Here is a 122,810-nt window from a genome sequence, read left to right as displayed (position 1 = left end):
TGAAGGATCTAGTCGGGCGTCTTAAGTGTGATTAAACAAGAAAGACTTTTGACTTGCTGTCAAAGCAGTAGTCCCAAAGAAGCACTCGTGAACATTTGAAGGATTGGTGTGTGAATGGTGCAGCTGTAACGTAAAGGGTTTTTAAAGCTCCCCTCATGCTCCAGTATTTGAGGACTGAGAAGCTCACTGTAGCTAGAACACAACATCTTCCCTAGTGTCCCTCATCCCTTGCGGAGTGCCCAGGTGCTCCTGGATTAATTCTCGGTTTGTCATGCCTGTCTTACTCCTTACCTTAGTGGGGAAGGCCTAGCTGGATATTTTGGACACCATTGTTCCTTGCTTGACCAAACCTGCCTGGGCAGAGCTGAAGTGGGGCAGGGAGGGGCGGCTTGGGGAAGCGCACCCCCCCCTCTGCCCTCGGCATGGGGGGATGGCTGGCAGGAGGTGTGAGGGCTGTGTGCCGGAAGCCTTCTCACAAGTATTCATGCTAATCAGCCTTTGACTTTTAAACAACATTTCTACTGCTCTTGAGCTGATTTTTTTCTCTGCACAGTGAGGACTTTGGATGACAACAAAGTCTTTAATTATGGGGGTATTAAATCATAGCACTCAGCAGTGCCAGGGCTTGGTTATAATTTAAGCAGGAGAACGTTTCTAGAAAAATAAATTAATTGCTCAGTATGAATACATTATTCTTTTCTTTTTTTTTTTTCCCTTAAGTCTGGCTGAGCAGAATTCCTCCCCAAGTCCTCCACCTCAGCCCCTTACAAGTCTATTCCCTTAAGGCTTCCAGTGCTGGTTACCTAAAGAGTCCTCCTAAGCCCTCAGAAGAACTTTTAGAAACACGGGAATTCAAGACTTGGATGTGAAATGTTCCTCTGACAATGTACTCTCTTCTCCCTGGAGGCTTCCAGTCTAGTGGCGCAAGTGAGGAACTGAGTTAGGCGAGGAAGGAGGACGATTTGGTCTGCCTGCCTCCTCACAGAGGCGTTAGGTCAGATCCCAAAACCGGGGCGATGGGCGTGCCGCTCACCGGAACGTGTTGGTCACTTCGAGCACGGATGTTCGCCCCGAAAGGTTGTGTATTTTGGAATACATCCTGGTGTCACCTGCTACCCAAGGACTAAACCCATCTGCCAACACCTCTGGCTGTAGCACAGATGTGCTGAGAGCCGGCAGCTTCCTGCGATCTGCTGGGGGGGGGTGCGTAAACACTCGATTTGTGTTTGCGGGGTAAGTGCTTAGCACAGCTAAATCACAGGGTGGGGACTTCAGTGTGGAAATGCTGAGTGTCCAGGCACTCTTGTTGTTCTCCATAATGCCAAATTGGGCATCCTTGGGAGAAAGCAGATGCGTAAAAATCTTAAGGGCTGGCAGTGGTAGTCTAAAGTGCACTGAGAAGCAGGGAAGCGTTTCAGGGAAGAGCTGACTGTGGGAACTGAACTGCACCCTTAGGAGAGTTAAGCAAAGAAACAGTCGAAGGAAAGTGTCACATTATGCCCACAAACCTTCTCTTCCTGCTGAGTTTAGCCTATTTTAAAAGGAAAAGGAAAAAATAGATGGTATTCTTGCATGCTGGGCTACTGGAGCATCTCCTGTCCTGATTTGCACCCTGCCTGCTCTGTACAAAGCAGCCTCAGCAGGCAGGAGTGAGGAGGACATACCAGAGAGCAGCGCAAAGCCCTTGCCTTCTGTTGCAATGGCAGCAGGTCTGGACCACCTTCTCCTGTCTGCGAGCACACCTGTAAATGTGGCTCCCCTCTCTATTTCCCCTTACATCCCTTCTTGGCAGCCTTGGGCTTCCCACAGCTTATGGGTCAAGAGCTGCAGCTGCTGCCACCATTGCCCAGGTCAGAGCAGCCCCTTTCCTACAGGTTGAGAGCTACGGCCCCAGGGCTCAGGGCTGGCGGGACAGGGCAGCAGAGTGGGGTCAGAGGGGCTCTGATTTGTGAGGAGGGGTGCCACGGGCACAGGTACCACATCAGGGAGGCAGGAGGGAAGGCACAGTGCTTGGAAAGCCAGCATGATCTCAGTGCTCCCTCGCAAAGCCCTCCAAAATGTGTTTCTGGGGATGCGGGGTGATGACAAGACCAGACATCAGCTGCACGCCTGTTGTGGGATGTCAGGGAAAGCCAGACGTTGGCAGAGCTTGTCCCAGAGGCGATTGATGCTCGGAGTAGCGTTGCCCGCGGGGTTAGCTGAGGACAGGAGCAGAAGACAGCAGGACGTGCTCAGCGAGCAAGAGCTGCAATGCTGCGCTCCAGCCAGAGGAGGAACATGAACTCAGAAATCAGCCGGCTCCCCATCCTTGCAACATGTATTTTCCCGGCTCCCCAGTAAGCTGCAGCACTTTTTTCGTCACCTGACTCCACAGGTTTATGCAGCTTTCTTGGTTGTTTTCTCATAGATAAAACCCTCCGATTTTTTGCAGCATCTGCTGCTTTCTGGTTTCTTATGCAGTCCCTGCTCTGCAGCCCCGTGAGGAAGAGCAGTGCGGAGCTCTGGGTGCCGACGGAGGAGATGGCCATCACTCTGCTGCCACCCCACACCTCCTTGGCCAGCTCCTGCCAAATCCCCTCCCTTTCACTACGGCTACCTCCTGCTAAAAAAATAAAAATAAAATTAAAAAATGCTTTGGACCAAGTCTGTCTGTAGACTTGGCAGTGTTGTGAGCACCGCTCCCTGCTGCGCTGTCTGAATCCAGATTTGTGCAACTTCCGTGAGCGGCTGTAACGCGCGGAGGGAAGGCACGGTGGTACGAGTTGGTGTCCATTAGCAGCGTGCAGGTTGCTTTTTCTTTTAAGACCCCGGGAAGCGATGACTCCCGAGATCTTGCCATTAACACTAATGCATTTTTGATTAGTCTGTCGCAGTGGGGGACCCTTGACTCTCAGGACCAAGAGCAAAACAAAGCCATCAGGTGCCCAGCGGCGCCGCCCCTGGCCTCGGTGGCATAAACCACCCATCTAACATGCTGCTTACCAACAATGTCTGCGAATTAAATTCCTTGTTCAGACGGGATCCCAGGAGAGACTCCTACGTACTGAAACCCACTGCATTACCCTGCCTGCACCGCGGGCTGTGTGTGCTGGTGCACAGGGTAGCGATCATGGATACAGCTGCTTTTCCAGCAGCTGTTGGCCCCGGCATTGCAAACTGACTCCGTTTGGTTCTGCAGAGCTCCCCCCTCCCTGCGACGTTTTCTGTACGAGCGAGCGAACGTGGCTCCTGAAGGAGAAGTACAGAATGTGCTCTGCTAGCGCGCTGACAAAAATTGATCTCTGCTTTAATTAAAGCCTCTATTGTAAGTGACCTCGGGCTGCTAACGCGTTTTAAAAATGAAGCCTTGCCAGCAGCAAATCCACAGCCCCCAATACGGAGTTGCTGCTGGGCGGTGATCCATGCCACCGGGCGGCTGGTCCCCCTCCACGCCCGCCAGGCGTGCAGTCAGCTCCACGTCCCTGAGGCCATCCCACCTCCCATGCATACACCCACCCACTTCCCACCCTGAACCCCTCGTGCCCAGGCGGGACGCAGAGCTGATGCCCTCAGCTGCTGTCAGGGATAAAAGCTCATCCTGCCACCATCTCGTGCGATGGTCCCTGTTTCCGCAAGGTTGGCTTCTCCCTCCTCCAGCACTTGGCCACAGCATGCTCTCATCTTCACTGTGTGTTGTGGGGGATGCTGCCACCAAGACCCCTCATGATTCCTGAGCGAGGGGCCCAGAAAACAGAAAAGAAAAGGAAGCATTCCGCTCCAGGGTGAACAGCAAGGGGATCCTTGGGGAATGGCCACACACCCTCCCCTTGCGCAGGGCAGCGCTGGGGCGATGGACTCCCCAGTGTGATGGCCCCCAGCGTGCAGTGTCACATCAGCCTCAGCCAGGGAAAAATAAATTGCGTGTAGCTAAAGGCTTGTAAGCTGGAGGAGGTGCGGTCACTTGCAATGAACTGATCTGAAAGGGAAAGAGAGCACAAAAAGGCTCTCGTATGCAGCAAGTAAAACACTCGCACCGATACGAACACCCTCCTCTGCTATGCGGGGCCGGCAGATGCTGCAGCTGCTCTCGCAGGCACCATGGTAACATCGCGGCACCAGCGCCTCGCCAGCAAGTGATGCATGGGCTGAACGTGCTGCACCATGTCTGCACCAGCCCCCTGGGGTGCTGTCTGGCCTCGTGAGGTCTGGATGAGGGCTTGGAGTGTGTGTGGGAGTCGTCCTTGGGTTCATGTCATGGGAGCGCTCTGCGTGCTGTGCAGTGAGTTTTGGGGACACAGCCCTGGGTCGGTGCTCTCCACAGAGATGCCCTTGTTCCAGGACCATGGGATGGTGGGACTTGGGTATTGCCAACCTGCTGGTGTCAGCTACTGCCTGCAGCAGCTGATGGCTTCCTCGGCGTTTCGACTGTACTGATGGCTGCTTCACGCAGTACCAAATGCCTGACAGCTGCAGCAGAAGCTTCTGCCCGGGTAAGCTGCTTTTCCACCCAGTGCTACTGGAGGGGCACCCTCAGGAGAGATGTGCAGGGTACAGTCCCCACCCTGTGCCCCAGTGCGCCCTCCTCCCGCACCCGCCTCTGCCCCGCTTGCAGAGCAATGGCAGCAACCAGGGTCATGGAGGTGGTCTTGTGTCCTGCCTGACTTGCGTTTTGTGTCCTGCCAGCCTGCACTGCCCATTATCAGAGGTCTCTTTGCGGGCAGGGGCGGGGCAGGGCTGGTCTCACCTCCTTGTACTGCCTGTCACCCTTCGTCAGGGCTCTGATGCACCTGATGATGAATTCCCAGGCCTTTGAGAGGGGATTATGTCTTCCAGAGACTAGAACAAAACATAATAAACTTAAAATAGCTGCTTCCTTATGGAATATGCCAACAAGCCCTACCGAAAACCCAGTAGAGTGTAAATTTGCATAAATTTGCATACATCTCCATAATTTCAGCCTCACCCATCAGACCTGCTCCTGTAATGAAGTGCTGCCTGACATTGCAGGCAGCTGAGGGTATTTGACACATGCCAGGCCACAAACGCCACCGCTAACAAGGCCCCCTTGGTGCTGCTGCCCCGACTCTCGTTAGAGATGAGCCAGGGTGATTGTCCCCAGCCATCGGGTTCCTGCCTGCATCCCTCCCCAGGGAACCCCGGCACTGGCACCAAACCTCTCCCGCCTTGTACCACGAGAAGAAGCACTCTCTCGCTGCAGGGAATAACATGATAAATCCCCAGGTAGGTCCGAGAGGGTCTTACAAGTGTCAGCCCCAGTGCAGGGGAGAGGAGCAAGCTCAGCAAAGGGGATGGGGAGGGAAATGTTTGCTCAGGATTGCACCTCATGCCAGTGCCTGGGGGACAGGAGCGATACCTCAAGAGGAGGAATGAGGGACCACGAGCAAAGAACTCCTGGCACCCAGCGCACTGCTAGAAGGTGAAATCATCTTTTAAACCCAACTGATGAGTCCAAGCCCTGAAGCTTCAGGCCACAGTTTGAAAAGTGTTTGAGCACCGAATTTCCATCTTGCATCCGTCAACCTGCTGCATGCCCTGGGCATACTCAGCACGGTGCTGGCTAAAGCACAGGATGCTGAGCTAGACCCCAACTTCTCCAGGTATAAGGTGAGACCCAAGTCTCAATGTTGAACTGTCTAAGAAGGACTGATACCTACGAAATACAGTTTAAAAAACAGAAGCAACACCAGGGAGGCCGTTCCTGTGTAGCTGAGCCCTTATGGTAAAGGTTTGCTGTGGTTTCCTTCACTGTGCAGACACTTTTATTCAGGTGGGATCTGCTTGATAGTGGTTTAGATTCCACCAGGAGTGACGTAGGGACTGCGAGGGCTGGAGAGGTGCCAATGTCCCCAGGCAGGTAGTGGCTGCCCCTGGCACGAGGCCACGCTGTCAGGTCTCCGTCTCGTTTGCATCGTACAGAGGGTTGAGGTAAAAGACCTGGTGGTCTTTGGGAGTCATCTCCTGTGGCATCTCCTCTCCAGGGTCAGCGGTTGGTGGCTCCTGCAACAGCAAGGGAGGGAAAAGCAACCCATGGGGAAGAAAACCCTTGGAAAAACCCACCCAGTGCTGAGTCGCTGCGGCAGCCAAAATGCTGGTGACCTGCGGGAGGATGGGACCATCCCACAAACCCCTCCTGGCCTGGGGAAAGGCACCTGCCAGGTGCATTGCAGAGGGTCCTGGCTGGAGTCCTGCCACCTCCTGCCCACAGCCGAACATCCCCATGTCCTCCAGCGGTGGTGACTCACCATGTCGAACATGGGGTTGTCGAAGCCTTTGTCACTGGCTGGCTCCGGGGACACTGGATCCTCCTCTCTGTTCCAGGGCCTGGGGATGCGTAGGGCAGGCAGCCTGAGGAGAGACCTGGGCATCACTCACCTGCATTCCACCCATCCCAGCAGCTTCTCCAGCCAAAACACTGCATCTTCAAGAGGTGGATGGGAAAACAAGGGTGCAAAGCTTCAGGTTGTCTTTGAAAGGGGACGTTTGTACCCTTTCCCAGGGAACAGCTGCCCTGTCCAGCAGAAACCATTAAACCTGGAGGGCTGGGACCTGCATCCTGGAGGGAAGAGTTTGTCAGAGGCAGACAACCCCAGCACAGGCTTCACTTTGGAGCCATCGCTCTCCCCCCATGGCCTAAAATGAATTGCCACAAAGCTGACACCTGTTCTCACTGCAGTCTCAATGAGGACTAATTACTTTTATCATTACTTTCATCATGTTATCATCTTAATCGCCGTCACCACTTTTAATATTTTCCTCATTACTCCTATCCTAAGGGTCCCAGTCACTGAGCGTCATCCCCTGCACCTGGGGCTCAGCGGCAGGTCCACACACATCACCGCAGGTCCTGAGAGCCCACTGGTATTTAACCACTGTGACCACCATGGCACAGGCTCTGCGTAGGCAATCGGAGGAGCCATGTTATCTGCAGGGAGGCCAGGCTGGGCCCTTTTCTCTGGAAACAAGCTGAGTTCACTGGTTTGCTGGTGGTCGGGACAGTTCTGCTGCATGGAGGCAGACTGTTTGCAGGCTCCCAGAGCCGCCTGCCTAATTTGCTGCATCCCTTCTGGTGTCAGATGCCTCCACAATGCTCGGCAGCACTGCCCGAAAGGGCACCTGTGCCTGAGCCACCCAGGGACATGCAGCAGGAGCGGGTCGGCCGGGGACGTGGTCTGGGCTCGGGTTCAGCTCCGTCTCCTGTAGCTACATGAACTTCCCTCTTGCTGCTGATGGAGCCAGTTTCAAAGGCCTGTTCGGCATCCAAAGAAGTGTCAGCGGAAGATAAACCATCAAGTAGCAACTATGAGGCTGGGAGTTTTATTTAGAAATTAAATGAAGGTGCGGGTTTATTGCTAGGAAATGTCACGTCAGCACGTGCCAAGCGGCAGGGCAAAGCATCCCTGGCCACGGCCGCTGCTGCATGGTGAGAAAACCCCAGTGGAGGAACTGAGAGGGAAGAAACAACCTGACCTGTGAGCCTGTGACACGGCCAGCCCAAGCACTGGGGAGCTCAGCATCCCCTGGCAGACATCAGCACACTTTGCACGTGCAAATGTAAGCAATTCCCGCTCCCTGGTTATAAAACGTGTCGAGTTCATCCCGCTTGCCGGCAGTCGGTAGGTGAGACAAGCCATAGCGGCTCTCAGCGGACAGCCCCACACACAAAGACATCCACCAATGAACCCCGCAAAGCCCTCCACATGAAGGTGGGTCCATGAGCAAGGAGCAGAGGTGGTTGCCCCGAGGACCTGCTGTGGGCACCACGGGGATGCCCTGTACACTGTAGGAGTCCATCTCCAAACTGTGAGGGGAAAAGATGATGGAGAAGGGACATTTCTGATCAGCTCCCAGCTGTGGTGGGCAGGTGTCATGAGCCCCACCATCATTCCCCGGGACCTGCCCACTGTTCTCCGTGCAGCGTGAGCAACAGGTGCACCAGAAGCTGCATTGTCTTCTGGATGCTGTCACTCCCTTTCATGGCTACAAAGCCATGGGATGAGTGTTTTGAAATATTTTGATGCATTTCTATTTAACAGCTGGCAGTTTCAGTCTTCCACCTCCCCAGCAGGGCTGCAAACAAATGGTCGCAAGGAACAGGAGATGTCTCCAGGCAGCACCATGAGGCTGTGCAGAGCTCAAATCGAGCTGCTGCAGCCCTGCTCCCACCAGAGCATGCTGCACCATGCCGAGAAGCAACTCCTCCTGGCCATGGAGGAGGCTAAAGTACAAGTCCAAGTGTATGAAAGTGTCTTTCAGTCACTTCACCTCCAATAAACCCTGAGGAACAACGAGGGCAATGGTTTTAAACTAAAAGAGGGTACTTTGAGATTAGATCTAAGGAAGAAGTTCTTCACTCTGAGGGTGGTGAGGCACTGGAACAGGTTGCCCAGAGAAGGTGTGGCTGCCCCATCCCTGGAAGTGTTCAAGGCCAGGTTGGATGGAGCTTTGAGCAACCTGATCTAGTGGAAGGTGTCCCTGTCTGTGGCAGGGGAGGTGGACTAGATGATCTTTAAAAGTCTCTTCCAATCCAAACCATTTTGTGATTCTATGAACCAGTGATGTTGGGTATAGCAGACTGCCTGGCCATGCCCACCACCATGGGAGCTTTGGGCAGCACTTTTGCCCCTGTGTCACCAGGCTATCTGGAAGGACAGTCTAGGGTGACAGCTGCCCCCAAGCAGTAGAAGCCTGGCAATACGCTGCCAGTAGAAGCCTCATCCTTACCTTAGCTTTCCCTTTCTGTAGAGGAAGAGGATCCCTCCAAGCAACAGGAGACCGGAGAGCAGCCCCAAGACTGTCCCTGCTGTGATCCTGCTCAATGCATGGCTCCCCACTTGCCCACTGAAAGTGCTGCCAGTGGCCACCTCCATTTTGCCACTTGAAACACCAAGTGCTTCACCTGGGAAAGGGTGGGAAGAAATAGGGGTGAGGACCGGACAGGGTAACACATCCCCCACCTGTACACCACCCCCACTCACGCACAGGGCAGAGGGAGCCTCTGCTTGGGTCTGGCGCTGCTCACCTGGTTGATCACCTTTCCCTGGGGACAGAGGGTGGGATACGCAGCTGGGTGGACTCAACTGAGGCCAGCCCAGGTGGGTCTGCTACCCATACAACACCCACCATGTCCCTTGGCTGTGATCTGCATGCTCCTCAGCATCTGCCAGCTTACAATGCTGCCTCCACACACAGCACTCTGGCTGGAAAGCAGTTCTGCAGAGAGGAACCTGGGAGTCCTGGTGGGCACCAAGCTGACCACAGCCGGACTTGGTATGAAAGACAACAGTACCCTGGGCTGCATGAGTAGAAGGGTTGCCAGTAGGTCAAGGGAGGTGACCCTTCCCCTCTGCTCTGTCCTGGTGAGACACAGCTGGAGTGCTGAGCCAGGCTCTTCTCAGCGGTGCCCAGTGACAGGGCAAGAGGCAGTGGGTACAAATTGAAATACAATAAATTCCACTTAACTATAAGGAAAAAAATGTTGTACCACAAAGGTGGTCAATTGTGGGGACAGGTTGCCTGGAGATATGGAATCTCCATCCTTGGAGAGATTCAAAACACACCTGGACACAGTCCTGGGCAACCTGCTCTCAGGGCAGAACAAATGGCCTTCAGAGGTCCCTGCTAACCATGATAATTTTTGATCCTGCAGTCCTGCTCTACTCACACTGCTGTACTACTATGCTTAAAATGATATAACTACTGAGTAAGGAAAGCTCACTGCTGAAATCATCAGAAACACAGAGCGTGCATGCTAGGAAGGCTTAGAGCTGTGCCAGACCAGACTGATGAGGACAAGGACCTTAGGAGTGTTCAACTCAGGGGGCCTCAACCAAGCTGCCACTTAATTCCTGTGTGATTCCCTGGTGAAAGAGCAGGATATGGGGCTCCCACGTGGGCTACTGGCATGGTTCAAGGAGCTCTGGACAGCAGTGGCTTTAGGTGTACGTTGATGTTACCATGCTGTGCTATGTCCTCCATGACCTCTGCTGCCAGCTGCTCCGCAGCGGTGCCAGTCTGCGCTTCTGCCCCGTCATCGATCAGCACGATTTGGATGAAGGGAGTGGAGCTTCGGGATATGGCTCCCAGGAAGGTCTGCATTTTATGCACCTTGGATATGGCCATCTGCACGCCGGCGTACTTGCGCTTTTCAAAACACAAGGCAACATGTAAAGCCCATGAGAGCAGCAGGCAGAAATTAGTCACCTCTACAGCCAGCCAGGATGGATGTACCAGCAAGGCCTGCCTATAAATCTTCATGTGAGTCCCATCACAGAGCTGCTGTCCCTGTTACCGCAGTGCTGCTGAGTTTCCCAAATGAGAGGTTCATATCTCCTCTCCCTTCCAAGCTGTGACCAGCAGCCAGCATGCGGCGTCCCCCCGGCAGAAGCGAGTGCACTGAGAAAGCAATTTCGTGTAGTGCACCCATTAAATGCTGTATTAAGACATGTGCCGCTGTAAGGAGGGCAGGCAGCAGGCTTTCAGCTCGGGATCAATAGAGCAATACTCTGATATTGATCCTCACAGTATAAGTCAGAGCCTGCCTCCACCCCCTGGCAGCTCCCAGCTGGGAGGAGGGATGTCACGCTGTGTCTGACAAGCAGCAGCATGGAGTGATGCCTTGTAGAGCATGCATCTGAGTGCTGACCAGTACCAGTAATCCACCCGGAGCTTGCCTACTGGGGAATAAAAAGCAGCCTAGCATTGGGAATGACGTCCCAGAGCCTGTGGGATGCACTGCAGCAAGTCTGCATGATCCCAACCGCATGGGCTGACCTTCTATGTTATCTCGACCTGACATCCTGGCTGAGCTCTCATGTTTTCTAGACCAGGGTTTCCAGCCAGCCCATTGCATCCTTCCCCAACTGCATGCCGGTGGCTGTTCCGGCCCCGTGTTGAGAGGGGCAGCATGGCTGGGGTAGGAAGCAAGGGAGGCTGCACCAGTCCCCATGGCAAGTTGACATGTCCAAGAGGCCAAATGTGGAGGGTGAGCCCTGCAGGGTGGTGGGAAGAGAGTCTGAACGCCCTGCATCACTGGGACTGCATGCACCCTGCCCCAGACAGCCTCAGCATCCCCGAGTCACCAGCAGCCATGGCCAGTGGCTTGTGGTTTCACTAGACCCTCCTGCTCCGGTGGGCTGACATACCTGGCTCAGCAAGGTTTGGACCAGTCTGTCCCGATACTTCAGTAGGTCAAAATCAGGAGTGAAATCCAGGCTAATGATGGCTCCTGCAGCCCGAAAACAGACAGGTACGACATTGTCACTGAGCTCCAGCAGAGACCTGCCACAGCAGCCCAGCTCCGACTCCAAAGGCACTGGGGTCCCTCTGGACCCTCTGTGCAGCTGGTCTGGCTGGGCTCAGGAGCAGTGGCTCCACTGTCCTGCCTGAGCAGCGCTGCCCCAAGAAATGTCTCCCTCCCTTGCTGGTCTTTTCATCACCTGGGTTTGGTGAAAGGCTTTTGGTTTCCACCATATTCTGCAAAGCTTTCTCCTGCATATCCCCCTGGGGAAGCTCTGTACATGCCTGGGTTTCAGGGTAACAGTACCCTGGCTCTGGAGGGAAGGCGGAGAGGAGGGGACCCCTGCGCTCCCCATGCCACTGCACTGCACTTGCTGGGACAAATATTTTCCTTGGGAAAAACGCAAGTAAGCATTGGTTGAAATATTAAATCATCCTAAAGGCTGTAAGAGGCTCTGCTTTAGGAGCTCGTCAGAAAAACATACGGTGCCGTTTTAATGAATTTGGTAAGATGTCCCACATATCTAGGTACAATCGTGCATGAAAAATTCCCCTTAACAACCTTCCGGGTAGATTAATGGAGAAGTGCCCACTGTGGAGGGAATGCTGTCAATCTGCATGTTTTTCTTTTAAATGAAATGAAACAAACTTGCTGCTGGAAAGCTGACATTACAGTGAAAAAGGTGCATTTCCTCCGAGTGTTTTCCACTGCATAAACTCAGCAGAGCCCTATTAGCTTGACGAGCTGTGACATCCTGACAGGATAAACCAGAGGCAGGGACAAAGGGCTGCAACTCAGAACAGGCTCCCAAAAGCCAGGCTGATGCTTCAGAGAGCTGCCCTGGGAGGGTGGCACGTGGGATGCAGACAAGACCCGCAGCTGGAAGCAGAGCTACAGGAAAACTTTAGCCCATGAGCACCCAGATCCCAGACCAACACCATCCTCCACACTCGGCTTTCCTCTGTGGAGCCAAGGGAAGGGGGCTGGGGCAGCTGGCACGGTGGGGAGAAGGAATAGGGCCATGTCCCCCACTCACCACAGACCCCGCAGCAGTGGCCAAGGGGCTGCAAAGGGCTCTGGCACGTCAGCGCTGGGCACTGCCTCCCTGACGCCCCGAGCAGGGCTGAGCAAATGCGGTGGGCGTCCTAAAGGAGAGTAGGGCAGCATCAGTCCCTCATCCCTCTTTGCCCCCTAAATTGCAAGAACACCCCCCTAAATTGCAACAGGAGGACTCACCGGGGTGTTCCCACAGGTGCAGCCAGACTTGTCGGGACAGCCAGCACCTGTCACCTGGAGAGTGCCATTGCCATGAAACTGCAGTGGGGCAGAGGGACCCTGCAGGTACCCAGCCCAGGCCTCGGGACTGCTCAGCTCCTGCATGGGAAGAGCAGCAGAGCGGGTGAGCGTCCCCAGCCAGGTCCGAGAGCTGTTCCCAGGCACCCGGCTGTGCTGCCTAGACTTCCAGTGCCATGTCTGACGGCCAGCTTGGGGTGGCCCCACCACAGGAAAATCCTGCCACTATACTCACTGGGGCTTTTCCACTGGGCCAATAGAAAAACTTTTTCTGATTTAAAACCAAAAAAAGGACCACAAATAGATCATGAAATGTTTGGGCTTCTCTTCTGTTTTTCCCTCTTTCTACTGGACCACAGAACCCAGTTTATCAGCTTTTAAACATGGGAGGAAGGGGCTGGATATGACGTGAGAAGCATTTCAGTGGGCTCAGCGTTAGCGAAGGCTGAGCTGGACTGACCAGCCTTGTCCTACCAAGCCAATGGCAAGTCCCTCACCTGCTGCCTTCCATGGGAGGCTTCTCCATGTCCTGGCACAGCAGGAGGATTTCTCAGGCCCTGGGGTGAAAATACCTCACACAGAGCAAGGAGTGGGCTGGCTACAAAGGGATAAAGTATCTTACAAGGTCAAGTTTTAGGAAATATGCTGTAATAACAAAAATAAAAAGCACCTTCTTCTTCCATCTCATGGCTCAGCAGCAGCCTCCACCCTGGGGCATGGCCAGCTGCAGTCCCTATGGGGGTGGATTTTTGGGGATGAGGTCCTGTGGGGTGGTCCCTAGGCATCAGTGGGACCACCATCACTCTGAGCACCCAGGACCACCCACCTATGCATCGCCAGGGCTACATGTGCCCCAGGTGAGCTCCATTGGGGTCCTGCCTTGTCCAGACTCACCTGCACCAGCCTGGACACCAATTGAGGTTATTACTCAAAAACCAGTTACCTAACGCCTGGCCCCGAAATGGCAGATCCCAGGCAGCACAGCAGTAGTAATAATAAATAACTTATGAAATGTCTGCAGCATCTCCCACTCCTGGAAGGAGCCTGTGTTTACTGCTGCAGTGCCTGTGATCTTTCACTCCTCTGGCCGGCGAGGGACGGGGCTCGTTGTGCGCCTGATTCCCGGGCTGAAGCACAGCAGGCTGCCAGCGTTTCTATAATTATCCCTCCGATCAATTAAAGAGCAGTACCGAAGCAAAGCTGGGAGATGATCGCCGGGCCATGGGCCATGCTCAGGTCAGGGGTGGGAGTGGGGTGTCCCCAGTGGGTCTCCAAGCAGTGTGGTTGCAGACACGTGCCTGGGAAGGGGGCAGCCTCTGGATGCTGGAAAAGATGCCATCTGCCAGCGGTCTGACCCGTGCACATTGGCCTCTTTTGGTTTTTTAATGTGAATAGTGAGACAACCTGTGCTCCCACACTGCGGGGAGGGAGATGATAACAAACTGGCAGAGGAAAAAAATCAAGACTGTCCGCAGTAGCAGCAGCCCGTGAAGCTGCAGAACCGTGGGAGTGCCCCATCTCCCCACGCTGTGCTGCTCCTCCATCCTCGCCTGGTCCTTCCTCTCCTGACCTACTTTGGGGCTGCGGTGAGGAGGTGTCAAGCCGGTTTCTTATCATCCCTCGTTACCTGGCCCATGAGAGAGATGCTGCGGAGGCGAATCACCCGTCGCGATGAGTCGATGTTTACTCGGAAGGAGGTTTCAGGCTGGAAGATAACATCATCATACTGGCACGGGACACGTTCCTCATCCACAGAAAAGATGTGACTGCTTGTCTCAAGCTCCCTATTGAGGGACACGACCTGCCACAGCGAAGGGTCAAACCACGCATGGTGCTCGGCATCGGCGAACCTCACTGTTGCACCTGGAAAAGCAACAGGAAAGGCTGAGCATGACTCAGAGCCAAATCCTCGGCCCTGAGGGATGCATTCGAGTTGATAAAACCAGTGAGTGCTCGGAGCAAAGCAGAGGAGCTCACCCTGTGGGTAGGGAGAGAAGGGCTGCCGGTGGCACCACGCTATCTGCCAGACCTTGGCAAAGCTCTCCAGCACTCAGGGCTGGGGTCTCGGCAGCTCAGCCTCTCTCCCCATTTCTGGCTGCAGGCCTCTGGCCCCAGATCCCACAGGACATTTTTCCCTCACTCCTTTAAAGCTCTCCCTTACGGTTAGGGAGGATAACAGTCACAAGACCCAAATGCTGAATAACAGCTAAACTGGAAAAAAATGGGTCTGATAATTCATGTCCCAGTTTCCCAGCAACCTGGCAGGCCTGCAGAAACATGACCGGCCCCATTCCCTGCAGTGGGTAACCCCAAAAACCCGTGCACCATTTAACCATTGACTCTTTCACCATTAACCATTTCCCTGCCGGTGACAGTCAGTACCATCGCACAGTGCCCAGCTTCCTTCTCGCCCTTCCCCAACAGCTGAACCTTTACCAACTCAGCTATCACACGGGCGTTTATTGACTGAATTAGTTGCATTCATTTTAAAATCATGCTTTAAAAAAAAACTATTTGTGAAAATTGCCCCAGAAAGGCCTGTTGATTTCAGGGAAGTAGCACATGGTCAGAAGTAAAAGCCCAGTGCAGCGCAGACACAGCGGCCGGAGCATCCCTGATGGGGGGCAAACGGCCCCAAAGCAGAAAAAAGATAGGGATGAAGGATTTCAGAGTGGCTCCAGGCAGCCTGATGCTGCAGTCCCTCACCTGGGCAGACCTACTTGGGCTTTTTCTCTCTTTTTTCTCTCTTTTTTTCACCAGTCAGAGTGCAGGCACAGGTGCTCCGCTTGGACTCTTCCTTTCCTGCAGCCGAACTAAAGTTACTTGCCACTGAAAGCATTAGGTAGCTCTTAAATACCTCAGAATACATCTCCCTAGCAAACAGCTTTCAGACTAATAACAGGCATTGACAAAACAAATCTGCTGCCTCAGAGATTTCCTGCCTCAAATCTGCTGGGCTGGAGACTGGGAGGGGAGGGAAGGATGCACCCACGCCGGAATGCCCATGCGCGTCAGGCCAAAGGCCAGCTCACTGCGATGGCTGTAGTTCAGCTCACCAGCATGTCATTCCTGATTGGTTTTCTCTAGAAATGCCATGGCGAAGAAAATGAGAGCTTTGATGTGGCTACATTCTTAATAGGCAGGGTAAAATACAAACAATATTTGCCTCTCTGCTGCAACTTCAAAGGCTTCCCTGCTGTAATTACTTTTTTTAGAAGACAGGTGATCTAGCAGGAAAAAAAGATCTGATGTAAGGGAGGTCATCAAAGAAAAGGTAGGTATTAAAAGAGGAGTGATTCACTTTGCTCTGAGGTGGGACAGCAACGACCTTTGTAGAAGCACTGAGGCTGAATTTGCATGATTAATCGGAGGCTGATGGGGTGACTGGTTTGGGCACAAAATACCTGAGTCACAGCCTGGATCCCAGCTGCCATCGAAAGCTGCGAATCCTGCGCCAGATGCCAGCACGAGTTCTCCGTTCAGGGGCAGGTACTAGACAAAAGGATTCAGAGTATTACTGCGCGGTCCCGCTGCCAGCCACCCAGGCTTGTAATCAAATAACAGTGCTAATTATTAGGCTGCCTATTAGACTTGCTGGCTCTGAGGCACTTCACAGTCATTAGGAGTCACCCTCATGGTGTCCTGCGTTAATGGGAAAGTATCAGCTCCCATTTTTACAGATGCGGACGCTGCGATGGGGAAAGGCGGTTTGACATAATCTTCCAGTAACGCAGAAAAGCATGAAGCAAGAACAAGGGAAAAGTAAACTAAGCTCTTTCGACAGATCCTTCCTCCTCTTGCACACACACTCCCAGCAGCTCAGGAATGGCTTTATACATTGGCATGCCATGAAAAAAGCCACCTTACTCTGCAAGTGCCCAGAGGTCCCCTTCCCTCTTAGGCTCCCTACCACAAAAAAAAAAATCAGGAGCCCAAGTGATACTTGGGGAGGTGTCAGCTAGCAGATTCCTGCTCAGTACAAGCTAATAAAACACTTAGTAGTGTTCGGCACAGCTTGCCATAGCTGGACCCTCTTTTTGTACCTGCTGGGTAGGACATCACTGAAAGGTAGTCGGGGTCACCATACTTGCCTGGCTTCATTCCAGCCAGGCTTCTGCTCCGGGGCATGACAGCAAACCTCAACGGGTGCAGCTCTGCCACAGGGGCCCTTTTGGGGAAGAGCTGTGGTACCCAGGTCACCAGCTGGCACTGCCAGCGCCGGGGCAGGCCTTGGCAAACAACTGAGTCAGGTGACTCATTCACAGCACACAGGTTATTCAGCCCAGCCCATCTTATTTTCAATTTTAAAACTGCCAAAGAGAAAACCAGGTTTTCCCCTGATATTTCCGAGTGTCAAGGAGTGATGTTCAAGGCTATCTTCTCCTTTAACTCAGTCTAGCCAGGATTTTAGCATCCCTCCCCAGCCAGCAGCTGGAAGCCCTCCAGGACTGCAAATCCTGATGCGCTGGATCCTGTGCTCTGGCAGAAGCACGTTAGACGGGATTGTAAGGTTTCATCTACTTAATTGGTCTTTAAATATGCATGTAGGATAGAGAAAGCAAGACTTATGAATGACTGCTGCGGGTGGCTGTCATAGCTCTCTGTCCTTGGAGCAGTCTTGCCTGAGGATGCTCTGTCCCACACAGGGACCACCTTGGCGGGGGGAATGGACACGGCAAAATGCTCCTCACCCCCAAGCTGCAGATAGCTGTTTAGAAGTTGTGTGCCTTGGTGGTGAAGTGCTTTGAAGGCCGTAGCCTCAGGCCCTCTCTTGGTTCAGAAACCGTGAGAAGCCAGGATGGAGAGCAGAGGGCGGCTGTCACTGAGAAGAGCCCTGCAGTGCTCCTGTGCATGGCCCGATTCGGACCCAGCAATGTCCTATGTTGGTCTGGAGACCAGGCAATGACAAGGTGAATAGCTGAGATCTGGGCACTCTCTGCCTCGAGGATATGGAGTCTCCCCACTGGCCAGGAAGAAGCCTTTGCCTGTGGACACTGCTCCATGTGCAGTGCCTAACTGGAAACAACACCATCATGTTCTCTGAATTTCTATTACTCATGAGTAAAGGCAATTTTTCCAATACCAAAGCACTGAAAGAGGCTGAGAGGTCTGCCAGGATAAGAATGGCAATGTGCCCTTTAGTGCAGATATAAAAGCTGTTCTGAGGCTCAGGACTTGGCCTGTTTTGAGCTGGGAAAGGTCTATGCTTCCAGCTGATTTCAAAAGGTGCTTCACTTCAGAAGTGCCCTGGATTGTTCTCCTGTTGAGCCCACATAGGAACAGGCAGTGGGACACTTTGGAGCAGTCATCTACTGCCAACACCTAAGGCAGGTACAGACAGCACTGCCAGTCATGTCCCTTGTCCCAGATCTGCTAGGCTGTCTCAGGCTGGAGCTTCTCACCACTGCTTCTTGCCCAGTTTGCCACCCTGCAGTCTGCTGTGCATGATGGGGCTGAGCAGGGAGGGCAGCCAGTCAGCTGCTGATGTCCAGGTGAGTTGCTCAGGATGGGGTTTTGGGTGGAATGCAGCTGATCCTTTCCCCAATGCAGGGTACAAGTTCTTCACAGTAGTCACCTGTGGGCACTTGAATGCGTAGCTGCAGGGATCTTTGAGTGGAGGAATGAAAATCAGACAGCAGCTGGTGAAAGGGATGGGTGACGCAGCAGGGCCATGACTAGCTGGCCTTTGTTTGCTTTCCCAGGCTGCAGAAGTTGGCGTTCACAAGTGTCGTGGCTGGAGCAAGACCACCAAGTTGGGAAGTCCCTGCTCTCATCCCTGCCTGACTGACAGCTCTTTCCTCTGTAGAGTCACCAAACACACTGACTATGGTTGTGCATCACAGCTTCCCAAATGCCCTGCAGTGACCATGCAGGACACGATGAGCTTTCCTATCCAGGGGATTGTTCATTCAGATCTTCACGAATTAACTAGGTGGAGAAAAAAGCTGCAGAGACAACACTTAGACAAATATGTGCCTACGTTTGTAAGCTGCATCACTCACACTGCTCCAGGGAGCAATGTAAGAGCGTTTTGTGCACACATTACGCACAAAGCAAGGAAAATCTGTTAAGGATTCACGCAGCATGGCTGAGATCAGTGCGGCAGGAGCGGGGGATGAGGTGGGCTTGGTTGGTTAGAGAGACACACACACGTGCACACACAGATGCACAAATGCTGGTTCAACAGCCAACCAAGGTCACGTCCTGCTGCACCTGGAAGGGCTCAGGTGAGCAGGGGCCGGATGGGGTGCAGAACCAATGCAGGCTCAGCAGTGCACAGCACCAATCCTGCCCATGGGGAGAAGTGCGAAAAAATGCCTTATGCTAAACCTGCCCCATGCCCTGTGCAGGGCTCTGGAGACAACAGCCTCTGGGCTCTATGGAGAAGATGCAGCTTCTGCAGCTACCACTGGAGAACCCCCTCCACCACTGAGGGCAAAACCCTCTGTTGGCTGGACTTTCCAAGCCCAGAGGAAGCTGTTCACATGAGTGTGGCAGGTAAACGAGAGTGCCACAGCACACATGGTGTCCCAGCTCCTGACCCCTTCACCCTCCGAGACTGCCCAAATGCTGTTAGCATGGGCCCTGGAATTTAAATGCAAGGCGACATGATGTGAGCTGGGGATGGAGTCGCCTCATCTCAACAAACATGAAGTGCAAAAGAGCCCTGGGCTTCTGCTTCGCAGCAGGAATTTTTGAGGCTGGCCTGCAGCTCTGGTGGAGGTGTTGCCCATCCACCCCCAGCCCTCTTCGAGATGCACACCACCAGGCAGCACTTTAGAAGTGGCTCTGTTGTCCAGAGGATCTTAGTTTGTAAATAATTTGCCCTTTCTTTTTTTCTAACACAAGTTAAACACTCAGCTCACTGCAGAGGACAAATGGAGACTCCGGCTGGGCAGTGGCTTTCTGCATTCGGGAGTTTAGTATAGAAATTGCATATAGGCTGGGCTGCTTTCCAAGTACATTTTCAACTGAGCAATGACATGTACCAAAGAACCAGAGCCAGAAAGCCAGCAGTTTCATCTGCTTTCCCTCGCTCCTGCCAACCTGTACTCCAGGGCCATTAATACAGCGAGCTTAGAGTCCCATTAGTCATTTCCTGTCCCTGATACTAATAAATTACTTATCTCAGTGGTCATTGTTACCAAGTGTAATGACAACTGAAACACAATCATCGTTTTTCTCATCAAAGTCAGCAAAAAAAAAAAAGAGGAAAGACGCCATGTGGCGCTCGACCCACAGTCACCATGTTTGCAACGCCGGCATTGCACCACTGAGAAGAAATCCTGCTGCCCCAATGCATAACTGAAAATGAAACTAACGTCTGAAATGCAAAAGAGGAAAATGGCAAAGGCCTAGGAGGTGGCTTTTGAAGTGGGTGGCTTTGAACTGGCCTCTGGCACATCCCAGCTCTGCTTGATTCACAAGCATCAGGCTGAGATGACTGACAGCAGCAGCGTGACTGGCGTGTCAGCCGTCATCAGCGCAGGAAAAAATGCAGCACTTCTGCTTTGAAACCAAGCAGGTGATGCTCGTGATTGCAGCTGGCTCTTCGCTGGCCTTGTTCTAATTCACAGCGTCAACACATTTCAATTCCTTGCTTGGGTGAGATGGTGCCACCGTTCCCTGCGTGCAACGCTGAGACTGCCCGGGCGCACCGAGCTCCGCAGTGCTGCTCCCATGGGTGCACCAGTGAGCAGCTCGATAGCCGTCAGGGCGTACATGGCTCCTGGTACATCCCTTCGCCTGGCACCCAGCCCAGGAGCAGCACTGGGGCTGGGGCTGGTGGCACCCCACTGAAAAACATCACAAGGGCAGGATGCGAGGGCATTAGCTCTCTGCCACAGGGAGGATATGTGCCGTGACCCACAACAGATGTTAATGCTCAAGGATTTCTGCATCATCTCTCCCAGTCCTACTTCACTGGGGTGGCAACAGCCCACAGCTGGTAGTAGGCAGGGCAGCAGGCAGGGCAGCAGGCACGCAGGGCAGCAGGCAGGCAGCCCCCTGCCTGTTGCTGCTTGCAGGTGGGAATAGTGGGGGTTTTCCCACTGCCCACTGGGGTCAGGGGGTCTGAGCACAGCCTAATGTGCGGGTGCTTGGGTGGGATTCAGCTGCTGGCTGAAGGCCCCAGAAAGGCACAGAGCCAAGTTTACACGCAGGTGAATCCCTGTGACAGCTCTGGAGCATTGCCAGGGGCTGGCTCACCACAGGCTTTCCTACTTTCCTTAGCAGGGGTTCATTCCCTTGCCTTCCTGCTCAGGTGAAATTCCCACCTGCATTCTCGGGCCAGCACACTTCCCTCCAGCCACCCAGGCCATACCATGCCCCAGCCTGCCACCGGATCTGGCCTGGCCCCACCATGGTCCCTGATTCTAGAATGGCTATTCCAGATCCCCTGCGAGAGTGGCCAGCAAGGCAGGTTGACCTGCAGCCACCCTAACAGCTCTGAGCGAGCTGAGGAGGACAATCTGCTGCCAGACGTTGACCTTGCTGCCTAAGGAGCTCCTTGCCCAGGCACATGCTTCCCATGAGGAGTGGGGCTTTAACATTCAAGGAAATCAGGCACGAAATGCAGTTTCTATCCCCCTGAAAGCCATGCTCGGGCAGGCTGGTGCCTTGCCCTAGTGCTCCTCTCTGTGGGACCCATCAGCAGCAGGCAGAAGATGCCCACCAGCCATCCTCTGCTCCCAGCAATAACTTGCCCTTCTGCTTTAGTCCCCTGTAGCAGGCATGGGCAAAGGAGCAGCGCACCAGTGGGACGTCACCATTTCAGCATCATCCCCTGCAAGCTACTGAGGCACTTGGCTGCTCTCCCCTGCCTGCATCCCTGCCTCGCCCTCCTGCAAGGCAGGATCCTTCGGCAGCAGCCTGGCCACACTCTCATTAACACAGGAGCCGGTTCCCCGCCACGTCTGCTCATCACATTTTATATTGTATTTAAGGCGCAGGCTCCCCACATCGCCTGCCTGAGTTGGCCTTGCCACCACGTCCCCTGGCACAGAGGTGGCCCACCATGCTGGGTCGCTGACATGTCAGATGTTGGAGCAACGAGGCCATGCTTAGAGAGGGCCCAGCCCCATGGGACTGTGTCCCATTGCCCTGTCCGCATCCCACATGGTTCCAGCAGCTCTCAGCTGACCCATGACTCTGCTCCCATCAAACAATCTGCTGTTTTTGTGATGGGAACCAAAGCCTAAACAAGTTTTTGTCTGGGTCAAGCAAACGTAGGTTATTCAGCCTCAGCCACCTGCTCCAGCAGCTCTGCATTGCTGGGATAAACCAAAAACCGACGATCTTTCCTGGCCTTGGGAAAAAGGAGATCCCTGCCAGCCCCCCAGCATCAGCAGGCTTCCCACCTTCCCCAGAGGATCAAAATCCTGCCCTGAGCCCTGCACAACTGTGGACGGCTCCTGTCCATCCCCACAAAGAAGCAGGCTCCTGGCCTTCCCGTGCAGGTGCTGGCTGGCACACCCCCTGCCAAACTTCCCTGCAGATCCCAGTAAAAGCCATTGGGGGGGCAGGGAAAGAGCAATGAGCCCAAAAGCTGATTAATTTGACTGCAGCCCCCCCAGGCACACCTCCAGGTGCGGAGCCAAACAGGTCCCAGCAGGGTGCAGAAATAGGGTGTCCCAGAGGGACACGAGATGTCAGGAGCACCTCGGGGAGCGTATTAAGGTAAACCAGCCCAAGACACTTGAGTTCTGGATGCAGAAGGCGCACACAGGTTTAAAGCCATTTGCCAAATCTACTTCAGGTTAGTTCATTTTCCTGAACTTCCCTCCACGGACAAGGTCAGAGAGAGCTGGAAAGCAGCTTGAGGTGTGGGTAGGGAGCCATCCCTCACAGCCGGTCCATGGAACGGCCACCCAGCCAGACCTATCCCAGCATCCGCTCCAGCCCGGGATGCTGGCAAGCTGCTCTGTTCATCACAGGCTTTAATAATTCCTTTTGCTGGAAACTGGACTGCAAGGAACAAATAAACTCAGGGAGGCAACTGCAAAAGGCTGTTTTAACACACTCCTTTCCTACGGCAAACCTTCAGCGGGAATGCTGATGGAGAAAAGCCTGCAGGATTCGGGCTTGTAATTATGTGCTGGCACACACGCACGCATGCATACACTCCCGTGAAATTTTTACCTTCATCTCAGGAGAAGGAAAAATAATCTCTTTTCTGGGTGTCTCGTTACCCTGCTGTTTGGGAAGCAGGGAGGAGGGAGCGCCGGTGCCTGGGACGAGCACAAACCATGGCAATTCATTAGAGCCGGTGCCCCTGGAGAGCAATTGGCATTTCAAGATCAATCTCTGCCAGGAACCGAGCAGGAGCATCCTGCAGCAAAGCCGAGTACATTCTGCTCTTGCAATTAGGCAGCTAAAAATATAAGGCTGGGCGAGACGTCCCTGGTTAGACCCCAGAGCCCCACACGCTCCCACTCTGGCCCAGCCTTTGCGGCCCCTCTGTGGGCAGGCAGGAGGAGGTGCAGGCAGCTGCCACCACTGTGGCAGGACTCAGTGATGGGGCAGAGCTGGAAAGGTGACACTGGTGCTGCCAAATAACCCCGGCCAGTGCCCTGACCCTGGCACCACGAGGGTCGAGCAAGGCTGCTCTGCCCACGTGGCTAAACCCGATTCCTGCCATCCCAAAAATAGCAAGTGGCATCATCCATCCCTGGCTCGCGCTGTGGTGCTGGCCAGCTCGGGTATGAACCGTGCCAGGGCTGGTGCTATCAGGGCAAATGCCGGGCTCGCAGCCACAGCCATGCCTTGGTCTGGCTGCCTTTGGAAGCGCAGCAATAGCCTGAGGGTCTCAAGTCCTCAGAGGAGCCCTTCTCCCCCAGAAGGGAAACCAGCAAAGCCAAAGCCCACCATGCCCTGGAGCACTCATGTCAGGCACTGCCACCCTAAGCACCTCCATCTTTTTTTGCAGATTTACCCCCAGGTGCCTCTGAAAGCTGGCTAAATGCTGATCTGCATCTTTAGGCAGCTAAATACCATAGAAAATCCAGTCTAATCGCAGTGATTGTGCTTCAAAGTCACTTACGCTTAAGCTGGGTTTGGATTTAGTGTGTGGCTGAATTAGGAGCCCACTTGAAACTTCACACCAGATAACCTCCGAGCTGCATGATAAATGGGTTTCCTCCGAGGTGGGCTGCGTGCCCCAACAGCCCGGCCTCCTCCCGAAAAAGCAGCTCCCGGTGCTCAGCTGGTGCCCCCATGGGATGGACGGGGAGGGAAGCTGGAGGGTCATCATACAGAAGTGTTTCCTTCAATATAAATGTCTAGGGGGGCTGACGGTGGCACATGAGGACCCTTTGGCACCCCAGTTCTTGCTCCACGCAGCTGGGTAGCCAGGATGGGAGGTCTCATGCCGCCCCTCCACCGGCGGGGATCCAACACCAAGCATCCCCCCACTGCACCCACTGCGGCGGGCACTGTCCTCATGAAAGTGGATGAGAGCCCGGCTCCTTCCCTGGCCATGAGTTTCCTCCTGCGCTACTATAGCAAGCAACACTCTCTTTTTTTTTTTTTTGGCCAAAGGCTGTATAGCATCTCCATGGCGACTCTAAAGCTTAATGTATTCCTGCTGATTTAAGTGATTAATGCTCCGGCGTGGCACAGCCGGCAGCCGAACAGGTGCAGTCCAGCCTCTGTAAAAAGCATCACGACCAATTCATTTTCTAACCACCCAGTTGCTGAATTTCACGCCATCCCCACGAGTGGCAGATCGGCTCAGGTGCTGGGTTTCATTCCTTTTTCATCCCTAATCTTGGCAGTCCCCTTATCACCTGGTGACAACAGAGCATGGAAGCGCAAGGGAAGGGGGGGTGGCTGAGCTGAAATTAAAAAGAAATATTAACCACCACACGAGAAAACTTGCCAGGACAGTTCATAGCAAATTGTTGATGCGGTGATGCTCAGAAGGAAAGCGTGAACTGCAGTTCAGGCTATAGCCTGGGATGAGTGTGGTTGCTCACAGGAGGTGTGACCCGGTGTAGCAGCAGGGTGAGCCCTTGCTGGAGGGGAACGGTGCCACACTCTCACAGCCAGTGCTGCCACCAAGATTTATACTCTCGTGGTCCCCCCAGCCCTCCTCTCAGCCTGCACAGCAGTGGGACTATAATATTCACTGTAACTCTGGAGCTTGCACAGCATCTTGCCAGCAGCAGGATCCTGGAGAAACCCCGGGGCAACAGAGGGTCCCCAGGGGCTCCTGCGAGGATCGCTGGGTGCTTTGATCGCGATGAGCTGGGGGCCACTGCAGCACCGTGACCCCATCGCTCAGCCGTGATGGGAAACGTCCAGCCGAGCAACTGGTGGACGACGGGCACAGCAGCGTGGCCACGGATGCCATCAGCTGTGCAAAGGTTGTGCTGTGCCTGCCTCCCTCGCCTTCAGCCAGCCGCAGGGCCGCTCGGCTCGGCTCTTCAGCTCCGTTGTGAAAGGCTCACGCCGTAATGAATAACGCTGCTTTGCAATTATGCACTTTGCAGGCCTCTGATGAAAGTACTTTAGAAATATTATACATTCATCTGTAAGTAAAATGGAATCTACTGGAGTGATATTTTGCTCTTTTCTTCTCTGGGTAAATTCCACATCATTTATTACATTATATTTGTATGTATTTCCCCAGTACATTCTTTCCTTTTAAAATTAATATTTAAAATGCCATATAAATAAAGTAACTCCTCCAAATATTTGTAGAAGGATTAAACATGGCGCATGGCGTTATTAAAGCATCAAAACTATTAGTGGCATAGACAGTCTGAACAAATTACACCACATAAATTTCAAGGGCTTGTTCGGATTTAATGGCAGATAAAAGAGCAAAGCTGCCCCAAAACTGAGAGAGAAAACTCGGCCACAAGCTTGTCCTGTCCAGGGAAGGAGGTTTTGCAAATGGGATCCAGCCTGTTTCGTGCTGTCTTGGCGCTGGGACGGGGTTCACCGGTGACCTGTCCCGTGTCAGCATGTTGGGGCAGCGGGTTTGCTTTTCCCTTAAATTCCTCTTTGTTAAATTTGACCCTCCAAACCATGGGGATCAAGATCCTGAGCTTTCATGCTCGGTGCAGGGCTGCTCTTTTTGCAAGGGGGATCACATTGCTCAGAAACCCCTCCCAGGAGAGACACCTCCCTCCCCCCAAAGCTGATCTCGCCCAAGGGTATTGTGCCTGTCCTGCCGCCACCAGGCTGATATCGCCAAAGAAAAATATAGAACTCAATGGCACTTGAAAGGAAATTTTTGGAGCAACGTTTGGGGATTTCCCTGAAGTGTTTGTTTTCATTTCAGGATATTTTGATGTCAGCTTCACTTAGCCTCTGCCCGGGGCTAGTGTCTGCTCCATGTCAGCAATGCTGTGGGTTGGTGTTCCTCAGCAAACTACTGCCAAACTACTGCAAACTACTGTCTCAGTCCTATGGAGGGCTTTTTTCCCTTCCTTTGGGGAGGAAAAAATAATTTATTCCAACTGAAGATGTTTTTTGGGGAGCTCCCTCCATCTCCCCTAATGAAAAAAAAAATAATCCCAGAAATGTGCTTTTTGACTGCATGGTGTAGAACAACCCAGGCTGCTGTGACTCTTGTTCCCCACACCAGCTGAGGCATCCTTGGCAAGTCAGGCCAGAGCAAAATATCAAAAACCCAAGAGAGGGGAACAGGGGAGAGAATCCACCAGGCTGGCAGAACTCCAGTGCCAGCCCTGCCTTCGCCATCCCTCCCAGCATCACTGCACGCTGCCTTACCATGTCTGTCAGCTCATGGGGAGACCTGATGAAGACTGAGATGACCTGTAAAAAAAGCAAAAATAAAAGTGTGCTTTTCCAATGCCTCATGGCATTTAAAAAAAAAAACCAACTAACTAAAAATAACATAAAAATAAAATAAAAATGTCCAATACCTTGTTCTTCTCAAATGAATCACGTCACTGGCACAGGGGACTCTGCCTTTATCCCAGTTGGAGGCGGTTTCAAAATTGGTGTTGGGGATCCACTGCTTGTACACGGCGGCAGCAGCAGCTGGGAGGAGCAGGGAAACCAGTGTAACCCAGTCCGTGGGAGGCACTGGGACCCTGTCTAAGATGCGCTGTGGGATGGCTTGGCTTTTTCAAGCTAGATTTGGGGATTCGCCACCCGGAAGCAGTCTGTATGCTCCAAGTTGAGCAGCCACAGCCCTCCCCTCTGCACAGGGGATTTTTTTTTTTTGGCTGGGTGATGGCTCCTATTCACTCAGGTAGGAGGAGGAGTAAGGGACAAAACTTGGCAAGCAGAGAGAAGGCAGGACAGTCCTGCAGGCAATGGGCAAAAATAACACACACCTGGTACCTAAGCAATCATTTCAGTGGGTTTTGTTGCCACTTAGACTAATCAAGTGGGCCTGTGAGAACCTAATGAAGTTCAACAAGGCCAAGCGCAAAGTCCTGCATGTGGGTCAGGGCAATCCCAAGCATAAGTGCAGGCTGGGAGAATGGATCGAGAGCAGCCCTGAGGAAAAGGACTTGGGAGTGCTGGTGGATGAGAAGCTTAACATGAGCCAGCAATGTGCACTGGCAGCCCAGAAAGCCAACCATATCCTGGGCTGCATCAAAAGGAGCATGGCCAGCAGGTCGAGGGAGGTGATTCTGCCCCTCTGCTCTCCTCTCGTGAGATCCCACCTGGAATACTGCATTCAGCTCTAGAGTCCTCAACACAAGAAGGACATGGAGCTGCTGGAGCAGGTCCAGAGGAGGGCCACGAAGATGATCAGAGGGCTGGAGCACCTCTGCTATGAAGACAGGCTGAGAGAGTTGGGGTTGTTAAGCCTGGAGAAGAGCAAGCTCCAGGGTGATCTTATTGCAGCCTTCCAGTATCTGAAGGGGGCCTACAGAAAAGCTGGAGAGGGACTTTTTACAAGGGCAATGGATTTAAACTGAAAGAGGGTAGATTTAGATTAGATATAAGAAAAAAAATTTCACTTTGAGGGTGGTGAGGCACTGGAACAGGTTGCCCAGAGAAGTTGTAGATGCCCCATCCCTGGAAGTGTTCAAGGCCAGGTTGGATGAGGCTTTGGGCAACCTGGTGTAGTGGAGGGTGTCCCTTCCCATGGCAGGGGAGTTGGAACTAGATGATCTTTGAGGTCCCTTCCAACCCAAACCATTCTATGATTCTAAGTGCACACAGACCCCTCATCCTTGGTGTTTCCAGTAGGTACGGAGTGGGAACAGAGCTGGCAGGACCACAAGGACAGGGCGAGAGGCGAAAGGGCATTTGTCACAGCACGTGTAGCACAAAATACAGTCTGGTTTCATGGGGCTGGGGGCAGGTGATGGAGTGCTGTCCTACAGCCTGACACTGGCAAATTGGGAAACAGAGGTCTTCCCCATGGGGCTTGCTGGCATAGCGGTGGTCCTGCCCATCGATACCCGCAGGGATGAGCCCACTGGCCAGGGACAGGCTGTGGCAGAGGCAGGTTTCCAGTCCAACCCACTCTGTTTGCATGAGCGCGGCAGAGCTGCACACCTCCCAGCCTGACATTGCTCAGTCTGGGCTGTGAGATGCACATCCAGCTGAAGGTGAATCTCCATCAGCCTGAATTAAATGGCTTCAGGCAAGTAAGTTATGAGACAGAACAGACAAAAGAAAAAGAAAAAAACTTTGCTCTTAATATGGATCATCTTTTCTTTAAAGGAAAAGCCCACAAAAGTACAAAATAGGTAGGAATCCAGTGGTGGAGAGGACCAGGCAACAGAGCGGGACTTGGGCGCTGGAGGTTGGGCGCAGACAGGGCAGGAGGGGTTGCAGGCGACCCTGGCCTGGGGAGGGAGTGGGGGATCTGAGTGTCTCTGGCTGCTGAAGGGAGGTGCACTGCAAAAATCCCAGGTCCTGATAGTCAGAACAAGGGGAGGGATGCGGCCAGCTGTGCTCCATAGGCTCCATCAGCACGCAAGGATCATTGCTGAGCGTAATTCGCACTAACTGCCAGGGGCTCTGCTGAGGTCATCTGCTGTACATGGCCATGTTCGTGTGAAGAGGAAATGATATCTTTTTAACCTGAATGAAAGTCCTAATGGAGGAACAGGGGCTGGAGCCCAGATGTGAGGAGCACACGGGCTCCCCCAGCCCTGCACCGAGCTGTAGCCACCGCTTCCCGCTGCCTGAAGGAGCTCTCGGGCAGAGCAAACAGTCCCTGCCCCATACCTGCTTCAGAACCCACTGAGAGGGAAAAAGACTGTCACAGGGATAAGAACCAGACCCAGGCAGCTGCTTGCAGGGTTGTGGGCACAAGCATCTTGCTGGCTCCGAGTTGAAAAGAGCTTAAGAAAGGAAAAAGCCCGCAGGTGGTAATTGCAAGTTGTTCTGTCCCTGCTACGGATCACTTGTGTCCGTCCCCTCCCAGGAAGCTGTGGAACTGAGAGGTTAAGGCTCCAGCAGAAAAGCTCAGCTGGCCTCATTGCACACACACCTCGTGTTCCTGCAGCTGCAAGGTGTGGTGTGGAGCGAACTCATACCGTGCTGCACCGCAGCGACGGCTCTGGGTGCTGACCCAGCATGGCTAGGGCAGGGGCAGGGGCATCTCCTCCAGCCAGGGGCTCTGGGGCAGCAGAGGTTTAATATCCTGTTGCAAAACCTTTTCCCCCATGCAGCTGCGCTGATGCATTCCTGCACCCTCTGAAGCCATGGAAATATCAGTGTGGCATTTAATCAGCCTTGTCTCCAGGGAAGCGAAGTCCTTGAACATCAAAGCGACATGCATATTCAACAGAGAATGTGTCCTGCAGTGCAGAGCTGCCGGCTTCAAGTAAGAGCAGGAAAACTCGAGCTGCGGAGGTACAGTGGGCACGATACGCTAATCCCAGCCTCCTTCCCCTTCCCTCCGTCTGTTTGGAAATGCCTTTTCCCGTTCGCATTACAGATTTGCCTAAAGTGACAGAGCCCAGAGCTCTGCTCCAAAATAGCATTGCCAGAAGCACACTCGGACTGGGGAAGTGGTCCAGCTGTCACCCCTGCTCACCATGGTGGTTGAGCCCTGGGCATACTCACCAAGGAGCTGCAGGACACTGAGGAGGAAGACCAGACGCTTCATTTTGCAGCAGGCTGCCAGCCGGTGCCTCCGCAGCCCCTGCCCAGCCGGACCTTGGACCCTCCTCAGGGGCACGTGATGGGCTCAGCCCAGAGGAGGCTGTGGGAGAAGGGAATAAACCAGAATGGGAGGCAGGTTTCCTCAGCACAAACCAGAGCCTTTCTCAGTCCCAGAAGCCATTTTCCCTCTCAGCTCCTTTCCCAAGCCCCCCATTTCCTGGGCATCCGTGGGGAGACTGGGAAAGCCACTAAGGAACAAGGTGAGGAGGTGAGACCAGTGGTCCCCCCAGCTCTGCTCACCAGACCCCCCATTCATGCCCCTTCCACCCATCTGGGTCGTGCTAAAGGGTGGCAAGCATGAACGGCACCGCATGCACGTCCCACGCCGGTCTCCCCTGCAGAATGCCGGCTACCTTGTAATTACTAATAATGGTCTCAATGTATTTCAATTAGCTCGCTCGGAAGAGAGCAGCTCCCAGCGACGACTTGTAATTGTACTTTGGCCACCAGCTGATTTGCTCATTACCCAGCGCACGCCATGGCAGCACTGGTGCAGCCCCACACTGCTTTTGTTGAGGCTGCCAGGGGTCAAAGGGGGCAGCTGGCGGCGGCATCAGCGCACGTGGCTGCAGGAGGAAGAGGAGGAGGAGGAAGGACCCCACCTTCCCTGTTGTCCTCTGCCCCAGCGTGGAGCGATGCTGCATGCAGGTCCAGGCTCATGTCTTTGCAAGGGTGTGTTCGGAGCAGAAAAGGACAGGAGGAGAGCAATGACAGCCTAGGAAGGGGACAGTGCGAGGATGGTGACAGAAGGCTGTGCCATGGGGAGAGCTGAGGGCTCAGCACCCCTCCAGCATGGACCCTTTGGCTGACGTGGGGTGACGCTTCGTATAAGCACAGTGAGGGCAGAAGACCTGTGAATGCAGGGGTTTAGAGGAGACTGGGAGGAGACTGGAGAAGTGCTTGGAAGGGCCATCAATGGAGGGGTCACAAACCATAAGCAGCAATGACCTGATGCCAGCGAGGATTTAGGAGTGCAGGAGAGGGAACAGGCCATCCCCATCCCACCCTTCGTGCTCCTGCTGCTTCTCAGTTTCCAACTGGGTAGAGCAAGGGGGAGTGGGGACCAGGGACCCATCACTCCTTGGAACTCTCTCTGTCTCCCAAAACCTTAACCCACTTGGTGTCATTTCCTACCTCTGCTGCAAGCGCAGGTGTGAGAAGAGCAGCAGGGCTCTTGACTCCAGGATGCCCCAGCACAGCCCCAGTCACCGCACCGTGCCCTGCCAAGGAAGATGGAGGTGCACTTGCCTGCAATTCCATCCCCACCGGTGTCGCAAGTGTGACCCGTGAATTGCCAAGAGAAAAATCCCTGGAGCAGCAGCTCTCAGCCCGGGCATCAGTCAAAACGCAGTCAGCACTTTCTGCGCAGGGAGCTGGATGCCGAGAGATGTCCTCGAGGTGAAAGGCTCCTGCACTCTCATTACCACTCACAAATCTCTCCTGGGGGACTCTCGGGGTGAATGTTGGCTGCAGTGAAGTCTTCTGTATTTTAACAGAGGGGCAAAAATAATATAAATCATGGATACTCAGCAATAACATCTCGGAGACAGGACTGCAGTGTGCAGAGCGCAGGGTGCACACTTGTCCAGCCTCAGCATCCAGTACAGCCAGGGCAGGTAGGAGGGGAGAAACCACTCACAGCACCCTGTGCAGTGAGAGATGCCATGGCCCCTGACACCTCATGTTTCAGGGGTGCTCCACACCCTTATTTTTACTTTTTGTGCCCTGTAGCTGCTGCCTTTAAGTGCGGCTCATTTCGGCTGCTCAGCAGCTCCGGTCCCAGCCCACTTCATCCAGCCCCTGCACTCGGGTAAGATTTCTTTTTATCCTCAGAGATGGATGGCCACCGCCATCTACCCTGGGACGCCTGCTAAAGGGGCAATGACCAGGGACAGGCTCACACCTTGCCTGTGTTCCCGCTGGCCAATGGCACAAGGAATGCTGAGACAGATGCCATTTCTACCAGCCAGGGCTGATCCAAATAATCTCCTCTGCGGGAGCTGCTTTGTTGGCACAAAGCAGCCATCAAGTGTCCACAGCAATGTCTGAAAACAGCTCCTGCCTCTAATCAGCACAGCCATGCTGTCAAAACATGCTTCCACCAGCTGCAACCAGTGTCAGGAGCTGAGGCCAAACACCACTTAACCCAATCTGCAGCCTGCAGGGTGGCAGTCGGGCCCCGCAGCCTCTTCTGCCTTTGCCATCCCAGCCGGTGGGAACTCAGCTTCTGGTTTGGGCCATTCCCTGTTTTTGGAAGCCTACGGGACATGTGAGAGCAAGCATCAGAGTCCGACATTCACCACTGCCAGAGGTCATCCCAAAGGAGCAAAGAGCTGGGTGGGCTCATCCTCTCCAGGCGTCATGTTCACCAAGGGGGGAAAGGGAAGACACTCAGGTTATTACCTCTTTTGGCCAAACAACAAGGACAAGCCAGATGCATTACTCAATGGTGACAGCCCCCAGGGCTCAACCCAGGCATGCAGGATGGAACCACACAACTGACTCACAGAAAACCAGCTTTGGGGAAGGACAGGGGAAAACACCTCTTTTGCGACTTGTTTTGACCACCAGATATTTCCTGCTTCTTTAAACAATTCTAGGACTTGGTCACAGCGAACCAGGCTATGCTGGAGAGCAGGAGATAGGTCCATCTGCAGGACCAAGAAGTCAAGAACTTTTGAAAGTGCTTCTCTTCACCAGACAGCAAGGCTTGAAACACTGCAAAACTTCTAAACAATTTAAAAAATCCCCCTGCAATTCTTGCAAGAGATGGCCCCAGCAGCAGGTCCAGGCTCAGGCAACGTATTTGTCTGCACAGCACCCTCTGTAGACCAGGAGAGCTCCTCACCTGCTCTCCCAGAGCTGACACTCTGCACTCATCGCCCTAAATAATGTATTGCCCGGTGGGGGAAAGCACGCTGCAAAGCTGCTGGCTGCCTTCCGTGACCTGTCACGAAGAAGAAACCTTCTATGAAGACTCATTCTTGCCAAGAGCAGCATCATGTACCATTTCAATTACGATTCATGGCCGGGGGAGGAGGAGCAGGGAGGCGAAGAGAGAATCGGTGTTCACCTTCACCTTTAAAGCAACTTGTTTCCTCTCCACCTATCTTGCCGCACTGTAATGACACAAGTGTCACGTCTGAGCGGCACCAAGCAAAAAAGTTGGGGAGGAGGAGGAGGAGCTCTGGGGACAGCAAAGGCTGCTCTTCCTTAAGAAGGCTCTGCTTGAAGGTAACCCACTTCGTTAAAGACAAGGAAGTTCACCATCTTTTCCCGCTCCACAGCGAGGGGATGTGAAGAGCTTTAGGTGGCGCAGCCTCGAGTGCCGGCTGTGGGAGTACAAGCGGAAAGTGTGATGAGCAGGGCAGGGGATGCCAGAGCATCCAGTCACTTGCCACTGACTGCTCTCCGCAGCAGAAAGGAACACCCACCTCTGCACATCCTGCGCACGGCAAGGGCGGCACTTCTTAGCCACCCTTCCCTCTCACCGTGCCCACCTCTCTGCATTCGCCTTTCCTCTGGCGTCCCCGTTGACTCAGGAAAAGGCACTCGGCCCACCCTGCATTTTCAGACTACTGTCTGCAAACACGGGTGTCGGCTGGCTGGGTAGTGCTCACGTTTGGGTGCCGGCAGCACGGCAGTGGCTTTTCCCAAGACACTGCAGTCTTGCCTCTGAGCACAGGCAGGGCATTCCCGCATTGCTAAACCCAGTATTACCCCTGTAGCAATGTGACAGAGGGGAAATGGGAATTTCGGTAAGAAAGGGGTGGGAGGGAAGAAGAAACGGAAGGAGAGACAGATCAGCGTAGTGCTCAGCAGAAGTGACACGCTTCATACACCGCCACTGGGGCTCAGGGTTTTCACCACTGGGCTGAATCTGAAATGTGGTGGAAATATTACTGCTTCGCTCATTTCAAAACACTGTGCTGCTTTTACAGACTGCGCTGTGTTCCATAACTTCAAGCACACACCTGAAATGTATTTCTGAATGGAGAAAAGCGGAGTCACTAATGACACCAGAGAAGAAAAAAAACTAAATCCATGTTTTCAGACATTCCAGCCACACTCTTCTTTCCCACACCTCTTTGGGAAAGCGGTGTACACAAATGCAGGAAAAGCCATTTCAATTATTTCTACTCTATTTGCACGAGGACTCTTGACACTGACGTTAGGATGAACACCATCACCTAGTTTATTCTAGCAGAGTTATCGCATGGGAAATCGGTCTCTGACAAAAGTTACAGCAAGTTTTCTGTGAAGACGAAGGGAAACGCCACAGTAAAGGTCTATTGGGTGCATAAGAAGAAAGCAATGAACAGCCAATGTGCCGTGGCTTCGGAGAGGAGAAAGGATGCAGCTTGGCCACTTGCAAGTCAACAGCAGTCATTCAAATTCAACACACCAGTTTTTTTTTAAAAAACATGATTTCCTACTTAGATTTATTTTTCCTTTAATAACACAGTTTAGCATTTCAGAGTTTGGCATTCTACACTCTTACACACTGTCCTTGTTTATTAGCATTTAAACACAAAAAGACATAGCAAGACCTCCAAACACAAATAAATACAAAAACACAATATACAATAAACTGAAATACAACATATAATAATGCTATTGGGAAATTAAGACATGTTGCTAATTCCTTTTTTTTATTATTATTTTAACAACATGGTTATTGCTGAGCAATAAATTATACATTTTAAAGTTGTTTTTCCCCCTAAAAGAAAAGGACGAGAACCACTGGTTACCAGATCACTTGCACTGTATCCTTACAGCTATTGATAATTAAGACAGGCAGAATATACACAATCAAATGAGGTTGGCCTTCTTTGGTCTTTGTTTTTGATCATAAAACTGAACACAAGTGTACCGTTCACTGAAGAGTATGAGATTAAAGAAATGGATACACAAGTTTCAAACACATTAATTTGTACATTATTCTCAATCACTGATGTCTTTTCCATAGATATTTCTTACAGAATTTCTTGGAAACAAATGTCAGCTTTAGTTTTCCCGATTATTACGTTGTTCCATGCATCTTAAAGGTTATCCTACTTGTCTATGAGAAACGGACCTATGTTTAGCCCATCATCTCCTAATGGGGTATTTTTTCACAGCTCTAGTCACCACTAAATCATTGGAGTTTTATACCTTGTAGAAAAAATCCTGAACTTCCCCTGTTTTTATTTTTTCTATAAAACTGAAAAAAATACATAAACCAAACAACAGCTATAAGAAAAACAAAACAGGTGGATCACATGATGCATCAGCAACGATGGAAGCTTGTACCTTCCCATTCCACAAGTACAGATTATACAACTCTCTGCCAGTGATGCAGGTCATAGTTGGAAGATGTGTCCTTTCAGATGTGAGCTATATTCAAATCCAAAGCTCAGAACACTATGCAAGAAAATGACCTTTACGAATGATAATGCTGGTTTATCTCAGTAACCCTTAGACAGAGTCAAATTTTATCACTACGCATCACACTGCCAGCAATGGAGCGTGTGAACACCGGCATTGCTAAGAAGTTAAAAAGTCCTTGCAGAACTGGCAACCAAATTAAAAGCTTAGTTCCAAAGGACCGAAAACACAAACACCACGTAGAGACAACAAACCCTTCCCTAAACGGGTAGGTTAGTAAGCCACAGAGTTGGGATCCAGATTTGAATTCCACATCAAGTCTGGGATGTTTGGATCCAGGATTTTGGTTCAGGTGCTTCTCTGTGAAATTTAAAACTTAATTGAACCCTAAGGAACTAATCCTAACTTGGAGGGGAAAAAAAAAATACACAAACACAGCCTAGTATCTACACTAAGATCATGAAATGGAAGACACAAGCTGCAGTCTTGACCATAAATTAGAAGAGAAATAGGAATAGTCAGATCCCTTACGTGTTGCGTATCTCTACTCTTCTAAATCTTAAGAGGATGTCCCTGAATCAGCAGTCTGAAGTTTTCCACAACCCTCCTATCTGGTGCTTCTCAGCAAAGGCCTGGATTTAAGAGGCAGGAAAGAACAATTAAGCCCTCCACATTTTGGTTTAAAGAAAAAGGGAGAAAGCCCCACAAGCAAGAAATGGTCAGTCACGCTACAGGTTGGTAGAACAAAGATGAACCCACTTCACTTTAAAATGGTATTCTCCCCCCTCAGTTAAGAGGAGCATCAAACGAGACTTATTTTGTTGGGTGATTCTGAACAAACAGAGCAGGACACACATTTGCTGCTATTATTCACACTGACACATTGTGCTGCCTGTCCACTCCGCAGGCCATGCAAAGCACCGCCAAGCAGTGAGCAACATCTGGGCTACCACACACCTACAACCCCAAATCACGACAGCTTGTGTGTTTAATTCTAGCCCTTACTGTCCTGATGTGGGTCTTTAAGGTATGTCAAGTTGTTTTTTTCAGTTCCTTTAAGAGATGAATATATTTAAAGAGTAAAACCTAGCGATTTGAAGATAACACTAGGGAACTGGAACCTCTCATTCAGTCCCAGCTCTAGGACATTCCTTTCGTGACTCTGGGCAAGTGACTTCACATCTCATCCTTGATTTCCTTTTTCCAGAAAAGACAAACAGCATCTGCTATAAGAAGAACATGTTTGCAGATGCAAAGTGCTTCCTACGCTGTACATAGCACTAAAAACTACTCTCAGACAGACTGAATTCCCAGACCAATCATTTTTATTGCAGTAGCTATGATTTCTAGGTCAACCAGAATACAGAGGTATTGACCGAACAGGACAGGAATTCCAGGAAGAGGTCCAGCTGCTTTTTACTATCTTTTGTTCCCAAATTAAAAGACAGAATTTGCAATTAACAAGTTGCCCATCGCTGTTTGTTTAAAATACAGGAATCTCCAAATTACCGGAGTATGAGGAAGGACGTGTGTCCTAGATGACATTCCAAGGTCTGCAGAAAGGCTAAACAAACTGTTTGTTTGCTATATACAGGTCTTCAAACCTGGAAGATGTGAATCCAAAGTTTGCCCTTAGCCACGATCCTCCCTTAGCAGCAGCAAGTTATATTTGCACCAACTGATCAAGTATAACTTGGAGGAAAGGGTTTTGTTTCATCACTTCTACGTAAAGACTTTGCATATACACGTGCATGCGTGTCTGTGTGCATATGTATGTACCTACACACACACGAGTAATTTACAGAGCAAAAACTAAGAGATTAGGTAGGCAACCCAAGGATTTTCCCCCCTCACCTATTTGTATATTTGCATAGTTAAATCATATCAAGGCATCAATACTGCAGTCACATTTTTCACTCTTCTGAGGTGCAGGCAACTTTTCTTGTCACTCCCTACATGCTTCTCTGTCTTGGACCAAACAGCACCAGTGCTTTAAAAACGAAACGAACCAACAACAGAAACCCTGCACTGTTGGTGAAATGCCCATCCCACATGATGGCATACGGATACAAATAGGTGCTAGCTTTTAAACTCCATCTCAACAAGCCACAAATTGTGGCACGCCGAGAAACACGGGCAGTACAATCACAACCTAAAATTCATGGGTTCAACACTTGAATCACGACTAACGCAAATCTCTATTACCTTTGCATTTGAGAAACTCACCAGGCACAGGAACAGGCACATATCTTCAACTTTCCTTTTCCAAGTAGGAAAACCCATGGGAGAAGGAAAGAAACTGTATTTCATAAGAAAGCTTGCATGTTACCCACAACATTTTGTTTTCCCGTCAAAATTATACCACCCATCATCCCCTTCTCCTATTGCACATTCTCTTGGTGAAGAACAACATTTACAGTACAAGGCTGAAATCAACATTGCATATTGTAAGTCAACAGTTGAAGGTGTACCATGTAGACAGTAACTGAAACAAGACCCCTTTAATTAGATCAGAGAAGTAATGCAGACATGGTCACGCATCATAATCGCAGGTTGGTCTTTAAACAACCAAATAGTTTCATCCTGTTTAGAATTCAAGACTTTCTAGGTAACAGATGCACTCACCCTGTGCTGAAGAGCGTACAAAAAGGGCAACATCCAGATTGTCACACACTGGGATCTCCCTAGAGAAAGCTGGAAACCAAAGAGGCTTGTACATAACTTGGAGCGTCACCGTTAAGAAAGAATACCAGCAAGAGACTTCAGTTGTGTGCTGCTAAGAACTACCAAGCAGAGGAAAAAAAGGTTCCATTGAAGAAACTGTTCAAAGTAATGCAAATACTCTGGGACCCCCTTGCAATAATGGCACACCACAGGAGTTAGCCGGGATTCGAGAGTATACATGGGGGCAGACTGTTGCCCCGTGAATCACTTTAAACAGAAGGTCTCTAGAAAACTTTGGATATCTGGGTCAGGAACACACAAGGAAAAAGGATAAAGGGCATCTCAATGACGAGAGAAAAAGTTAAATAATTTAAAGTGTTGAGTAAAGCACCAGGTATCTCTTTCTTTCAATTTAGAGAATATACAGTGGCCTTGTTTTCACAAAATGCTACATACTCCTTGCTGGAAAGCAGAGGAAACCGATTTCTATGTACACAGTAAGAACTCTACAGAGATGGCCCGCGAGTTCTGCGGAGAAAGGGGTGTTACAGTCAAGGCTTCAGGTATTCCACAGCAGGCGGTGTCTACGTTTGTGTAGCAAGATCCTGGATTTCACAGTACGCAGGGTTGGCAAACTGGAAATTCTCTGGCAGCTTCATGTAGTTTTAAAAAATAAGTGCAGTAGGCCACCTTTTTATTAACTGTGATAAAAAGCATATATGCAAAAATATTTTTATATCGATAGCACATTACTGCATTATAAAAGCTGCCCAAGTGAAGCTGAAGATTCTGGCAGCTGGTGCTTTTGGCACTTGGGAGATGTGGAAAGCAGCATAGAGATCTGTGAAATACAACAGTGACTGATGTTTCTGCTACAGTGATCGGCATTAATATAGTCAGCAGTGTTCATATTTAAACTTCTCTATGAAGTTTGAGTCAATATCCCACCAAGAGGAGATATTCAGATCTCTTAAAGCTACTAGTTTAGGCTGTGTGCAGACTCAGGAAGACTTCCCTATTAGTTTACACTTTTCACATGTTTTAAAGTCCTCTTTCAATCATAAAGGCTGGAAACTCTTTTTTCCTCCTCTTTTAAAGAGCCTGGATTTAGAAGCGCAATTCTGTCACAGGAGTTGGAAACTGTTGTCACAAATCTGCAGAATGTGCTGGGCCTTGCTTATACTAGAAATCTCCTCCAAGTCCCAGATTGAAACAGGATAAAAACTGTTTTGAGATGGCCAAACGTTTTCGTTTAAGTTTACAAGACATGCATTAGCAATGGGAGGAGAGTCCTTTGGACATTTCCACTTGGGAATCCTGTTTTCAGTAAAATTCTGTGATGCACAAACACAAAAGCTCAGCTGCCTACATTCACAATTATTAAAATGACACAAGTAGAGCGAACCTTCGCCCTAAAGCGTAAGTGATGGGTTTGCTTATGCGGCCTGCATAAAACTGCAAGTGCCATATAATTATATCTAGAGATATAGATGCAGGTATATCTATAGATATTTATCTCTTGTGCAGAACGTCCTCCTTCTGTGCTAGAAATGAAACACTAGCACATGCCTCCATATCTGAGCTTGCACCTGTTGACAGCTATGTACCATAAAGGGAGTACAGTACCTGGACAATGGAAGGCAAGAAAAGGAAGACAAGTTGCTGCTGACGGTTGCGACGGTCAGCAGCAGGCAGTATTCTAGCAGGTGCCTGGAAAACCCATGAAGACCACTTAGCATGCATTGTATATTCATAAATACTTCTTGCAGGCACTGTGTGTGAAGGCACAGCCAAAAAAGACAACAGCAAAGACAAGTTGAAATACAAAGGCATGAATTCAACTGCACCTTAGACAAAAATTGTGACTACGCCTCAAAAAGCAGAAAACTGATACAACCTGACGTTAAAGGCTGAGATGCAACGTTTTCTTTCAAGCCCGCAATGGCTAAAAACATAGTGGTGCAAGTCCGTTCTGCTTAAGCGGTTCTTGGATTTTAAAGAGCACCACAGTCAGGCTGTGTCTCTAGACTTGCTTGTCACAGGCTATTAAATAGAAGCAGATGAACACAGCAGGTTGCAATCAGCATGTTTCAGGGCTAGCAAATGCTTTCCACTGCAGTTCAGGCTGTTGTAAGGAAGAAGCCCGTGCATTCCGTTAGGATGCTTGGCTGCCATGAAAAGCGGTCATGAGCATATACATTCACAGCCCCACAGAGTTCTCAGATGGGTCCATTTCAAGTGATGCCACCTTACAACCACAGGCATTAGAGGAAAAATGTCACCTGCCTTCACAGTGGCCATGGAGACTGTCTAATCCAAGCTCCATAGGAGCACTGAGCATAACGTTTTGGCACCTGAATGAGATGGATTTCACCACGGCCAAGTCATAGAAGCTCCAGAAGCCAAAGAAACAGGCTTTGGTTTCTGTTTTGTACATGGCAAGGTACCTAAGGGCTCTGAAGACAAGGCTAAACATTATGCCTGAAGTCCAATTAAACTACCATTTCAGATATCAGAATTAATCTGAATAAAAAGCTATGGTTCATAAGCGGCACAGCACATCTAAGGCACATGTATGCATGCAAGCCACCATCACTGTATTTGTCCTCAAGAAGCAATGGCTGCTAGTACAGAACAAACATATAGGCTTTTTTCAGCACTAATCCTCCTCCCCAATACTGAAAATACTATATACTGCTGACAGCATAATGTGCAACATATATAGCTTGATTGGAAAGCATGGGGCAGAACTTTAAAAAATGTACAGGATTCCGTTTAGAACTCCAAAGTTCAACAAATGCCCTATTTTAGGGTGAAAACAATTATAAATCTGATAATGATGCACAGCATCCATGAGTGATTTTTCCTTAATTTTGAAATAGTGTCATTAACTACGACATATATTGTAGGTTTACATTTCTAAAGAGAAATAACAGAATTGAATAGTTTTTTTTCCTATCACAAGTGATAACCAGTGTTTGATATCTTCTATTTTTCTTCCAAGAAATATCAGTCTATCAACAGTTTTAAAATAAAATGTTTTCTGTAACAATAGAACTTTAAATAAAAATATGATTTTGATTCAGGTACTTTTGAGAAGACACGGATACTTTTCCAAGATCTTCTGACAAAGTAATTATTAAAACAGAGACCAGATGAGGCCTTAAAAAGACAATATACTATATTTCAGACAAGATTGCACCTCAGTTTTTCAAATAATATAATTGCAACATTACTTCATCATTTCTTCTTTTAACATGCTGACAATTTCCAGCTAGCCCACGTGTGACTTTTTTTTTGTTTTTGTATTCTAGCTTAAAGAAATAAGAGTCAGTAATTTATTCAGCACATACTGTATATGTCTTTTCACCTCCAATTGACTAGATCATTAATAAGTTAAAAAAAAAAAATTCCTCTCTGACCATAATCCTTATCCTCATGAGGGATAAGTGATTCTTCAGAGATTAAGTGTTGCTAGTTCTATTAAAAAATATACCATGGTATGATTTCTTAATGTGTTGCTACTTTCGCAATTGGACCCTATGCAGTTATGCCTTCAAACTCTTCCGTCTGTTCCACAAGGTGGTTCTGTGAGCTTTAGGACCTCTGATTGAAGACAAACTGATATAAAACCCCCAAACGGAGTTGCCTTCTCTTTAATCCACCTCCCCCATTGTATGTCAGGGGTCTGGTAGATCCGATGTATCCACTATGACTTTAATAAAAATAGTATCATCTTTAATATACGTTCCATTCTCTAGAACAGTTTGGGCCACAAAGACTGGGCAGCCAGATGCAATGTTCATTTCTCCAGTTGGCTTCTTGAAACTGCTGCTGTTTGGATCCGGCTTGAAAGCATCTCCTAAGTGGCGTCGAGACGGTCCCTGATCCATTAGCATGAGAGTCACTTTCTGTTTAAACGGCCAAGGAAGCAATGCATCGTATTCTCCACGCATTATGACAAAGAACAGCGACAAGTGCGTCCCCTTTCCCATGCCATCTCCGTTAAGGTAAACTCTGGCACACATCTTGTAGCCGAAGTATCCAGTATAAAAGGGTTGGCTGTACAAGGACAGAGTCTTCCCCATGACTGCCTCTTGCTTCCGACGTTTATAATCTCGAATTTTCCAAATTAATACTCCGTTGTAACTGGCGGTTTCTAAAACTTGGAATCGGAGGTCCATGTCAGCCAGTCGAATATCATGAACACTCAGCATCTGATCATGTCTACTCAGCTGTGTCTCTAGCAGGGCTGTCAGAAAATGGAAAGGACAAGGGTGAGAAGAGTGTTTTTTTCTAAAGACTGTAAAAAATCAATTGCCAATGCTGCTATTGTATATGAAAACATTTTCCTCTCCAAGAACGAAAGTGCATTCAGTCACCAATGAAGCAATTTCCATAGACAATACATTGCCAGCTAGTATCTAGGTTAAATGGGATTTTTACAAACATGTGTGTTTATGGCTATCACCCAGCTGGCTTGTAATTACCTAATTAAGGTTTAGACCCTGCCTACAAAAGGCGGGCCATTTCCTCCTGGCTATGGAAGACACAATGACATCCTTGGAGCCACAGCCTAGGCTGGTGAGCAACATCTGGTGACCCTGATGTGATACCCTCATGAGAGACCCTGAAGACTGCGACCCTGACTCCCTCGCCGGAGCCAGAGCCAAAAGAGCTGGAGCGAGAAGTCCTTCGACAAAGAAGGTAAAGCTGATACCCCAAAAGAGGGAAGTGTGCTGGAGTTGGAATGAATGAATTTGGTCTCTGCTCACCGTAAAGCCTTCGTGAAAACCAAAAAAAACTGTAAAACAAATAGGGGGAATTATGGCTATCACCCAGCTGGCTTCTAATTACCTAATTAAGGTTTAGGCCCTGCCTACAAAAGGCAGGCATTTCCTCCTGGCTGCAGAAGATGCAACGACATCCTTGGAGCCACAGCCTGGGCTGGTGAGCAACACATGTTAATGACACATGCAGTAAAAGTCAAATAATCAAATCATTAAACATAATTTTTTTCTGGTTGCTAAGCAATATAACTACAGAGGCTTCCATTTTTTGAGAGGAGACTTGGTAGCATTATCTGTAGATCGCTATAAGAAGTGAAGACCTTGGAAGTGGTCACACATCCTACATAATCCCTCTGAAATTCAGAAGCGCTGCTGATGACTCAAAATTTTCTTCTCAGACACTGCTTGTTTCAGAAGTGTAGAGCTGTTACCTTCTCTAAAGTTTATCATAAAAGAACAGAAAATTTAAGCTTAGCTCGGCATTATATGGTCTCTTAGTTTGGAGGGAGGGCTGTCTTTAATGTCCTCCTTCCCTCACATGAACACGTTACTCTGTCTTTGCACACTGGCAAAACTGGCCAACATACAATCCTGAGAAGGAAATGAATTCATAAGGCAGGTTTGTTTTTCACAGATCTATTTAAACATTAAGTTCTTTGTTCCAGTCATTTAAACACTTACAAAAACTTCTACGCTATCTTGCTAAAATCCAGTTTTCACTTTATTCAGCAAGCACGACAACCTTATTCTCAAGCAGCTCTCAGTTTTATTCGGATCAAATATACCTCTGTAACAGGTATCAGGATAGGTGGTTTCAGGTGGATAACCGTATTGTTGATCCATTCATGAGGGAGAAGAGTGATAAAAGAAGACTTGTCAATATACAGAGACTATATTTAAAGAAGCTGCTGAAAGCTATTAGCTGTCAAAGATCAGTTGAGAAACTATTTATAACGAACTAACATTGTAATCAAGACAGGTCAAAACCACAAAATAAAGGACAAGAATCAAGCCTAATAGACAGTGTGGAAGCAATGCCACATGAAAGGGAATACACGGTTTCCTATTCAAAAATCAGAAGAATCAGCATTATTGATGCTTCCACATAAAAATCACAATGGGAGTGCCATTCAAAGGACATAATTTTCTCTTGACAGTGCTGCCGAGTTACTTCAGTCCATTGTGCTTACACTTACTTGTATTTCGAGCTCCTTGTCCTGCAGTTTTATCAACACTTTCCAGCTCAGTCACTCTGTTCTGGAGGGATTCTACACTGCTCTTCATGCTGTCAGCCTCCTCCCAGTTCTGTCGGAAGGGACGGATTTCTTTGTCCAGTTCTTTCAGTTTCTCTGCTTGGCTGTCTATCACTCGCTTTATAAAACAACAAGTTATGAGTTAAAGTAATAAAAAAGACATTAATTTATGCAAATTATACAAAGATTATATACCAATAATAAGATGCAGTTTCAACATAAACAAGTTTCACTTACGTCAAATATTTTAATAACACAAACCTTGAAAATGTCGAGGAGTACCCCAAGTATATATAAAAGACTTATAAAAAAATCTTTAGTGCTGCATAGGTATTAATATTAGAGCACTACCAGAATTATCAACATGATTATTTTAAAAAAAGGAATTGTTGGTGTGCTCTCTTCTAAAATTTCTTTTAAAAACCTTTCAATGCAAGAACAATATTCTGAATGTCTCTCTATTGATATCATAGGTGATATTTGTGTAGTTTCATGTCAGAGTACTTAAGCAATGAAGCATGGGCACAACAACTTACCATGGTGTGAATCAAGTGGCTGCTCATGTGGATGTGCTTATTGGTGGGTAACAGCAAAATAACTTACTCCTCCAGAAAAACATCAGTACTGTTGCACACATGAAGCAGGAGTACATATATGTGCAGATACAGCAGCATTAGCAAGCTCCAAGCTCACATAACTTAAGCTTTGATAACTGATTTATTATGTGCCCATAACTATAGCACAAGTCCTCAACAGTGTAAGCAAAACTACCACTTCTGACCCCTTAAGGACTTTAAAAATTCCAACCCTTACTTCCCAAATTGAATAAGCCACACGTCCTGAAGGTGCTTGCTGGTTGAGTCTTTTTAAGAAAACAAGGAAAAGAAATCAAAACATTTTATTTTGGAAAGGCATGAAATGTAATACTCAAGGAAAAAAAAAAATGCATAGAAAGGCTGGTATTCTCCAAGAGAGGGACATTGCAAACACGTCAGTACATTACAAACATAAAGGAGAACATATTTCCCAGTCTACCTCAAATCTGATGCAAGAAATACATAGTACTGTACGTTATCACAGCTAATTTGGAACTAGCAGGAATTTTAGCCAGAACCCCATAATCAATTGTGAAGTTCAAATGATAACACAAGTACTTGAGACAAGAAACTACTTTTGCTACCACCTACAGTTAAATTCCAAATCTAACTTTATGGTTTATCATCATATAGTGCCAACATGTGTAAAAGTGATTTTTCACTTCTTAAAAAAAGTAGCAGTTGAGTACGAAACAAGAAAATAAAGTTATTTTGTATTTGCCTTCTGGTTAGCCATGTGGATTTAGTATTCCCCACTGATGGGGAAAACCCTTCTGCCTCATGCAACCTTCATTTCCCCTTTTAGGCATTTGCTTTTAATCACGTGGTTTCAGTTATACTGGAAGTCTGTAACAATTAATTGAAGGCTGTCAGTTTGATAAACCAGCTAGCAAAATCATGTTCTAGGAGTGGTTTGTTTTTTTTGTAGTGTCTCAAAATCACTGAGTATTTTGAGATTAACTATTTATTTCTATGTTGGTGTTTTAAAACAAGCTTATATATCTCCCTTGCAAAATTACAATTTTGTGAAGGAAAGTTGTGTCGTGAATCATAAATGCAGGGGCATGGTCCTATTAAATAGATTCAGCAACTTGCCTGGATGTACTAATCATCAGCTATCAACACAGTCACACCCTCTCACTTGGACTGATGATAATCAGAAAATAAAACAGGAAAGGGCTGTTAGCTGTACATGTAAAAGGAAACACACCATGGAATGGCCTAAATGTTTTAAGAGCAGAGCCTCAAGATTTGGCCACTACTTCACAGCGAACATGCAAAAGTAAACTCAAGGTGTGCCCACATCTGATCTCTTTACTCACAGAAAACATGAACTCTCCAAGGCAAGAACTGTACCAGGGTCGTGGGTTTGTACAGTGCCTCACACAGAGACGCTCTAAGTTCCAACCGGGACCCCTTGGCACTAACGCAGTATCAAACAAAATGAATAAATGTATTTTTAAATTAATTGGGAAAGTGGTAACAATGCAGAAGAATTTTAAGTTATTCTTTTGGGAGAAATCTACTAAAATTAGTTACTAAAGACCAACTGTGTGCAACATTCTACCTTTGTACACACACAACCGATCCTGTTTTTTAGCTGCTTTTACCACACATCAACAAATGTGTATTTTTTTATCTCCTGTACCTCTTCATAAGAATTCAAGAGATACAGAATAATCAGAAATAGACTTGTAGTCTGTTTTTAAAAAGCGATGGGATCTCTATCTTTTTACCCTACAGGGAGTCAACCTCCCTCACAATGGGAGACACTGATATACTAAATCTGAATTTAATGCAGCAGTGGAGAATTCCACTCTAATTATTCCATTAGAAAGCACACAGATGTCTCACACTGTACTCATAAATTTTCAAGTAGATATCAATTTTCCACATGCACTTTTTATTCCAGCAACTGACCTCTCCAGATCATTAATCCAGAGTTATATGCCTAGGAAGCCATTATGGGCTCTTCTTGATGCCGATTTTCATCCAGGTTTTGTTTGGTATTTCTAACAAACAATTTCCATAATTTTAGCACTATTATTACTAAAAGAATTTAGAAAATGTCATGATGATCTGAAGAAAGTTATATTCACTGTTGTCTCTCTCTCAGATGCTCCTAATGGACCTTTCCGTTGCAACTGATAGAGCAAAAGTGAAAAGCTAAACACACTAGAAAAGGAACCAAAGACACTACTTGACTGGGAAAACAAATCTGACATCCTCCTCCTTTGAAGGAATGTATTACCAATCAAATAATTTTATATTCATAAGGTCATTGTTTATTTTGTCTTTAAGTACCTCATGTCCACACTCAGCTTAAGACTTGGCTTACTAATATGTTCCATATACTCATCAGAAAGACTGGATACTGGATGTGAAAGTTCCTTTCCACAAGACAGCAGCCAAAAAAGCATCACATACTCTCTTGGTAAAAACACCTTCCCTACAGACCAGCATATAGAAAACTAATCTGAATCAAAACGTCTCAAGGTCGAGGTTCCTGCCATGCCCAGACACCTCTGATGCATTTACACTTGTTGAGTTGAATATCTCACAGCGCAGATGACGCCAGCTGCACTCAGTGAAACAGCTGCTCCCAAGCCAAAGAAGGTTACACGACAGCTAATACTGAAACTGTACTAGAATTACCAGCATACATAGGACTTGGGGGACTGAGCAAATAACGCTTGTCCAGACCTGAACTAGCTACTTCTACACTGGAAGTAACTGTGGCACTTGTATAGCCATGGCTGCTCAGTGCGACGTAGAAAAAGAATGGCTCACAACAGGTAACTAATTCCTTCAACCCTTAGCAGGCAACAGAAGGAGACCAATCACATTGTCCAGGGAAAAAAGAAATTGAGGTGTGTTTCCAGGATGTCCTTAACAACCTGTCTGAATCGGGAAGTTCCAATAAGTGGAGAAAAATCAGGTTGAAACACCTGTAAAATACCACTCGGCTTAAAACAACTGAACTAAAATCGCTGGTGAGAAGAAGTAAGGGGGGGGGGGAGAGGGAAAAGAAGAGGAGGGGGGAAACACATCTTCTCCAGCACTTATTATCACCACAAAGCCACCTGTTGGAATCTGCCAACCATATTGTTTTGTGGGTTGTTTTTTCCCTAAACATAAACCATTTGAAAATTGATTTTGCTAACACTTACAGCTTGAGGAAATCAAAGATATTGCAATCTGTCATCAAGACAGACATGAAAAACTCTGCTTTGCTTTTTCCATTTCCCCTCTCATCACTGGTTATTGAGACAGCATGTGTAAAAACCCCAGGCTTACAAATTAACTTACCTCCTGGAAGATTCAATCAGCAATATCAATACATACAAAGATTCCCAGTCTCAGAATGCAATATTATAAGTAGGCAGCCATATCTCAGACTATCATCAGACTAAAGAACGATGACTAAAGCAGGCTAAACTGGTTACTATGTGGGCAGAACATGGAAAAGTAAGTGCTATAGGGAGAAATATTGCTGTTGCTGAACTTTCCTTATAAACCAACATTGAGGGTTTCAAGGCTCTGAGCTCTTGAATGTGCTCTCCTTTGAATTTTAGCCATACTCTAGTTTGGATACCTATATCTTTCTTGAGTACAAATATTTGCAGTTTAATATGTGAAGTGAATAGTAAGTGAAAAACATAATTTTATTTACATTTAAGCTGGATGCTATCTGATATTCTAGCAGCAGACAGACTAAAATAATGTGTAAACGACACCTTCACAATAGCTTGCTAAATAATCTCCTGAGGTTTCCCTAACTGTGGTCAGCATCACACAAGCTAACACAAATTCCCAGCATCCACATTCCAAGTCAGCTCTGAATGTAAAGCAAAGAATTTTAGCTTGGGCTAAGCACCATACTAGTGCATTCAGAGGATTTCTAGTCTGACCACAGAGTAAGAAAGTCAGACCTACTGGCAAAGGAAGATATGTTTTCCTCAGAAGGAGGAGGAGGAGGACAACAGAAACATGGATTTTTAAAAGCGTACTCAAATGCATTGTATTACGTTCGGATTAGTTCCACGCCAGACTGATCTCGCTCATGATTAATATTTTTTAAAATACCAGCAGGTAGAAAAGAAATATGTATTATATATATGACAGTTTTATGGTGCTAATCTTGTCCTCCACTTTGAAAGCAGTTCCTCAAGCAGTTATTTTTTGCGGAGAAGAAGTAGTTATGATTATTCTTCAGGTAAGATTTGTAATTTCGTTTTCAATCTTTTCCCTTTTTAAACAGGGGGTTGTTTTAACATAGACTAGGCAACTGCCATGTTTTAGAGAAGTATCTTACTCCAACAAACACAATATACCAGCTACTGACCAGAAGAGGGGCAAAAAAATAAACCAGAACAGCTTTATAGTACGGTAAACTCTCTCCCCACCCCTTTTTAATTAGAACACCTCACTTCACAAGTGTAAAGGCACAGAACAGAAGCTACTACCATTTCTGCTTTAATGGGGAGATTCTAAATTTCTTACCTGTAAATGAAGTATTTTAGATTCATTATTCCGCAGCATTTCCTTCTGTCTTTCAATTTCTATTTCAAAGCTACAAATCTGATTATGTAAAGTTTGTATACTCTTGTTCTTTTCCAAACTTTCATTCTGGAGCAAGGCCACCTGGAAAAAATTCTACAATTACTCCTGCCAAAGTTTATTAAAAATACCTATAACTTTGTTAGTTTTAAACTATCTTACACACATGAAAGGGACGAGATCCTAGCAAAATCTCTCTTCATGTCTTGCAAATAGATAAATAAACCCCAACCTTCTGACAGCTACTTTTGCACTTCCACAGCGAGGTATTGGTACAACTTTGGCTAATGAAAGTGCAGATGGGATACACAAACAGCAAAAGAACTGGTGTCTAAGCATAACCTTATCTTTATTCGGTTTGTTATTTAATGGCTTGGTTTCCTGGTTTCCACTGACTTGGGCGCTGCTTGGAGTTCGGAAGAAACAACCTATTTAGCTCCAGATCAGTGTTAAGAACTCGAGCTCTGCACAGGAGGGACACCAGAGAAAAGCCGAGTAGCTGAAAAGCTAGTCGGGAAAGGGAAACATTAATATTCCCCATCTACTCTCATCTATAGCGAATTTAAGGAAAAACATTGTCCGCATGGGATTGGCTTGGCTTCACAGAATGTTATGGTGATGAAAACTCCTGAAATGAGTGAATACGGAAGGAATCCATGCATTTGAAGGAAAACCCACTGGTGCCCACCGGTAGAAAAGACTAAAGAGCTACAAAGTTGTGGGATTATATTCTCTCTCTCTGTATTGACATTTTATGAACTCATTCATTAGTGATTCATTTTGATTTTAAAACATGAACCTTTTTAGAAGAATATCATATATTATTATCTCCTCAGGGATGAAAGTAGTACAGTAAATATTCTTTGCCACACTATTTCATGCTCTGTTCATTAATGTGGTTTGGGGAAAGAGCTTGTGGTGGTGGGTTGCCTTTTTTTATTTATTTTAAATTTCGTTTTCCCCCAGGCACACTTATTCAGCGGCAAAAACACAGAAAACAAACACTTGACACAAAATGACATTTGGATATGCCCTGACTAGTTCCACAGATAGATCTTCATATGGTTAAGAAGCAGCACCATTTTTGACCCATGAAAATCTTTTGATAAACATTCCACATTAAGAGCAATTACTTGGGTGCCTCATGTTCCCAAAATAATCTACACCACCACCCCCAATACAGATACTCTTTTGACGTCAAGCCGTTTTTACCTCTGATAATGGGTATCACTGTGGAATTCCACCTCCTTAACTACCCTCTAATCAGACATAGTCGAATCGCTTATGTGTCACAGCACTCCTAGACTCCAGAAGCTACCCTCTTTAAAAACGTATGTAATTTCAATCTCTATACTAGCCTAAACTGGACAAAGGACTGTCAAAGTCCACAGGCATTCAGCACGTTCATTGCACAAGGGCCCAAAACTATATAGAGATGCCATAATATAGGTATGTATCTGCTTCTCAATATAGCATAGCATGTGTGCGTATGCACACACACATTAGTTCTGCACTGTATATGTGAAAAACTGGCAGAAGAGGCTCAACGGAAATGAGACAAAGCTAATTTTGCCAGTGCAGAGAGAGAAACAATCTCAAGGCTGAAGGAATGCATGCCCAGGTACTAGAGAAAATTTTGAAGAACAAGTTTAAACTTAAACTAGTACCCTTGCCTCCCACATATCTCAGATCTGCTGGGTAGCCACTTTAATTTTTTACATCCTCCTTTTCCCTAATGAATCAGAGTTCTTTAGTTAATTGTGATCTTGACATCCCCCTTTTCTCATTGTTTCCTCCCCAGGCCTCCCAATCATAAGGCAGTAACACTCTGTGTCACTAGCATTACATTTCCATTTTTGTACAAGTTACAATACGTGGGCCTGTCTTGTACTGAAATTTTTCCATGCAGTTTTACAGAACATAAGAAAAACAGAATTATGTCCTGCAGCCCTTAATCATATAGAACTGTCATTGCTAACTCAGTAATTGTAGTTTGGTAGTAATTTGTGAGTAAGAAATCTTTAAGACTAGATACTAGTTTTCTAATTGAGTTCGGCATAAGTCTTTGGAACTTGAGTTAAAAAACAAGGTAAAGGAAACACAGCATCTATTTACAAACTGCATCAATCAGCTTCCTTTACTTCCTTATCATATTTGAAATATTTCTAGAATAAAGCATGCTGTTATTAAGCAGTTTTTCAAATTACGCTATTGATTATTATTGCTTACTAAAAAAGAATTTAAGAAACGCACTTACGTCACAAAGAATTGCATTAAACAGACAGGTCCCATATTTAAGTCACATATTAAAAGAGAAAAATGAGTTTATACCAGATTTCTTTAAGAATGTGACAAAGCTACAGAATTATGTTCAAGTCATTATTTCCAACATCACAAAATCTGTGGGAGTTCAGTTGCAAGTCTGTCCCATCACAGAGTGAATAAAACATCAAATTTTAAGTTTTGATTCAAGATTTTACATCTGACCTTCTCTTACTACTCTCTGCCAACAGCACTGCTCAAATACCAAACCCACAACTGAGCACAGGCTTTGCAGCTCTGAAGACTTTCAGTCTGCATACTCCGCAAGCACTGCTGAAGAACGTGGTGACTAGGAGAAGGCAACTTCTCCTTTCCCCTCTGTACATATGACAGTGAGCACCCCTAATGAAATCTTGACCCTACAGAAACCAATGACAAGACCTCCACTGACTTCAGCAGGGCCAATTCTGTGATACTCATCAGCTAAATTAACTTTGCACTGTTGCTCTTCAGTGCATCCATTATTTTTTTTCCTCAAAGAAGAGAACAACAATGAAGTTACAAATAATTTTGTTACCCTTCTCTAGACTAAAGTCACTGACATATGATATGTGGTTAGCTATTCTGGTAACTTGGCAGAGTCTTGGGATTTCCAGTGATTCAACTCTTTATTATGAATAGGAAGAAGTCTACAAAGCAGGAAGTGAAAAGAAAAAAAAAAATGGACAAACAATGATAAGCAGTTATGTCCTAAATGAAAGTTAAAACAAAAATTGAACATAAAAGAGTAGTAAAGCGTATATTCACTTAGCTCTAGAAGAGACAAACATAGAACTGCTGGGCATTTTTTAAATGACAAGGCACCTCTCAGGACACTGACAAAAGGCAGAACATGATCTATTCTGGAAGTCACAGGGAACACGGTGTTTTCCTATGATGTAAAATAACTTGCACAGTTTTAATCAGACTAATGAAAAAAGAACTAAGGATATGAATTTGTATCTGTTAAACCAGAAAAATGTACAGTTCCTACAGTAATAAGAGATTCAAGTGCAAAAGCAAACTGAAGTATCGTTATTGATCACCATCAAACTAAGACTTACAGATGCAGTAAAAATTCTATCAAAAAAACCTACACTAGACCTCTCCCAAGTTCAATGGTTTCCTTACGGGGCCTTCAAGTTCAAAAACAAGCAGCCTGGGGACAAAAAACTGCTCCTGTTAACTTCTGCTTTGAAACTGTACTTCCTGTGGCTGCAGGACCGTACTGGAAACCCATGCACGAGAGATCACTGTAGGCCAAGAAGGTAATACGCTTTCTAGACAGAGTTTGCTAAACTTGAGCTAGCAGCCTGCAGTGAGATGACAAAAGGCACAAGCCACACATATCATAACTGTCACTGAGCTTACACTGGAACTGTTACTCTTATTTAACTGCTTCTAGAAAAATCTGAAGGGGCTCCTGACTCTTCTGCCTGTATTTGTAAAATAGTTTAGTAATTCTGGGATTTTTTCCCCCCCCCAAAAAAAAAAAAAAGGCAGAAGCATTATTTTAATGGTTCTGTAAAACAATATTTTTTTCAAAAGAGCTAAGAAAACCATGATCTGTTCTGAAGTTTTATATTTTTAAATCATAGCCTTAAATTTTATTTGGAAAACAGACAGTTAAGTCATTCAAAGGATTAACAAGATTGTAGCTGATACTGATATGACTTCCAGCATTTCCCAAATCCCAGACATTCTAAAACCAGGAGTCCCAAGGAAGCACTGCAACGTGAACTTCATTCTGGTCTAGCATTAAAGCTGAAATCATCATGCCCATGAGTTGCAATATGTTTACTTTAATTAACCTTTGCAGGTCATTAAGTTTGGAGAGCAAGAACAAAAACAAATAAAATAACAGGTTTATGACATGGTATTTCTAATAATGTTATCTCCGGAAAAACACTGAGGTAGCAAAAATAGAGCTCATAGCACTGCCATAGCTTTCTGAACCCTCCCTTTTGTAATAAGGCAGCTCAGAGAGGAAGTTTAATACTGGACTGTTTATCCATGTGAAGAAAGTGTTTTAATCATTAAGTTACCAATGAGGAAAGTTGTACATGGAGTTGCGAAGCCAAGTTTCTCACAGCGTTTGGTTACAACAAAGGTACCAGAGATGCTAAATGGCTTGATTGCTTTTGGAGCCTACTAGAGTTTTAGCTGTATTGTTGAACAGCTGTGAAACAGAAAAAAAAAAACCACGCTTCTTCCAGTACTTTTATATGATTTAAAGAAATCAATGAAAATTAGAAGTGAGAAGAAGATATACCTTATTTTCTAGAGCATTGCTCCACTCTTTCAATAAGTTAACATGCTGCACTGCTGAGCTGGCTTCATGTGCTTTAATTTGTTGGTTTGTTCCCTGTGACAACAAAGAATTTATACATTTTAGCCAATTCCACTTCTTTTAAACCTACAAAGAAAGAGTATATCAAGACATCGAACCAACACTACATATTTTGGTTCACGGATGCATGTTGCAGAACTGTAGAGAGAAGGGAAATCTACTTGGGAATTTACAAAAGTCAGGAATACATTTAATATAGCAAGTGTTTTATACAACTGCCATATATCTCCATCCACTGCACTTGATACGTCAGAGGCAATAAAGATGAACAAGATTTACAAAATGAATTGTATTTTAGAGTGTTCTGTGTAGCTTTACACTAAATAAAGCACAATAAAACTCTTCAGTCATACAAAACCTAAAATGTCCAATTCCCCATATCGCAATTTAAAACTTCTGCTGTATTTCATGAACAGCTTCATAAACACTAAGTTTTCCCTCAGCTGAGTATTAAAGACAAATATTTAAGATAAATTTATCATCATTGGAAACTGCCAGCTTTATAAACTACTCTGAGAGATATTACAATCCCTAGTTTGTCATCCTAAGACGTTACCATGATTGCTCTATGATATTCAGATATGCTGCCTCTGTACAACCTATAAATGCTGTTACAAATAACCACTATATAAGAAGTTTACAGAACACACATAGATCATATACAGAGTACATAAGATGCAGACCATGTTACTTTATTTGTATTGTGTTGCATTACACCTACCTCAGTAAGTGTTTTGCAATGCAGAGTATATTAGCTTTGATGGTAGATATGCTGCAAAGCAACTGAAAGGGTTTCAATGATCCTCAAGGTATGTACTCTATATAAAATACTAAAAATATATATGTGGATATATGTACATATATGCACACATATACATACATAAAATGAATGGTAATACATAAGACATAACAGTGGGCAGGGTTACAGCATTGATCAGCTCTACCACTAAGAGCATTACTGATAACACTTAAAATGATGAATGTTCATTATTTAAGAACCTGGAAATACCTGCAGGAAGTAGTTTATTGAGAAGTGTTGCTGCTCATAGTTCTTGTCTTTAAGTTTTAATCACAAGCTAAGAAATGAATTACACTACCTGATAAACTCTGTATTTTCCTTTGAGTAGTTTCTGAAGAATTTCCTGGCTATTCTCTCCATCATATAAGCATCCCAATTCCCCAAGATATATGGTAAGGGAAGCAGAATATTGGAAGAGACGGGAATACTACTGCTGAAACTAAACTGAGGTTTGGCTTTTTTTATTTTTTCAAATGTTGCAGGGATTGCCAGGATTAAAATATAAAACTTTTTTTTTTTAAATACATTTCCTGTTATGCTTTGATCATACACTTATGTGCACACAGACATATGAATGCACATAAAAATACATGTTTTAAGTGCACTAACCTATGTTTAACCTTAATAAAAATATTGACACACAAATGAGAGAAAATATAAACATACTTAGCTCAAGAAAATAAACACTTTCATAGAAACAACTGAAGTTACTAGTCTATTTTCTGAAGAACAAATGTGACTTTTCTCTTATTCTAAGTTTAAAAGTTCTTCAAATGTATCATCTTCCTATTTCAACAAGATGGACCTAATAATTGAACTCCCAAACCACTGCAGGAACGTGTGGGCTTTTTATATTGTTTGTTTTTAAAATGCAAAACCAAACATCTGCTGCATAATCACTTGGTGCAATGGGATGACTTTTTCTTAACCGAGACTAGAAAAGTCCAGAACTTTCACGTCAAAGAGCTAGGTTCTATTTGCAGACTTTCATCAATTGGGAAGTATAATTGTTATATACTGACCTGAAAAGTGCAGCCATAACGCTTAAAACTACAGGTACTTGGGGCATTAATACATTCTGACAAATGTGCATTCAACTGCAATAGGAAAAAAATGTGAGTTTTGGCAAAAGACGTTTGCATGATAATGCTCAAAACATAGAGGGCACAGGTTATCAGGTTCGTATCATGTGCCATTTGCAGAACATACAATACATGTGTGTATATTTTCTCCAGTCTGACCTAACGTGCAAATACTATATATACACATATGTAAACCACACGCACATGCCAATACAGTATACAGTGTGATACATTTAATATACAGTGAAACTTCTATTAAAGACTATTTCAATAAGCAACCCAATTAAAAAAAAAAGCAAACAAAAAGAACACACTCTACAATTATTTACATTTCATTTGACTTTAGTGAATGACTAATCTTTTCAGAACAAGTGATTTTTTACTCTATTCCGAGCAAGTCTTAAGATCAGTTTCACTGTAGTAAAGTACATTTTTTCTAATCTGAATTTCATGAGGAATCAATTTTTCAAAACATAACATGCAATTCTCAGTGCCTAAATTTAACGGTTAAATTACACAAAGAAGACTAAACAAGTACTGCATGAAACAGACAGAGTTTTAGAAGAGGTACAGTTAAATAACTTCAAAAAATGCAGTACACAGGATTAAAATTGATTAGTAAAATGCCTGCATTTTTCAGATTGAGATTTATTCCAGTATCTTGGATTATGAGCACAGACTACTTTTAATTTAAAAATAAACCAATCCACAGAAGCATATACATATATACAGATAGCAGCCATTGCAGCACAGAGGGCAGCAGCTGGATGCAAACTGCCTAAAGGTTGGAGCAAGGAGCCATTTTTAGAAAGGACAGTGCAACAAACACTCTCTCTTCAAAAACAGGATCCGCAGTTTGCATTTCCCACAAAGCGGACAGGATTTAGTGTCTAGATCCTCAGCTGGCATTGCTCTTTAAAGTTTCAAAATCTCATTTGAAATTCCCACACCATAAGCCCCACATGACTCAGCTCATCCACCTCCATGGAAAGAAGGGGTGAACCAATTCTGCTTTGAACACATAGCAATGGATCAGACAGGCCAGTTTTAAAATCTGACACTGAGATGCAATCAGTCACTCATCTCTGATACACACCTATTATGTTCTAAACACTATCTGTAGAAATTCACAGTATAGTTTCAAAAGACACATGGTTCAGAAAAACAATAAGACCAAATAAGAAAGAGGTACGTGGTATAACAGGCTTAAGAAGAATGCCACATTTTCAACTTGTCAAAACTATAAGTCTGCAAAACAGTTATGAATTAAACATGAAAAATTGCCTTTTATTCTACAATAAGATATTCACTTGTTGTACACAACAGAATTTTCTCAAACTGTTAGGCAGGCATTTTCCCATTTTCTGCATTAGTCCCTAACCATGCAGCTAAGTAATATATACATTTTCGCAGTCTCAGAAAAAAACCTAAGCAATATACAGCAACAGATGATGCAGGGCAAGATGACTTTTTAAAATTCTGATTCTCCTAATGTTTCCAGAACCCAGTTCTGACTACATGTGTAACAACCCAGGCTTTAATGGGTCAATTCTTATTAGCACTCAGATATACCTCTTCTCAAGGTAATTGCTGAAGTCAAGATTTAAGAATAGCCTAAGTGCTGCAGAACCAGGATCTAAACTCAGAAGTAAGCACTGATAGAATTGGCTCAGTATACATATTTCCTCTTTTCTTAGCAGCTCAGTTTCTGTTAATAGGTACAGTATCTATCATATATTTTATATTTCATTATCCTGGGGAAAAAAAGACTGCCTCTGTGTTTGGCAGGTGCCTTGTGTGCCTTGTGCACTATGACACAATTAATAATTTACAAGTGTAACTGAGAAATAGTATGAATCCAACTCAGGAAGTAAGTATCAGTCAAAAGAGAAAAGTTTATCCTCAGATCAGAAACTTTCCTTAAGTGAGGCTTAGAGAGTGCTCAACACTTAAATAAGCTTTTCGCCATCCTTGGTGAGTCAGTTCTATTTTTAGGAAAAAATAATGCACATCGACTTTGACAGATACTACTTCTATCTGCTTATATACAAGAACATGAATCTGTTCAAACAAGATGGGTTTAATTTTTTTTTTAAATCTGGTCTATATATTACCATAAGGATCTACAAATTAACAGAAACTTATGCATTGTTGCATCTGGCTGTTGGAACGTTGTACTCATTATTCTGTATCTTAGACTAATTCTTTACGTGTCAGTTATTTTTTTCCCCCAAATTTAAACAAATTTAATAATAATTTAAAGTTTTTCCATGGAACAATTTTACGCTTTTACATGATTTTTCTAGACTTTACTAATTCTCATACATGTGCACTAAATTTTAATTCTCTCTTTTTATTTTAATATAAGCTAACTACCGCAAGATGCTGCTCTACTGCGCTCAACAAATGCTTCAGATGGGGGAAAGGCAGGGGGAGAGCTAGTAAAAATGAAAGCAGGAAAGACATGCGCTAATCTTGGGCAAGCCAAGTGTAATAATGACACAAAAATCAGAAATTATTCTGTTAAATAGTTTTTCAATAAATCATTAAAGATATTTGAGTGTTATCACACTTAACTGTGTGGTAGAAAAAGCTTTTCTTTAGATCTCACATTTTAATAAGGAAATGGCTTCTGGCAAAATTCTTGCGAGATCTTACTAAAAAAAACTATTTATTTTTTCAGCACAACACTGGGCATGTCTTCTTACCTCGCTCCTCATGAGTGTTTTAACACTACATTTATGAGGACATGAAACCATGACACACGGGCAGTCTGTATCTTCATGTTTCTACAGAGGAAAAAGCAAACAAACCACAAATCAGCTCTTATTCTGAAATTAATGAGAGGACTTACCTGCAAAGAACAGCATCCTACAATAATTAAAAAAAAACCATGCAAGATTTTTTCCAGTATTTATGCCAATTGTGCAGAGTTACAGATCTGCAACTGCTCCAACATCAGTTTATGCTTTCAATAGATGTGGTGATATTCTGAACCAAAAATAAGGGTTTTCTTGTGTTTTCCCATGCAGAGTAAATCTATTTGGTTCCCATTTTATTGCTTTTACTTAGAGCAATGAAACAAGAATAAAAGTCAAGTTTTCTTCGCCAAGAATTACTCACAAAAACAGGCATCTTTAAGAGCAAGCAGAACCACTGCAGATGCCCTCTCTGGTAAGCCTATGTAGAGCATGGAAAAGCTTCAGAAGTGTGCATTGCCCACTCTCAGAGAATCTCTCTTTCCTATGTATGGATATTCCCCTTCCAACACTTTTCTAATTTTGATTCCCAAACATCTGACACTAAGTCTCACTATTATACACTCAAATTTCAAAGAGATGTTGAAATTTTATCATGATGCTGGGCAGGAATTTTAACCTGAACTTAGATGCTGACAGATACTTTAGTATAGCTGTCAAGCCATATCTCCATAGGGAGGGAAGAAAAACAGGCCCAAGCTAATTCAATTTACATCTCTTCTCAGTTTTTCTCAACAAAATGAAAATCTGGAAAAAAAAAAATTGTTTCATGTCAAGTCACATGTCCCATTCAACTTGAAACAAACTGTTTCATTTCTGGTACTTAAGAAAACCAAAGGAAACAAAGGCCTAGATTTATACGCCTGTCAGAAAAGGAAGAACAAATAGCATGCCTATTTTGCCCAATAATGGTGTCTATTTTTTGAAACAAAACCAAGACATAAAGGAGACTCAAGCTCTGAGGTGTGCCTTGGCTCAGAACTCCATCATAAATCTGAAAATATGTGAAAATGTACACCTCCTCACTTTTAAAAGTGGATCATCAGGTGTGCTGTTCCGAAGCAAGTCTATCCTGCCATCCTTGTTCGCACGAGTTCGCTCAGTGTAGCACGTGTAGGCAGTCACAGCGACAGAAAGCAAGGAAACCCAGGTTGCTCCTTAGCTCCTCACCCCCATGTTTTGGGAGGCTGTCCCAGCTCTCTGGCTAACTTCAGTCTCTCCCCACCAGAACACAGATACCCAAGGAGGAGCAACGCTAACAGACAGATAGTGCCCAGAGAAACCTCTGCCAGGGTCACTGTGGTACTCTTCTGGTAAGAAATGGCCCACGGGACCACTTCTGCTCAGACTCCAGAACGGACCTGGGCCCCTCTCATTCTGAATACATCTGGAATCAGCTTGAAAAGAGACATCACACACTACTGCACAGCTCTGGGACTGTACCCTACAAACAGCTTGAATGGTTTATCAGTTACAAAACTAAAATAATACTCCCTTATAACATTCATTCCCTTATTTTAACCTACTGTCTTCTCTAACCTACCTGAAGTATCTGGCAAACACTATGACATTGACTCATTATTCATGATAAACAGGCAACACGCAACTTCTCAGCCCTCTCTCCAGTTCTCCTCACTCCGCATCCCAGGGCCCACCATGAAGCCAAGGGGAGCCTTTCCAGTGACTTCAGGATCTACCAGTCTAATCATGTTCCAGTGGCAGAACCCTCTTCCTACCGACCGGCTAACTTCACACCGTTGAGCACACAAAGCCAGAAGCCGAATGCAGCATAAAGCATGGGTGACACCACATGCAGAGCACCCGGCACAGGTGTTCCCAGGTAAGCCAGCATAATTGAAATGGCTCCCAGGGAAGCCAGCGCCTCATTAGGAACATGTCTGGTCCCAGAGCAGCAACAAGGGAGCAAAGATGACAATGTCCCATGTCTTCCACAGTGGCTGTTCCAGTCAGCTCAGTGGTATTTCAGACTACTTGAGTTGGGTCCAGAGGGCCTTGGCAGGGTCTGCCTGGGACAGACCTTCTGCAGCCAAGATGGCAGCGAAAAGCCTAGGCACTGAGTAATGCTGCCCTTCCACATCTGTATCGTACTACTACTGCCCAAGTGTCGGTTTTATAAGAGAAGCACTTCCAAGTAGTTTTGTGGATTATCCACAGAAAAAATGGAGTAATTCAGAGCATTTCAGGCTGCTAATTTCTGTTTTAAGAATGCACCGTGTTTATCTGCCAGGAGTTACAGGATGGAAAAGGTAGTTTTGTGCCAAAAAAAAAAGAACAATTTTTTAGGCGGTTTTAACAAAGAAATTAAGACATGTGACACCTAGCGACAACGAAGGCAGGACAAATGCAATGCAAAAAACCATGTACTAACATTGTTAACTAAAGAGTCTGCCTCCAACAACGGGGATTTCCTACCCCACGGGTCATGGGATTCTATGAAGACATGAACCATACTTACTCCGGTAAAAGTATTTTTGTTTCCATTTGCATACCTTTTTTCTCGGTACGCTCCCTCTATCTCCATTTTCGGTTCAAGTCACCGAGGCCTGCTTCAGTCATCATTACATTAGAGAAAATTTTAGGCTACAGAAGCTAGAGATGAACTCAAGCTCTGGGTGACAAAATTCCAGTGAGAAGTCAAAAGGAACCTTTCATTCGAACATACAGTCTCATTAAGCTTCTGCTTCTCATTACCAAAGTACAGTGAGGGAACATTTTATCAAGCCACAACAGATAAAACCATCTGCATTTTTATAATCAGTGAACTTCTAAAAATCTAGGCAAAAAATGCTAAAAATAGCAGCCAATTGCTAATCATCTAATTGTGGAGCTTTCTGCACCCTTAAAGCAGCATGGAAGCAAAACTGTCCTTTTTCTATGTACTGAAACATATAATCCAATATGAACATGTAACACTCCTTGGAAATAACACTTCTGATTTACAAACACAGGTTTGTTTAGAACTGTTAAGGGCAAGTGAATAGTGCTACCAACTTTAATACAATCAAAATAGTGACATCTCAACATAAAACTACATTTTAACAAACCTCTTTGGCTCTCTGGATAAGCCCATTCTATTACCTCTTAAAGCAACTCAGAATTCCAGCACTTAAGATTTTGGAGAACAATTACTTTATTTCCAAACACTCTCTTCTATACTTCAGAGTAATACACCATTCTCGTTTCCACAACATATGTCTAAAATAGGTTTCATGGTGAATTAAAAAACTAGTAGACTAAAACTTGTCTCAGCTTCTAAGTATCTTGAAAGCTACCACTAGTTTGAAGATTTTATAAATGTTAAATCCATCAACATCTGATATAGGAGAGAGTTCTTAAACTAAGAGTTCTATGTTCCTTAAAACACAAGGATGATTTCAGACTCTCAAATATTTAACTGTGTTCTCCTATAAAAAGAAAATGCCTACAAGGAACCTGTGAGCATGGTGCTTAGATATGGAAATCCAGCTTATACAAGGCATATTTAAGACTCACTGATTTTTGTCTGTTAAGACACTACACATTTTTTGATAGCATTCTTTGCCTCATATCAATTCCCAGCTTAAAGAAAATTCTGGGAGAAGAGAATCCATAATCTGTATGGATTTCTGTATCATAATCTGTATATATTTCAGAGTTTCACCTCTGTATCAGAACGTGCAAGAATAAACACAGTGTAAACTTAATTTTCTCCATGTATTTTCATGTCTCAGCCACTTTACGCCAGGTAATGCACAATTATTAAAGTGCCAGCCCTTGAACTATACACTCAAATAACCGAAAGCCAGATCTAAATCAGAACTTGGTGAGATCTCAATCAGAACTTGGGAGCTGCGCCGGAGCAGGACCGACCCGCTGCGGAGCGGCAGATCTCGGCACACACACGGCCTTTTCTCGAAAAGTCGGGAGACGCCGAGGGAGTGAAGTGACCGCCCCCCAGGAGCCGGCAGCTCTCGCGGGAGACGCTGACATGTCCTGGGCGTTGCCAGAGCAAGGGCGGCCCCTCCCACCCCTATAAAAAACCCGCCCAGGGAGCGACCAGGAGCGCGGACGGGCAAACAGGGCGTGGCGCGGCAGTTTGCGAGGAAGGGCGCGAGAGAAGGGCAAACTCAGCCCGTCTGGCTGCTGCTCGAGAGGGAGGTTTAGCAGCCAGCTGTCACCTTCTCAGAAAAACTCAATGGTGACCACCCGGTGGAAAGCGAAGACCTCCACACCTGGCAAGAGGGATGTGGGAGCGCAGACAGAGCTCCCACGGAGGGACGTGGCTGTCCAGGTCTCAGGCTGTAGGGAGTGCCTGAGCCTCTCCATGGTAAGTAGTGAGAACAGCTGTGTGAGGTGTGACCAGGTGGAAGATCTGCTTATCATGGTTGCAGAGCTGCAGGAGGAAGTAGAAGGCTGAGAAGTATCAAGGAGCCTGAGAAAGATCGGAAGTGTCGGGCACTGCCTGACCTGAAGCAAGAACATAAACAGGAAGACCCAGAAAAGGCAACCCAAAGCAAAGGGCATTCTGATTCCTCACCCCACACAGCAGAGGACAGTAGGTCAAAGGTGAACCATGAATGGAAAGAAGTCCGTGCTCAGGGCAACAGGCGACCCCCCCACTCCCTGCCTACCTCAGCTCCCCAGGTGCCCCTGAACAACAGGTATGAGGCTCTGGAGGTGGAAGGCCCGTTGATGGATGGTGAAGCTGAGGGACCATCTGCACTGGAGGTGTCACCAGGGTCAGAGAGAGCTACCTGTTGTATCAAGACTGCCTCCACAGGGAAGAAAAGAAGGGTAGTAGTTATAGGTGACTCCCATCTGAAGGGGACAGAAGGTCCAATATGCCGGGCTGACCCTGCTCTGAGGGAAGTTTGCTGCCTCCCTGGAGCCCGGGTTAAAGACATCGTTAGGAAACTTCCTAGCCTGGTACAGCCCACAGACTACTATCCTTTACTACTCTTCCATGTGGGTGGAGACGAAACCGAAACACGGAGTCCACGGTTGATCAAGAGGGATTTCAGGACCCTGGGACAGCTGGTAAGAAGGTCTGGGGCACAGGTAATCTTTTCATCCATCCTTCCAGTTGCGAGCAATGACACTGGAAGAAGCAAGTCCATTCAATCAATTAATAAGTGGCTCCGTGGCTGGTGTCATCACCACAATTTTGGCTTCTTTGACAATGGCATGGGTCGCATGGCACCAGGCCTACTGGCACCAGATGGAACTGGCAAAGGCAGGGACTGTGAGAATGAAGAACCGCCCACTGTAGGAGAAGATCAGGTCCAAGACCATCTTAAGAACCTGAAGGTGGACAAGTCCATGGGACCAGACGAGGTGCATCCATTGGTCCTGAGGGAACTGGCAGATGAAGTTGCTAAGCCACTATCCATCATATTTCAGAAGTCGTGGCAATCTGGTGAAGTTCCCAATGACTGGAAAAGGGGAAACATAGCCCCCATCTTTAAAAAGGGGAAAAAAGAAGACCCAGGGAACTACAGGCCAGTCATTCTCACCTCTGTGCCCGGCAAGATCATGGAGCAGATGCTCCTGGTGACGATGCTAAGGCACATAGAAAATAAGGAGGTGATTGGTGACAGCCAACATGGCTTCACTAAGGGCAAATCCTGCCTGACTAATTTGGTGGCCTTCTATGATGAGGTTACAGCATTGATGGATGGGGGAAGAGCAAAGGACATCATCTACCTGGACTTATCAAGCATTTGATACTGTCCCACACGACATCCTTGTCTCTAAACTGGAAAGACATGGTTTTGATGGATGGACCACTTGGTGGATAAGGAATTGGCTGGATGGTCGCACTCAAAGAGTTGTGGTCAACGGTTCAATGTCCAAGTGGAGGCCTGTGACGAGTGGTGTTCCTCAGGGGTCAGTACTGGGGCCAGTGCTATTTAACATCTTTTTTGGAGACACGGACAGTGGGATCGAGTGCACCCTCAGCAAATTTGCAGATGACACCAAGTTGTGTGGTGTTGTGGACACGCTGGAGGGAAGGGATGCCATCCAGGGAGGGGATCTTGACAGGCTGGAGAGGTGGGCCTGTGAGAACCTCATGAAGTTCAAAAAGGCCAAGTGCAAGGTCCTGCACATGGGTCGGGGCAATCCCAAGCACAAGTACAGGCTGGGCGGAGAATGAATTGAGAGCAGCCCTGAGGAAAAGGATTTGGGAGTGCTGGTGGATGAGAAGCTCAACATGAGCCAGCAAAATGCACTGGCAGCCCAGAAAGCAAATCATATCCTGGGCTGTATCAAAAGAAGTGTGGCCAGCAGGTCGAGGGAGGTGATTCCGCCCCTCTACTCTGCTCTGGTGAGACCCCACCTAGAATACTGTGTTCAGCTGGAAGTCCCCAACATAAGAAGGACATGGAGCTACTGGAGCGAGTCCAGAGGAGGGCCACGAAGATGATGCGAGGGCTGGAGCACCTCTGCTATGAAGACAGGCTGAGAGAGTTGGGGCTGTTCAGCCTGGAGAAGAGAAGGCTCCGGGGTGATCTTATAGCAGCTTTCCAGTACATAAAGGCCTACAGGAAAGCTGGAGAGGGACTTTTTACAAGGGCGTGTAGTGATAGGACAAGGGGCAATGACTTTAAACTGAAAGAGGGGAGATTTAGATTAGATATAAGGAAGAAATTTTTTACATTGAGGGTGGTGAGGCACTGGAACAGGTTGCCCAGAGAAGTTGTGGATGCTCCATCCCTGGAAGTGTTCAAGGCCAGGTTGGATGAGGCTTTTGGCAACCTGGTGTAGTGGAGGATTTCTCTGTCCATGGCAGGGGGGTTGGAACTAGATGATCTTTAAGGTCCCTTCCAACCCTAACCATTCTATGATTCTATGAGATTCTACCTATGCCTTTTTGTAATGACATCTCTGAGCAAGAAATGCTTCTTGTCATTTTAAGACTTCACCTAACAAACGACACACAAGACAAGTGGAAATGAAGTTCTCACCACTGTTACTATACTAAGAAGGTCCAAAATCCAAGACTGACAAACTATGGAAACCATGTAAACAGAAATTTTTAAAAAATTTTTGACGCTACAGGAAGAGAGATTCAGCATATATAGTTCAATGCGAAATAACACAAACACTGCCAAGGTACAATTCTATTTGTGAAGCAGGTATGACTTTCTCAACCTCTGCTCTATACTGCTAACTCACAACATGCTGCTCATCAGACACCCTACTTGTATGCCAAGAACAGCCTTAACTCTGCCTAGGCCTGTCATGTACCAGTGCTCCTCATGCTAAGACACAACTTGTTTTACGTTGTTTCCTCTTTTCCTCTTGTAACAGATCTCACAGGACCCAAGAAGGATTAGAGAGAAAGATGCTATTTTCTCCAGTCAATTGCTATGCTTAGGCTTTCCTGCACAACATTTAATTGTTACGATGGTAGTTGTATATATTATATCAATTTACATAAAACAAAAAAACATAGCAAAAATTACTTTAGTATCAATATTATGCAGCAGGTCTGAATTTTTTTTAAATGCAGTAACTGAACATCAGAAAAGAGAAAATGTTTCCCAGTCAATGCAGCAGTTGGTGTTTTCATAGGAAAAAAAAACAACAAACAAAACACAACAAAAATCAACCACGCACGTGTTTTGAAAGTCAGCCTATTTTCTTTTTTGACTTATTAATTCTGGCTGAGAGGCCAAGGCTCTATTGGCAGTTACACAGAAGCACAAGAAGAGTTATTATTCCACATTCATGTATGAAATCTTGTTATATATACACAAGAAAATACTGCACCTGCAACATAATCATTGGGACTTGGCTTTTACAGTATTTACAGGTTGTCTCTCGGTATTTACAGGTCTTCTCTACGTGGTCTGGCAAATCTTTTCTCAGTATTTTTTCTTTGCAATCAGCACGAGGACAAGAGAGCTCTTCAAACTGACAATCAGTTTTCAAATGCATCTGAAAGATAAAAAAAATAAAACAGTCAAGCCAAGCAACTATCCTTTGAAGGCATCCCACACTAAATAACTTCAGAACCAAAGCAAGCAGATATTTTTTACACTACATTGTGCAAGAGCAAACGCTAACAAATCTACTCAGGAACACGTTTCTGACTTTACACTCCCTTTACCTAAAGAGTGGATTTCACTGTATTACAGAGGTACGTAAACTACTTTTATACTAAAAGCATTCTAACACACTCCAAAATTCCACACAGGCTATTTAAACAAAAAGTAAGCATTCTTTTCCAAGGCATATTATTCCACATAAACATAGATGTTGCTTTTAAGTTGTTTAAATACCTAAGCTTGCTCATTCAAAGCAAGTACCTACACATCTCACTGCAGACTGCTCTGCAGCCATATCTTCCAGTTGTTAAACTACTAGATTACTACTATGTTAGGTCTTCATGAAATGAAGCTTCAAGTTATTTTGTACAAGTCCAGAGAAGCCAAAGGCTTAACTCCACACATAAACCACCACTTACATGAGAGGATTATGACTGGTAAATAAAAATAAAAACACTGAAAAGGAATTAAAATTTCTCACATTTGTAAAGTACACATTTTTCTCGATTTTGTCCTCTCTCCAGTTCTCACTTGTTTTATGCATTTACACTTCTGAGCTTTAGTGTCACACAATCATGGGATTTTCAAGTACAATTCCTTATAGCTTATCGAAAAGTTGAGTTTCAAAACAGTGTAATTCTACTCTCACATTTATAAATCAGATTAACCATTAGTGTGAGCAAGTCAAGAAATGGACTGGAGTTTTAATTTGCAAGATTTCTTCTCATTCTTTAACTCGAAAGGAACCTTATGACTATGTTAGATTACTTACCAGTAACTGACCCAGAGACAGTTGTTCTTTACAGCCCTTGTTTTCATTTCTACAGTATATTTGAAGGGCAAGCAGTTCTCTCCTGCAACAATTGTCTTTAAATACCTGAAAAAAATAAAAAATCACTTCATTTTAGAAATTGAAAACCACTCAAGAATATGCAAGTTCAGATAAAGTAGAAGCCATGCAATTTGGCTACAGAGGTGTCATTTAATAAAATCCTGCCATTCAATTCTTCTTGAATGTGCACATCACAGTCATCCAGTATGAAGCAGCCCACTGAAAGAGAATATCTGGACAGATACTCTACTACTGTTTCACTTTTACTACAAATACAATAAAGGGAAAGGTACAAGGACCAAATTTTTTGCTATTTGCTTGCCAATGATAGGCCTGCATAAGCCAGAACTCTACACTGTTTGGGAAGCTGGTGTATTAGGCACAATATCGGAAGACAAAAAAGAGCCAGAGCACAGTGGTTCAGAGAGGAAGGATTTCATGGAAGGCATGACATCCCTTCAATGACTAGACTGGTTAATTGGAACACCTACTTGCACTTCAGTGGTAACATAAAATTAAAAACATAATCTAAGGTCTTAGAATGGAGGAGGTTTATGATTTCACAGATAAGCAGGCTTTAACCATCTTTCCATTTTAATATTTATAAGCCTTTCCAACATTTTTTGTCTATGATAGAACCACAAGAAGTTAGAAATAGAGAGCTCTGTGTTTGTATTTTTCACCTTTTATGGGTGTTACCCCATAAAAAAATAGACACTATAACTGCACTCTCAAGAAGCCCCACTGCTAAGGGCAAGAACTGGGGATGAGGACTGAAGACCATTACTACTGTTTTGAAGTCCAAAACAAAGGGACAAACACTTCTAGTTATTTTGCAACTGCCTTCATGACCAAAGAAATACCAAAGAACCAAGCCCGACCTCTGACAAATGGAGTTCTGTGACACTGCAGGGATACTGTAATTACAGAACGGTTCTGCATGCTAACAGTTATCGACAACGAAGAATTATGATCAGATCTGTCCAGGGACTAGGAATCTATCCTCAGTATCCATGAAGAAGGAAATACTGCAACCATTCTCATCCAATCTTATCTGACACAGGCCACTGATTTCTGTTTACTTTTCGGATGCATATGTGAAGCTTAATGAATCAACAAATCTCATTTCAATAATCAATTGCCAGTACGGTGGTATTTTTTCTAAAGTAATTCACAAGGTTACTGGACACAGTTTTGCTGACTGAAGTTAAGGCAAGACGTCAGTTTTTAAGTAGTTTTTCCAATATTGTCTAAAAGCTCTTCAGTGATTTTGGACATCAGCATTCCATGGGAAGAGAGGCTTCCAGTTTCATGAAAATCACTGACTTTCACAGTTAGTCTAACACGTATTTAATATACACTGACCTTCTTGTCCTCCCCTTGTTCTAGAAATATTTGAAGTTGCATAACAAATGTACATATTTATGTATATTGGGAGCTAGAAAGTCAGAGTTAAAAAGAACAAATAAAATAGACATCATGATTATTATTAGTCTGAGTTCCTGGAGAGCCCATCCATGTCAAAACTGAATTACACTGAGCACTGTTCAGAGAAGTATTTTTGTTAAGACAAGGACAGTAATGTACCCACTAACCTTTTCTTGAAAATGCTTACCGTTACAAGTATTTATTTAGGCAGGGAAGACTACTAACACAAAGAATTTACTTCACATTACATTTTTCTAAAGTGTTTAAACTGCCTAAACCATGTAGTAAATCAAAAAGAATTTTCTCCACTCTCAACCTTTCAAAGTTTTGCTGTGAAAAACAGTGAAGGGGGTATCAGTGAAATAACTTATCTGTATAAACAGAATCTGATTCTATTACATTACTGTAACTCCACACTGTTCTGGTTCCAGTGTGGTTCACAGAACAACACACTGTAAAAATAGATTAGTAAAACAGTAGACATTGGTCTGGAACCAAATCAGGAGTAACATTTGTCTAGATCTGTCACATCTCTGCATCTACAGGAGATTCAGTATTTCTTATCATACTCCCAGTTGATGGAAGGACAAGAGCAATGTGTTGCTGCAGTTGCCAACTATGAAAACAAGATGTGACACCTGGCTGGACCATTAGGGTGAAGCTGACATGTTGTTTTCTACCATGTGGCTAACAGTAAAAATGAGCTGTCTTCCTAAATAGAACACATGGTTTAGGTTTTATAACAAAACTATCTTCCTCAGGCAGCTTTTTAGGCTTATAAAATAATTACTACAAAGCAATAACACATCTTATGTATTACACAATTCAATCATCTTGAATAAGAAACAATTTTAACAATACCTTTTCTTTTACTATGCTTTCTTGACACGCTGTACATTTTGGACTAAAAGAACTGGAGAGAAAAGAAAACAGAAAAACTATTTTAACTCATCTGAATTTTCGTAGTACAAAAATTTCCATTTATGAGGCACTTAGTGACGATTATTCAATATATTTGAAAATCATTATAATTAGATAACATGATGTTATTTTAAAAAAAGTTGAACACTGAGTTTTCAGTGGACAGTATCTGGCATTCCCAAAGAAATAAGACCACCATAATGCCTCCAGCCAACTGCACTGTAGCTTTCTTCGAGGCAGCAAAATTAATTCCCTATTTTACGGCCTGTGCCTTATCCACAATTTTTGTTACTTCCCAATCTACCTATGCAAACAGGCAAAAATATTGTCTCTTCAATTATCCTGTCCTTTTTCAAACAACACCTAACTAAGCTTTATTTTCTCTAACAGTCAATTATAAACACTTTTTTACCCTAAAAGGATGTATGTCCATCTCTTTCAAGTCTGTTCTGGTTTTAGCAACTGTTATAGATCTTTGCTCCATCCTTTACCTGAACTATCACCCTGTAGCTGTTTTGGTAATCTACCAAGCTTGTGATCTCTTAGACAACAGGTAGGTTGAGGAGCAGAGCAGTCTGAATAGAAACCTAGGTTCCTACAGCTGTTTCTGGCTCTGACCTGCTAGGTGTTATAGTGTAAATTCCTTAATGGCTTTTTAGCTCCATTTCCCCATGTAAAATGGGGCTAATTATACTGATCTCCGTTGTAAAGCACTGAGATCTATGGATGAAAAGCACTAGGTAAAAGCTAGGTAAATTCTTTTGTAAGGCAACTCATTGACAGGCTACATAAATTGCAGCTGCTGGCAGTGGTGCAAATCAATGTAAAAGGCTGAGTAAGTTCGATTATGTTATTATCAGTATGGTTATTTCAAATCATCTCACTGGCTTCTGCTCCTTGGACCAACCATTCTGTGTCTCCTATTTCCAAGCATCTTAACTACCTTGCAGCTTCAGTATCTGTAATATTTTCCATAAGTAAAAAAAATAAATAAAAAAATAAGGGAAACTAATCTACTTGAGGGCGTATAGTGTTTAATACAATGTCATACTTTCCTCACTCTTCCTGAATTCACTCAAGCATCCCACTTGCTCTTTTAAACTACTACTGCATACTGAGCAGACATGTTTATTGCGTTATCTACACTGACTCCCAATTCTTTGTCCTCAAATAACCCTGGAACAGAAGCTGCAAGCATGTAATCAGTGTGTGTGCAGCAGCATATCAACACTGAATGAAAAATTTTTGTGCCAAATACAGAAACAAGGTAAACTTATTTTGCTTCCAGTTTTCTGGTATGCTATTTAAAAAAAAAAAAAAAGCTGTCAATTTAATTTTAATAAAGGATTTGTTTGCAACAAGCACTTAAATATAGTGACATAACTCAAATGAGAAAGCAATGCAGTAGATGGTCTTACCCATGTGTCCTTTTCAATATCAGACTGGTTGGAAAGTCAGTAAGGTAAAATTACACATATTCTAGCTACACTAATAAGCACATGTGCATGTCTCACAGCAGGGAAGGAAAATTGCCCAGATTCCAGCAATGCCAGCCAGAATTGTTACTGCTTAGATTGTTAAGGATCTGCTCTGTCCATCTGCACACATCCAATCATGGCAGGTGTTTACTTTTCTGTAGTCACTGTTATTAACCATGCACGAGTCTTCCAAAAACATATATTCAGAAAGAAATAACTGCATTTCTTAAATACAAACTATACTTCACTTGAAAATGTGTATTGAAAGAAAAGTTGGTGGGGCTTTTTTAGTTTTGTTTTAAATTTGGCATGCTGTAGCACAAAACCTACAGGAGTGCATTAGTGAGCTATGGACCTTTGTATTTGCCCACCTCAGAGGTTACTCGTTATCACGAAACAGAGTAATGTAATATCTTCCAATCTCTTCTGCCATGCTGCATGTAGCCTTGATTTATATCTACCTGAGATTATGGTATTTCCAAGTGAAATACAAACTAATACCTAGAGCCAGAATGTTCACAAAAAGTAAACAGGAGATCACCAAGATCTTCCAATGTCAAATCCTCTCTCTGATAGTAGTCCGGTGTGCAATGTCCAGTGAGCTCAACCTCTTCTGTACCTCTCCTTTCCCAGAAAAAATGCAAGTTTTGATTGCTTTTTTACCCCAGGAGATTAAAGCTTGCAGAATGGTCTCCAAACACTAGACCAAGATTTGAAATCACACTGCTGAATACAATCAGTAGCAATGCATCAAAGTGGAAAGGCAAAGAAATACACTCCTACGGATGCACAGATATTTCTTAAAAGCTAGATACTCCTTGAACAATCACACTTTTATTTTTACCTAGAGTGGGAAAGATTGCATCTCTCAGCATTCATTTTATGTCTATAACATTCACTCACCCACTTTGCGCTCTGGCCCAAACATTTCAGTAATTAAGAAACCAACCTTCCTGACCCTCCAGGAATCCACAAAACACAAAAGCTCCAGGACACACAGCTAGAAGGGTTACGGGGAAAGGAAGCTCCACAAGCAGTTACATTTATCCAAGGGTCCCACCACTCAACTGTGAAACTGGGTCCACAGCTCACTTAGGTACTATCACTCTAAGGAGCCTCTGCAGGCTTACTTCCTCACACGGCCATGATTTACTGAGTGTATTTTACACTAAAATAGCCATGTTAGCAGTCACGTGAAACATCTACTCAGTCCCAGGCTCCACAGGCAATGAGATTCTTACCTAACACATCACTACATGGGATTAAACCACTTAAACACCGTTTCAACAATACTGATAGAAAGCTTAGTTGTCTCATCCTGACCCAGAGTAGAACACAAATGTTTGCACCAGGATATGGATAACAAATAAGCAAGCAAGCAACATGCAGAAGGCTGCTTCAAGCCAGGGCATTAGCTTAATGTATTCCTAAAACTGCAACGGTGTCCACGTTTGTCGGGGAAGTTTCCTGGCTGCTACATGGGAAGCATCTGTGCCTTGTCGAGACAGGTGCTGCGAGTCATGTTGGCCAGCCGGAGACCACGTGACCTATGGGAGGCTTAAAGGCGGGGCACTCCCCTCGAGGAGGGTGGCATTTCCCTCCTGGGTACTGGAGTGGTAGGAGCCCCTGGAGAGTGGTGTATTGGAGCTCTCGGTTGAATAGCCTTCTGATTGAGAGAGCAGTGAGTTGAGGCTCTCTGTTGGATAGCCTTCGATTGGGTCCATTGGGATTGAGACCCTTAAGAGTTGAGATAAAGCCTTCTGATATACGAGGGGAATCACAACGGCCTTTTGGGCCAGTGGTCTGCGACACACGTTATTTTCAGCAGTCCACAAAATTCAAAGGTATCAACATGTTCTATCACAACAAAAAACTCACCTTAGCAAGGCATTCATGCAGGTCTCACAGAATCTGTGTCCACATTCAGTCTGTTTAGGATTGCATAAGATGAGGTGACATTTTTCACATTTATACTTATCTTCCACGGCATTTACAAACTTCTCTTTGTAGCCACCTTGCTCTGGAACATAAATCGATGCTGAAGGACTGCGATCAGGATTGGCCCTTTGTTGTACCATTTCTACAGATAAAGGGGGTTCTGTCTTCTTACTGGTGTCCATGCTCTACGATATTTTCTGTGAAGCAAAAATGAGAAAACTTCTAGAAATGAAGACCTCTTTTTCCACTTAAACAAATACAGCATCTTTGAGAGACTATATAAAACCAGAAAGCACTAAGAACAGATGCATGTCCAAGTATCATGTAAACATAACACATACATAATTGCGTAAGTATATTAAGCATAGTGTATCTGTAAAATACTCTAGATCTTTCAAAGGCTAAGAAGGTCAAGAATTAAAACCTACTCCTGAAAGTGAAGTGTTAGTTAATTAATTGTGGGCATCGCTCTAGGAACATAGAAGAACAGAGCTTGCATTCTTCCATTTCTTTCTTTGTCTCTCTGGAAAACATCTTTAATATTGAAGTTATATCACTAGAGGAAGCAGCAAGGGCTGTGGTGAAGAACATGCACTCATACAGTACCATGCACAATGCTACTCAGATGCTAATATAAAAAGCACACAACCACCAGTGTCCTATACAGGGTATTCAGAGTCTACACAGCTCCACTGCCTACTTCGCCTGTCCATCCTATGCAACAGTGAAGTGTAAGACACACTGCTTTAAGTCTGTTTTAGAACAAAACAACAGGTTTTACTTATTACACACTTTCCAATCTTTTCATCATACATCCCCACATGAAAAGAGAAGGTGATACAAGTCTAATTGACAGAGGATTAAGGCTTACACAGCACGGCCACTTGATTAATTCACCAGGACTACGCACCACTGACAGACAGCTGAGAAAATAATTAATGGAGTTGAAGACTGTATTACAGTACCTATTATCCTGGACTGTGATTCTTCTAGGTCAGCATGCAAAGCATTAGCAGAGCAAGAGAGGAAGAATACCTCTAGTTAAATTTTAAAACCTGTTTTCAATGATTTCCTTGCTTAGCTTATAGTCAAACAAGTGTAAGTGGTCTTAAAAAAAACGCAGCACATGAAGGAGAAAGCACAGCTGGAGGATACACCGCCTATCTACGTAAGAGAAATGCCTGGCTATTTACAAGAGAAAGGTGTACTTCAGTTCTCCCTCCAAGTTAACCCACACTTAAAACACAAACCTATTCCATTGCTCTATGGTTACCTCAACTGCTACGGTTACAATTCAACTTTAAGAAGCAGAGTGAAGAAATGAGGCCCAGTTCACTTCTCAGTTATCATACCACAAAGGGAGTCAAATGCCTCACATCCCAAATAACGCAAACCTTCCGGTACACAGTTTTTGTGATCTCTTATCTTCCTTCGCTAAGCCCAAAACAAGTACTTGTCATTAAATGCATATTTTTGTAGATCATTTCTTCATCTATACTTTTGGTACAGAATCCTCTATGGAGACTAAACAGACAAGGAATTTCTTTCATTTCTGATGCCAACTGTTATTTCTAGAAACACAAACCAATATCATTACGACTCATCACTGATACCATTTCATGTCTTTACCAATGTCAGCTGAGCAAGGTTAGGGGTGCTGAGTGAAGAATCCCCCCTTCCCTGCCTCCTCGTCCCAGCGGAAAGCCCCTCCGTATCTCCATTAAACACAGAGAGACACCAAGGAAACCATCCTCATAACTCTGTACATAGATCCGATGATTTGGTCTTATTCAAAAGCTCAAACCCCCTCAAAAAATACACACCAACAAAAAAAAGAAAACACCAAATGAAACAGTTTCTACAGTAACTGAAAGGGAAATATAAATTCCGGTCCATAATTTGAATTAATGTCTGGCTGTTCCTTGTCTACTCTTCAAAGACTGCAGAGTCTAATACCTTGGCAGAACAATATCTGAAAAAAAAAAAACCCACCCAGAAAAATCACTGCTGAACTGAAAGTAACTTGCACTTCTCATTAATGAGGAAATTCAGATTATTTCAGACCAGGAAAGTAAGCAAAGCTTGAACTAGTGTTTCAGCAGTAAGTATTAAAAAAAAAAAAACAAAGGAAAAAAAAAAAAACACAAAACAGATAATGATGATATTGAAGAGGTAATTCAAGAGATTGTAACCAGCACAGAAGAAATGAGATGTGATGCTGAGAACAAGAGTCAGAGGCAAGGAGGTTAAAAGAAACACGAGTGAGAAAGGAAAGCAGATGATGAAAGTAGTCTAGCTTTAGAGATTGCCCAAGGCACGACTGCCATTGCTGAACATCTGTGGCTGGACAGGGGGAACCCAGTTTGGGGTTTTTTTTCCAACCATATTCAAGACATCTACCATTCCGTCAATTCTTGAAGTCAAAAGCCAACTTCAAGCATGCTGACTGGTAAGAACAACACAGGGAACATGATTTTCCTTAAAATGCCAGAATAAAACAAGGCGTGGCCTGATTCTGACCCGCAGAAGAAATTCTGAAAAAGAGGCGCTAAAAGAGATGCTGACAGGAGAACTGGCAAGTCAAGAGAGCACAAAATTCTTGAGTTTATAAGTCATCCAACATAACTACTGAACGTCTGTTTTGCCATAAAGTTTCTTCCAAATAAAAAGAAGTTAAAGATTATTAGAGATGTTAAGTCTTCCAATAGCACCATTCCTTCATGGCAACTGAGTAATTAGTCACAAGGAGGCAGGCAGGGGTGAGAAGGAGAATATTCAAGATTTAACTGAGAAAGAGTAACAAATGCCAAATGAGCAGCAGGTGAGAGTTTCACAGAGATACGAAACTGCTCAGGGACTGGACTGTCAGCTGTCAAGAGAGATTTCGTATCAAAATGAACTGCACAGGGCTCCACAGGACTCCACTTCTGGAATTGACATATTGGATATCCTCACAGGAAACAACCAGAAAGCACACTGATAAATGAAATTTACTATGAGATATGCCTAATGGCCAGATTTGTGTGCCTCAGGTTTCATATTCCTGTTTCATGAAGAAGTACATCAGACCAGAAAACCCAAACAAGCGCAGCATGAGAGTAGCCACCTTGGCGAAGAGCTCTCTTCCACACTATTCTGAACTGCCAGCGTCTTCTTATGTAGCAAAACTAGGAAGCCACTCATCAAGTACTGCAATAAAATACAACAGAGAATCGAGCTTAAAAGAAACACCTAGGCCTCCTCATTACAGTGAGAGCTGCACTTAACAAGGGGGTGGGGAGACATGATGTCTATCAAACTGCACAAAGAAATCTGTACGCACAGAGCTGTCCTCATGCGTGCAAGTTACACGCTCTTACACCGGCGTATGGGACCAGTGGTGAACACAAGTGCAGATAATGCAAACGTTTCAGCTGCCACCCTTTTGCAAACAGCTTTCTATTAAGGTTTACATACCACTACAGGGTGACATCTGCAATGTCGTCTTCTCCTTTTCAGGAGCTTTTAACAGCAGGACTCAGATTATATCCCCATCATCATGTTTCAAACTGCCAACAAGAAGCAATTTTGAAGTCACACCTCAGTAAAATACTGAGGTATCTTCATCTGATAGCAGTGAAAATAATACACTTCCAGAAAGCAAGAACAGGAGTCTGGCTAGAACATTCAAGATAGGCCAGTTCTGGTGGGGACCTCTGATTCCTGAAGGCATGGCAAGCTGCCACCAAGTCACAGACTCTGGTCCTTGTTCAGCAAGCTAAATCTTAACTCCTAATTCAACACTAGCTATTTCTTGAGCTCCAGTTTCTTATCCCTGGAAAAAATCATCAAAATAAAAGAACAACAGCTTTAAAAGACATCTAAAAATTATAAATCTCAGATAATCACCTTTCAGGACAGGTAAACACAAAGAGAAGCACAGTCACCAAGGTCGGTTCTGTCCACTGTTGATGACATTCTTTCAGCCACCTCTCCTGCAGCCAGCATATACTTCTATTCATGCTTCTGCAGAGTACCAGAAGGAGTGATTGCTCTGGTCATCGGATGGGTGACACTGCTTGCTCCATCCTGCCAGGTCTCACTGTGCTCCATTTTTGTCTCTACTCTCATTCAACACAAGTAGTACTCGAGTATCTGAGGCTGGACCACAGTTAATATTACAGGCTGTCTATACTGTGGTAATTAACAAGAAATTGTTCTAACCTTTAACTCATGCTGACATTAGTACAGAGGGTTAGAAACTGGAAGCAAAAGTGAATTTACCAACAAAGCTGTTCAAAGAATTAGAAAGCATGGGAGTTCGAAAACAAAAAGCATTTTACTCTTTCCTTGTTTAAGCAAGGACGCTGTTCTCACTGCAGAGAGGGCAAACATCCTAGAGATGTGCATTAGCGTTCTGTTCTATACCACATCCGTTATTCGTTTGCTCTTGGGAATAAAACCAATTTGCAACATAGAAATACAATAAAGCTTCTATAAAAATTCAAAATAAATCTGAATCTAAAAAAAACAGGAAAAAAATTTAACTCTTTACGTAATCTAAAACACCCGCAAAAAAACTGATTGCAGAAGGGACCATGGGATTTGGCACATAGCAAGCTCTGCATGAAGACAGTTTCAATACATTGACAATACAAAGCAGGTAAGCTTTTACCAAAGTTTTAAATTTAAAAAGGTCAATAAGTTATTTGAAATAAGTGGGTTTGCTACACTACCAGAGAAGAGGATAACAGAAGATAATAGCCAATCTAATTTGGTTATTACTTAGGACAGAAAAGTTTTTCAATCAAATTACAATTTGCACAGAGAACAGAAGTTACTCACACAGAACAGCACTGCATGCACAGTATCTAAATTAAGCTCTGAAAAAGAAATCTTAAGTTGGACAGGGAGCTAAAGAGCACAGCAGAAGTGACCAATGAGATGACTCGACCTGCCTTTTTCAAAAAACAGTTTATATATTTTTATCTAAAAAGCACAAAATCACACAAATTTCAGTATTTCATCCTAACTAGGTCACTTCTTAGGTAGTGTAGGGTATGTGTTTTTAGTTTAGCTTTTATTGAGATAGAACTTGTGATTGTTCTATCTCTCCTCCCAGACTCTCAAAAACACTTGGGAACCAACCAGACAGATAGGTTTCATGAAAATGAGCAGCTATGTGGGGAACAAAAAGAGAAACTTAATGTAGTGTCCCAGTGAGCAAGAGGCTGTAGAAGTGAAACCTCAATCACCATCATCTCTGGGTGGTCCATCAGCTGGCCAGTCAGTACGCAATTATATCCAAACCAGCCAAGATCACCTGCTCCTTCAAGTTCAGCCAAACTTCATGATCTTAGTCTTCTCTAATGTTCTAATGGGGGGAGGGAGTGGGGCTGGAAGTCTTTTTTTAATTACTTTTTTATTGAGGAGGGGGGAAGTAGGGGTGAAAAAGGGATGTAGAGCACAGATTAGTAGTAAACTAGACTTCATCAGTTTCACTGTTCACAGAATTTTCTTCTGTACTTTACAGGATCCCCTCAGAGAGCCAAATAATCAGGTACCTGGAATGGTATTTCCAGCTCTTCAGTATTCCTAGCCTATGTGCTTTCTATCACCAAGAATTATTGCTTCAAGTTATCACACAGAAATCTTTATCTTAAAATTAAATTATTAAAACAATTTGAACTTTTCCGTGTCTTATATTTCAGCATTTTATAGCTTCTAATAAATTCCTAGCACATACTTACTGAAAAGAACGTACATCTTTCTTTCACCATCTTTTAGACAAGTCTTCTGACTCAGTTCTGCTTCTACTTCTGAGTGCAGTTACAATATGCAACATATACTGTCATACCTTGATTACTGTTTAAAACAATACTGCAAGCTGAAAGCAGTATATTGGTGAAAACATATTATCTATTTACTCAGTGCACACGTGTCAAAAAATTAAAGCTAAGCAAGGACATTGCCATGGGAATCTTGACTCTAGACTGCTTGAGGGTGTCTTGCTGCAGAGGCTCATTCTCACAACATCCAGCCACCCCTCAGCCTGGGATTCTGGTAAAAGCCCCATCATTGAGTGTGGACAGGGTCATATAAGAACAATTATAAATAAAATGCAAATGGCAAGAATCACTCCACAAAAATACCTAAGCAGTGACTGAAGCAGCACTGGAGCGGCAGATTTGAAAGCAGAGGACCATCCATCGATTTTCCCTTGTGTGAGGTCAGAAGTCTTGGCACTTACACTCCTCTTGTTTGTACAAGTGAACTAGTGATTTTTTTTTTTTTTTCCTCCATGCATTTGTCATGCTTGAAGCACTATTCACTGTTTCTATACACAATATATAAAAACAACTAACCAGTGTTGAGGTATTTCCATCATATCCTTTAAGAGAAAATTATGAGAGGGATAGTGGAAGATGGGGACGGGTTGCTGGTCACCAACATTAGGTATCATAGAATCACAGCATATGAGGTTGGAAGGGACCTCAAGGATCATCCAGTCCAACATATATCCCTGGGGTCCCCACTTGTGACAGGCTGCCAGTCTGAAAAGGAGCTATTCATGCACCACCAGTGCGGCCAGTCAGCCAGTTCCCCACCCACCACACTGATCAGTTGTCTACACTGTAATGCATCAGCTTCTCTAGGAGGAGGCTGTGGGAAATCGTATTGAAAGCCTTGGAGAAATCTGGGTATAAAATGCCCACCGCTCGCCCCACATCAACGGAACGGGTTACTTTGTCATAGAAGGCGATCAGGTTTGTCAAGCATGATTTGTCCTTGGTGAATCTGTGCTGGCCTTCCCCAGTCACATGCTTCATTTGACTTGTGATAGCCCCCAGGAGGATTCGTTCCCTAACTTTCCCAGGGACTGAAGAAAGACTGATGGGCCTATAATTTCCTGGATATATAACTTCACACAGTGAAAAAGACAAGACCATTTCTTATCTTCTTTTATGCAAAACATTCTAATTTCTGTATGAAAAAAAAAAGGCAGCATTGATATTTAAAACTTGTTTTTCCTTGTGTTAAAATACACTGAGTATTTTAACTACTTTAAACTTTGCCCTACGGTTCCATAAGCATCCATCTCCCTTGCATAAACTAAGGCAAACCAACTGTGAAGACCACCTTGAGATACACATAATAGAAAAGATGAAGATCAATAGGAAATATCACTACTTGGATATAAGCAAGTAGAACAGAAGCATCTGAAAACACACTGAAGACACCAAATATTCTCTGCACAAGAAAATTCTGCCATTTGCAAGCTCTTCACAGTCAGTTATTAGTGCAGTATCCCAGAGACGCTGAGGTTGGAAGGCAACTCTGGAGGTTATCCAGCCCAACCTTCTATTCAGAGCACGGTTAACTACAAAGTTAGATCAGGTAGTCCAAGGATGAGCTCTGAAAAACTCCAAGGACGAAGATACAGCAATCTCTCCAAACAACCTGTTCCAGTGCTTAACACTCGTCTGTGAAGAATTTTTATTATAGGAATTATGGCATAATCTTATGATGTAGAAAAAAGGCCTGTTCCAACACATGAACTGCTACATTCTCAAGCAACCAAACCAGATTTCACCATCATGTTTAAGGGCTCTATTCTGTAAAAATTATTGAATCAATAGCAAGACTATTTTTGGCTTGGATCATACAGGCTATTCCTTCTTTTTGTATCTGATCTAGAAAATCAGAAGTATAACCAAAAATGGTATCTTCATATTCTTGCAGAAGAATAACCATGCCTGTCATTTCAATCACAAACATTGTGTAACACCCTTGTTCCTGCTTGCAAGATGACTGAATAGCAGAAAATGAATGGGAAGTGAAGTTTTACATTGTTTTATTCTTTTAACTTTTATTATTTACTTGGCACTATTTCTTTCAACAAGGCGTCTACACATACATGTGTCTTGCAGGCTTAAACAAAACAGCATCCCAGTACAGGGAACTCAATCTAGCAAGCCTGCTAGACTACGCTTTCATGAACACAGTTCTAATATATATTCCCTTCTGCTCAGTGTAACAAATAGAAAAGAAAGTATTGGATAGATGTGCAAAGTAACTACATCAGCATTAAGAGATGAAAATGGGAATATTTATAAATAATAATGTAGCATTAATATTACTTGGAGCATTCAAGAACCCAGAGACTGACACTCTTAGTAACTGCCCAATATTACATTGAACAGAATTAACATTTAGTCTAGCACATACTACAGTGATGGGAGAAAAAAAAAAACAACAACTTTAAAAGGGATTAAATTTTAACTACTAAAAAAAGAGAGCAGAAAAGTAATTCAGTGCAATTTAGGAAAACTGATTTTTACATGACACTATGTTCAATTACTACTTTTTTAAAAGTTAACAGCATTCTTTTGATCCATGATATACAGGCTGGCAAAATAGCTTTAAGATTCAGCCTGAGGCCATAGTAAATATGAAGTGTGTGTGTTTTGACTTACACTTGCTATCTACAGCTCTCAATAATTACTTCGTAATCTCAGTGGTCTACCAAAATACAGCATAAAGTCATTTGAAGTGCAAGAAATCAAAAGCCTCTTTTAGAAATCAAAAGACCTCTTAAGCTTTAAAAGCCTGGGTCACAAGAGAACAGATAAGAGGCATGTTGTCCAAGCTCACCCTCTGTACTTTTCTCCTGCATTTTGAATTCTAATCTGGGTTCTTGTCTATGGATGCAGGAGAGAAAAGGCAAAACATGCAAGGTTACTGCATTTCACCCATTAAATTAACCCCTAGTTGGGATCCATATTTCTATACATTTTCAGTAGAAGCATTTAAAGTAGAGGAAAGATTGAAAGACGATCAGATGATCATAGGACAAAGTGTACTTTAATCTCTTCCTCTCCACTGCTGTTCAGGGGAAGTCCATGGTTGAGATACATATGCCAGCCCTATGTGGAGGAAGTGGATCAGCACTATGTACGTTTTGTAACTTCTGGCTCTGTTTACAAAGGAAAAGCACTCATTTACCACAGAAGAAAAATATTCAGATCAAATATTCTAGGAAATGCCATAATCATCATAACATTACAAGTTAAACATAGTTTCCTTTTGAAAAACTGTTCTATATATGCTTTGAAGAGAGAAATAGCAAAACCAGCTTGTGTTTGAATTCTGAGTACTCGGTTTTTATGGAAAGCTATTTCCATCAGCCCAGCTTTCCTCCGCTTCTTGTTCCACAGCAAGCCTGACTTTTCCTTTACTTTTGTTGCACAGCATAGAAGTCAATGGTTCATATGTTACAAGCAGTAAAGTCATATCACTTATACCCCAAAAAAAGAAGTCATTCACTATGTTTCCCACTTGTGCCTGCTATAATCAGGAAACAGTCAATTTGAACTACCCATGACAAATCGTAACAAGGATCAACAATGATTAAGGCAGACAGCACGTCCAAATAATTTTGGCCAAAGCATACAGTCACAGAAAGAGATGTCTCATCCCCTAGTGACCTAAAAAAGTCACCTCCCAAGGTGTGCCTTTAAGAAAACAGCTGCTGCATGATTTATCACAAATAACTTGCTTTTAAACTGTATCAACTCAAGATACTAAAGTCTTTTCATCTCTGAAATCACCAAATAGGAATCAAAAATTCTTCATGTCTCTTATTGTCAGTCTTTTTTGGTTTTGTCTTTTTTTATACCAAGACCTATCGATGTATGCTATTCTTTTCCACTCTGTTAATCCAAGAGATCCTCAGTTTCAAGTCTAATGGCATTTCAAAAGTCAAGCAGAATAGCGACAGATATTCTTCAAACCACAGTCTATCTACCTACTTTGCTGACTGGCAAGTGCATGAAGAATACTTTCTGCGTTGCCCATTTCTGGCAGAGTGCAGCTGTGCTGACTCTTAATGAATCCAGTCTTGAAATCTAAGAAGAGGTACTACCTGTCTTAAAATTTTTTACCTCATCTTCTGCAATTATTAGATGAAAGTATCTGAAGGCAAAGGTGTCAGAGACCAGCAAATATATAAAAAAAAACCAAAAAAAAACAAAAAAACAAAACCCAAAACAAACCCAAAGCACTTCAAGAGGCTTATTGTAAATAATTACAGGAAAACTGTCTTCTCAAGAATCCCCAAAATATTGGTTAATCTCATGTTAAAATGCAGCTCATCTTTAACAAAATAAATCTCCCAGGAAATTCTGAACACAGCAGAGTACAGAGGAAGTTAGTAAAGGAAATAGAATGCAACTTCGAGTATGGCTCTGCACTTTTTGAATTCAACGTTGAAATGAAGTACTGAGGGACTACAAATGGCTATCTCAGAAAACTAAGATCACAGTATCTCACTTCCACAAGAAATTCTTTCCACTCTAACCAAAGTAAGTTTTCTAAGCCTACATTCAAAGCTCAAAGAAAAAAAAAAATAAATCTATCCGTCTTGTCTCCTATGGAAACTCACCCGCCTAGAACATTTCCTGCTCTTCCATTTTATCCAGTTGACCACTGCATACTATAAACACAGGTAAGAAAAAAATTACTTTTTCACACTGCCCTAAATACTAATAAAATTCTAGAAACTAACAACAGCAAGTGACATCATCAGAATATTTTATTAACATTACACTGCCTCGGAGGCATTCATTCATGCACAGATCTCAACCTCTCGCTAATCTCAAGTGGATTTTTCCACCATTCCAGATCATGTCTTCACCTTTGTCTAAAATTGTTGCTTCTTATTCAGGAAGAAAGAGGAAAAAAGGGCGTAAGGGCAACTCTCCTGTTATTTGCCTGTATTTTATTATTTATTAGAATGTGAGGGAAGACAAAAATATTGTCCACTTGTTTAATGAAGTGGTAGTAGGTTTAACTTCAGTAATTTCAGTGTTTATACTGTATACTTCACTGTTTATATTGTATTTTATGTGACCAACATCTTGAAGTTTGGGACAAGTGGGAGGGAGGGGTTAAGATTTTTGCATTAGAGGAAAAAAAAACCAAATTGAATCACATTTGTAAATGGAATCTGGAAGAAAAAAAAAAAACAAACACAGAAAACCAAAATTATTTTAAAAAACAAACCACCAAAACACTTGTGCTTGTATTTCTAGTTATACTAAAAAGTGCATTCCAGTTTCTACATCTCTAGAAAACATGTGTTACTGAAGTTGAGTTTTCAAGAGCAAAAAACAACGTTTGGAAAAAGTCATAGATCCTTAATTCAGACATGTCAGAATACTCAGAATCAGAGCTTCACATTCACTGCTATTTAAAGTACGTTTTAGAATCATAGAATCATAGAATGGTTAGGGCTGGAAGGGACCTTCAAAGGTCATCTAGTCCAACCCCCCTGCAAGGAACAGGGATATCTCCAACTAGATCAGGTTGCTCAGGGCCTTGTCCAACCTGGCCTTGAACGTCTCCAGGGATGGAGCATCCACCACCTCTCTGGGCAACCTGTTCCAGTGTTCTACCACTCTCATAGTAAAAAATTTTTTCCTAATATCCAACCTGAACCTACCTCCCTCTATTTTAAAACCATTACCCCTTGTCCTATCATAACTGGCCCTCCTGAACAGCCTCTCCCCATCTTTCCTGTAGGCCCCCTTGAGGTACTGGAAGACCGCTATAAGGTCACCCCGGAGCCTCCTCTTCTCCAGGCTGAACAGCCCCAACTCTTTCAGCCTGTCCTCATAGGAAAGGTGCTCCAGCCCTCTTATCATCTTCGTGGCCCTCCTCTGGACCCTCTCCAACTGGTCCATGTCCTTCTTATGTTGGGGACTCCAGAACTGGACGCAGTACTCCAAGTGAGGTCTCACGAGGGCAGGTTCATGGAAGAAACTTTTTTGTAACTGAAGAGTTAGATTCCTGAAACATGTTTCCCAACAATGTAAGAAAGGAAGGAACTTGTTTCTTGCTCTTGTAGTAAACGTAGGCTTTAGGAATATGCTATTGAAGGCCAAACCTATACAAGACAAACTCCTCCTGGTGTATGACTGTTTTTTTTCTTCCAGCTAAAAAGTCTCATTAATAGATTCTTTTACCTGGTACTTGCATGCAATTTCCTAGTTTCTCTCTCAGATTGTGATTACTTTCCCATAACAAACTACTCTATTATTTTGCCTTGCCAACCTTAAGTCTCATATTTGCTGCCTGTAGGTTTATATCAACCGTTATTCTGGAGGTTTCGGATCAACAGATATTGTTAACATCTTGAGAACAAGCCATCTCTACAGCGTCACTTCAGACAGGACACAACTAAGGATAGAAAAAAAAAAACATGTCCCTTTGAATGTTTCTCTCTTGCACTGGATTTTAAGCATTATTAAAAAACGATGAGGAAGATGTTCTTCACAAATTTTTCTGACTAAATTTCACATCGTTACCCAAAAGCAAGTGTTTGTCACTGTTACACAGCCAAAAAAGTTTAACACAAGAGATAGCAACCTTTCAAAGAAACTTCTGCTAGAATTGTACTGTGCTGCTGCTGCTGAAGAGACATGTTAAAAACGAGCACTTCCCACACCATCCACAAGGCCTTAGAAAGATTTTTGCCTTCAGATTTGGAATATGAAGCTGCCAGTTTTAGTGGAAAACTCTTTTTGCATGCTTAAAGCCAGAGGACTCCTCTAGTTAATATTAATGAAATCGTGCTCACCTCTACTAAATAAATACTGAACAGAGCAATTTTGTTTAAGGTATTAATGGCAATCTAACATTTAAATGTGCATTTTTATTATTGAAAATTCAAACCTGAAAGCCTCCAGGTGTTCCACTAGAAACTAAACAAGAATACTCAAGAGATTCCTTGGAGAATTTATGCTGATAAAGACTATCTGCTTGCATTATTAAGATCCATGTAGGCACAGTCTAGATATGCGGAATGCAAAGAATAACTTCTAACTGGAGCAAATGTCAGATTTAAAAGTATGGAGAGGACACTCACTGTTAGAGCTAAGGGCTTAAGTCCTAATCCAAGAGTTTAAAGGATGTTGCACTGCTAATGACTATTCAGAGGACAGACGGTGCTGATTCCCCACTTTTCACAAATAACTTGTATCTAGGCAATGAAACTTTCAATATTTCCACAGTGGTCTGGATTTTTTTTTCTACCAATTCTACTGAATGGTTACATGATTTTAAGACTTTACAGCTTTGTTTCTTCCTGAACTGTAAAATAAGCACAACATTGCTTATCTTTAGAGCACCCTGGCCTGAAGTGTTCTACATCAGTAGGAAGTATTATTTTTAGACTCTTCTTCTAGTGAGATTTGTCACCAGTCTAAATCCTCCTAGAAGTCTGGATAAGAAGAAATCACCTGCCTGCCCTTCTTAGTCTCAAATAAATAAATGTGGGGTTTTTTTTCTTTTTTCCATAATACTTTCCAATTAAACTCCAGCACAATGCTTTATGATCTATACGAAGCAATTTCAGGACCTGAAAACACTAGGTATAATACTACAAGTAAACATCTAGAGAGGTCAAGGTACCCTCATCTCTATACATAAGCAGAACTACCATGGCAACACTAGAAAACCTTCTGTGAAAAATGCTTTCTTCTAACTGCTTCACATTTTTCTGGAAGCACTTGTAATGCTGCCTTTAGAGGACCCAAAAAAAGTGCCAAATTGAATCCAATTAAAAACATACATGAATGCACTTCCTACAATGTAGCATAAAGTCCCAAAGTACATCAAAAATGCCAAAATATGCATCCTTGAAGCCAGGCACAATCCAGTTTCCGGGATTTTTTTCCATTATCAAATAGCCACACCAGTAGATAGGCTCATAGCCTACAGCACAGACTGACAATCTGTCATAACTTCATTCAAGCCTATGGAATAGGAGTATTTGCTTTCAGTAGACATAGCTGAAAGTTTTCTAGCAACACAACAGTTGGAGGAAAAAGAAAAAAAAATTAAATGTAACTCAAAAGCATCTGTTAAATGTGATTCTTGTTTCCTCTATAGCTTTGCTAACCCTAGAAGCAATTATTTTGAGGCTAAGAGCAGAAAATTCCCAGTTATAGAATCATAAAATGGTTTGGGTTGGAAGGGATCTTAAAGAACCTCTAGTTTCAACCCCCCTGCCACAGGCAGAGACACCTTTCACTAGACCAGGTTGCTCAAAGCCTCATCCAACCTGGCCTTCAACACTTCCAGAGATGGGGCATCCACAACTTCTCTGAGCAACCTGATCCAGTGCCTCACCACCCTCATTGTAAAAAATTTCTTCCTTAGATCTAATCAAAATCTCCCCTCTTTCAGTTTAAAGCCATTGCCCTTGTAAAAAGTCCCTCTCCAGCTTTCCTGTAGGCCCCCTTTAAGTACTGAAAGGCTGCAATAAGATCTCCCTGGAGCCTTCTCTTCTCCAGGCTGAGCAACCCCAACTCTCTCAGCCTGTCTTCATAAGATAGGTGCTCCAGCCCTCGCTGGCAGCCCAGAAAGCCAACCGTATCCTGGGTGGCATCAAAAGGAGCGTGGCCAGCAGGTCGAGGGAGGTGATTCTGCCCCTCTACTCAGCTCTTGTGAGACCCCACCTGGAATACTGTGTTCAGCTCTGGAGTCCCCAACACAAGAAGGACACGGAGCTGCTGGAGCAGGTCCAGAGGAGGGCCACGAAGATGATCCAAGGGCTGGAACACCTCTGCTATGAGGACAGGCTGAGAGAGTTGGGGCTGTTCAGCCTGTAGAAGAGAAGGCTCCGGGGTGATCTTATCGCAGCCTTCCAGTACTTAAAGGGGGCCTACAGGAAAGCTGGGGAGGGACTTTTTACAAGGGCATGTAGTGATAGGACAAGGGGCAATGGCTTTAAACTGAAAGAGGGTAGATTTAGATTAGATATAAAGAAGAAATTTTTCACTCAGAGGGTGGTGAGGCAGTGGAACAGGTTGCCCAGAGAAGTTGTAGATGCCCCATCCCTGGAAGCGTTCAAGGCCAGGTTGGATGAGGCTTTGGGCAACCTGGTGTAGTGGAGGGTTTCCCTACCCATGGCAGGGGGGTCGGAACTAGATGATTTTTGAGGTCCCTTCCAACACTAACCATTCTATGATTCTATCATCTTCGTGGCCCTCCTCTGGACTCGCTCCAGCAGCTCCATGTCCTTCTTGTGTTGGGGACTCCAGAGCTGAACACAGTACTTCAGGTGGGGTCTCATAAGAGCAGAGTAGAGGGGCAGAATCACTTCCCTCAACCTGCTGGCCACGCTCCTTTGGATGCGGCCCAGGATACGGTTGGCTTTCTGGGCTGCCAGCACACACTGCCAGCTCATGTTGAGACTCTCATCCACCAGCACTCCCAAGTCCTTTTCTTCCATGTTGCTCTCAATCCATTCTTCACCCAGCCTGTACTTGTGCTTGGGATTGCCCCAACCCATGTGCAGGACCTTGCACCTGGCTTTGCTGAACTTCATTAGGTTCTCACAGGCCCACCTCTCCAGCCTGCCAAGGTCAAGATCCCCTCCCTGGTTGGCACCCCTTCTCTCCAGCATGCCCACAACACCACACAGCTTGGTGTCATCTGCAAACTTGCTGAGAGTGCACTCGATCCCACTGTCCATGTCACCGACAAAGATGTTAAACAGCACCTGCTCCAATACTGACCCCTGAGGAACACCACTTGTCACAGGCCTCCACTTGGACATCAAGACATTGACTGCAACTCTGAGTGTGACCATCCAGCCAATTCCTTATCCACCAAAGTGGTCCATTTGTCAAATCTGTGTCTCTCAAATTTAGAGACAAGGATGTTGTGTGAGACATTTAGACACTTAAATCAGTGAGTTTACATGTTAATCACACAGTGTTAAAAATTTGTTTTCCTTTGTTTTTTGGTTGGTTTTTGGTTTGCTTTTTGTGTGTGTTTTTTTTTTTTAATAAATCTTCCAGTTTGCAAGACAGTTATTCAGGAAAAATAAAAGGAATTATAAAACTAGCTATATGCAAGCTCCCACTGTATTCTTTTCTTTAGCTAGTCTTAGTAATTTATTCTCCTAGGTATTAACTGCAACAGAGTTCTACTAATCATAGCTGTCACCAGCACAGCTGTCAGCAAATAAGTATAAGTGAGAGTTATCCTATTTTGGAACAAGGATACATTTTGTTATCAATCCAAACAGCTTCTGTGTCTCACTGAAGTAAGGGATTTCATTAGTGCACTTACAGAGGACAGAGGGCCAACAACAGCTGTAATTAAGGCAAATCCATAGTATCCTTAGTTTAGCTGAATGAGGACAACCTCGACTTTCTCTCTCTTCCCACATGAAAATTTTAAATCTGTAATGATATGTCATCACTCTTTTTTTTTTTTACATCTGCAGATATATGGTTTTTTTTAGTAAGTGGCCTAAGCTGAACATAATACGCAAGTAAGAGCTCATCTCTATTAATACAAACTTTTTATACTCATATACTACCCTTTATATAGCCCCCTTTTTTCTCTCATCTGCTGAGTTTTGACCAGCAGTTTCAATCAAGCCTTCCACTACCACATTCAAGTTTTACCTCGAAGCACATCATAAAAATCAACAACATGGACTGTTGCAATATATTTCCTGGCGACTTCCATCACAGCAGCAGTGCAATGGAAACCAAGTATTGCATGTGGAAATTCAGATCAAAGTCATCAAAATAAACACTTGTCCTCACAAAAAGTTGTATTACATTTTTGATGTAAGGAGGAAACATTACGTGTATGATTAGATGCTGAACTAAAAACAATGCAAAAAATGAGATTTCCAGTAAAGTTCAAGACAGCAGGTAAGTAGAAAAATACTCCACGAGTCCTAACCACCTACTTCAACACAGTAAAAAAGACTACTCAGGTAAAATGTTCTCCTCTATACAAATGCTCATGCATTAGTAGGAAAAAAAAAATAATCACAAACTCCTTAATAATGTAGTAGCAATTTGACTCCTAACCATTAACTAGAAAGCTCACGAAGTCTGGATTGAGTACAGCCTATTTCAGCCATGCGCTCAAACAAAAGGCTAAAGAAACCTAAGAGAGAGAGGTAAATCAATCTGTAATTCCAAATAAATTTTTCTCCTTCAAATTTTATGCAACACTATCAGAATTTTCATGCTTGGCACATGGGAGATTTTTCCCAGAAGCCAAAAAAAGTTACATTAAAAACAAAAACATCAAAAAAGAATTTCACCATATCACAGCCACACAAAGCAGTGGCTGTGCCACCAAAGAATGACAGACATTTGAATACTGTCAAGCAACCCTCAAGTCAAGTTACAGGCACTGGAAGATTAAAGGTAAGTCTCCAAACTAACAGTAACACAATTCCGTAAAATGTATGTTCTTACAATCTACTCTTTAGAACAGGTTCACTTTAAGAACAGGTTACAAGACCCTTTTCCATTTAAATACCTCATCAGTATCACAGCTGTTGCCAGAATGGCATAAAGGTTGAAATCCTTGATAGTTCTTGTCTTCTTGTCCAACCTTTGTTCTTTTTTACTCACTGCCTCTTCTAACCTCTTCACTAGCTATCTGCCACCAGGTAAACTCTGTATCAGTCTAGAAATTATATACTACTTCTCACAGACCAATTCTCCTTGACAGACAACTGAAGAGACTACAATATTAAAAGGGCAATTGTTAGTTTAAAAAAAGCGCTTGATTTCCAAAGTTCATGCAACAGTTTTCTTGATCTGTATAGTTTTCTTTTCTGTACACTTCTTTTCTTCATACAGTAACACCCTTCCTTTCCCCCAGATTTGGAAGACTCTTTGATTGCTTACATTTCCTTCGTTTTATTTGAATCTCATTTGATCATAGAATCATAGAATCATAGAATCATCATGATCAGCAGCTTGAGGAGAAATGGGCTTTCTCAATGCTCTGTTAGGGTTCTCTTTACTCTTGCCAATAATGGGAGCTTTGCTATAGTCTTTGCCCTAAAGAAAGAAAAGTTTAAGTTACGTTACCTTTCTTCGAAAACTGTGTACACATTTCTCAGCATCTGTAAAGTCAGTCTAATGAAACTGAGGAAGTATCAAACCAATTTTTACTGATAAAGTTTTAAAGTAACATAAAGAATATTATAGGTAACATACTAACCTCATTTTTAAACCATTGTTTTTCTCTCCTCCACTCTTGTTCACAAAGAACTCTCAACAAAACAACATTATAGAAGGATACGCAAAAAGTAAAAATCACAGCTGATTTTTCCTGCCTTCACATACATACAGACTTCTCCAGCCAGATACATTACACGTCATTACAGACTGTACAAAAATCTTCAGAGAAGTGCCATTTTCTTGGTAACAGTCTTAAATTCAATTTGGAAACATCAGTCTAATTCTGGCAAAGTAACTAATTGTTCTCTAGAGTGTTTCTTAAAATAAAAAAAAAAAAGTACCCTATGACAATGTTCAAACAGATCATTAGTAGAAAGCAACCTGGTTTGGGAAAGCTTCTTTAATCCTAGAATTTTTACCGGAGAGGAGAAAAATAAGCGAAAGAGCCTGTTAATACACATCTCCATTAACCTCTATGTATGTGCACTCCAAAATGTGGATAGCAAAAGTTCAGATGCAACAAATGCTACAACAATGCCCAGGCGACCAGTACACTAGATCTGAAGTCCCCACAGTCAGTACCTCTCGTATTTACACTTCAAGGACAACATTTGGTGACCACATTGTAGTAACCTCACCTGACCATTTACAACATACACAGTCAAACCACATTTTTGCAAGAACTTTAGTTTCTCAACCCGTCAATGAAGTTTGCATCCACCTACCACAGAGTCCAACAGTGCCAGTGAACTCTGACAGATTCGAGCAGCTATTCTGTAGTGCCAGAGCAGCAATGTTCCCAGATGACACTAAGACTGGCACCAAGGGCTCACCTCAGCAGCGTGTTCCCAGGTGTCATCCTGCACAGAATGCTGCGAAAATGGATCAACCTCAGCAGTTACACAGAGCTGGTTATAGAAGTTCAAACAGTCACACAATTGTGTATCTGCCACTAAACGTGCTGGGCTCTCATTCCCAATAACACGTCTAAAGTAAGTGACTTTGAAACACGAGACCAGGATGACATTCCTTTAGTCAGAAGGAATGCCACCAACTTCCACCGCTATAAATGCGTCTTTTTGGGGGCTTGTTGATTTTTTTGATCTTTGTCTCGTGCTACAATTCACCTTTGGTCCTCAGGAGGTGGAAAGGCAAGGCTATTGCTACTGATAAAATAGCAACCAAGCTGCTTTGGTCCAGAATCGTATTAATTCGTATTAATTAATCGTATTAATTAACAGGCATTAACATTAGAGCAGTTACAGATGCTGGCAAAAGAAATGCACTGGCCAAGGAAAGCCCAGTCTGGCTCATTCTAGAAACACGGCAGTTGGAAAAATAGCCCAGCACTGAAATCTATAAAAAACTACAGGAATAAACTCTTACTCATAGAAAAAAAAAAATATCTGCAACTGTACCGCACTTCCCCACCAAAATAGTATATAAATTGCAAATCAGCCTATAATTCCTCCAGAAGTCATGAATGAAGTGAAAATTTCTGTACTAAACATCTATATAGTAATTCAGCAAGAAATTTAAGTTCTAAAGCTCTTTTAAGCTCTCATTCTGAATTTAGACACCAATTATGATTGCCCTGGTCACAGTCTACTCATATTCTCTTCCAATATTCTATTCCAACCAACCCCTGCTGATTCACAGGTAATTCAGGTGCCTCAAAGGTTTCATTCTGAGTGAACAAGTGTACTTCACAGCTAAACCAGCAGCATTATGACAGCACTATACCTTTAAAATTCTGGCATTAAAAAAACCACCCAAAGTCATGGATAAGACATTGAAAGGACTGGGCTTTTATCTCTTAAGATCAACATAAAGAAAGGAACATTCCCAGAACACCGTTCTTGAGAACAATTCCTTATAACCAAAGTGAAAACTGACTCCAAAAAACATTTTAATACATACGAAGTACAAATAACTGTTTGTCAATTTTAATTCAACTAGATAATTCATGGAATTTATTACAATGAATTTCAATGAGTTACAAGCAATTAAAAAAATAAAAAAGGTAATCAAAACTTTTACTTTCTGTTATTGTTGCACGCTACAACATACAGAAATTACTTCTATTATCCTTCAGATGTTAGGCAACAAAAAGTACCTTACCTAATTCTCCACTGCCTGAGCACAGAAGATTAAAAAGAAAGTATTAGGTAGAAACTGCAAGTGTTCCATATCAAGGAAAAAACAAACCACTGCATCAATAAACTCCAACAGCTGTCCGGCGTGCCACACACACTCTAGGAACACTTAATGAAAACTTATCCCTGTCCCTTTTCGCAAGCAGTCAGACCTCCAAATTGGGAACCTGAAGGCTGCCGTTCATTACCTCCTGCTCCAAAATGCAGATCTCAGCAACACAACACTGCCAGAAGAGCCACCATAGCTTGATTTTCCCTCCGAGTAATTCCCTCCTTGCCAATTACTGCACTGCAGTCTTTCTCAGGGCTATGCAAAATGCAGACAGAGGAGGACTGAAAGAGCCAGGGAAAGAAACACAGTTACACAAAAGTTCCTTCAAATCATCTTATGTCTTAATAGTCGTGAGCTGAAAGAAAGAAACTGCAGTTTGGTGAGATCTCTTAGGATTCCCTCTGCTGTTCCTCCTCTCATGTTCCTGCCTTTCTTTTCCTTCATTTTTCATAGGATAATTTTTTGGATTTTTCTTTGTGTCAAAACTAGAGGGAATTGGGGGGGGGGGGGGAGAAAAAGGCGAATTTTTAAATGTCTAAGTTGTTTCTTATATTTAGTTAGACTTCATTGTTTATAAGTTATAAGTCATATTAAAGTTCCCTTTTATTCTCATAACCATTAATATTTTAAAGGGTTAAAAAAATAAAGAAAAAAAAGAAGTCTTAAGGTTTGAGATGTTTCAGGGTTTTCCGGGGTTCGGATGTGGTGATGCTGGTGGGCTTTTTGCTTTTGCTGCTTAAATTAGGGAGTTTAGTCAATTAGCTATTTTAACACTTGGACGCTTTCCCTATACAATTAAAACTGCTGTGATTACACAGCAGCAGCATTCGTAATCATTCCCAAGTGTTCCACAACAGCAGCTAAAAAATACATCTGAATATCAAAGCAGCTTTCACAGAAGGGTTGAGGTTGGAAGGGGCATCTGTGGACATCACCTAGTCCAACCCCCTGCTCAAGCAGGGTCAGCTAGAGCCAGCTGCCCACAACAGTGGCCCATCGGGTTTTGAGTATGTGCACAGAAAGTGACTCTACTACTGCTCTGGGCAACCTGTTGCAGTGTTTGAGCACCTCCTCAGTCAGAAGTTTTTCTTCTGTTCAGATGGAATTTTATGGTTTTTAATTTATGTGCATTGCCTCTTTGGACACTAGCAGTCTAATTTATACTTGGGCTCGCTTTTTTGCTTTCTCTCCTTGCCTGGCTTCTTAATTCTCCACAGCTGCATTTAAGAGCAAAGGAAGCAACAATGAGCCCTCAGTGTCAATCAGTCTGTTGTTGCCTCATTTGCAACAATAGGCTCATCACTGCTTTCCACCAGTCCTTCCCTCTGCTTCCTGCAGAGCAAGGCTCAAGGCCAGATCTTTCAGCCCATAGCAGCCCAGCTGCCTACCATCAGCAACCTATTATTCCTTGAGATCCATGCCTTCCTTAGGGGAGGATTCTGACCAGACTCTTCTGGTATGGCCTCACTGGAACATTAAGGCAGGGCTGAACACATGCTGACAATGACATGGAAAGCTCAGAAGCTTCCAGCAGCTCTTCAGCACCTCCCTACCTTCTGCCGCAGCACCCCAGGAGAAGGGGCAGTAGCCAGCATTCAGAGCATGTTATTTGGGGATAAGCAGAAAGGACATGGGATCGTTTGGAGGTCAATGCATCCTTTTGGGTTTTGCCTTGCAGCAGTGAAAAGGTCAGTTGTTTTTAGTGGTGAGTTTCAACAAAGTTTACATTGGCCTTTTTTTAAAGAAAAAGGTAATGGGCAACATAGGTACAGACTCACAGATATAATGTCCACCACTCACAGACAGGAGAAAGTCTAATTTCTCACAGCTGTGCACCAGTCCTTTGCTTACTCTTCACAGGGGCTCGTAAGTTTCCATGCACTAATGGAAACTAAACTAAAAAGAAAAGTTTTTTTCTTTTCTAACATTGCTTAGTTAAAATTGAAATTCCTGTAATGGACAACACATACTCAGTTTAGACTCCCAAGCAAAGTTGTAGTTAGTTTTCTTTTAAGCTTGTCTCTATTAAAAATAATTCATTTAACACTAAAGGTAATCTTCAGTTTTCAAATCTCTTCCCTGGTTTGTAAACCAACATTACATACCACATTTTAAAAATATGATAATGGATTTGAAAAACAGAAAAGCCTGTTGGCTTTGAAACAGAAGAAAGTCAGAAGAGTTATCCGAGACTTTCTGCATGACTTAGAGCACTTCTGTACATTTCTATTCTCCTTCACTGAGGAACAGATATAACGCCTCCTTTCTCTGATCTTACCTGGACACCTACCAAGTTCCCATCTCTTCACATACTTGTGTATGTGTTACCTTGTATAATAGGACTTCAGTCTTGAGCTGGGAACTGCCAAAAGTGAAAAAATAACTAGAAATGAGGAACACAAAAACATAATTATATCTTGGTAAAGTTGGAGGGGAAGGAGAACGAAAAAAAGCCCTTTCCCCTATAAACAGAACATAAATGGTAAAATCAGATGGTTAAATATTTTTCAGTTTCTGTCATTAGTCTAAAACTAGGACCTTAATGACACTTTTTAATCTGTTTTGCTCAGGACACTGAGAATGACTTCAAGACAGCCAGGTGCAGCCTAGTTGCCTTCTGGCTGGGATTCACAACCTATAAAGGACACACACAGCGTTTCTTAGGAAAAAAAGCCCACCTCGCACTAAGTTCGAAGATGGGGCCAAGGAAGAAAAATCTTACAGAAAGATAGCGAGTCTGCATCATAAATTGTTCAAGGTCCTGTGTATTCTTAGTGGGAGGGTAAGACAAAAAGAGAAAAGGCCAAGATAGCATCCAATCATTCCAGCAGACTACTTCCTCCTCCTGCACTCTTCAGGTGTGACATCTAGATCACAATCTAAAAATGACTTGTTAAATCGTTATGTGAACCTACCAAAAGAACTTTTTGTGACAAGAACATGAACTTCTGTGTATAAACAGCATCATTAATTCACATAATTTCTTACCTACCAAGAGTTCTAAGTCGTAAGAACTTACCATAAGTTCTAAGTCTTAACATATTGTCTAACATTATTGTAGCAAAAAGCTTATTTTTACCCCTTTTTCACATAAAATTTTGAAAGAGCCTCTCTTTCTTCCAGCTTTATAAAGCTGCACCTGCTCTGAAGAACATGCCACTGTGTAGTCCCAGGGCATCACCTGCTGCTACTCTCCAAAGACACAATCCCTATCGCTCACCAGAAGGATTGAGGAATTTCTTATATTCATGTCAAGAAGGTGAAAGGAACATGTCTCACTTTTTTTATCCATTCCTAATTTACAGCTTAAACTGAAGGCAAACAGGACTACTTTTTCATAGAAGCATCATTTCTTTTCAAACTCCAGAAAAAGTACGGTGGAACAAGGAAGGAAAGCACAACCTCGAACACATTTAATGTACTGTTCTATAAGACTCAGGACGTTTTCTCCTCTTGCAACTAAGTTATAGTGTAGTTTCCCAAATTAGGCTATGATTGACTGAGGAAGCTGGCTACCACCTATGAGTTGTAATCACATTTGTAAGTTATTTGAAACAAACAAACAAACAAACAAAATCTTTCCCTCAGATGTTTAATGAAATGGAGATAATAATTTGCTTACCCTTCTTGCAAATACAACAGAACTGATAAAACGAACCAAAAATTTATAAATAAACAAACCTCCGTATACTATCAGGCAACTTAATTCCATCAGGGAAAGAGTGCAGAACTTGCCAAATAGTCCATCCTGATTGTGTGGAAGACACAGAACAAGAAAGAGCAAGGCTATAAGAGGGCTTACTTACAGAAACAAGAATGAAACTTGTTTGGCTTTTGAGGTATCACCCTCATTCATAACTAAAGCAAGTCCAAGCACTGAAGGCGATTTGTAAAATTAATACCATCAAATTAAAGATGTGAAAACACAAAGGAGAACAAGGTACTTTACTGTTTCATGCAATGATACAAATACTACTTCTACCAAAAAAAAACCCAACACAAACCCAAAACCAAAATCCAAACCACCAACAAAAAACCCCAACTCACAGAACTGTCATGAGGTTTCTAAATGTATGTATTACAAAAATACATACAGCAGAGGAATTGTTGCTACCTACCTGTTTACATGGAAAAAATTCACAACACAAACCACAGTGACACACAGGACTGCAGCCTGTGCTTCCAATGGATTAATATATTGTCTCCCACTGCTAAGAGCTGGTCTTGATTCAGTTAAAGCCTAAGCACTCACGCTTTCCTGCTGAGAAACAAATAAGTAAAGTCGGTTTCAAGCATCTCCTATTAATACACAGCAAAAATTCTCACAAGCCTGAAGGCAGAAGAGATAAATAGTAGGTTAGGATTGCATGAAACCATACCAAACTACAGCAAATCAAAAAGCTGCACTAAGATTTGTTAGTTCACCAGAAAATTCATTGCAAAAGCCTATTTACTTCATGGAGGAAGTCACCGCTGCCACCACTTAATGAGTCAAGCTAATCTGCAAGAATGTTTTACATAATGGGAAAATTTTTATTGGCCAGAGGTTCACAGTGTTCTTAAATTTCCAGAAACTGCAGATGTAAAGATACTTCTGTTAACCCAAACCAAAACCAAGAAAAGAAACTATCCGAGATGCATGCTCCATTTCACAACACGGGTCTAATTTTACTAGCTACTGTACTTCAACCTATTCAGCATAGGAAAGATTTACACTCTGATACCAAAGGAAGGAAATACAAATGCTGAAAACACAGGTAGTTTTAATACTACCTCCAAACAGTCCTAAAACGTATTGGCTAGCACATCGTCGCCATTTCTGAACCGCGATACCAAGAACTGAAGTAGTTTAAGCTACCAGTTTTATTCTTGTAAAAAATTAGCACCAGTGAAACAGCTGGAACGGATTTACAAGAAAGCATGATACGGTCTTAATTCTTCCATTTTCACTTCACTGTGAAATAACAGCTAACAAGAGAGCCAAGAAAGGGCCAACATAACCCTCATCTTTAAAAAAGGGACCAAGGACAACCCGGGAAACTACAGACCTGTCAGCCTTACCTCTGTGCCAGGTAAAATCATGCAACAGATTCTCCTGGTAGCTGTACTAAGGCACATAAAAAATAACCAAGTGGTTGGTGACAGCCAACATGGCTTCACTAGGGGCAAGTCGTGCCTGACTAATTTAGTGGCCTTCTGCAACAAAGCTACAGCGCTGGTTGACGTGGGTAAAGCAACGGATGTCATTTTCCTGGACTTGTGCAAGGCGTTTGACACTGTGCCACGTGACATCCTTGTCTCTAAACTGGAGAGACATGGATTTGACAGATGGACCGCTCAGTGGATGAAAAACTGGCTGGATGGTCGCACTCAAAGAGTTGTGGTCAATGGTTCAATGTCTACATGGAGACCAGTGTCAAGCGGTGCTCCTCGGGGGTCTGTTCTGGGTCCACGGCTGTTCAACATCTTTGTCAGCGACATGGATGACGGCACTGAGTGCACCCTCAGTAAGTTTGCCAATGACACCAAGTTGTGTGGTGCCGTGGACTCACTTGAGGGAAGAGATGCCATACAGAGGGACCTTGATAGGCTTGAGAAATGGGCAGTGCAAACTGCATGAGCTTCAACAAGTCAAAATGCAAGGTCCTTCACCTGGGTCGGGCCAATCCTAGGCACAAATACAAACTGGGCACAGAGTGGGTTGAGAGTAGCCCTGAAGAGAAGGATTTGGGGGTGTTTATAGATGAGAAGCTCAACATGAGCTGGCAGTGTGCTCATGCAGCCCAGAAGGCCAACCGCATCCTGGGATGTATCAAGAGAAGTGTGATCAGCAGGTCAAGTGAGGTGATTCTCCCTCTTTATTCTGCTCTTGTGAGACCCCACCTCAAATACTGCGTCCAGTTCTGGTGCCCCGACCATAAGAGAGACATAGATCTGTCGGAGTGTGTTCAGAGGAGGGCCACAAAGATGATCCACGGGCTGGAGCACCTCTGCTATGAGGACAGGTTGCGGGAGCTGGGATTGTTCAGCCTTGAAAAGAGAAGACTTCAGGGGGACCTAATAGCTGCCTTCCAATACCTGAAGGGAACGTACAGGAAGGCTGGGGAGGGACTTTTTACAAGAGTGTCCACTGATAGGACAAGGAGAAATGGGTTTAAGTTGAAGGAGAATAGATTTAGATTAGATCTTAGGAAGAAATTCTTCAGTACGAGGGTGGTGAGACTTTGGAATAGATTGCCCAGAGAGGTTGTGGATGCCCCATCCCTGGATGTGTTCAAGGCCAGGTTGGACGGAGCCTTGAGTAGCCTGATCTAATTGAGAGGCGTCCCTGCCCATGACAAGGAGGTTGGATTAGATGATCTCTAAGGTTCCTTCCAGCCTATGCCATTCTATGATCCTATGAAACACCCAGTAACTAACTGAAAGGTGCCATTTCCTTCTTTTATCAATGAAAACAGGCTGCAATGCAACTACAGTATAAAATCCAGTGTACTCAAACAAAGTAAAGCAGGTTGAATGAAACAACCTTCCCTCAGCTTCCAGAGGGCTGATAAAAGCTTAAGGATTATATTTACAATCAGGCAGCTCAAAAAGAAAGAGTAAATTCAAAATATTTCACAGCTCAAATATTATTCCCCTTATTCTTTTAAAAAAATATGATTAATTTAAAAATACAGATTGTTCAGATTGTAACTTAAATTTTCATTGCTGCCTTTAAAAGATTTTTAACAATACTTAAAAGTAAGTCCATCGTTTAATTACACAATTTTTTGAAAGCTGGTTATTGAGTATTTGAATTAATGTTGTACATCATAAATGCAAAAGTATTTGAGCTCTAAAACAGCCTTCAAATTACAAAACTGATCATAAACTAAACCCTACTATATAAAGTCTCAAAAGTGCAAAGACCACATTTTAGTCCTGAAGAAACACAACCTTGTTACCATGACAGTGTAATACAACTTTCCTAACAGGCCACAAAACATTGGGGAGGGGAAGGCTGAGAAGCCCAAATTCAGAGTTAAATTCATCATCTTTTGCCAACTCCAGGTGTTAGGGCTCGATAATACAATATATGGACAACCATTTCTGTGGTCCTTATTTTTTTATTTTACTTTTGGCGATGCAAATCCTTTACAAAGGGTTCTGTCCTACTGAAATTTTTCCATCCCACAGTACGTTACAACCTCACATATCATTTTTCTTCTAACAGACAATTTACTTTACCTATGTATTTGCCAGCAAAAGCCACATTTCTGATTACGCGAGTTTTATCTTAGTTGGTGATAACAGAAGAATGAATGAAAACGGCCATCTGACTCCAATAACTATATGCTTCTTTTCAAATTGAAACCTACATAAGGGGGCTGTCTCTACTGCATAACAGAACCAATTTGTAATTATGGAGAAAGAAAAAAAAAAAAAGGCATGTAAAACAGAAAACAAAAAGCATGCTTCTTTCTGTTACCTGGTGACGCATTCATTCATTTGAAGGCCTAAATTCTAACCCTGGAGCATGCAGACCAAGACCAGTGATACAGCTGCACTGTCCAAGCAAAAAGCAACATCTCCACGTTGTAATGACTGAAGCAATCTCTGGGAACCGTCCTGAGGACCCAAAGGTGTCCACCAGTTCACACAGAAAGCAGACAGTAGCACAGCTTTTTAAGTTCCCCAGGACAGCTAAACACCTCTCACCTGCAACTCGATAGCCAGCTCTCCTGTCAGTCTTGACAGCGCTGTACTTCCATGGGCTTCATCGTCTTTACTCACTTACTGAGTACCAGTCCTCACCCTCCATCAACTGGCAGGCTGCACTCCCTGTATGCCTTATCAAAAAACCACAGCCAGAACAATACTGGTTTTGTGGTCTGCCTTAGGTTTTCCACCTAAGGCAATTGCTGCACTTCAACTCACAAGAGCAGGCGCAACTCTTCCTAGAGCATTAGACATCTGGAAATCAGGCTGGAGCAAGCTTCACCTGCTATTCTGCAAGATGGCATTACAGAGATCAGAATGCTTGGAACTACTGTCGTAAGCTAAGCTCCCACCATGAAAACAATTTCCTCAATTCAAGTAGGAATATAATACTATAGAGGTTTCAGTAGCTCTTGTCTAACACTGTATCTCCATGTGGTTCAGGGAAGAACCCCAATACAATAATCCAAAACATAAAACACAATGCAAATTTAAAAAACCCAAACAAACAGAAAAAACGACCACCGAAAGACTAAACCAGAGTCAAAGGATGGATTAAAAAAGAAATCCTTGCAGCAGCAAACACCTGCATTCTAGCCTATGATCCAGCCTCTGGTGAATGGAAAAAAAGGAGAGGATGAAGGCAGACAGAACAACACCACACACCTGAAAGACTCCCTTTTTCTCTGCAATGGAGACTTCTGCCTTTCTACAGTGCTCTGCTTCTGGACACAAGAAGATAAAGAAAAAGCTCCCTGTACCACTGTTCAAGAACACTTTAGAGTTCTCTACTGATATACTGACTTCCCAGATTTTATACCTCCAGTTCAACTATCCACAAGTCACAGTATGGACTAAAGACAACCCTGAAGCCTTCTGGGTTTAGACAACTACCAGAAACAATTACATCTGGGCAAATTACAGGCACCGGTATTATTAGATCTTGGAATGTTACACATTTTAAATCATCCCCCCTACGCATTTCTGCCTCATTCAGTATTTGTAGTAGGTCAGTTTTTTCAGGATTATGTCAACTGATAAGTCACCAGCCTGATATCAATTCTCATTCTGCCTGCTCTTCCAAAGTTAGTTAATTTGGACAGTCTAACTAGTTCTGCCACAGTCATGGCAAAGCTGCAATACTGTCACAAAGAGGACTGACCACGCTGAGTATTTGCGGAAAGAATGAGCCCGTCACCACTTAGTCTCATCCTAGTTATTGAAAACAGTTTCATATTCTACATTTGCTTAGAACAATGGAAGCAGAACTCTTCTGTGCTAATTTACAGCCATTATACACTGGCCTCTGTATTCTTGCAGTGAACATCTGGATAAGCAAGGTGGTTTCATTGAAGGCCGTAAGGAAGCAGCATCTCAAAAGTCACTCGTATGCAAACATTAAGGGTTTCTTAAAAACACTTCTAGTTACAGGAAAATTACTCGTAGAGACCAGAAGAACAAAGAGACAACAGCAGTTTAAGAAGAGTATCATACAGGTTCAGGGAGCTAACAGGGAATAAGGCCATATAGAAACATGCCTATTATTAAAACGATTTCTAAAGGCTCTTATTTCTATCTTACTTTACGTATGCAATACTTGCCAGCAGGCTCTGATGCCTAAGTCCTGGTGGTACATCTTTACATGGCCTTCCCATCTCTTCCTTAGAATTTACTATGCTTGTGGTAGTAAAAAAAACACAAAACCAAAAACCACCAAGACCGCGGCTCCTTGGTTTTTACAGTTTACTTCACAACATCATACAACATAAAACCTGTGTTCACTGGTGGTTTAAGCACTACCCAAGGTAAAAAGTGAGTTCCAGAACACTGCAGCTCTGGGTCTAACTCTAAGAGTGGGGTAAATACACAATATCATTTAAATGCTGGTAACGGCATCAAGACTGACACATTGCATTTAATCCTAACACAAGATTCAGGCATTTCATTTAAGATAACTAACTTAGGAGGCTGTAGGCCAAGTACTTTGAAGCTCAATGGCATCTTGAATTGGATTCATTATTTGAAATCAGGAAAACAAGAGACACCAAGCTGTGTGGCACAGTCAACATGCTGGAGGTAAGAGATGCCATCCAGAGTGAACTTGACAGGCAGGCCCATGCAAGCCTCATGAAGTTCAACAAGACCAAGTGCAAGGTCCTGCACATGGGTCGAGGAAATCTCAAGCACAAGTACAAGCTGGGCGAAGAATGGATTGAGAGCAGCACGGAGAAGAAGGATTTGGAGGTGTTAGTTGATGAGAAGCTCAACACGATCCGGCAATATGCACCTGCAGCCCAGAAAGCCAACCATGCCCTGGGCTGCATCCAAAGAAGCATGGCCAGCAGGTCGAGGGAGGTGATTCTGCCCCTCTACTCTGCTCTCGTGAGACCCCACCTGGAATACTGCGTTCAGCTCTGGAGTCTCCAACACAAGAAGGACATGGAGCTGTTGGACTGGGTCCAGAGGAGGGCCATGAAGATGATCCAAGGGCTGGAGCACCTCTCCTACGAGGACAGGCTGAGAGAGTTGGGGTTGTTCCGCCTGGAGAAGAGAAGGCTCTGGGGAGATCTTCTAGCAGCCTTCCAGTACTTAAAGGGGCCTACAGGAAAGCTGGAGAGGGACTTCAGATCATCTGGGATCACCTGCAGCATTTATGAGGTTATTCAGTGCCTCTGTGTGTAGGCACCATCTTTGTTCCTTTAAGTTTTTCTAAAATCACTGGTCACTCAGGGCTCCGGCAGAAGAATACTATAATTATGTATTTAAGTTAAAATATTGTTCTTTAGAAAGAAACGCTAGTGGACAGGGGTCAACAAGAAGACAGGAACTCAAACACTAGATTCATGAGGGTGTTATTGCTGTAACGGACAGTCTAATTAATCTCTGGATTTTAAAATCAAGTATTTTTTGACACTGAATTTCTTTAATACTGCAATATCCCCATCGACATGATAACAGGGCATGAACATAACACGGAGTCAACACTTACACAGATGAGAGCTACAACAGAGGCAGCTGCTAAAATTTAAATTGCCAATGCAAAAAGCATATGATTTACTTCTTCCACACCTCCTTCCCGTGTAGGCAGCCTGTCTTTTTAGTATCTTATCTATTCATTTCAAACTGAAAAAAAACCCTAATTCATCTTAGCAAGTAATCCTGCCTTTGCTAAGTATTTTAATAGAGAGAAGTACTTTAAAAAAAAAAAAAAAAAAGAAAATACATCCATGAAAACAGTTCTAGACAGAAGCCTGCTTCCATTAGGTACATAAATATTTCAATCCCAGCAGCACCATCTAATGGAGAGCTCACCCATTTTTCCCCTTCTTCAACATGACAAACATTTTATTTTGGAAGTGTTAGTAACTGATACTTTAACACATGGCCTATTTAATACTCTCTAAAAACTGATTAGCTACAAGAGAAGCCAAATAATGTCGCCATAGACAATAATCAGATAGTCTTTTTCTCCCCATAGACATTACATACATAAACAAATTTACTAAGTATAACCTTAAGGTAAGATTTTAGTTAGAAATACCTTTTTTTAAAATTTTAAACCATTAACTGTGAAGCAGCAATGCCAGCTTAAAAATATAACTACCTTAAGCATGTTTAAACTTTCCCTCTGCAAACAAAACAGAGACATCAGTACCTCTAAAGTGTAAGGAATATTGACAAACCTGGACCTTAACCATAGCAACAAGTCACTACCTACAGCTGCTTAAGATGAAGTTAAGTATTCCAAGACATCTTGGCTGCATTTCCGCTAAAACACATACTACAGGACACAGGTAGCAAATTATTTTAAGCCTCAATAATGCATGTGACGTGATGACTGTGGTCAACTTCCACTATTTATCTCATTGACGTTTTCTCATGCAAACAAACATGACAGAACTTACGTACAAAATGGATCTATAAGTAGCAGAAGTTTCTCCTCACTGCATTTTGTCCTCTTTGTTCTTTACATAAATCACAACATTGCAAGTACGGGTTCAACTGCTTTGAACTTCTCCAATTAACTCAGCATATGGACACTCTTGTTCTGGAGTAACTGCCTTTTTATGTACAGCTCAAAGGACTTTCAAAGTCTGCCTGCCCTATCTTATCTCAGAACAGTCAACTAATACATTGAGAGTTCATATTTTAAAAAAAAAAAAAAAAAAAAACCACAACAAACACAAACCCACAAAAGTCTTAGTAAATAATTCTGCAAAAATACAGCATCATACTTTGGCTATATGTACTAACAGCTTTATTTACACAAACAGTACTTTGTCCTCATTTATTTTGACAATCTCCTCAGCAAAAATATACAGAATGCAGTGGGTGGATATTTATTTGCTTGTCCTAAACTTTCTTAAAAAAAAAACCCACAAGAAAACAAACAAAAAGCCCACACAAAAACAAAGCAAAAAAGTCAACAAAAACCCCCACACAAACAACCCATAGAGTAAATCCCCCAAAATTCCCTCAAAATTTTACTGGCCAAAATATTCAAAGTTGCATGTCTAAATAATCCTTTTCAAAATGAAAGTGAAGGTTTTGAGAATTTGTAAAAAAAAAAAAGGAACGAGGAATATGGGAAATTTATGGTCCCAGGTACTGAAAAATAGCTGATGAAGTACAACACACAAATAACAATAAACTTGTTTTATCTTCCTAGAAATCGCCAAGAGCATTATTCTGCACAAGCTCAAAAAAAAAAAAAAGTGAAAATAGCTTGCTATAACACAGATACAAAAAAACTGCCAAAGAGCATGAGCACCACAACAGCAGTATCTACTAGCTGAACTACAACATAGGATCCATTGGTATTTCCATTACATATTGACGCCATGGGTGAGCAGTAAGACATATTTGCTAATCTGAAATATAGCATGCTCAGGTTCCGTAGATAGAAACATGATTTGACTCCTGATGGAAAACAGACAGAGAAGATACTGCTGACTTCAAGCGATGCGACGTATTATTAACTTCAACTGAAGTCAGCTCAAATCCTTTCTTCTTTTCCAGCCAAAACGCTGAGTTTTAGAAGGCAATGAAAATCCTACTGCATCAAAGGGTTCCAAAACTGCTAGAGATGCACACATGCAAATCAGCAGCCTTCATTTATTTAGGTATCCAACATCCTTCTACTCCAACTGTCAAACGGCAGCATTTTGAGAACATGTCATTTTACAACCACAAGCACTTTACCTTTGGCACCTATTGAATGTAGAACTGGTATCCTGATCAGGTTCAACCACAGCGGTCATAACAATAAAAATAATTCCAAGCAAAAGCACAATGCTCCTCTCAAGGATGTTGTGCTGAACAGAAAAGAGGACAGTTAAAAGAATGGAATGAGAAAGCAAGTGTAGATTTAAAGACAGGTGTACTTCAGACAATAGTAGGGTACATTGTAGATCATCTTTAGCAACCTGGAAAGGAAGAGCCTGTTAATGCACCTGGAGAGTGGGAGGTGGGGTGGGGAGGGAATCAAAGAAGCAGGTAGCTAGAGGGAGGTCAAAGAAAAGTGGATTTTCAAATAAAAATCATTAGCCAGAAGTGTGTAAGTACGTACAAGCCTAGAAACAAGTATTTCAAGAGAAAAGTGATGTAAATGGAAGCAATGTAAAGGGGAAAATGTAGTCATTTTGCTCAAGCGCAACGATGAGACCACCTTAGAATAAAAGCCATCCCTTAACAAATTAAAAATACAAGAGATCTGACCAAAACCAGTTCAAAATAAGCCAATTCTAAAAACTGGAAGAATCAGCTTGAGAAATTAAGAGCGTTCATACCGTTTGGCTAAACAACTTAAGATGGAACAGAAGCACAGCATGGACCAGACCATTCAATTAGTAGCTGAAGAGCATAAAACGCAAAAAGAGGAGTCACTTGGGATGGTTTAAAGAAGATTAAAACAAGAACAAGTTGAATGAAAATTGTAAGACTATACTTCCTACGCAAAATCAAGACTTACATCTGCGAGTCATTAAATAAACAGAAGCCACAACACTTCAGGAAACCTACTCTCAGAAGGTTCCTCTCTGTGGAAAGACAGAGAGAAAGCATAGTCAAACTGGTACAGTACACAACATCTCCATTATAATCAGAAGAATTATTAGAGGTTTTTATCTCCCTCTCCCAAGTACAGGGATGAGCTTACAAAACAAAATCCATTCACATTGCCAAAATTTGGTTTATGAGCTGGGCTTTGCTGTTAGAAAGTTATTTTAGGCACGTTTACCATGTAAGCTGGTTCCATAGAACAATAAAAATCCGTTACTTTTCTAGAACATCCACAGCAGAAAGTTAGGAACGAGTACAAGCACCAGAACAGCTACCACTGACAAACTGTGTCATGTACGCTCAGCTTTGTATAGCACTGCACATTTGCTGCACACAACAATGGAAGAGTGTGAAGCAAATACTGTTTCCTGTCCCACGATGCTGATGGTGCAGAATGGTACAGCACTGCAGAGGAGACAGAACAGGATGCCTCTACACAGCACTTGCAATTCATTTCATTTATCAACAGATGACACTTGTACTGCCCTGCTTGGTCTCAGCACCTCATCATTTTTATGTCCTCAAATTGTAGGCAAGCATCAGTATTTCCATTTTATCAGACCAGGAAGATGGTCTGTATATGGAGCCAGAAGCCAGACACACATAAGCCACTGGCTGCATCAAAGTTATTCTCAGAACTCCCAGTCAGCTACCACCTAACCCAAGCAGTACTCAAGCATCAGTACGCTTTTCTTCCTCAGCACTTCATCTACGCTTATGGAAACGTCCACCTTCACAAGGCTGATCACCTCAGCAAGCATCTCAACATCAAGTTCAAACGCACCACAAAACAATAAACAAAATGGCAGTAGAAGCAGCATCAGTAGACTCTGCATCTTTCCTCATCCTGGTAATTGTCCCAACCACTTGACTGAGACATCATGCTTCCTCTTGCTCTGCTTCTCAGGCACACCGAGTTTTGATTATTCCTGGCACAGCAGAAGAGTTTCAAGAGGAGGAAGTGACACTAGTCTTAACTGGCCTGTGGCTTGATGATGAGAATACTCCTCAGGGAACTAGGAAACTTGGACTGGAATCCCCCTTCTGCCCCTGGGACTTGAACATGATGTTATATCACTCAGCACTACAATAACCCCCTTGGCGGTTTGACCCTAACTGAATGACTTACAGTACATGCATCCACAGGAAAGAAAAAAAACACAGCCTCCAGGTCTCCTAGATTTTACACGGGTGTCTTCAGTGGACCATCTTCTCTTTCTTGATAGATGTCAAAGCTTGCGAGAATGAAGTAGCAGCCAGGAAGACATTTCTTATCTTACAGTAACATCTGCAACATGTTGTTCAAGACAGACCAAGTCAAAATAACTCTTTTTGCTAAACACTTGAGAAAGCTGTAAGACTCATGGCATTTCAAGCTTGCCTTGAGTGGGTATATCTTACTTTATTTGAAAAAAGATGGTTTTCATATTAATGCAGAAACCACAAATCATAGAACCATGGAATGGTTTGGGTGGGAAGGGACCTTAAAGATCCTCTAGTTCCAACCTCCTGCCATGGGCAGAGACACCTTCCACTAGACTAGGTTGCTCAAAATCAGGAAGAAGTTCAGTATTACTTCAAATGTTAAATTTTTCTAACTACGAGCTTCCCTACAGTCATCATTAAAGTATGTAAAATAGAAGTTTCATGACTTCTTTCACTGATGTTTTTGACTGAAGCATTTGCAACGTACACTGTATGTGACAGGGTATATTCACTTCAGAGCATTTAAACTATACTACAGAATTATTAGCAGTTTTTATCATTGTAAATAATCTACAGAATGTTTCCTCTATACATCATAAAAATCTATTTCATAAACGATTGTTTTATGATACTATATAAAGTAACACTGAAACGATGAAATGTTCTAACTTAAAGCATTCCTGCTATGTCCACTGCAGTTCTGACGCCTGCAATTTGCAAAAATTCAATCTTGAAGTCAAAGAACACAACACCCCAGTTTTTAGTACAAGGAGGGAACCAGGCATGGAGGCTATCACACACATCCAACGTGTTTGTGGTTGCAGAGTTCAGTACTGGGACTTCGCTTCCCACGCTGCCCTTGACTAGATGGGATGCAGAACTTGGAATTCTACTAAAATCACTCTTTACACATGCAGAGTAAAGCAGCAGGGAAGAACAACAGCATGGAAATCAAAGGCTTAACATTTTTTGGGGGGTGGAGAGGATTAGTGACCTACAGTTGTTGTATATAATTTTAGAGACACTCATCCTGTTAACCTAGTTACAAAACCAACAGTCAGTAGCAATTGAAGTCACAGTGGCAGTGATACTTTGCTGTCCGTGCTCCAGTAGAGAAGATCTCCAGAAGAAAACAAAGACACCCTCAAAGACTATACAAATATATAGATCTCTCTCACAATACCAAATAATATTTTGCTTCATTTCCTCCCTAAGATCACGCTACTGTACACTTTCCTTACTGATTTTCTAGGGGCTTTTTGTCTTTATTTCTTTTTCTCTTCTTTCCCCATTAGAAGAAGAGAGTACCTCTTCCTACTTCGCAGACACCTAACGATCTTTTTGTTGTAAGTTGCCCCCCCTTTCCCTCCCAATTCTCTAGTCCTTTCTCTTTCTACCTTAAAAAAAAAGGCACAGAGAAAATGAAAGGTGTTTGTGATTTGTCAAAACAAACATATACTCACTTTCAACTATCTATTTATGAGGGTATGGGCTTCCAGCAGGCAGAGTTGGGAGACCAGTTATATTCTCTTTGCCAGCCCTTCACTGCTGTAGTTTCTATGTCACCACTACATCAGTGCAGGTTAAAAAATATAAGATAAAACCTAGCATGACTACAGCACTCTCTCTTGTGCTACAATCACACCTTTATTCTGTTGCACAAAAATATACAACACTCCCTCCTTTGGATTCTTTTCCCCATACCATATCTTGAAATCTCCAATTTCACTCTCTCCCGCCACTTTTGGTGTTTCTGAACCATATGCCAAAAATGCCAGGAGGTCTCAAATGTAAGCACCATATTCAGAAAGTACCCACCCACAGGTATTTAAAAAAAAAAAAAAAAAAAAAGCCTTGGCAATTCTTTAAAGGAACCATGCATAAGAGCACAGACATCTGAAACCAATGTGTAATAAGCAGTCTTCAGACATCATAAGATTTGGCACTTTCAATTAAGAAATGCTATTATAATAAAAAAAAAACTAATGAAATTCAGTCATTGCATCATCTAAGATATCAGGGATCAAAACATGTTATTCTTGCAATATCTATTCCTACAAAGCCATTTTAGGATATTGGAGTATATTTAAGTCATTCCTATTTTTAAACTGCCTTTTCATCTGTAGAAGAACTAGGATCATCTACTTATCAATATATTTATGTTCCAGTGGTTTAACAACAAAAGTTAAAGATTAAGATTTCTGGCTTTTCATATTTTCAGCATTGCCGTATCTACTAATCAAACAGCTGCACTCCAGTATTGAAAGAACGTGTTCATCTTCTCTCACTTAAACTTTTCATTATGGACAAGAACAACATAAAGATCTAAAATACAACAAGATCTTTAAATGATTTAGAAGATAAACTGTATTGGCATGGACTGGTAAGACTTCATAGAGAATTTTTTGTCACTGAAGCTAACTACTGCCATCTTACACAGTTTTCCAAGGTACCAACAGTAAACACGCTTACGCGATGATTAAATTCTCTGAATCCATAGAAGAACAGCTTCTCAAAATTGGTATCATCAAACTTAACTGCAGAAGGACTTCAGGAAAGCCTAAAGACTGAGTCATTTAGCACCCTCTTTTGATGAGAATTAATCTGCTTTGCCACTGAATGCACTTTACCTTTCTATATTCTAGGTCCAGCTATTATTGGAAGCTCTGATCCAGTCATGTTTCAGTAAAACAGCTACCATTTTCACGTTGGAACAAAGTAACTTTTATAACCTCATAGCGTCCTCTGCTTGCAATGCCGAAACTCACGATACACCAATGTTTCCGTTATCAAGCTTTATGACAAGGGGTTTCCCAGTTCAGTCCTTAAAAACTCTGATTCTGTCCAAATGTTCAAGTATTTCTCATCTTAAAACAAACACCCTCTCCTTAATCACAATAAATAACGTTTACATCTATGTACATGGTGTGTATGGATTGCCATTTATAAACACTTTTAGCCAAATGGCTCATTTTAAAGGACAACATGCAGTATACGCTATGATCTCTTCAGTTGTAACTCTACGTAGCTTTTAAATCCAGGCTTTTATGTGAGTCAGTAGCTATTTTAAATACAGATTTTTACTAGCTATATGTCATTTCATTTATCTAAGCTAAATATCACTAGCACGCCTTCACATCATACACTGAACTCCTTTTCAGCCTATGAATGCAAGTTCAGATTAATGCACAATAATGCTACGTGCATTCTACGGGACGAACCTGCAAGGAAAAACACACAGTTCTATTGAAGAAACAAAAAACGCACTAATAACAATATACAAGGCTCAGATAGATCTCCACAAGCCAGAGAAGTCCCTGACCCAAGGAGACTGAAAATTTCGAATTGTATCATTGGAACTTCCCATATTTTACTACTACAGAAACAGAAAAAGAAGAAAAACGTCCTAACGCACGGTAAAGATCCACACAGGGGTGCACACGCAGTCTTTCACATCACACACAAGCTCAGACCGGCAGAACATGAGATTACGCCTCTTAGCATTAATACCATTTCTCCTGTTTTTCTGCAGATAATTCAGATCTTAGACACTTGAAGACACAAATAAATCAAGATGTAAATACCTTACCTTCCTATTTTACAAGCCACTGCAGTTCTCAGATTATGAGTCAGTCATAGGTTCATCTGCAGAGGAATGACTCAGTATAAACTTTTTAACACTCGTTATTTTTTCTAAGCTACGACGCGGTAATTAATCTAACATATTAAAACGCGGTGCTGCGAATCAGCACATAAAATGAATGGCGTGAAAACAAAACACTTTTCTTTCCGCTCCCGCCAGGCAGACGGGCTTATAGCGCAGGGCCGCTGTAGGCTGACAGCCTTCATAAAAATATAACTCCTTCCGCACCGATTAGGGGCAGCTCCGTACCAAAGGCACGGGATTTTCCCCGGCGCCGACCGCCCCAGTCCCCATGGCACGGGAGCCGAGCGGCTGCCGGCGCCGGCCCCGGCGCAGAGCGGAGCCGGAGCCGCCGCAGAGGGCAGCGTCGGGAGGTGCGGAGTTGCGGGGGGCCCCGCGCTCGGCACCCAGCGCGGCGGCTGCCGGCAGTGCCCCTTTAAAGGCCGTCGGCCCGCCCCCAGCACCGCATATGGAGGGAGCCAGGAGCGGAGCGAGGCTTCTGCATTCAAACGACACATCAAACGCCGCAAGCGCCGCCGCGCCGCCCGCCCGCCCGCCGCCGCCGCACGGCTCCGCTCCGGCCTGCCGGCCGGCCTCGCCGCTCCTGCCCTCCCCGGCACGCACGCACACCCCGCGGGGCGCAGGGGGCGGAAAGCGAGGGGAGAGGGGGGAGAAGGGGAGAGCGGAGGCAGAAATAAGTAAGTGAAAAGGGGGCACCTGCAAAGCCCTGGAGCGTGAGTGCGTCCGGGCAGGCAGAGTCCACGTCGCCCCCGCCGGAGGCTGATCTGTCCCCGGGCACCGGCCGCCGCCAACGTCCCGGCAACAGGCTGCGGGTGAAGCGCGCTCGGCCCCTGCCTGGTAGCGGATGCCCGGTATCAGCGCCGCGCCGCCGCCTTGCCCCCGCCGGCTCCGCGGCAGCACCCCCCCGGCTCTCGCCGCCCGCCCAGCCCCGTCCCTCTGCCCAGGGAGCCCGAGCGCGGGCAGGCGAGCCCGGCCGGTGGAGGAGCCGTGAGCGGGAGCTGCCGCCACGGCGGCGGCGAAGCGCTCCCCCTGCCCCTTCGCCGCCGCGCCGCACCGCGCGGCTCCCCGGGGCGAACCGAGCCCCGCGGACGCCCTACCTGCGAGCGTGTGAGGGGAGCGGGGCGGCGGGCGGCAGCTGGAGCCCGGCGAAGGCGACCGCCAGCCCGACGGAAAGTCCCTGCCGCTCTGCGCCGTCTCCCCCCGCCCCGCACTTCCTCTCCCGCCCGCTCAGGCTGGAAATCCCCGGCCAGCCCGCTGTTCTGCCGGCTCCTCCTCACACACACCGAGGGGCGGAGCCGGCCGAGGCGCTCAGCGCGCAGGCGGCAGCCGGGGGCCGGGCCTGCCCTGCCCGCCAGCCCCGGCTGCACCTGATGCCGCCGTTACAGGCCCCCCCCCACCGCCGCGGGCACGACCCGGGGAGAAGGGGCCCAGCGCTCCCCGCCCGGCTGGCGGAGACCGTCCCACCGGTGCTCCGCAAGCGCCGAAGGGGGCGCGGGGTGGGCTGTGAGGAGACGGCGCGTCCCCCTCGGGGCGGGCGGGCGGGGGGAATGGTGGTGTCGGGGGAACCGTGCCAAGGCTCGCCCCGCCGCTGCGGGGTCTCGGCCTGAGGGCGGGAGCGACGGCCCGACCGTTGGGGCACTGAGGGAAGGGCGGGAGCGCTCAGGAGGGAGGGGAAGGGCGCTGGGGATGGCGCCGGGACAGAGGGATCGGGGCGGCAGAGAGCCGCTTGCTTCCCCTCTCCGCCCCGAGGGAGGTGCGAGCAACTCCGCACAAAGGGTCGCCTCGAACACAATAGTCTTTATTTAAAAAAAAAAAAAAAATGCCACTGAGAAAAGGGGGAGGGAGGAAAAACCGCGGGGAGGAGGGAGGGGAGGGGGAGAAGAGTCTGGAACGAAGATCAGAAAAGAGCAGCGAGCCAGAGCCGTTCTCCCGCCGGAGGGGCCGGTCGCTTCAGGCGGGCCCGGGCCCCGGCCGGCCGCAGGCGGGGAGCAGCCGACCGTAGGTGGCAACCCGGAGTCGCCGGCCGGCGGGGCGGGGGTTGCGCTCCCTTCCTCGGCGTCGCGGAGGTGCGAGAGGCGCCCGCCCTGCCGCCTCGGGCGGCTCTCCCGGCAGCGGGGGAAGGGAAGGGGGCGACGCTGACACCCGACAGAACCTGTCGCTCCAGGTTAAATGAATGCCGGTACCGGGCTCCGCTGGTGTCGCGGCGTGTCCCGATTAGGGCAGATGCCCGGCCGGTACAAGCGGGCTCGCTGTTACGCGGGGCAGCGCTGTGCGGCTTTGCCGCCTTCCCGGGCTGCTGGGAGCGGAGGGGGAGAGGCGGCTCTGGCGCAGAAGCGGCGCGGGGGGCTCAGCCGGAGCCGGGGGGGCTCAGCCGGAGCCGGCGGCAGCGCGGGCCGGGGTCGGCTGGAGGAACCGCCGCACAGCGGGCTTCGGAGCTCCGGGTGCAGCGGTGGGGCCGGTAGGTCAGGGAGCCAGAAGGAATGTGCGGAGCTGAACACGGAGAAATGTGTGGTGTTTGGCTAATTTCAGTGGGATGAGGTCACCATCCTTTTTGGACGTTGTTTGTCGAGGGATCACTGGGGAGGAACAGTTGGATGCGTGATCCTGAACGGACAAGCTTTGCGTCATAGTTGCCGCTTACAGCATCTCCCCGCGTCCCAAAATCCATCCTGACCCTCTTCGGGCTTCATCCCCCGGATCTCTCTAACGCCCACGCCAACCTGCCCTGCAAAACCAAACGTCTCTAGCTCCGGCTGTGTCCTCACCAGCCCCTGAAATACGAAGCTTGGCTCGCACTGCTAATTCCCTCCTTGTGTACTGTTTTTTTTTCCTCATCCCGCTTCTCTGCTTTCCTTTCTCTCTCTCCCCCCTCTATCTCTCCCGCCTTTTGCTGCTGTCCCCAGTAAGAGGCTGGCTTAGCTGTCAAAACAACTGCGCCTTTTAAAATGATGCTGTGAACCTGCGATCAGAAGGACAATGCTAAGACCGATGTCTTAAATGTTCCCATCACTTGTTCGAGATTGCTTAGCTCTGGACCAGCTGATAGAACTGTGCACCGTGCCTGGATTTCTCCAGCAGCGGGGCTACAAATAAGTTTTCATCAGAGACAAACCTGCAATTTCCTTCTTTGCTGCTCTTTTTGCTGTTGTATATGAGTCGTCTTGTTTTGCCTTAAAAAAAAAAAAAAAAAAAAAAAAGGCAAAACCATAATAGGATTCCAGTGCCTGTAGCTCCAGCAGCTATACTAATGTGTTCTTCCCCAAAAAGAGAAGAAAAAATCTTACACCATCTAAAAGATGTCAGAAGCTTTACCACAGCTAAAAATGTCTGTAGGCAAAGGGATAAAGTGTTGATACAATGAAATACCTACCATTTCAAGAGCTTTGGTGTTTTTTCTCCTTTTTCCATATCATGACTACAAGATTTTAAAGATTTCTAATACAGTTATTACAGTGAGATGTGTCACCAATGTCTTGTCTTTAGCTGGTTTGGAATCTCATGTTATAAGCAACATTCTCACCTGATACGCTGTGTCTCAACGCTGCTGGTACGTGCTGCGCACCAGGGCTTAGCAGGAATGTTTAGAATATAGGGGTTGGCAGGGGGGTTGGAACTAGATGATCTTTGAGGTCCCCTCCAACCCTAACCATTCTACAATTCTATGATTCTATAGTTGTTGAAGGAGTAGCTACTTAGAACAACAGAAATAATGGTAAAGACCATGGAGTAACTCTATAGTTTAGTGAAATGGTTTGAAGAAATAAAATAAAAGGGGATTACATTAGAAAATTACATGAGAGCGAAGAATTTAAAAAATCCACCAAAAAAAGGGTGGTAATCCATTACAAACTTGTACATGGTTAGTTATCTCTAAAAACTATGGGGAAGATATGGAAGAGTGAATATTATGTGATTATGGGAAACTATAATTTCTCAGATACAGACTGGAAAATACCACTGGGAAATGGTAGGGCTTAAATGTTCTTGAGTGTCGTAGGAACTTGATTTCTGGAGCAAACAGGGAGTAAGTCCGTGAAAGAGGGTGCTATTTTAGGCCTAGTATTAATAAGCGGCAAAGACCTTGTAGAAGGCCGTAGTATTGAAACTAATCTTGAACTGAGTGCTCGCGGACTAATCCAGCTTATGTTAAGCTGCAAGAGGGACAAATGTAGACCTTTGCCTAAGGCTTGGGAACGCAGAAGAGCAAACTTAGAGAAATGGAGAAAATTCCTGACGTCGACAGGACAGAGCAACCCAAAGATGATTTTTACCCAGAGATATTGAAAGAAGCAGGCAAAGGAAATTACAATTGCCAAAGGAAGGGTTTGTTCAAGGTTAGAAGTAGTGCCCTGTGCCTAAAACACTCTATAGTGAAAGGAGGAAGGTGGTGATGGTGGTAGCCTTAAGCCTACCCGTCTGACCTTACCATGTGGATGAACTGCTTCATGAGAAAATGACTGTGAGCTGCCAGCAGGAATAGCTGTGGAAAAGGCTTATGTGAGTCCATGATGCACGAAGCAGGGTATTTTTAGTAGAGATAGGGAAGTATTAATATGGCTCTACGTAGCACAGTTTAGGACCCTCATTTGGAAAATGTCCAGTTCTGGTGACTTATGGTCAGAAAAGATTGACTCAGGTCAATCAAGATTGACACCAGAGGTGCGGAAGAGGAATACTGGGGCGGCGGGGGAGCGGAGTATCTGTGTTCTTGAATGAGAGCTGCAAGCAGGCAAGCTTGGTTTCCTTAGCTAGGCAAATGAAGCCAAAACAGCATGATGATTCACTGTAAATACATTCAAACGGTAAATATCAAGGAAGGCGAACTATTTAAATTAAATAATTGTACAAGCACGAGGATGTATGGTTATAAATTGGTCATGAGGACATTTTTACTGGAAAGCTTTCTAACCATTCCAGGAGCGAACAAACAGTACTCTAGGCATGAGCACCTAAATGGTTTTAAATCAGGGCACGGTACTTCAGTGTGTCCAAGGGAGATTTAAGGGGGACTGAGCTGCTGACTTTTGGTGTTGTACTTTGACCATTCCAGAGCTTCAAAGATTCTTCTTGTCCTCTACCCCACCTGCATTTGGCTCGTGAGGGTTTTTTCAACTGCCTGTGAAGCACTGGAAATTAGTCAGAGACAGGATGTAGAAAGGACACTGGTGTCATTAAATCATCAGGTGGTTTGCAGTGCATCTCGCTCCCAGGCATACGGTTGAATTGATTGCCAGATCTGGGTCACACACAAAACCTCTTCCCACAGGTGAGCCTGGCAAAGGACTGTTTTGCTTTTTTTCTCCCTGCCACTTTCTCAGAATCTTCTGGGAGACTTATTTGGTTTCATTTTGTGCAACCTTGTTGCAGGGGTACTGGTTATAGTCCTCTGTGATACTGTGATACTACTCTTTTACTGCAGCTCTTCAGTTTATTACCTGATACCGAAAAGCGTTTTTGTGACCCTGGATGAGTGGGGGCTGCAGGAAAGGTGTTTGTGAGACCTCCTAAACAAAACAGCCATTGTGTATTTGCAGAGAGGGATCATTTCCAGTCCTGTCTTCCCAAAAGCAGCATCAACAGGTTATTCTTTAATGCTGGAGGTGAACCGGAGAGGAGAGGAAGAGAGGGCAGCAAACCAATGTTTCTTGTGTGAATTGGCTTATTGCAATTAACTGTCGTTCATCTGAACTGTTGTAATCGGTAATGATACAGTACATCCTTATTAGCCCTGCTGCTTCAGGTGCAGTTTGGCACTGCTGTACCTAATGCTAACTCTAAGAGTTGTGATTCATGTGCGTTGTGCATGCCCTCTCCACAATATCTGCAGAAGGTGGTTATGTTTCATCCCTAATCGATACCGATTGTGTATTTGAGCAGGACTTAGCAAGACCCAGTTTCTGCAGTTCTGGCACTGAGGCAGCTTCTTGACTTGCAGCTTCCTCATCCTGTGCTTTGGATTGAAGATGCTTATTAACAGAATAATAAAATGATTAAATTTGTATTTATTTTTATTGCCAAAGCACAGCCCAAGAGGACTTGTATCATGGGAGTACATGTTCATTTATTGCATCCTTTATGTGAGATAAAGATTCCTTGGTGTTTATTTCAACTGCTACTAAGCAATAATGTCTAATGTGATAGCCCACTTGCTTACGGAATAAAAATATTTCCCCTGCCCAAGGAGTGATTTTCTACTTTAAATTCCTAGAAAGTGATGGCTTTCTAAATGACAGGCATTTGAGGTGAAACATAACCCAAGTCTTCCAGAAGTTAGTTGTACATGCTTTTATGAGCATGCTATGTGGCATTTTTCCTTTCTTTCAAGCTAATTGTAATTCCCAAGTCAGCTTATAGATCTGCTTCACAACTGACAACAAATATCAGTATGGCATATCACAACTGCGTCTCAATTATCTTAGAGCCTTTTTCCTCTCTTTTTGAGACTATTAAAAATATATTGAGGTCCCCAGGCTCCCCTGCCATCAAGACTGCCATTATGCCTGCGCCAAACTGACTTTGGAGTCAAATGAAATTTTTGAGTGCATGTCAGAGGATTTCCAAAGAGGCCTGTAAAGTGGTTCACGTGAACTCTAAGCTGTACCTGGAAAAAGAGACAAAATACTGTTCCACAGCAGGGAATAACTAGAGCACAGCAATGCTTCGTCTGTACGTCTGTCTCTCAGTATGGCTCCAAAATCAGAGCTGTAATGGGAAGAGTGCAGACTCAGCAAGATCAGCTCTCCACCATATGGAGATTTCCCTGTGACAGCTGAATCTGAATATAACCGGTAAAAGCATCTTAAAGGCTGCTTTGTGTCTTTTGAGCAGTGTAAAGCAGCTTTATCGAGACCAAAGATTTAGTCCAAAAGTTTTTCCCAGACATAAAATGTCAGTTATTATATTAGTCTCTAACAACTGCAAGGATTCTGTTGAATACCTGGCAAAGTAAAAGGCTGATGTGAATATAACAGCTGTATTGATTCATCCAGATGCCCTCATTTTCTGGATGATACATCTCTGAAAATATCCTTAGGATCTTTTCTCCATCAAGGATCTCAGAATCTAATCATGTAAGAGGAAAAAGCCTCACCTAATATTGGCAGAAAGACCAGATGAGTATACTTTCAATGCTGAGAATTAATCATTACTGTAGAAATTGTTGTTGGCTCTTCACAGTAATCAATAATAGCTGTTTCTTCAGAGTGACGTAACTATTTTTACTTTCACCTTTTCTGCATGTAGTCATGGGAACACAAACCAACCTGTAAGAATCAGGCTTAGGAACAAATTGAGCATTTGAGGTGGCTGGGACATGGTCATGGAGTCTCATCACTTTCCTTGGCTTCCAGCTTAGCTGTGTGCCCTACCTCCAGTGCCATCAGAGCATGGTAACACATTTGTTTCCAGCTGTGCCAGCTGAGAGGCTTTTTTTTAACCCCTTTTATTGACACTCCTCTAGCAAGTTCTAAAGTGAGATTGCAGAGTATTCTTTAAGGTTGTTTGAGCCCCTGGATGGTCTTTTCTTGTAAGTAAACTGTCTGCAAAAGGTACGTTTCCAAACCCTGAAATATTCTGTCCTGACTTCACACGCAGCCTGACCCAGGCAGGCCTTCCAGGCTTCAGTACCGAAGAGGTCAACGAGAGATGGAACCTTAGTGTTTGCTACATGGTAATGCCAGCAAATTCCTGGAGATAATCCAGTCAGTAGCAATCTTCATCTAAAGAATAGTTGTTCTAGAAGCCTAGAGGAAAGCAACACTTCCCTTATCAATGCTGTTCCCTTGGGAGCTATAGCTGAAATAGCTAATCCTGATTCCCTTAAAATTAAAATGTTAAATCACATGGATCTTGCCCTAGGTGTATGACAGAGATGCAATCGTCCTACTGAAGGATGTTCCATTCCAGATCTAGTTCCCACAGAGAGTTTTGGGACTTCCTTCATGGCATTAACAATTCCTTGCCAGCCTTTGTCTTACGTATATCCAGCCATCCAGAGGATCCACAAGTGTTGGATCCAAAACATATGCACACCTATATGAAGGTATAATGTCCTTCTATCTCTCTGGCTTTTACCCTAAAGCTTGTAGTTCCTTGTTGGTCTGCCTCTTGTTATGCAACATTTTTTTTCCACTGTTCTTAGCATAGTATGGTAAATGGTAATTCAGATTTACAGTTTCTCAGGTACCATTCACAGAATCACAGAATCACAGAATGTTAGGGATTGGAAGGGACTTCAAAGGATCATCTAGTCCAATCCCCCTGCCTGAGCAGGACCATCTAGATCAGATCACATAAGAACACGTCCAGGCGGGTTTTGAACATCTCCGGAGAAGGAGACTCCACAACCTCTCTGGGTAGCCTGTTCCAGTGTTCTGTTACCCTTACTGGGAAGAAGCTCTTCCTCATGTTTAAGCGGAACCTCCTATGTTCCAGCTTATATCCATTTCCCTTTGTCCTATCATTGGATGCCAGTGAAAAGAGCCTGGCTCCATCCTCATGACAGTCACCCTTTACATATTGATAAACATTAATGAGGTCCCCCCTCAGTCTCCTCTTCTCCAAGCTAAAGAGACCCAGCTCCCTCAGCTTTCCTCATAAGGGAGATGCTCCACTCCCTTAATCATCTTTATGGCCCTGCGCTGGACTCTCTCGAGCAGTTCCTTGTCCTTCTTGAACTGAGGGGCCCAGAACTGGACACAATATTCCAGATGCAGCCTCACCAGGGCACACTAGAGGGGGAGGAGAACCTCTCTCGACCTACTAACCACACCCTTTCTAATACACCCCAGGATGCCATTGGCCTTCTTGGCCACAAGGCCACATTGCTGGCTTATGGTCATCCTGCTGTCCACCAGGACCCCCAGGTCCCTTTCCTCTGTGCTGCTCCCCAACAGTTCAGTCCCCAACTTGTACTGGTACATGGGGTTGTTCTTACCCAAATGCAAGACTCTACACTTCCCCTTGTTGTGTTTCATTATATTCACTCTGCCTTATGATAATATGCGTAAAATGTGGTAACTAGAGAAAAAATAATTGCTCAGCTGTTTGTCTGAAGACATCTCTTAGCTGGATTCTACTTATCCACCTGAGTCTTCAGAGTTAGGAGAGGAAAGAAGATCAGCATATTTACTGACATTTAGGATAATTTCACTTTCACCTGTCATTTTTTTATCGCAGGGTTTGTGGAGGTTTCTGCCCTGTGCATATGAAGAAAGTGACAAAAAGCGCTCCAAGCGGCATCAGGATGAGAGTGGCTGTCTTGGGATGCAAACAACTGACTGTCTTAGCAACCCCCACATATTGCACAGGTGAGACCCAAGAACAGGGACCTAGTTTAAATGTGTCTTCAGGGAATCATGATTATATTCAAATATTTTCCTTTCTGAGTTTCAGTATTCTCTGTATCAAATATGTTCAATTTTCAAGTGAAAAAAGTAAAATCTAAATGCTCTCAGGCCATCTTCAGCCTGACCCCTAAGAATCAAGCTTCCCTTCCTCTCCCCTCTCACCAGTTATGATGAATGCTCTGCAAACCACATTACACCCTAATCAGCATTTGCATAATCTTTACTATCTCTACGATTACAGTATGAGGGGGTTATAGATAAGCTAGACAGTAATTAAAGAGAGCGAGAAAGAACTCAGCTCCAGTCATTAGCATAAAGAAGTAATGACTCAAGAGCACATAGACTGGGGAGGAAAGCTGAGAAGGAAGAAGATGAGTTGGCTATCCAGGGGAAGGCTTCCAATGAACCTGAGAGCTGTGGGGTGGCAGAACTGCTAGCATAGGGATGAGGAGGGAGGAGGCCTCCTGGCCTGAGGCAGGCCAATGCCAAAGAGCTGCCAGATAGTTGTGATGAGCTGTGGATCTTTCAGGGACAGCACTTGGAAGAGAGCTACCCTGGTAGGGTACTACCTTGAGTTGCTTAGTCATGCGGGACTATTCAGACTTCTGGTGCAGACCCACACCAAGGCCTGAGCAGTGAGAAGAAGACAAACAGACCTCCTTGGACATTGGGTGTTCAACTATTGGACATAGTCTTCAACTATTCAGCTGTAGAGGCTACTGTTTTGATACTGGAGGGGTAACAGACAAGTTCTGTCGGCACCAACCCGCACAAGAGCTATGTTCATCGGAGAAGAATCTCCTCTCCCAGATGCCAAAAGACATGTTGCAGAAGTGGTGAAATATTAGCTTAGACCCTGCAAAGGTCTGAACTAGAAGTGTTAGAAAAATTCCTTTGGAGCCTTCGGATGATTGGAAAGGAGTGTGTCTGACAAAACTGGCTTGAAGATTTTCCACAAGAAATGAGTGAGCTACTACTGTCAGCAGTGGTCATCTGCTGCAGCTGTGGGGTGGTGTACCAGTCATAGGCATCTCCCCACAGAAAAACGGACAAAGGGTGGTAACGCTTTGCTGTAGCTGCCCTCGTGGCAAAAAAAAGAGCTCCCTTGAAACTCAGCAGAGATGCTTAGGCTGCAACTCTATAAAGAATCCTTGGAGCAGTGGAAGATGTATGGAGAGATCATCTGGTCAGCTTATAGGACACACCTAGTAATCCACTACCAGTGTGGAAAACAAGGCATTTTTGCAAAGCAAAAAGAGATGAGCATGTATTTGTTCATAAGAACAGTTAATAATAGAACAGAACCTGCTGTTAGACTGCAGACAGGCCCAGGCATTCTGGTAATTTTAGCAGATGTAGCCAAAGCAGCCCCAGAATATTCTGAGTGCAACCCTCTTACTTGAATAATAGCAGACAAATGTCATCGCTGGGGTTGAGGACAAAGGGCTGCCATGGCCAGCCTCAGAGGGAATAGCTGAATTCTCAGAATCCCTGGGGAGATGGGACAATGGGACTTCACCATTCACTAGGTCACTCTACAGCTGTTCCTAGGTTCTTCATTTTTTCATTCTTCCTAGATTATGTCCCAGAAAGATAAGAGCCTACGTCTGATCCTGTACCACTTTCCTGAGTTCAGTCTGCAGTGTCTGCTCTAGCCATTGAGAAAATTGCTTCCGTGTCCTGAATTACCTGCATACCTTCCATTTGCTGCGTAGCAATGAAATGCTCCCCTGTTGCAGACAGATATCAGTTAAAATGCACAAAATCTAACGCCATCTTTGTACTGAATTAAAAATTGCAAAAAGCGAACTTCTTGTTTGGCCT

The 122,810-nt window shown here is 44.2% G+C and overlaps 2 protein-coding genes across 3 annotated transcripts; both read right to left on the bottom strand.

The window, feature by feature from the left end:
* Nucleotides 1-5,886: 5,886 nt before the first annotated feature.
* AMN (amnion associated transmembrane protein) lies at nt 5,887-29,585 on the bottom strand. Its single transcript, XM_086614029.1, has 12 exons — nt 29,543-29,585; nt 26,426-26,542; nt 26,270-26,316; nt 15,934-16,021; nt 14,157-14,392; nt 12,473-12,610; nt 12,273-12,381; nt 11,142-11,224; nt 9,954-10,140; nt 8,722-8,896; nt 6,243-6,345; nt 5,887-5,997 (listed from the first exon to the last, which is right to left on the bottom strand). Exons 1-12 carry the CDS (start codon nt 29,583-29,585, stop codon nt 5,887-5,889), a joined length of 1,437 nt encoding a protein of 478 aa, XP_086470155.1.
* An 11,130-nt stretch (nt 29,586-40,715) lies between these two features.
* TRAF3 (TNF receptor associated factor 3) lies at nt 40,716-111,584 on the bottom strand. Of its 2 annotated transcripts, XM_086613025.1 has the most exons (11): nt 111,565-111,584; nt 72,751-73,007; nt 69,335-69,386; nt 66,986-67,090; nt 65,936-66,103; nt 58,112-58,192; nt 55,344-55,418; nt 53,445-53,537; nt 48,815-48,955; nt 43,659-43,833; nt 40,716-41,924 (listed from the first exon to the last, which is right to left on the bottom strand). In XM_086613025.1, exons 2-11 carry the CDS (start codon nt 72,990-72,992, stop codon nt 41,353-41,355), a joined length of 1,704 nt encoding a protein of 567 aa, XP_086469151.1. In that variant the 5' UTR covers nt 72,993-73,007; nt 111,565-111,584; the 3' UTR covers nt 40,716-41,352. The 2 variants fall into 2 exon arrangements, with proteins under 2 accessions (XP_086469151.1, XP_086469152.1); XM_086613026.1 differs by lacking the exon at nt 55,344-55,418.
* Between the last annotated feature and the right edge of the window lie 11,226 nt (nt 111,585-122,810).

This window comes from Tauraco erythrolophus, chromosome 6, assembly GCF_009769465.1.
Source record: "Tauraco erythrolophus isolate bTauEry1 chromosome 6, bTauEry1.pri, whole genome shotgun sequence".
NCBI classification, from domain to species: domain Eukaryota; kingdom Metazoa; phylum Chordata; class Aves; order Musophagiformes; family Musophagidae; genus Tauraco; species Tauraco erythrolophus.
This window is presented reverse-complemented; position numbering and strand designations above follow the sequence as displayed.

Coding starts and splice junctions, on each gene's coding strand:
- AMN (XM_086614029.1), bottom strand. CDS start 29,585: ATGAAGCGTCTGGTCTTCCTCCTCAGTGTCCTGCAGCTCCTTG. Junction 12,382..12,472: donor GCACCTGTGGGAACACCCCG/GTGAGTCCTCCT, acceptor ACTCTCCTTTAG/GACGCCCACCGCATTTGCTC. Junction 6,346..8,721: donor TACAGAAAGGGAAAGCTAAG/GTAAGGATGAGG, acceptor GTCTCTCCTCAG/GCTGCCTGCCCTACGCATCC.
- TRAF3 (XM_086613025.1), bottom strand. CDS start 72,992: ATGGACACCAGTAAGAAGACAGAACCCCCTTTATCTGTAGAAATGGTA. Junction 55,419..58,111: donor AAACACTCATGAGGAGCGAG/GTAAGAAGACAT, acceptor TTCCTATTGCAG/TTGAATGCACATTTGTCAGA. Junction 48,956..53,444: donor GCAATGCTCTAGAAAATAAG/GTATATCTTCTT, acceptor AATTTTTTCCAG/GTGGCCTTGCTCCAGAATGA.